At 37.1% G+C, this 144,179-nt stretch overlaps 1 protein-coding gene across 1 annotated transcript; it reads left to right on the forward strand.

Moving 5' to 3' along the window:
- The first annotated feature begins 3,602 nt into the window (after positions 1-3,602).
- On the forward strand, positions 3,603-76,708 carry LOC149773730 (synaptotagmin-6-like). Its single transcript, XM_089946081.1, has 5 exons — positions 3,603-3,977; positions 65,102-65,943; positions 68,785-68,905; positions 71,507-71,678; positions 73,848-76,708. The coding sequence occupies exons 1-5, from the start codon at positions 3,887-3,889 to the stop codon at positions 74,071-74,073; spliced, it is 1,452 nt and encodes a 483-aa protein (XP_089802207.1). The 5' UTR covers positions 3,603-3,886; the 3' UTR covers positions 74,074-76,708.
- The last annotated feature ends 67,471 nt before the right edge of the window (positions 76,709-144,179 follow it).

Raw genomic sequence — 144,179 nt, forward strand, 5'->3', positions numbered from 1 at the left:
AAGAATGAGAGAAGAGATAGAAACTGAACAAACCAGACTGAGCAATAATTCAGTCCGTTGCCAATTAAATTAGTTTTTGACAACATGGTAGCTCAAATACCCATATTGACGAAGACTTTTCATTATGATGCTGCAGATATAATCTTCAGCAGTTTATAAACGTCTGATAGTTTTAGTGGTGTGTGCACATTTACCACCCGAGAACCGTAAATGGTTCGTGAAAATTTCGATACCAAAGGAACAACTGAAAATCTGGATAAATACCTTAGTTATTTGGCTAAAGATCATCATACCATTATAGAGAGAGCAAGCAGAAAACATGAAGATCCTATAAATCGTTGTAGAAATTTAGCTCTCGTATTTAATCAGTTCATAACCACATATCACTTTCTTTATACAGCTCACAATTATCTACTTAATATTTACAATACAAAAACTGGGACACTTACTACTTCTCTCGCAAAACGCAACAGTGATGCAAGTACCTAAAATATTGGAAAGAACCATACCAATCCTTCAAAATCTCAATTTTGTCACTAACAGCCTGCATCGTCAAAGCCTCGGAATGGATGATAAATGACTCCTCTGGTATTTTGCGTCAACGCACTATTTTCCGACTTTCAATGACTTCAATGTACATTCAGACACCATGGAATCACATTAGATCTTTTTAGAAGACTTGAAGCATGTCTCAGCCACGCTGTCATAAAGAAAAAAAAATATACTGGCGGTCTCTTGTGACCTGAAGAATGCTTATAACATAAAAGGAAAGATGACATAATAAATGAACTTATTCAACATGGGTGTAGGGGACCGCCCATCAAACGTTTTACAAAACTGCTCAAGAGATTGAAATTTCAGAGTTTAGGTAGGCAACCCTCTCTCTCAAGGAATTCGTCTGGATATGTGTGTATTGTCAGTTACTCCATGCACTATTAAAATTAACAGCATTGTGAAATGCGTTGATCAAGGAACTGACTGATCGTTATATGTCGACCACTTTGTGATCTGCTATAGATCAAAGAGTAGTATGTATGCTATTGATCGTCAAATACAGATAAGTTTAAACATATGAGCTTAAACTTAATATATCCTAAACTGTTTGTATGAAAGTCTGCTTCTGTCCATTAAATCAAATTCAAGATGAACCAAAAATCTATCTTGACTGTTGTGGTTTTGAAGTTGTGGATGAGACCCATCGTTATCTGACTGTAAACTAACTTTCCTTCAGCATGTCAGGCACCTCAGACACAAATGTCATAAACCCCATTGATTTAATACGACTCATGGCAATTCATAGACTAAGCAGGGCATTAAAATGAATTGGTCTTGTAATACAGATCTTTAATTAGATTTAACTTGACTATAATCTGATGTGTACGGATCAGCTTCTGTGTCATACTTCCAGGTGCTTAGTCAGGAACTTTGACTTCGGGAACATTTCGAGGATACTCGTAAGAAGGCTTTGGTGTTAATGCAAATGAACTAACCTTTATCTCCGTCAAACGAAATAGAACCTTCTGCATAATAGTCTTGCCGTTTATATAAATATCATGTCGTTTTTAGGCCCAATTGTCAAAGCTTGTACACTGAAGAACCAATTTTCATTCCCCGTTTGGTTACAAACATTCGTGCTGATGTAGGGGTAGTAAATATAAATCTTCGAAACGCTGCAAATTGTTATTTTCCCAAATCATCACTGTACTTGTCAAAAGCTTCTGGAAATAATATTTTCAACTTTACTAATACAAAAGGGCCTCAATAAATTGCCTCCGTTTTGGAGTAAATTCAATGAAATCAGAGCATCCTATCGTGAAATAATTATTCGTATTACCTTTCCATTCTTACCGAGAATATTTACTTCCACTCTGTGAGACAGACGTAGTCTGATGCGAATTCAATTAAGAAACTGTATGTTGATGGACCAGCTGAGACAATGTTTGATTCTCTGAGAGAATGCAGTTTATATAATACATTTGGACCATATATTGTAAGGATCTTAAGTATTATTTTACGTTCATCTTGTATTTGATAAACCTTTCAAAGGCTTTTAACATCTTTTCCTTTAACGTTGTAGCAGTAAATGTTTAGAAGTACTTGGAAAGGTTTTCCTTCCGAACCTTGTGTGGAATATTTCATGCATAAATTTTCGAACGTATCTTTAAGTTGCAAAATATAGTCATTATTGTGAAAAGTGCCAGTTAAACGCTCATACCTACCTACCTGCATGCGTACGTACACACACGCACGCACGCACCCATCCATCAATCCATCCATCCATTCATCCGTCCATCCATCGATGCATGCATGCATACATACATACATACATAAATACATACATACATACATACATGCAAGTACGGACATTTTGACCCGATAGCACAGAAAGTGTCTGCTATGAAAACGTATTCACAGTAATCTATTCTTTATAAGAAAAACGGCCGAAAAATATTGCTCATACCTTAATAGATAAATTCATATAATTTATAATTTAATTGATTCCACTGGGTCTACGAGTGAGTGTCACAATCCTAAAATCATTTCAGAGTATTTTATTATTTTTTCCTTTTAATGCCTTGCCCTTATCACTTGCCTTAAATTATTCACTTACGTTGCAATTGTATGAAAACACTTTTGAGGCTTTGTTTCATGACGGAAATAAAATCAACTGGAAGATTTGTTTGGTTACAAAGACACAACATATTACAGCATTTCAAAACAATTTAAAACAATTTAAAATGTTTCTTTTAGACATATAACAACATTTTTCCATTAAACATCTTGAACTGTCTAAGACATGCTCCCGAACCATGTTCCAAAGATAATCGAGTCATATCAGCACATATATATTTCTTTTTTTTTAGGTCTTCTTCTGTTCGACTCTCAACTAATTAAACAAATCCATCAGGTTAAACTGTGCAATAGTCGCCTACAATCTTCAAACGATAGCACCTTGGCGCTGATAAAATCAGCCATTACACTGAAGCTATAAGGTGCTATTGTACATTTCGTTTATATATCAGTTACCAATTCACCCAGCTAATATTCAATATACAGTTTCAACAACTGGTACTCTATCCATAAATTTCACTGTAACAAATGTTGCGTGGAGTCAGAAATAATATTAGATGTTTGTGTGACGACGGAATATCATATGTGTATTCAATTATTCCAAAAACCCGGCTTTATATGCCTTGCCAGGCAGATATATGTTACCTCCGTATCGGGAATTTGTCGCAGCGACAGAGTCAGCCTGCCGAGTGCGAGGTTTCCATAGAAATCGATGATGGATAGACCACTGCTTACTGCTTCAAAATTACTTGTCCCCATAGGTTTGAGTAAATGAAAATTTCATGATTTGTTTCGTGTGATTCGCCTGAGTAGAGAATATAATGTACCAGTGAATGAATTTGATTGTGACAAAATTTGGAGATTGACTTGCAAATACAGTAAGCAGCCAACAAGCTGGACAGACAGCCTTTAACCGTATGTATGTTCGTATCGAATGATTACTGCAGGATTTTGTATATATTCGTGTTATATATCATGACAAGAGTTCTATTATCTGATCTCAAAGTTTCACTAATCTCATTATCGCAGAATTGGAATACAGCTATACAAAACTTAATAATCGTTGCATTTCATGCACGTCCTTTGGAAAAGCACAATCTATCCAATCAACTTCATTGATATTCGATTATTTGACTTGTCATTCTTCTGATTTCTATCTATAGGCAGATACTCCCAGTTGTCGCTGGAGAATAAAGCGGTTAGAAAAACCTGCAATCAGAATATTGTTTGTAAGCTCACAATCCGTATTCTCTTGGAGGATAATCACAAAGGACGTGTAAACCTGCATGGCCTCAAAGTATTAATTCCTGGTAAAATGTTGATCAACCTACCGAAGAAAGATAAACCTTTGACGCAGACTATGTCCAATCAAATGACCAAGGAAAAGATGAAATTAGAAAAGGAAGGTAAGAAAGTTTTTTATTTTTCATGAAATACGTGTATGATGTAGTTCTACTTTGATCCCCGACAGCGACCAGTCCGTTTTACAATATTTTGAAATCTTCGTTTATTTAGTTTGCAGTTGCACACCAACCATAGAGATATATTTACCTGCGGCTACTCGAGTATATAGGAACCATGGGGATTTATTGCTGTTGTTGGTGATGATGATGATGTAGTTGTAGAGTCATGGGGTTTCTTTATTGTCCCAAAATACAATAAGTAAATATTTAACATTAGTTTTAGATGTATTGGTTTTTAATATGTAATACCTTATCTAATGATACTTAATTTTATTAATCCCTTTCCACCATTAAACACAAATGTTAAACATCCTTTGTAGTACAGAAAAGAAATTTGCGGTTTCTTGTTAGGCCTGTTTGGTGTGACGGGTGGTTATGCCGCCACTATGGTAGGTGCGTTATGGATGGGATGGGGTGCTCCCATTATTCTATTTAAATTATTATCGAAGTCCCAACCAAGCTCGATTTTGGTTGGAAGTTAAATTAGTGAAAGATAGATGTGAAGCTCCGAGACCCCAGTTAGCAATGCCGACGGTTAAATGACTGAATATACAAAAAAATGAAATTCAGTGAGTAACAATTTTATGACAATGCCATAGTCAAATGATTAAAATTTCTCAAGTGCTCTCCTTCCTCTCAATTCTGAGATAGCCTATTGCATCACTTGATTTGTAGTGTGAGATAGCTTTCCATCTGTCCTTGCATTCTACTCACTTGTGTATTCTTCTCTCCTATTCCTCCAATTCCTTCGCCTCTTCCTCCCGACTTTCTCCAAATTCCTTCTCTTACTCGACTTCACTATACAACTCGCCTTTTCCCCTTCTTCTTCTCGACCATTTTCCTCCTCCTCCTCGATTCTCTCAACCGGCTAGACTTGTCGACTCCAACTGCTCTACTAGTCTGACTTCCGTGTCCTCTCTTAGAGACTCGAGACATAACTGAACCGGAATCTCTGCCCCCTAAAAGCTTCCTGTTAAAACACTAGGACAGTACGATATTTTCCTCAGCCCTCTCATCTCACACTACACCCAGCATATCATCAGATAACGGTTATTAAATTTCTTCGATCACTCATTCATTCACATCGAAATACTCATACGTTCTTGTATGGTAAAACAACGTCGCAATAAAAGCACGGCATAAATTACTTCTCATACATAAATCAATAAATTGCGTCACATCAGTACATATTCCTAATCCCATTATGCTTAACAATATCGCATCAATCAGACGCATTTCTTTACATTACAACTCATTCAATGTACACAAATATTAAAATGTCCATGATCTGATATATCCATGCATCCATATTAACTAATCTTACACATTTCAACCATTTTCCAAATTCACGATTCAAGGATGTGTAAAATCTAACATATCACGTGAATAAATGCACATAGTTTGCTACGAAGTAACATAATAGTGAATTACAAAATTAATTCTGACCACAAGCTAACAATCTACATAATTCTCTACATAATGCTCAAGCTCATTTCTCAAATACGCATGTAAATTAAACACTGTAAAGGTAATTATACGTACTAAACGATCCTATTAATTAAGTATGCATACTACACACAGTCACAATTATAATGCCGTAATATTCTGCAAAAAATAAAGCAAATAGCTTACCAACCTTTACAAAGCTTTGTCTTTCCTTAGAATCTCCTCTCTAAGTTTTACCGCCAAATTTCGAGTGGTTTCCTCGGAGAGATCCTATATTGCTCAGCAATATTCCTAGGCGAGACTCCATTTTCGCTTGCTAGTTAGAAGTTATAATTCGGATCGAAATTGTTATCACACCCTCTATCTCAAATCCGATTGGTTGTCGCTTTGACCCGATCCACTCAAACCTAGCGGACAATGTCCTTCGCGCTGTCTGTCCACGTGGGGACGGATTTAGAACACGCCCCGTTTCCTCGCAGGTTCCTCTGATCTTAGGACTAAGCTCTAACACATAGGTGGGATGTGGCATGATCTAACGCCTGTGTCGATTCAAGATGCCGGATCTTCTTTCTGGTCAAGGTAACCTTGCGTAAGAGATTACTTATAGCCTGCGGCAATGTTTGGACATCAAAACCATGGTTTGTAATAATACCTTAGTTTATATTCGACTTACGAACTGGGGCTGAGCAAACGTGACAGCCTGTTGTAGTGTATTGTATCTAATCTTTGATAATACTTATCAAATGTGGTTAATGTACTCAAACTTCAGAATGCAATTATTGTAACGCATTTCGACCCTGTGTGACACGAGTCTTCCGCTAAACAGTTCTTAGAGAATAAAAATAAAATGCAAGAGTGTTGTTGTTGTTTCGTACGTTGCAACATTATATAAAAGAACATCGTCAGTTTGACTGGAACCTATGTTGTTTCTGTGTGCTATTTTATTTTGTTTGAGAGTGAAAAAATGAAATTATCTTGTCTCATATTTATTTCCCAGAATGCATTACAGAATGAATTACATTCACCATAGAGATCTCCAGGCATATGATAGATTTTCGTACATTTTAAGCCATGAAGTTTTACATTCGTTAGTTCAGAAAGCTCTTTACAAAAGCAACAGTGGCGGACTAAGTAACTTCTCTTAGCTTTACAAAATACCCACTGCTTTACAATTTATTTGCTTTAAATTAGTCGGCTTCCATGGAGATGATAGCTCTTAGAACTAAGGTGAGTGTCACATTTATTTTGTCCATGGGGTGTCTCTAGTACGCAACTGTTGATTCAAATTAAGTGTAGCATCGGCTGCATTAGTGATGATGACATTAACAATTCCATGCGTCCCTTGCTGTGTACCTCCCGAATATTTATTTAGTTCCTTTCATAGCCAGCATAAATCTCAAAAACAGACTTGTCTCAAGAGCACGTCTTAAATAATTGGTGGGTATGATTTATATATGTGTGTGTGTGTGTGTGTGTGTGTGTGTGTGTGTACATATACCATTGTAAAGCCTCTTCTGAAGACGCCAATAATCGACCATAACGATTTAAAGAACTACCGCACTGTTTCTAATCTCCTATTCATGTCGAAAATCTTTTTTTAAAAAGTGGTTATATCCCTACTTGTATCTAATCTTAATTCAAACAGTCTTTTGTGCAATGTGTAGTCTGCATATCGCCCTTGCTACAGTACTGAAAGCACTCGTCTGAAAGTAGTTAATGACCTTCTCTCTGCTTTGGAGAGCAGAAAGATCACAGTCCTCACCTCCCATGACTTGTCAGAAGTATTTGAAACAATACCCCATCATTTATCACTTCACCGTCTCCAGCATGTATCTGGTATTGATGATACAGCCTTACTGTGGTTCAAGTCCTACTTGGTCAACAGGAAACAAATTGTGTCGATAAATGGAATACACTCCAGCCCAGTTGATCTATGTTGTGGTGTTCGACAAGGGTCTGTTCTTGGGCCTGTTCTCCTCATTATATACACTCCGCCGCTCTCAAGTGTCATAGATCATCATCCAGTGTCTCACCAGTTGTACGCTGATGACACCCAAATGCACAAATCTAGCCACCCAACTGAAGTCAATGCTACCATCCAAGGTGTAAAGAGGTGCACATCCGATGTGAAATCATGGATGACATGTAACAGGCTGCAGATGAATGATGATAAAACTGAATCCATTCTGATTACAATACAAAGACTATCTCTTTTACATATTTTACCTCAAACAATAAATATCATCAACACCAACATTAAATTCACACAGTCAGTACGAAACCAAGGTATTACTCTCGACAGTACTTTCTCATTGCACCAACATATCATGAACATATGCGAGGTTGCATATCTTGAGCTGAGACGCATCAGCTCTATTCGCAAATATCTTTCAGTTGATGCCACTTAAACACTTGTGTGTTCCTTAGTACTTTCAAGACTGGACCACTGTAACTCAGTTCTGTCTGGTTCGTCTAATATCTACTCCAGAAACTTCAAAAAGTTCAAAACACAGCAGCTCTAATCTTCGTTAGAGTAACACGATCAGAATATAGACACACCCTACTCTGTACCCTACACTGGCTATACATTCCATCCAAAATCAAACACAAAATTTCTCCTCTGTGCCACGTTTCACTAACGGGCTCCAGTCCAACATACCTATCCGACCTCAACATTGTGTACACACCAGCAAGATACTTTCGCTCCTCTTCTGACACTCGTATTCTCATTACTCCACTATGAAAATAAAGTCATATCGACAACGTTCTTTTGCATCCCAGAGCCCAGCAACGTGGAAGGAATTGCCTACTGAACTTAGACACAACGACACAGTGATCTCCTTCAAAAGCGCTATTAATACACACTTATTTATACTGCAAGGACAGACTTAAAGACCCTAATAATGTTTCCTTATCTTAGATATTTTCAGCATGTGTTGTGTTTTCTAATTTCATGTTGTTTGTTTTTTGTAATCATTCATTTTTAGGTGTTGTCTAGTGTTGTAAAGCGTTCAGAGCCTCTAAAGATAGGCGCTATGCAAAGTCCTCATATATATATATATATATATATATATATATATATATATATATATATATATATATATATATATATATATATATATATATATATATATATATATATATATATATATATATATATGTATGTATGTATATATAAGCTAAAAACAACAATATGTGGGAGCTTAAAAGCTTTCCTCTTCATTGGGCGAGTTTAGCTGAAATGAGGATGGACACATAATACTGGCCCTCCCTGCAACTGGAGGTGCATAGTGCAATTTATTTAGTTTAAGTAGATGTGGAAAATTACATAACGCTCTTTTGGTCGTCAATCAGTAGTTGTTAGTCTCATCGTGGAACAAATAATACGGACAGTCTGAATTTATGGTAAGCTCCATTAACAAATAATCTACCAGTACCAGGACTATATTGTTACTCAAACTTTACAAATTCCAAAGCTCCTATCCTCCTTTCTCCTAAAATTCCACCACTGCACAGTCTATGCACCTTGGAAATATATGCGTTATGTTTGTTTAAATTGCGAATACATCTAAAATAAAAAGAGAAAAGTATATTTGCTTTTTCCGTTGCCTATTGCACAATATCGTTTTAATCTTGTCTTCTTTAAAACCACCATTATATGTCATTTGACCCCCATAAAGTGTACAGAAATGTGAATAGGCCAATGTTGGTGACGAAGCAACCCGGTTTAATATTATTGAACCATATATGACCGCTTGAAAGTATTGACTACATTCATGGACAGAGGATGAAAACATAAATTAGCCACCTCTATTTAATTTATCTTCCATCAGCTATCATTCAGTCGTAGTTAATGTACATTTAATCAATCATTACCCAATCTTAAGCCGGGCTGTACATTGGCTATTATGTTATTACACCCGTGAGCGCTCTGAAACGACTAAATAGGGTCGGTGGGTGAGCAGCGATTTCACGAATGTTTTGAAATCTATAAATTATGCACTGTCTAGAATGTATTACTTCATTTGCTATAAAAGTTTGCTTTCTTCCCTTAGATTTTTGTGAAACTGTGACAATGAGCTAGGATTTTCCAAGGAACAACCTTGGTTTCATTGACTAAGTAATCAGTGGGCGTGGCTATCGCAGCTCCAGTTTTTCGCCTGTTGCAAGCATTATGAAAATGGAACCTTGTTTTATCAATTGAATGATTTAAACAAAGGATTGAGCTAGCAAGGAGGATTCACCAAGCTGTATAATGTTCTCTGTAATCATGGAAGCAAACATATCTCTAAATAGACTCCTTGTTTGTCGTTCGCATCTCTGATTGGAAAAACAAGCCTAGCATCATACCTGTCTGTTCAGTACGCTTTAAACCCTTGTTTCATGTCGCCAAATCGAAGATATGATGCGTAGATTCTTCAAGTAAAGAAGCCGGAGTTCCATGGTGTTATATTTTTTTAAAGATCAGACATTGCAGGCATGTCACATCTTTTGTATCGAAGTACAGGGACAGTTACTGCAAAATGCACCTTTAACGAAGAAATCGAATCTTTATTTGTTTTAAATGCCACTGAATAATGGCTTGTTGGTTTTTAGTTGTTGACGTTTCCTGGTCGTAGGAAAGCTTCACGAGTAAATTAATCATAAAGTGACAGTCAGATGGCGCGTTACATGTAGCGGAAATATTTTTTTTGTGAGAATACCCAATCAGGGATTTTAAGTTATAATAGTATTAGCATTGCTATTTACGAATAAACCTTCCCTGTTTTGAATGATTTTGCTTTCCTGCATATGGTACCAATGCTAAACACAGACAATGATTCTTATCTGATTAATTGTGATCCTAACGCACTTAGTGAAAAATGTGATTATTTCAAACTGTCCGTCTAGTACGTACATGCGTGCATGGATATGTTATATCAGGAAATATTTCCTATACCACTTACAGACTTCAAACTGTGGAATAATATTGCAGTTGTCTGTAAATGTGTGTAATGGCCACTCTACCTCCACGTGTTCAACAACGAGGACACACTTTTGCATATCTGTGTAATTGTGTAAAGAATTGGAATAACTCAGAAATATCTGTATCTGTCTTCCTGGGTTCGAGTCTGGAATTCGGCCAATGTGGGTATGTGAGAAAGCTTGCCAGTAGCTTCTCGTGGGTCGGTAGTTCTTTCTGGGATTTTCCCGGGCTCTTCCTCCACCATTAGGGGGCAGGGTCCAGTTTTTATGTACAAATTTAATGCCGCAATCAGCGACCTAGTATAAAAAATCATTAAAAAAATCAAATACACAAGTGAAGTCAAAAGGGTCCTTATTTTTAGATACCTATATTAAAACAAAGCATAAGAATAGTATTCACTTTACCAGAGAAGTCAATGGCAGATCACAGCAGAAGAGGTTTATGCACCCCAACCCCTATTTTATACTTGCATTTTTCACATCCAGTGCCATTTTTGACAGCATGTGGTGCTCACAGTGCAAACGCAAGCCCTTTCCCTGGATGAAAATTTTGAAAAACATTGTCTACTAAATAGTTTGATGCAATTCAGAATAGTTGTCATCCAAGCCGTTTTTGAGATACTCTAGTTGCCTTGAACCCACGTTTCTACTGCTATGGGAGGCTAGCTCTTCTTCCTAGCCAACTATTGGTATTTCACTATCAACATACTGCAGAGCAACTATGGAAGGTGTACATGCCTGACATCAATTTCAAGAACAACACAAGCCCAAAGCACCTAGTTCACAAATATATCCATATCTATAAATACTAAACAATAATAGCTGAAAAAGTCACACCATAGCCTTAAGTTAAGAAATTTGCCAAGAGGCCAATTTACGAAACTGGACCCTGCCAACTTACTACTGGCCCCCATGTATAGCATATCGTGTGCTGAAAAATGGCGTTAAACCCTACAGCAACAACAAAAGAAATATGTGTCGATAATGCTCATTTACTGTGGACTAGTTACCGATTTTTGCGAGTGCAGTTTCACATATAATGCAGATGTAAACACTAGGCATTTTAAAATGGATACACACTAGATATATAAAGTGAATGGAATGCTGACAAATTCATGCACCGTACGTACTCGCCTATCAGTCGAATCCAACTACAAACAGCATACGTCCTAATCAGACAGCGCATAACTTTTTAATTTATTTTTTTTTTGTTCAAGTTATGATTACTTCTAAAAAACCGCACAATTCTAGATCTGTCGGCGCTTTATGCAACCGCAGATCATGGTCCGTGTATTTTCCACTTGGAATCGACTTATTAGCGAGTATAAAAAATATACGATTATTATATATGTGTGTGTTTTTGCTGTTTAAGTAACTGATCAAAGCTGAAGTTGTTGATAAGAGGACAAGTGACTTATTTATGTTAGTATATTTTTCAATGCTCAGCCTATTGCTATTCGAATGCTCAGGTGGAAATCTTAACCACAGCTATTACCATGGTCATCGCCGTTCACACCTTTTGACAGAAAAGGTGACTTTTTTGTACCTTTAATACTCGCTTATAAGAGGACTCTAACTGCAAACTGCACGTACCCAGATCTGCCGTCGCATAATGCGCCGACAGTTCTGTGTCTGTACAGTTTGTTCTTAGTAATAATTCGAACAAACGACATAGATCCTGATCAGCAGGTACATTATGCTACGGCATATCAGGACCTTTGTTGTTTGCATTTTGACTCGACTTTTAAGCAAGTATGATATAGTAATACTTAGTGTTGGCACATGTTTAAGTAATATTACGTAGCTCATTACTTTTATAAATAGGTGAAGGATAGAGACCCCATAGAATCCGTAACAATGAAACTCAACGAGAGTTATACGCTTAGCACAGTCATTTTTAGCCCAGTTTTGTCTCCGACCTATTCTAAACAAACTGAGAAGATACTGTTATATACTTTCATATATTTCGAATAAAAAGACCCCAGCCAATTTGGCATAACTTCGACCATCATGCATGTCAAAATCAAGAACACGGATAGAAAGGCAATTAACTGATAAGAAGGTTCCGCATAGGAAAATAAAATATAAATACAGCGTTTCTGCTTTATAATGAGTCTAAATCGAGTTTTGTACGTGGATGTGCACTTATCTGTATTACGTACACGTGAGTGGTGGGACTTAAACAATGTGACATTCGAAGCAGTTTAAAGTTGCAAATAAAGCTAAGCATTATTTTTCCGACCTTTGCTAGCCAAGGTTCCGATTTGATAACCCTATCTACACCTTGGCGCATCGTACAGATATGTATGTATGTGCTTCTAGTCTGTGTACTTCATTGGATGTGGCGGCAAGCCACCACATCCAATACAAATTAAGCTGTTCAAATTTGAACAGTGATCCTACATGATCGCGGTAAGGCGAGCACACAACTTGAATGGGCTGATAAATAAGCAATTTTCCGCTGCCGGTCAGTGTTGGTACAAACACCTTTCACACGAATACACTTGTAATGGCTTCCCTCTGGTTCATAGTCATACTTTCGATGTTAACTTACAAAGTATCCTTTTTAGGTCAATTGCCTCCACCATTTTCGGCCAATGTACAATGCACCACGCTATAGGTTAACTGGCATGACTACCAAGGAAGGTAACTCATGAAATGCAATAAATGTCGCTAGGGCAAAGCAGCAGTATATATGTTCAATCCGGCAAGGTGAAATAGAGTTATCATATTGAAACCTTGGCTAGCAAAAATGTATTTTTCTCCTCTCATTATCATCGTGACTTTTACCAGTATCATCCCTTGAACCAGCAGTCCAAGTGGTATTTTCTTAACAAATATAACAGCATCTGCCTCAGCATTAAGAGGCTTGTGTAAGGTCTGGTCGGCCTAGTGTCAGGATAATGTGACCGGGTTGGACATGATGCCACATATCTGTGGCATCATGCCTCAGTGCTAGACATCTGTACAAACTGCCACACTGCATAAATCGTGGCGATATGACTCACACTGTTAAAGCTACATTAAAAATCAAAACACACATGCACACAGGCACAAACACACTAAATAAATATGTTTTTATTAATGTTGTTGCTATTTATCCTTGTTATAGTATTTCTCATCATCATTATCATCATCACCGTCAAAAATTAGACAAATCCAATCATTTTCAGCACTGACTGTTGCATCTCACACTCATTATCTATGCAACAACAAACAGTCGTCTTGTTCCCATTGAGAAATAATAGCTTTTGAAATCTCTAGGAAATTTGTATTCTCTCCACATCCACACTTCATGTTCCAAATCTTTTACACTTACTGATTGCGTCTCACGTCTTATATGTTCACCGTAATCATGTTGATTAATTAAATCGTATGTCCAAGTCTTCAAAATTGTGGAGTCGAACATGTGTCTGCCGATCAGAATACTATGTCATATGTTTTAATGATGAGAGTTAGACTCTTTTTTAGTTCCATAATAAGTGGCTAACTACTTAGAAGAAAATATAAACGGCTGGGTTATCCATCCAGTTATATTACATAAATAGTATTTTGTGTTTTCAGAAGGAAAGAAAATTTCACACTTGCAGAAAAGAAATTAAACTTACACTTTCGGCCTTCTGCTCCATTCTACTTCATGTTTCCTGCTTCACACATTCTACATTAGGTATCCTCTTTCAGACATTCTTCCTCAGGTTTCCTGCTACAGACATTTTTTTTATTACTATTACTGCGTCCGATTATTTAATTAAGGCTTCCTGTTTCAGACATTCTTCCTCAGGTTTCCTGCTTCAGACATTTTTTTAACTACTACTGCGTCCGATTATTTAATTTAGGCTTCCTGCTTCAGACATTCTACTTCAGGTTTCCGGCTTCAGGCATTCTACTTCAAGCATATTGCTTCATCCAGTACCCTTCAGGTTTCCTGCTGTTGACTTTCTAACTTAAGTTTCATGCTTTAGTCATTTACTTCAGGTTTCCTGCTTCAGACATTTTACTTCAGGTTTCCTTCTTGTGACAATCAGCTTCTGATTTTCTGCATCACTGCTTATTAATTTTAGTTTCCTGCTTTAGAAATTTACTTCACATTTCCTGCTCTAGACATTCTACTTAACGTTTCCCTGCTTCAGACATTCAAGTTTCTTGCTTCATACATTTTACTTAATATTTCATCCTTTATATATTCTACTTCAGTTTCCTGCTTTAGAAATTCTGCTTAATGTCTCCTGCTTTAAAAGTTCTGCTTAATGTTACATGCTTTAGAAATTATATTTAATATTTAATGCTTGAAAAATTCTCCTTCAAGTTTCCTGCTTTAGACGTTCTACTTCAAGTTTCCTGCTTTGGGTATTCCACAAAATATTTAGCAGATACACCTTTTAATATTATATATCACATAAGTAGATTTTTAAGATACATTGCTGCATACGTTTAGCGTTAAGCTTCTGAAAACATTGCAATCTGAAAACTGCATTAACTTTGTTAGAGTAAGTAATATATCATTCCATATTTACTACAGACTGATACACGACACCTTTCAATTTCTACACTAAACCCCGTGTAGTGTATAGATTAAAATGAACCAAGCAAAGTACAAATAGATAGTACATGTAAGGGTTATACAGATCCGTTTTTAAATGTGTAGAGTATAATGATTAATGACTACATAAATAGATAGGCCGAATCATGTCGACGACAATCATTTCATTAAAGAAGGGTATATGAGGACCTTAATCCGGCCATTAAAACTGGAATTGTTTTCCTTAATTTAACAGCGGTATATGACACGGGCTGGTATGCAGGGCTGTTGTTGAAAAAATCCAAAGTATTGCCTCGTTGGATAGCTGAGACTATCAAATTGTTCCGTCGCGAAAGGCAATTCAGAGAACACATCCGACAGGGATGTGACTCGTGGAGGTGTCAGACTAATGGACTCCCACAAGGGTCTGTTCAGTGTCTGTATCAATGACTTTCCTGTATCACAGTCGCGCAAGTTCATGTATGCAGATGACATTACTACATTACTACAGAGCTTGATGAGGTATTGAACAATGATCTGGAGAAAATGACGGACTTCTTCAAAAATTAGCGTCTACAGCCAAGGGCAACAAAGACAGTCTACGGCGTCTTCCACCTAAAAAATGCAAATGTAAACCGTGAGCTTTGCATCATCATTAATGGGCAGCAAATAAGACACGACCCGACACCAGCATACCTTGGTGTGACTCTTGACAGATCACTGACATTCAGCAACCACCTAAAGAAAACTGGCCAAAAAAACTTAGCACTCGAAACAACCTACTCCGCAAACTGACTGGCGCAACCTGGGGCACTAGTGCTCAAGCACTCAATACATCAGCACTGGCCCTCGGTTATTCGACATAGCCCAGTGGAGCCCTAAAAGAGCTGGGTTCATCTTCTTGCCAAGCTAGGAAATATTGAATTGTCCAATTAGTTTCCCTGTGTAAGCTTCCTTTAAGGAACCAACCATGTAATTTCCGGGGTGGGTTTTGCTTGATATTTTCTTTCCGAGCAATTTTGTTTCTCCATTTGCCTAAAAACAATTTCTTTTCTTCAATCAATATAATTGATAAAATTTGTGTTCGACATAACAGAGCAAGAAAAGTTTTAAAAGGCATTTGGTGGTAGGAATTTTATTTCTTACAAAAGTATCCGTCCTCTCCCGACATTGACACCATCCGGACAATTAGATATTCGATCCCTTAAACACATGACAAGATGTAAAATGGGTTAAAGACGCTTTTTACACGAAAACGAGATTTCAAGACGACACACGGATAAATTGAGTCAAACTACAGACAACATAGACCCTCATTTGCCGAGGCATAATGTACCGGCAGAATATCAGGGTCTTTGTTGTTTGTTCTACTGGTTACTTCTAACAAACTGTATAGTGCCAGATTTGCCGACGTACTACGTGACGGCAGATGTTCAGTACAGGCAATTTTGAATTTGATCAGATTTATATGATGGTGTATACAGTGAAATGTCGTATTTAAATAATACTCATGAATATTTAATTCGCTTTGGATCTACTATTACTAGTTTCAGGATCTATGAGTGTAAATTTTAGATATATGTGAAATACAGCAAATTCCGGAAAGAACGAATCTAATGAGACTCCAAAAATCATGTTGTTTGATTCAAATGTCGTAATACTTGAAGGAAAATGTTGTACAAAACACTGGAATGGACTTTCCTATATACTTAGTAATATCCAGTATTTCGTTACATCAGACTTCGTTATAAACCGAGTTTACCGTATTTTATGATATCAGTGAATAATGGAATCATTTGATAGGATTTCAAATATTAGATATACTTTGATAACCGTTTCGAACCTGAAATCCAGTCTCAAAATATTGAATTCAGTGAAGGACTTGCAGTGCTAATGGTATGGAAAAATGGGAACCAGTCTGGAAGTGGATGACGATAAAATAGAGTATATATGGCTTTGGCTGGTCAGGATTGGTTGATAATGAAACTTATACGTTAGTAAAAACGATTCTTACGAGATTTTATCCTAGTAATAACTGGAAAATATAGAGACATTGTTATATTGATGGAATTTCAGTCCTTAAAAGATTTGAGTTTGGAACACTCATTACTGAAATTAACACCTGACTCTTTGGTGCGGAATGAAAAGCACATGTTTCAAGCGCATCCGGATGAATCTCTACTGATACATATAGGTCTGATCATGCGCACTCAGAAGTTTCAAGTTATTGAATTTTCATAACATGGTGTCTGCTTATGTTTACTATGGGAGATGAATTACTACCATGAGTCCTGAAGGCACACGCATCTACTCTAATTGACGGAAAATCATGTGGGAATGGCAAATTGCCATGCAATATCTCCCATGTGGGTCTGTTTTCTATTTACTTTCTCTCTTCGACTCATTTAGCAGTCTCTAGAATGTAATTATGAAGAATGGAATAAAGTATGAGTGCTGAAGCGATCTTCTGGTCATTAAGTCACTTATCAGTTTTAAAACATATTCCTTATTCATTTCGATAACTTTTATAGTACTGTGTTCAATATGATGTGCTCTGATAAAGGCTCCTATACTGAGATAGTATCATTATATTCATATAATGGCAATATTGTATACGTGGCAGAACGTCAACCATCTCCCGAAACTTTAATGTACTGCCCTACTGGCTTTAACCAACTGCCCTATTTTATTCCCACTACCCTATTTTTTAAATCTATATTTGAACTGTATCTTTTTGGGGTCGTCTGTACCAAGGAGTTCTCTCGCTTGGTTGAAAGCAAAACATGCTTAATTCATTAGTGTATCGCTTATAAACAAAGTTATATGGAATAGAAACTTATGTGGTGAAACTTCATTGAGTCTTTCTTCATTCTGCAACAGTCTTAACGTTTCAAACTGGTTGGACTGTTAGTGCTTATTATTTGGCAAAAATTTGATTTCCTGGAGGTATGGCTACACAGTCGCTTCAATATATCATTGTCTATATAGATTGTTTGTGACTACTTTATTTTTCCCCGCAGGTTTTATATTAAAGATTTGTTATCATAAATGTGATTGGATAACTGAGCTTCTTAGTGGACTGGTACGCTTTTTATTGTCATTTGATGATATGGCCACGACTGCCTGTTCTCCAAACCGTGGTTTCTTTAGCACAACTTTGTACCACATTACAGATTTCCGTGTAGAACGTCCTCTCTTTGAAAAGGTAGTTCGTAGGACCCTTTGCCACGCACCATCACTTATTACTCAAGCCTTTGATATTTTAATGCCACGATGATATATTCATCGTTTGTAATGTGCTTAACTCTTTGTTTGGACGTTGATTTTGCTGTGCAATTCTCTAATTTCAAAATAACATTTTTTAAAAAATACTGATGTTTTTCGTTAACAATCAGATTAGGTTCTAGCTTCATGCACATACGTTGGTGTAATGTCATTTATATGACAAATATTCTTGGATTTGTTTTTCTACCTGGAGATCTATAACTGTTATCAACCTTGATGAAAATAAGGTTAAAGTGCTATTATTATTGCTATAAACGTAGTTGTTGTCATTTTCTGAAATATTTTTGTCCACTGTAACCAACACCAATTTCCATGCAATAATTAGAAGAAATAGAAGACAAGTACGTTTCTGCAAGTGAAATTGTACTTGCGTAACCTCTTCATCCGACTATATGTTAAAACAACGTAATTCCGTACATGGGAAATCTGTTATAATTAATATTCAAAGGGGCGTTAGCATTTTAAACCATCCCCACCCCTGTGTCGGTAATAGTACCACATATAGTGAAACAATAAAACATTTTAAATCTTTGCAACTAATCCTTTCCTACCCTCATTCATCATCATTAATACAATCATGCATTTAGTCTGGATCCCGTCTGTTGTTTGCTGCATGACGCTCTATCCATAAATCAGGACGAAATAACGTGCATGTAGTCATAAACAGATCATTACTTTTGAAGTTACTACTCTGTTGATTATATTGTTGTATACCTCGTCAATTATTGTGATTGAACTATTCACATTTTTGCATGATCGCCCTGATCACATCGTAATATCTTTTAACGACTTTATATAGTGTTATATTCATTCACGCTTGTTTATGTGGAAACTGATGATCAAAGCGATAGTTTTAATTGCAATTGGTAAATTGTTTTTCTCTCTTTTACTTTCAAACATTTGTAACACAAATATGTGGTTACTAACAAATCATTTCTGTTTCATAAATAGTCTAGGGGTAGAATTTTCATTTCAAATATTAGTTTCATGTACAGTTAATGCGTTGTGTTTAAATATTAGTTTTCAGAACTATTTCTTTTAAGAGGTAGAAATGTTAGACATAAAATGGCTGACCAAAATTTCGAAAATTTAATTATTATCCTGAAACTGCACAAATATACACGCAGGTCCGAGAAATATGAATATGTGTCATTAAAATCACAAAATAAACCTGTTAAACATATATTATATCAGAAATGATTGGTTTTCGCCAGGGTCACACTGGGTGTACGTGACCTTTGACAAGTACACAATTCTATGAGTTTCCAGATCATGATCACGTGATCCCCTTGTTTACGTTTTAGAGGACCATATAACCTCTGTTTTGGAGAATTATTCTCAGCAGAAGCTGGGCTGTTACACTGGAAGTTGTATGTTGTGCTGTTTGGAGTTATTTCAAATTGCTTGGATTCAAAAGGATTAATTCTCTTATTCTTCTGGAAAACACATGTACTCATGTGAGATTCTTAATCAAAGTCAGTTCTTATAAGAATTTTTTTTTGATTTCCAACACCGGAGTGATAATTCTTGTTTCTACAAGGAACTAGCAACTTCAAAACTACAGGTTACATCATACGCCATCTTCTTCCATCTTGGATTCTTCGTAAGGATTCGAACTTGAAATCAGAAGAACATTTTATTATTAGGACGACTAAAATTTTATTCTTGGATTATTCTTGGATTATTTCGGATTTGATTGTATAATACCGTAAGATCATATTTCTTATATTTACAGAATTGTTCCAGGGAAATAAATTATTGTATTTTTTACAAAGCTTGTTGTTTTCACTCTTTCTTGTGTTACTGTTTATTCGAGCCTAAACACGTGACATAAGAATGTAAGCTCACACGCCGCCATCAGGAACCGGCTTACTATAGACCATTCTTAATGAGATCCTCATGAATATTAATATATTATGAAAACGACGCTAAGCTAGGCAGATCGAGAAAAAATATGGCGTCCTACTGTACATCGAGTAACGATCCAAGCTGTTTGCCAGATATTTCTTTTGCATTCGTTGAGAATTTCATTACGGGTGTCTCCAAATAAAAAAATGAACTATGAGTTAATTGCAATAATTAGTTGTCAAAATAAATCAAACTATTTTTTCAGCACTAGCCACTAAAATCACTAGTAAAAAAAAAGCCAAAATATGCAAGAAAAAAGGGAGGAAAAATCATATATATATTTGCTTCCCTTTTGGGGGATTTCTGTGGCATTAACTTACTGCAATGATAGAATTTCAATGGCCTGTGATATTAGTGTGCACTTTTCCTTACGTTTACACATATCAATAGGTTTTATTAACAGTGTCATTAATTTGTATCCAGTCACGTTCTTCTCCTCTCTCTCTCTCCCTCTCTCTCTCTCTCTCAATTTTATTCAACCTGTCCTCTCATCGTTTTCATTTTACTGGTGCTATATCTCTTTTCTATCGTGGTCATTTTCATTCTACTGTTTCTATTTATTTTTTCAACTAGATAATAAAATTCACTTTTTCTGTAATTACTACTCGTATATCAATTCATAATCGCTGAGATGAATGCGCTGCGTGGAGGTACGCAGAGATTTCGATGACCCTGTTTTGTGGAATGGGACTAGGGGTAACATTTTTAGAAACCTGCCATTATATAACACACATACATACACTCGTTTGCTTCAATGACAGAACATATTTTGCGTTTAGATTTCTCTTTATTACATCACTGAGAAGAAAAAACAAACACACCAACATTCATCCAGTTTATTATCTTAACATTCGGCCCCTCATCACGACGTATTGCAACAATCCATCTTCTAAGACGCTCCATCTTCACTGATGGAATATAGTGGAAACTTAAATCTGTGAATTCTACCATTGCCATTGCACAACGGAACATAAAAATATTCGTCACGATTTTTTTCCCTTGCCAGTATCATTTGTTGCAGCCATGGTTGCGAGGTAAAATGAAGCTGGTGCCCAGCTTAGCCTCGTTTTGGATTCGTTGACCAAGGGTCACATGAATACATGAATATATTCTGAGAATGGTATATCCTCGAGCTGAATAAAACACCCTTGAGTTTAGTTAGGACGAAACCCACAAGTGCTGCTTATTGTCTCTCACCCAAAATCGTGTTTCGAGAGAACTGCCAAGGAATACCGGCTCTAATGCCATCACACCGCACAGCCTATTGCTGATTGGCCGTAGACTATACGGTACAGAGGAAGATGCCACTTATACCACCCTTGTACAGCACTATTATCTTTGAAAATGACTTCTAATACACTGTGTCGCATCTTGAGTAAATCACTACCCTCTTCCCAAACAACACAAACCATACATACTATTCTTGGGGAGGGCACTGCGTCCCAAACTGAACCTGTTCCACAGATACTCAACGTTGACTTTGGTAATTAGTGCGACTCGTGTGGAGCCTCCTTCGGCGTCCTCGCCTAACGCCCCGTAATTGAGGCTTTGTGGAACGAACTACTTATATGAAGAGACAACAAGGTCTTTGAAGTATCAGTTTACCATGGCTAGAAGACTGTGCCATTCGTGCAGCTGCAGCAGCTTGAAGTTAAAGCCTTTGTCCTCTATACGAACGTTCGGCTGCGGTTGGAGCAACTTAGTAGGCGGCAGTTGTGCTCTGTTGAAATATTAGATAATCTTAACCACCGCCAAATAAGCCGTGGTTGAGGTCACCAAAACCAACCTTTCTATTCGAGGCTAGGATGGTGTGGACTAAACACCTAGGCGAAACAGCGCTCCCAAACTACTTTGTAGGCCACAGTTATGAATTTGCCACGCAGTTCAGAGTCAGGTTGTTAGCAACAAGCTTTACATCCACAATCGTAACAGTCCCTTAGTGACGGCCCGGTCGTTTCGCAATTATTACTGAAAATCTAGTTCAAGGACTGAAAACTGCCGGCTACACGGTCGGCCAGCCAGATTACAGCGTTCATCGGATTTTGCCAACATTTTATCTTCACGTCTGCCGTTTCAGAATTTCAATTGTTCACAGTAGTATCGGGCTGAAAGAGAAGTTGCACGTACTTATCAGCTATGACAATAAATCGGGTCTGGGGCGTAACGCCAACTGGCACATACACGTCGAGGTTGAACAAACAGTTCGTAGATGTGTATTGTGTACGCATCACTATATTTAAAGATATCGCTGACACTATATTTCGCGTAGCTAGCAAAGCTACTTACTTAAGGCAACAATACCAGCGTACTTGCAAATGTATGATATGCTGACTAATCCTCTAATGGGAGAGATGGCTCTAAAACATGAGATACTCACCCTACGTCCCGTGTAAGATAGTTCAGTGTTTTCGGCAGTGCTTGGTAACCACATATTTCATGTGATCTCAGCGACAGCCGGACCAATGACAAACTAAGCACGACAACGCCGTCTCCGAAGATGAGTTTAAGCTTATACTGGATGAAGTCGACAAACACACAGCCATGAAAATTGAAATACGAACTACTCGCACACGACAGACACTTCGATTGGTAGAAATGAACGAATACTCCGCGTGAGAGGTGAAGCTCGTGAGAGGTTAATGAAAATTCTTGTTAGAAAACTATAACAAGCTGTATGTTAGAAGGAGAGCTTTCTGATTCAAGGTCTATTCCATGCGCACTTCCATCATGGGGTACGGGTTTTCAATGTCCCACTGTGTGAAAACAGTATCCCAGTTCCAGAAAAAATTGTACTCATATGCATAGATAACATAATGTGTGCCAACACAAAGCATCCGATCGTTTTCAGCGCCTTAGAAAAAGATATAGAAATAAAAGAAATAACTGGTACGATGCTTCCGGTTTAAAATGGTGTTCTGGAGCAATTGATGGACATGGCTGAATTTAAAACTACTAGAATTTCTGCTAAAAGCAGTTCAATTTCAACAATACACATTCTAAGCTTTTACTATCAGACGATCGGGAACATTCCGTTTATCGGTGGAAGTTGTAAGGTGTTACAGAAAATTTGTGAAAGTGTGAAAACAGCAAAGTCGAGCGAGCCACATAGAATGTGTAGATTTCAGCCAATTCAAATCTGAGAAAAACAACATATATTGCACTTTCAAACTATAGAATGTACATAGTTATAATTAAATGAACCCAGTATATTTTACACAAACATATACTAGTCTCAACCAGATAGAAGATTTCACAGTTAGCCTATTGTGGAATTTTCAAATATGCAATTAGTCGAACCGTGTGATGGACAATAAACTAATGTAAAAATAGATTAGCAACACCCATGCGCTATTTATGCAAATTAAGACCTGAATTTACGAGAAAATGATAATTTTGAGGTATTATTTATATTTATTATTTATTATTCCTTTTAAAGATTGATTTGACATGTACAAAGTAGCTAATTCGTGTGAAAATAGATGAAAGCTTCACCAAGAAGGCGGTCCTTGTCTTATTAGCACAAAAAGACCATGATAACTGTACAGAGCGTGGTTATCACTGTATATTTTGTGAGACTCCGCTTTATGAATTTTAAAGAGGTTGCGTGAATTTCAGCAAGAAATCTAAAACAAAAGATACAGACATCGAAGCTTTTAAATGTTTTTTACATATCATATAGTAAGCAATCTCTGTATCTAATGAACCTACACGTGTTTTACACAGTGGCGTCGATGAAGAGGATCTCTCTTGTATTCATTTTAACCAATTGTTATTCCGTGTAACTCTACGAGTTAGCTGTGTGAAAGTAATCGAGCAATGTTTTTTTTAATTATTCTCCTGATTCAGTTGTTTTTTGTGAAAACAGTAAACGTGGTATTTTTTGTGCTTCAGTGAGGCAAGCGGATGGATCCCCTTACATGGATATTTCAAATCCGCTGAAAACACTTTTGTAGAGCAATGCGTTTGGACTATAAAGAAATGTAATTTTTACATGATGCCGTTTGAATATCACATGGTACGGACAATAACTGCAAAATAGTACATTTAATAAAAGGGACGTGAATAAGGACGTTGAAGTATATCTAATATTCAGTAATCTGCGAAGAAACTAATCTGGCCTGGGGGAGATATATTACATAGTTAAGGATCCATTTATAGTGTTTTTCGAACTGCTGTTCAACACCGTACGCAACACGAAAACCTCGGTTTATTTGAACACGTGCCGGGACAAACAGCATTGTCAACACCCGTAACTTGACAGGCAGTTGATATGGAAATCAACTTGCTTGGCAAATGGAAATTAAAACTAAGAAAGCATAAATTTTCTGGATTTGTATTTCGAAATATATTTAATATATAGCCGGATGTTGATTACAGTTAGCTTTGATATATAATTCTCGCGCACATTTAAAAAGGCTTGTAATCAACTCGTGTATTTGATCCTTAGTTATATTTACAATCTTAGTAACTATCTGATGCTCCTTTGGCTCAAAAGAGTATTTCTTTTTGTTACTTTTGATGTTTTGTTCCAAAAGGAAAATATGACCAATTACTGAAAGTCATAAACAAGAGTGGTTGATACATAGTTCATCAACAATTATGATGGCTGTGCAATTGATTTTCATCTATGTGGGGACTTTGAGTTAGATTTTCATACCAAAGGATATTAAACATATTTATTTTACACATACAATGATTGTAAATGTAACTGATTCAAAATATGGAACGTATTACGTTAGAGATAGAGTTGGATCAAGTTAAAGAACAAGAGATTTTTTCGACTCCACAGCTACCGACCAATGGTGAACCAACGGCCTCGCGTTGTCTGCTCCTTCCGTTCTGCCAAAGGATCTTTCGAGAACCTCCTCCCTCATCTCACAGATTCGCTGGTCCGGAACCTTTAACTCCTCCCACTGAATAAAATCAGACATGTCCTTCGAACCATTGAACACAGCATCCAAATTTCACAAAGCTCCCAGAGTTCAACGGATTTCCGTGAAGAGCGAAAGATAAAATAACTAAGCTAAGTAATACACGAGACACGGTTTAGTGAGATTTGTATGATGTGCATTAAGTATGGGTGCACATGAATTGACTTTGTTACTCATTCAATTATCTCATAAGATTAACTGTACGAGAGTATTATTATAATAACCACGTTCGTAGAATCTGTATCCGGTATGAATAATTGCACTAGATTAGATTTGTGGGGTTTGTGGGTTTGATGCCATTTTAGCACATGATAAGTCATACATGGCCAATGTATTTGATGGAGAATTTACCAAGAAAGAACCGTCGACCCATAGTAAGCTACTGGCAAACTTTATCACATGGCCACGTTGGCGAGTAGTGACTCAAACCAACGCGGACAGAAGCGAGAGTGAGTGATCCGTAAAGGTAAGCACCTTAGAACACTCGGTCACCCGGGACCCTGGATTAACAGAACTAGAACACTACTCCTCATTTAACACATGCAATATATTATGAATTCAACTTGTCTATTCAGATAAAAACGATGGCTTACTGGAAACTAGCTATGGTCTAATTATGTGGCTATTGCAACATAGGTCTCACTCAAAGTAAAAAAAAAAACTAGTTTTCAGACGGAACGAATACAAGAAAGAATGCGTTTTCATTTTCACATACCTCTACAGCTGAAGATTGCTTCCGCTAAGGTTTTTACTGTATGTATGTATGTATGTATGTATGTATGTATGTATGTATGTATGCATGTATGTATGTTTAAACACAATCAATACCCGGTATTGTTGAGCAGAGCCAGTTTCAAGATATATTGCTTTACAGACTTTTTGTTTGATCAGGAAACCGTCCATAATGTGAACAGCATCCTGAAAAACCTCATCGTTACTGTGACTATAAAGTGGGTCTTTGGGGATATAAGTACTCTGGGTATGGTCAAATCCACATCCAGATAAGTGGAGATAATTGGATTTCTAGACGTCCGCACTTCGTACGTTCAGTAGTGAGTAAACCGAACTCATTGTTTTGAAATAGCTACAGCTGAAACTACACAAACTACCTTCACCCCCACCCAACCCCCGTGACGCTGTACAAAGTAACGAAAGTCATGTACATTTTAGTTTATTTAGTATTGCTTCAATTCATGGTCTTAAAATATGTAACAGAAAGAAATTGAAACCAACATTTTAAGTAAATACAACAAGCAATTTATTTCAATGCATTCGACATGAAAGCTAAAAAAAGGCACAGTATTGTGAATTAAGTAACAAATAACCCTAATTGTCTTATACAACGACAAAAATTTAGACTGTTCCAAATGAATTCGAATAGTCTTGAATGTCCTGAAATAAAGCAATGATGCTGTATCTTTGAATGATTTCACAAAATTTAAAGTAATACATTAATACAAAGCTCAATGAGCACTTTCGTAATTCCAGTGAACATTGGAGTACATAATTCCTCTAGAATCATAACTGAATTCAACAATATAACTGTAAACCTAACATGAATGTTTAATAATAGATATTTTCACATGACCTGTATCTCAGCGAAATATGAAATTATCCAACGGAAATACACAGTCTAATTATAATTAAGACTGGACTTGAAATCAAATGATTGTAAGCATTCAGTTTAAAAGTGATCACACTTTAAAGATCAACTTACAATCATGGACAAAAGTTAAGCACATAAGGATTCAGTTTACAAGTGACCACAATTTGAAGATCAACTTACAATCATGAACAAAAGTTAAGCACATAAGCATTCAGTTTACAAGTGACCACAATTTAAAGATCAGTTTACAATCATGGACATACTTTTCCTAATAACTTTTTTTAATCTGATCAGAATAAAGCAACCATTTTAAGAAATATTTCCAATTTATAACTTTAAAAAAGGCTATCACTGACATAACAACATATAATAGAAAATGAATGACGTTGTAACTGTCTTTAAATATCGTCCAATTGATCCCGCCAAACCTAATCAGTTTTGTGGACCATGCAAAGACATTATACAACCGCTCAATAGGTGCTCGGGATAATTTAGACATCGTTAGCTTCAGAAATAATTGGATTTCAATAGTCCAGACAACTGAGTACATCAGCCATGTATCTCTTTAACACATGGGCGCCCACACAAAGGGGCAAGAGAAATAGGGAGGCTACACCTCCCCTCACCGATTTCACCTCTAAACATGTTTTGTCCTACATCCGTAAAATTTAATAGCTGATCACTACATGTTTGCCACCACTCAAAATAATTATGCGGGTGCCCCTAGTTTAACAGTTATTTTGCTTGGATTCAATGGTGGAAAGTCTGAGATTCCAAATACATCATGAACCCAACTAGCCTAGCAACAGAAAAGAACATAAGCAACAGCGGTCGACTTCACATTTAACTTCAAACGAAATAAATTTGATCATGATTTTCAAAGTTGAATAAAATGAGGATTGGTCTGGTTTTGTGGAGTTCAACGCCATTTTTCAGCACACGACTATATATGTCAGTTCCAGGGAAGAACCACCGACCCACGTGAAGTTACTGGTAAGCTTTCTCACAGATCCACGCTAGGCGAGCCGAGACTTAACCCCACAGTGGTAATGCGTTAGACCATTCTGTCGCCCAGACCTCCTTAATACAATGAGCATATATCATTTGATATAACAAACATTTTTAAACATATCCTTGTCTCGGTCAATTTTGAAGTTTACCGATTCATAAAACTTCATGTTGACCTCAATGTTTAGAACATTATAGAGGTAATAAATAAATAGATCTGAGACATACAAGACACCTGTAGTAATAAGTAATCTAAATATGAATTTTTATTTCTAATTAGTTTCATCAATTCATCGTCCTAATTTTAAAAATTGTTTCCACCAATAACGTGTTATTTAAGACTAAATTTTTCCAAGTTGACCTTTAATGTTTGTAGTGCTGGATATATACCCACAAACATGCATGCATTATAGTTGTGTAATAATAAATAAAATCTCTGCACAATGAATTTTCCGCTATATCACCGACATTGATGTCATTCAATAGCCTAAAATAAAGTCAAACATACATGGAGTTGTTAATTGAGCCAGCAAGATGCACAAACACGCGCTTTCAAGCACTTAAACTGTTTGCTCGAGATAACGTGCTATTTAATACGCTCTTACTAAAGTGACAATTGCGATGGTTGTACACGACCAGCCATTCAACGTCCTATTGCATGTAATGACGTCAACCGTTGACAAGCATCTGAATTATGTATACCTTTTTCAACTTTTATTCATATTATATTGTCCACAATCCATTAAATGCCAGGAACTCAGCGAAACACATATGTTCAAACTACAATCGATTTTCAATGCAAAAGCAAATCCAGATATATATGCATCGGTCCAGTATTCCGTGAAAAACATCACATGCAGTACACATTAATTTGACATTTCTTAAGAATGTTAACAATTGAAAACATGTGTGTCAAAAGAGATACAAGATATAGTTCTGGCAGTCTCTCGTCCCTGCTGTGTTAAAACAATACTTAATCCATTATCACTTATAGACTGAGAATTGTACTGGAAAGGTTTTATCATCTCTCAGTGAGCTTAGCAGACCTAAATGGGTTTCGTATTACTTTCAAAATTAGACAAACCTAGAGATTACAAATTTAATAAATGATCTTTCGTTTATCTTACATATTCTCTTCCGCATAAAACAAGTACCGCCCATCCGTATAATTTTAGAAAATGTACGTGTGTGTGTGTGTGTGTGTGTGTGTGTGTGTGTGTGTGTGTGTGTGTGTGTCCATTTTCTAATATTATACGGATGGGCGGTACTTGTTTTATAAATAATGACCGAGTAAAACGAAATCCCTAGGATATTAAAAATGAGTAGGCATGATAATACGTTATGGAAAAGACATTTATGCAAAAGCATTGATTTTATGCACTATAATTTTGTATCAACCTTACCGTTGTTTGTTAGCGTTACAGTTAAAGAACTTATTCCTTAGTTTTATCGAATTGATTGATGTCTGTGGTGATCAAACAATCAAGTTTCTATGAATGCAGGAAATGATCGTCGAATGCAGCATTTAGCTAAGTCCTGGTATCAGATTAAAGGACTTCATGTCATAAACCAATATTTTTGAGCCTCCGATATGCGCATGAATATCAGTTTTAGGAATGGTGAGTGTGTATCAAACTCATTTTCATTACTATCCTATATATAATAACTCGAGCATTTCGACGTATCGAGGCAGCAGACCCATATATGTGATTATCAGCTACTGTTCAGCTGTCAAATTTTGCATCACGGACGGTGTCACCAGCTGAAAAGCAAGGAACGATTCTATTCTTGACCAGGCTGATAGCTTTTGAACCTTTTCTGGTGGGACAATATGAGATTCTCTGATGGGGATTCGGCGTGGGAATGGCAGCATTGCTTTGAAACTTATTTACTACTGGATTGAAGAAAGTCTTGTGATTTCATCATACAGATTTGTTAAAGAGAATGATACTTGTATTTGTGTATAGTGAGGCGAAGGCATAGTTATCAAAGAGACTGCTACTCACTTGTATTTGTGTATAGTGAGGCTAAGTCATAGTTATTAAAGAGACTGCTACTCGCTTGTATTTGTGTATAGTGAGGCTAAGGCATAGTTATTCGCGCATGTTTAGTTGTAACCAAGAAATTTTGAGGCAAAAGTTATTTCGGCCTCGATAGATACCATGGAATCAGAAAACTATATTATTATATGCTCATTTTTTTTTCTCCGTTAACTTTACATTATCATAATCGTTCAATATGTTACGATATTGCACACCTTCATATTGCACCCACGCGGAGGATACATGTGCCCCCACGCGGAGGACACATGTGCCCAATAGTGTATTAGGAACTACTTTGTAAACAAATCATGTACATTCGCATAGTAGGCGCAGTACGTTTTGGTTGATTAAATTTGTTTCTAAATGAACTAAAGCAGATGTTTCGTGGACTGCAACATACAAACTGCTTTGCTACATTCCACGTTAACTTTCTGATACATTCAGATTTTGCGCATACAAACTGCTTTGCTACATTCCACGTTAACTTTCTGATACATTCAGATTTTGCGATAGACACCAGATTTCATAAAATTGCTTGGTACCTGCCAATAACATGCAAGCTATAAAGGAATAAACTGTCTCCTTTAGCTACTAAAAAAGAATGACAAAAAACATACTTACGGTTTTGCATTCAGAATTTCTTCAAAATGTACTTTCTTAGTTCTGCAAATCCGAATTACATGAGCCATGTCATGAGTTCTCAAGCTTGATTACACATTTCGAAATTGTACTGTAATTATAGGTTACTGCATTTGTATGGGAAAATATGAACGAGTTTTTGGGATGGAATACTGCACGACCTCAAAATAAAATAAACATTAAATTCAATAGCGTCTTTTTGATAATCGCAATTGAAACACTTCACATTTTCCCCACATTATGATTTAAAATAGTCAATGACAGAACAAACACACTTGCAGATATAAACACGCATCTCCCACCCACGTTGCTTCAATCCGAATATTTCATGTACAATTTGCACAGATGAATCCAGTCCAAAATCACGAACTTTCGTAGAATCGAAACAAAATACCAAAATCTATTCATTTCAGAACAAATCGAAAAGTTGTTGCAATGCACATTCATTCACAATATGACTGCAAATTTCAATTTTAACTAGACACGCCATTTTCTTTGGAAAGTTATGCCGAGCGCGCAGCTTAAGTTCAAATTTATCTGGGCGGAGTTATGTGCGTATTAATAATGTTGTTGTGTAATGATGAACCTGGCTTGTGTATTTAGTTTGGAATACGGCATACATTCATTTACGTTCTTTCTTGTAGTGTATTTAGTTTTTATAAGTAAGCCTTAGGTCGAATAAGAAAATGAGCATATAATCTAAAGGCTACTGCATTTGTATGGGAAAATATGAACTCGTTTTGTCGGATGGATATACTGCACTCCCATGGTCGTGCAGTATTCCATCCAAAAAAACGCATTCATATTTTCCCATACAAATGAAGTAACCTATAAGCATTGTTTCAATATCGTACGGATTTGGCGTTAAAATTCTGGCTCATTTTTGGAAAAGACGTTGATTGGAATATAATACAATATGATTATAAAATGGTAAGATTAAGTAGACTGACAGTTTCTCATTCGTTTAGTCTGCATATTATATAATTGTCAAAAGAGGGGAAACAATGTAGACTTGCTTAAAGCATGAAGCAAACGTCTCCATTTTGAACTGATAAGCAAATAATGTCAAGTACTTCAAAATATTATTCTACCACTGCTATTACTAAAAATCTTGCTGCTGTTACTACTAATACTACAACTAATACTATCACTAATACAACTAAAATAATTATATGAAAAACAATCATAACGATACAAATATATTCCTAAACACAATGACAAATACACCATTTAAACTATGATCAAGTAATGACACCTTAATCCGATAAATCTATTTTAGAAAAAACAATATGTTATAATTAATTGACGATTTGTGAGTTTGATGTCACCTGTTCACTAAAATAGGCAATTTTCCTTCATGGAAATCTTTCCCCGAACATACCTGAGTACAGTTTAGACATTTATTTGTATTTGGTAAGAAATAAACCTAGCCCGCAATTCAAAATGACGACATGAAATAAGGCTGTACACTTGTATAGGGCTATGCTGTTCCACGTGGATTTACAAGTCATCATACATAGGATTTCATCCAAACATATTTGGCGCATATCACCAAAACAACCGTTCAAAAGACGGAGACTCGAAAGCCGCGAGAAATATGAAAGTGTATGAATTGTACACGGATGTGTGCAGACGAAAGTGTCTGCAATTATTTGCATGTTTTAATGAATAGGAGTGCTCATACCCTAAACCTTCAGTCAATATCAGTACAGGTGTGGGGCTGATTTATCTGCCCAATGATAACCTACCTCTCTAATGCTTGAGTATGCATTTCTCAGTACGATATCTCGATTGGTAGAGCGTCAGAATCGTATTCCGAATTATACTATATTATATTATATTATATTATATTATATTATATTATATTATATTATACTATATTATATTATCTTATCATATCATATTATATTATATTATATTATATTATATTATATTATATTATATTATATTATATTATATTATATTATATTATATTATATTATATTATATTAAAATGACAACTGGTCTATCAAATGATTAAGATTGTCGCAGTAACTCCGAAAACCGTTTTTATCCCGTGATTTTAATGATATATGCATATGAATGTCCTTCAATCATACACTGAGAGACTGAAATGAACGTATCAGTATAAAATATGTGAAAACTATCAACACATAACTGCGATTCTATTTTTTACATGTAATCCATTAGTAGATGGAGTTGAATGGTAAATGAAACATAATGTTTGCAATGCTATGAATTATATATGGTTATTCCGGTAGGGATCAACGGTCCATTTCCTATGCAACCTGATTATTTACGAGCTGATTCTAACGAGAATTATACCAAGACAAGACTGATTTTTTTTCATAGTGATATTTCAGCTATGATGGGAGTGTATCAGTAGCAAATATAAATTGTGTACTTTTTTGTTCTTCGACCAAACACCAGAGAAGAATTTCTTTTGCTAAATTCTGTATTTTTAAGTTGATCAAACACCATGAAGTGAAAGTGTTTTCACCTGATTTCTCACCCTACATACCTTCTGTGTTTTTCAGCAATGATACACATCTTTAGAACTTTTTGGAAATAAATTAAGACTTAGAGTGACGTAGATTATAATAGACAGGCAATTATTTTTTTTAATCTATGTTCATCTTTTAGTCATGTAATAAAGATCGATTTTACTGTCCGTTTCCTAAAGCGAATAAAAATATTGACTTTTTTTCGGCGTACTTTCTGTAATTTTCAGCTGAAATAAATGTATTAATTGATATACAATACATAAAATAAACTAAACGAAAATTTACGACAACGGGATCTTTATTCACTTTAAGCTTTTCTGCATGTCTGTGGATATATTTATTTTTAGTTTAAAATTTATTCTCAACTAAGGTCCCAACTGTGTTATTACACTTATCTTTCCTTGCTTGACTTCTGCCTTCCCTTCTCTCATGAACCGTCGACTCAAGCTAAGATTATATAAAATAATCCTTATCGATAGTTTACATTTACTTCAAAGGAAAGCTTTCGTCATCATCATCATCATCATCATCATCATCATCATCATCATCATCATCATGTGTTAAAACGACGGCGACAAAGAAACAAAATTTACCAAAGTCACAAGATGAATGTATGCATTGTTTAGAAAAATACTAACCAGTGCCAGTACAACTTAAAACTTACATATTTATGTGATTTGGATTTGGTTTTGAATTTTTTTAAAATAACTTTAACAATGTCTCAGTCATATCGCTACAATGTCTGCAGTGTGCAGTTTTTAGTGATGTCTTACCCTGGGGCATCATGCCGCAGACATGTAACATGATGTCCCACCCACTCACATTGTCCTGACACCAGGCCGACCAGTCCTAACACTAACCTCTTAATGCTGAGCGCCTAGCGAGGCAGTTGTTGGTACCATTTTTTAAAGTCTTTGGTATGACTCAATCGGGTTTCGAACCCGCGACCTCCCGTATTCGAGGTGGACGCTCTAACGACTAGGCCACCGGAGTGGTCAACATATTTATATATACGTTAACCAACAGATCACGTTTCATCTTCAACCCTATTTTCTTATCTTTAATTTTATGATCATCATCCATCAATTTAAACCAAATTGAAGATCAAGCACAGGTATACACCGATATAAGTAACGTAGAAAAAATGTATGTTCAGTCCTGAGCCATTTTTAGAATCAATTTGTTATATAAATTACGACATAAAGAGCCACTGTAAAGCCTCCTCATAAAATTGTTAAATCGAGTTCCCTAAACCTCAAGTCGTCAAATTTGTATAACCGTAGCTTCTGGATCCTTGGTTATCAAAAGTGTTTTCGCTCAACTTACGGCTCAGTGGTCGTGCCATTAATATTACTGTAACATCTGATTCAAGGGTCGTCAGCATAGTTTGAGCGCAAGTTCTTTGTCAATGGCTATCAATTTTTTATGAGAAAAGCCTGGCTCATTAACTTCCAAATGATTATAAGCGTAACTTCTCTCTCGTTGTGGCATAATTTTCTTATGACAAAAACCTGTTTCACAAAGGTCGTCAAAATAATTATTGGGATACAACCAAAGTTCACACACACACACACACACACACACACACACACACACACACACACTTCAATATAGGTAAAAAAGCAGGGCATATCCCCTAAATACTTAACTATGCAACACGGTCTAAAGTATGTGCGATGTTGATAAACGTGGGAAAAAGCAACTTATGGGACAGATGCTGTATATCTTTAGCTGATCTTGATTCCTACCTCTCTATGCTATCAAAACGGTGCTGTCCTTCCTCTTTATTGTTTTCAAATTTTTCATCATTTTCTTATACCCTATTTTAATACGATCATAATATTTTAGCAGGGTGCTTTGTTATATTACTTTTTATCCACTTTTATTTCTGCGGATGCATCCGCGCTTTTGCAGCTACCTTAAAGCAGTGAGGTGATAATCAATCAGATTATACACACAAAATAGTTTAGACAGAAATCAGTTTCGAAACCTCAACTTGGTTTACAAGTGTATGGCTTAAAGTGATTGGCCCATCTCACTCAGTTATATGAGATTTGAGTACACTTCCCTTCTGTTAAATAGCTTAAATAATAATATTTTTTTTATTAAATACAATCTTTTTGACCTCGTTTATGCAACTAAATTTCCTACTTGCAAGCATAGTTGTTAAGCAAAATGCTTTCCAAAATCATATTACCAATAAATAACAATGATACGTCGAGTTATTCTTTTTTTAACTTAAGACACTGTTTTACTGAAGAAATGGAGAGTAACTAAAAAGTGATTTGTGTCGAAGAGAACAGAAAACCAAATTTAAATATACAGTGATAAGATATTTTTTATTTCTTTTTTTTTTTTTTTTATTTTTTTTTTTTTTGTTCTTACTAGAGAATTTTAACTAAATTAACTTGCTAAAAATATAGCAGAGATGGTCTTCATTAACGATTCTGGTGACCGTTTCCAATTAAATTGTTCAAAAGAAGTGAATGTACAATAGATGCTTATACATTATTGATTTAATCGCACAGAGGTATGGTACTAAAGTTTTTTTAAAACGAGAACGTGTGAAACAATACTCGATTTTGGGAGGACTGTTAAGCTGCAGTAAAGTCTGTAATACTATGATATTCTAAATTCAGTTTACAGAGACACTGTTGGTTTATAAATATGAGTGACTGGCCTATTTCACTGAGTTATATGGGGACTGAATACACTTCCCTTCTGTCACGAGGCTAGTGTCACACTTAGAAAACCAGTTGACCTATATCACTCAGTTATATGGGGACTGAATGCACTTCCCTTCTGTCAAAAGGCTAGTGTCAAAGTTAGACAACCAATGCTTTATGTAGGAGGAAACTGTGACACAAAAAAGATGGTTCACAAAAGATTCAGCTATAGTTTTACAAATTTAGAAGATATTGGTCAAACACCAGACAAGTTAAAATTAGCAACATAGAACTTTCTAGGTAAATGAAGGGGCTGCAAATTAGTTTAAGAGAGATGGCAAAAGAGACACATCAACTTTTGGATTTCGATATTACACAGAACTTTGAGTATAAATTTTATGAAGAAGTGGAGGATTGGTTAGTACTTAGGGGGCATTTTACTAAGACGAATGATTCAGAGGGATATATAATAGATAACATTATAACGATAATAGTGTTGGAATAAACTCTATATTATGGTGGTTAAGATATCGTAATTTACATGCCAGTTAATATCTCGATGAATACATACGCCGATTGTAACACATATTTTAAACTTGATAGCTTTTCCGGATATACGTCTAGCATCCACTTTGGCAAATCCAAAAACAAGTGAATACGGCATCTCTAGCATCCACATTGGCAAATCCAAAAGCAAGCGAATAAGGCATCTCTAGCATCCACATTGGCAAATCCAAAAGCAAGCGAATAAGGCATCTCTAGCATCCACATTGGCAATTTCAAAAGCAAGCGAATAAGGCATCTCTAGCATCCTCACTGGCAAATCCAAAAGCAAGCGAATAAGGCATCTCTAGCATCCACATTGGCAAATTCAAAAGCAAGCGACTAAGGCATCTCTAGCATCCACATTGGCAAATCCAAAAGCAAGCGAATAAGGCATCTCTAGCATCCATATTGGCAAATTCAAAAGCAAGCGAATAAGGCATCTTGAGTTTATAAAAGAGTTTTAGAATGTTTTACACGTTTTACGTCGAAAGCTTTTCGAGATGGAGTATTGCATATAGCTAGTTTTGCAGAGCAATGTAAGGGATTTACACAACTTTTAACCAATTCTTGTTTCATCTACAACAAGACTTAAACAACTTAAGAATGAAATGATTATAACGCGTTCTCCAGAGGTTTGCGACGAAAACAAATCATTTATTTATGTCTCTATACAGTTTATGCTATTGCCTTACCAATAAACTATACATAATTTACAGAGAAAAATAAAGCTTTTAAAATAGAGCAGAAAGTATTGTTAATTACTGGTGATACCTATATGACAAGAAGTGAACCTTTATATTCGATAGGTAAGAAAGTTACCCATGAAGAAAGCGTAGCAGATAAAGATTTTAATGAACATCCAACTTCTAACATTTGGTTGGACCTCTACAGCAGTATACATGATGGAATATACAGAACCATTATATAAAGTATTCACAAAATGCTTACCTAAAAGGCAGAAACAATTAGAGCAGATACATGAAGAGAAAGTGAATAAGGATTTTAAAGAGGACAGTGTAGAAAGTTTGGACAATAAAAATATGTTATGACGAGAATATAACGACAATGAGAGATTAGAGTTGATAAAGACCACATAGAATATTATTTTTTCAAAAGCCAAAGAATTTTGGGTTATACCTAAAACGTCTAAAAAGGTCATTACCGAACCGGTGAAAAGGAACTGGAAATTATCTTTTCCTGGTGTCAGTGCAGAATACAAATGTTTGCTATTCAGTAACAAAAACTTTTATCTATCAAATGTTACAAAATGATCCAGATCTAATATCTTTTAAACAAATACACGTTTCACTGACTGTCACATATATCGACCTATACTAAAAAGACCTAGAAAATAAAATATAAAGGAATAGACAAAAGAAATCTATCCCAGCAGATACAATACTTTAAAAACTATAAAAGCCATGATATGGAATTAAACAATACTTTATTACATATATATCTCTGAGAAAATGTGGTGGATATAAAAGCTTTCGAGAGAAATAGTTTATATTTAAAAGAATAGAACATAAAAAGTTGGATGATTGTGTTGTAACAATATCTCCTGGATTTCTAAAACTATTGTCTAATCTTTTCGTAACCATTATCCTTGTATTACAGTTCTCCAACTATTGCATTGATTTTCTAAATTTGACACCGTGTCTATGTAACCTAACTTTAGAATATCGTTATAGTATATACTTTATTCCAGCACAACACTGTGTTTTAGCTGTATGTTTATCCATTGTACGATGTTTTTTTGTGTAGATTCTGTATACCAGAGCGCTGTAAAGAGAATTTATAAACAAGTGAACAATACGTTAGTACATCCCCTCAATGTACTCCCCATCCACCTCTACACACATTTTCTTCTGATTATCCAGTTATTTAAAGCCATTATTATTCACCTTTTGGCATGTGGTTCATACACTGGAAAACTGCACTTCCAATGACATTACGGCTTTCGAAATGTGTACTAACCTACGATTTCTTGACAAGAGGTTTAACATTATTTGACTTGGATCAAATTATGGGCCCTATGGAGGAGGGTGCAAGGTGTGGATGGTGTGCTTCATTACAAAATATGTCATGACGTGCGACATTGAGTTGTTATGAAGTATATGGCTACTTTGGACACGAGTGGTTCGGTAGTGTTCCACAAATTTTGGCAACGCTTTTGCAAATATACAAATGTCTAGTAGCACGCTTGCATTGCCGCGCATAGATACCTAGGCCTTTTGCATAAAATTATTGCGCGGCCGCTCCGGTGATATATGTGGTTAGAACGTCCGCCATTAACGCGGCAGTCCGCGGGTTCGAACCCCGGCCGAGTCAGATAAAAAAAATGACATTCAGATGCCTCACTTGGCGCTCACTGCTAAGTGGTTAATAGTATGACTGGCCAGCCTGTTGTGTGGATAATGAGATGGGTGAGACATGTGCTACATGTGTGCAGTATGATGCCCCATAGCTAGATATAACTAAAAACTGCTGCACTGCTGATATCGTAGTGATATGACTAAAATTGTTAAGCTTCGTTAAAAATCTAAATCACACACACACACACACACACACACACACACACACACACACACACAATTATTGCGCATAAAATCTCTTGATAGTCTGTTTACGTCGAGCAAACTCTTCTGGCTTTTCCGACTAACATGTTCTCTTGAGTCGGGTTCTACAAATTTAATTCTATGTTCCATCACCCGTTGTAGTGTCCATTTAATGTATCTGGTAACTCTTATCATATCTGGTAACTCGAGTAGCTGTTTGACTATTTAAACCCGGGTTTGTTTTTTTATCCGCCGCTAGTGACGCCTTAAAACCAGACCCTTTAAAGACCTTTAGGCCTTTAAATCAAATACAAATTTTAACCTTTTTGTATTAACATTTTAAAACAAATGCAGATTTTCCTCCTGTAAAATTTGCCTATTTGTTGCCTCTCTGGGTAGTTACTTGTCTGCCTAATGGGAAAACAGTAACTCTGTGTGTGTGTGTGTGTGTGTGTGTGTGTGTGTGTGTGAGAGAGAGAGAGAGAGAGAGAGAGAGAGTTCAGAGCGATAGAGAGAGAGAGAGATTATTAACCTAGAAGTCGATGAATAAACATAATTTAACTTACTTTTGAAGAAAACGGCCAAACCACACTTCTGTAATTATCTGTATCAAAATGGTTAGCTAATCAGTTCACTATATTAGAGAGCTACAACCTTCGAAACTTGTTTGATACTTACTGAAATACTAAGAACAGAATTTCAGTTGGGTTTTAATTTCCTTTTTGCTTCAATTATTTCGACTGTAAGACTAAAATCGGAAGAAAAAAATTTACATTCGTGCTTCCTCTGTGTTGGCTCGCTAAGCATTGCAATAAAACTACATTGTGTACAGTGATGTAGATCCATTTCACTACATCAGTCGGATCGTCTCAAAATGTCCTCTCTCTCTCTCTCTCTCAGGTACACACACGTAAAATCTCAAAACGTAAGATTAAGTTAATTTTATTGACCATATCAGATTATTATGTTAAAACTATATAACAATAAATCGTTTTAAATATTTTATTTGTTCAATGCGACAGCAATGCAAAGAAATAAAATTCGATAAACATTTAGGTTCATTTCTCTAATTATTAGATTGAGATTCGTATTTTTATCTGAAAAAAACCACTAGACAATAAATAAATAATAAATGAAATTAGCACATATACTCACCATTGATCTCCAGGCAAAGAATCATTTCAATTTTGCTCGTTTTGAACAGCATTTAAACACCTCAGAGTTTGCGTATTTCGTTTTTGCTTCTCTTTGAATGTTTTTTTATTTGGGGTTGGAGCTTTTTAATATTTCCTTCGTGAACAAGCCCACTCGAAGAAAAATACATATATCGATCAAATGCCATAATAAAGAGTCAAAATCTATTGATTTGAGATGTCGCAATGTTCTTATTGAAAACACAATATACAGTTAAATTATGTAAAGAGACCTTATACATACTTGTTGAGCAGTCTTGGGATATTACCCATTGGATGGGTCGGTCAGGTGGCATAGTAGAAGAATAAAGGTAATTCCCATTAGATAGCTTAAATCACTTGCGTTCTTTTACTATGCTGGAGATTTGTGATTAGTCACGTAGGAGTATCAATAATATGTGTGTTTAGTTTCTCGCCTGTATATAAATAACTCAGACTGGGCAGTTTTCTCATTCTTATTTCTTATGTTCTTGTTGAAACATCAAGTCGGCAGACATATTTTATGTTGTGTCATTTGAGAGGAGAGACATTCGTTTGGATTATTCATTGGAGGTAGGAGGCGTTCATTAGACTATACTATTATTTTCGAATAATAATAATAATAATAATGATAATGATAATAATAATAATAATAATAATAATAATAATAATAATTGTGAATTTTTCAAAGGAGTTCTGGACAATGTCATTTTGACACGTGAGGACTGTTGGTGCACCAATATATTCTTGGAGCTGAAATTTCTATGGAACATTTCATTCATTTTGACTTTAATAGAAGATGTTCGTGATTATTCTGGTTTCAATTCATGCGACTGTAAGCTCCGCTGAAATTTGCATTATATAACATTGATAATTAAATTCTTTGTTTAGATTTACAAAACTTGTTGGTTTTGTTCCTTTCTGTTACTTTGATTATGACCATAGACTCGTAACAATTCTAATTAAGCTATCAATGTATTTAAATGTTTAATTTTTTGAAACATCTAAATTCTTTGGATATGATTCAATTTTCCGCCACTCTTTGAGCGATTGTCCCATTATTTGATAAACAGTATTACCAGAATTATGTGTACGCAAATGAGCAGCTATCTGGTTTGGATTATTTAAATGGAATATTGATATCATGCACTGTGCACCCTATGGTCAAATTGTACCTGATTTATACAGAGACATCTTATAATTTGCTATACTATTTGCTCAGGTTTACATAGTTGCAGGAAAGCTTCTTAATCACAATATTTGTAGCTCTGGGAAATCATTGTACAAATATGCAATTTCCATGGAAATAGGAACTTAAACAATTGGAAATAATTTATTAATCGCACAAACATCACAATAAAACAGTGGGAATAGTATATTAGTTTCTCTATTGAATCGTTGTGTCGAAATGAAATTTAGTATCATATCTAATGGGAAGTAAATATTGTACAAATGTTGTGAATTACACCAACCAAGATTGCCACAATTTTATAAATATTAGTTTTTTGTATTAGCTGACTCGTATTCACTTTATCTAAGGACCACATTGTCTGTATGAAAGAATTCCTATTATTAGCCGTTATTAAAACATTTAATAATTCAAGTTTCTTAAGGATACGACGATCTGAGTATAGTGATACGGTAATGACCTTTTGAATTATTGGTTGCCAACTCATCTCTGTCCGCGTGTGTTCTAGTCTCGAGCTCGGCCAAAGTGGGGATGTGAGAAAGCTTGCCAGTACCTTCCCCTTGATTGGCGGATCTTACCGCCATGTGTAGCGTACCATACGCTGAAAAAAAAAGACGTTAAACCCAAAACAACAACAAAATGAAAAGGCAGCTGATATTACCATACGGAGATGAAAATTTTCACAATGTCACAGGTAAAAGCGCATAAAATAACATTTTATAAGGAATTAATAGAACCATAGGAAAAGAACTTAGTCTACCGGGTTAATTATTTCCGCACCTTGATTTATCACTATACTAAGATCAATACATTCTATATCACATTGGATGAAATACCTCTCTGAAATATCAGCACTTCCTGACCCTGACTTACCGTAGACAAAGGTGGTTTCTTGCCGTTAGTTTTGTTTTACAGAATTTCATTAAAACCGATGATATGTCTCGCTGCTTTTGGGAGTAATCATGCCATGAGCTTAGTGTCATCAGCTTTTTATGAGAAGAACCTAGCTCACTAACTCCCACATTTTTAATAGCGTAACTTCTGCCTAAGAGTTCCTCAGATTTTAGGAGAGAAACTGGTTCACTAGCCTTTCATATTTGATTAGCATAACTTCTGGTTCTCTGGTCGTCAAATTATTTTAAGCAGTGAAATCTGTCTCAGCGGTGATGAATATAGTTCTTATAACATCGAGACAGCTCCCGCCCCACGGTTTTATACACTACATTATTAACTGTGGCAATATTTGCGAAATCCTCAAACTTGTGGATAGACATATGAAAGAAGCAACATACCAACAGGGGTGAAGCCCCATCTCTTCGCAATATACCTTGAAGTAATCTGCAAAGCAGTCACGCAATTCTGCATATAGGTCGAAATTTATCGTCTTGTATTGTTTGCTACAAAACAGTTTGATCCTCACCAACCAATGTCAATAGAAATGTCTATTGACACTGAGCTCATAACAATTTGACGACGAGTGGGCCAGAAGTTACGCTTGAATAAACAGATTACTTTCACTGATCCAGGCGTTATGCTGGCAAATATTTGATGATACTGAATCCGAAATTACGTTAATAAACATTTGACGCCAAGTGAAATTGGTGTCTAAAAGTAGGGGGAAAAAAGGTTTACAAATTGATAAAATGAGCCTGAAGTTGTGTCTCACACATGGCTGATAGATGCTGAATGTACTGGAATATAATGACGTGGTATTGGAAAAGATTCACAAAGAATATCAGCTTTCCTGCATCTCCCCATAGACATAAAATTAACACAAATTTGAACAAACTCTTAGCAATAAACATTCACTGTACATGGTAAATCTGTAAATAATTTAGGACATTGCAAATCAGATTACATTAATTTCCGCTCCATTTCTCCATCACAGATTTAACTATTATTTCGTCATTATTTTAATTAAAAACTAATTATTTTGTTCTGAGGCGGAAATTTCTGCAGGATGATTGCAATTTCCTAAATGTATCAGGAACATTCAAAGTCCAATGAACTGTTCAGGGTTGTTTTGGGGGTGTTATGGCGATGAGAGTACCAAATGTACGACCATACATTCAAGTGTGTAGAACATTATCCACCTTTAAAGAAATATAACCTGATGTATTCTAAGAAAATTTATTACCAGTTCCTGCTCATGTTTATAAATGTCTTTTGATGGAATTCGTAATTCAAAGTACTTTGGATAACGTCAATACTTGTTATATAATATTACGACTTTAGGCTGATTCTGAAATAAAGAAACTACCTGTCAATGAATTAGCCTTAATGTTACGGTCAAATTCGCGTGTACTTCCTTTGAAGAACTTTGCCGTGATGCGAGTAATTCTGTTTGGTTGCAATTAGCAGTGATGTCACCGGTCGACTTAGGCTTGGAGGCCGGAAACCTGACATTTGAACACCCCAGTGATACTACCCCAGAATGTTTTCATAGAGACCACCGGTATCCAATCAGAACTAAGATAGTCGAATTTTATGCGAGTTTCTCACGCAATCAGACCTTATTCTGTTTAAACTGTTGTGAAAGGATCAGTGCATTGTCTGGACATTGGCGAGAACAGACGTAGGGAAGATGGAAACACTAGACTGCGCTCCGAGTGCCGAAGTTGTGTGCCCGTTAAAAGGTCTGAAATGGTGTAATGTAGTGTACAGCGAATTAGTAATATTCAAGATTAATGTATGTATTTGATAGGATAAAATCGAAGTGGATAATGTAATCTGCTACGATGTTGCATCGTGATGCAGAACTGAATTTAATAGGTAGTAGTGTTAGACCTTGTACTTGTTTGTATTTGAATATATAGTTGTGGATTGTGCAGAGTTAGACGTTGCTGACCTTGTGCACGTATAATTAGGCATTTATATTTGTATGTGTCTTTTATAATTTGTAAGGTAGGAAATGCCTAGGAATATTGTTGATGTTTATATTTACTATATAGAGAATTGGGGATATGTATGTATGTATGTATGTATGTATGTATGTATGTATGTATGTATGCATGCATGCGTGCATGCATGGATGGATGTATGTATGTATGTATGTATGTATGTATGTATGTATGTATGTATGTATGTATGTATGTATGTATGTATGCATGCGTGCATGCATGCATGGATGTATGTATGTATGTATGTATGTATGTATGTATGCATGTATGCATGTATGTATGTATGCATGCGTGCATGCATGCATGTATGTATGTATGTATGTATGTATGTATCAGAAGTCGTTATATTATTGTTGTTGTTATAGCCTATATTATAGACCAAGCCTGTGTGGAATAATTACATGCAAATGTATGAGGTGACCTAATGATATAAGTGTCATTATGCTGATGAAATATCTACGAGAGTGTGTTAATTCTCCTGTGTTGGAGCAAAAAGGCATCATTGTAAGTACCTTCTAATTCACATAAAACTTTCCGGGTGGGGTCGGATGCCACCGAAGGTTACAGAGAAGATGTGGAAAGCATTTAGAGATAGGCTGTTGTGCGAGGAAGGAGGGCCGGAGACGGAAACGAGGGTACCGGAAGTATCGACAAGGAGGGCCCAAAAAGCGGAACCGGGGGTACCAGAAGTACCGACAAGGAGGGCAGAGAAAACGGAAAGGAGGTACCGGAAGTTCCTGCAAGGAGAACCGGGAAACGGAAACAAGGGTACTGGAAGCACCGAAAGCAATACAAGTAGGAAGTTACAGATGAGTAACATAGAAAGGACACTAGAAGGAACCACTCTCACCTTTAATTTCATGGGATGAAATAATTAGCAAATTGGATAGGTCGTGTATTGATTGGAAGCAACTGCATCGAGAAATGGTCTTGTAATTGTGGAATACCGTGATATACTTTATTAAACTGTTATGCCTTCACCGTATTAATTTTATATTTTAACACTTAGACCGTCGGCTTTGCTGACTGGGGGCTCAGAGCTATTTAACCTTAAAATCATCCGTCCTTCTCCTGGGTTAGCAATAATTCGGTAGGGGGAACGTGGCAGTGAATTTACAAGCTTGTCCAGATAATTCGCGTGCAAATCTTACCAGACGCAAATAGACTCAAAAATTTCAATAAACGCCGCAATCAAAGCATTTTAGTTTGAACATGGTAATGGCAGCAGTTTGGAAAGATGAGCTACATCTGGGGTAGTGAATGTTGTTCCATGAATGAACATGGTTACTAATGAAATAGATTGAATGAAAAGCTGATAAATACAGGGGTTTGTGACTTTGACATTTTATCCTGAAAATAGTCAGTAATTAAGTTGTGAATAAGACGTTTTAGCCTGAAAAAGGTCAATAATTCCCTTGTGAATAGGCGTTAATACACACGAATCTCCGATCAGTATGGAGAATACCTGATATTAATTTGTTGACTTGCAGTCTTGATGCAGGTCGAGTCTAGTTTCCTATGTTTACATATCAGATGTACTATTATTTTAACAAACCATCAACTGTTCCTAACCGACATTAAACTGGTTGTAAGCTGATGATACAGTATTTGTTCTAGTGCCAGATTAGGGCCACTAAAACGGTGGCCGTGCATCACGATTATAAATTTCCATTAACTACATACAGAGGAAGTAAAACTTACCGACTTCTAGAATTTCTGTGGCTATGATGAGGAATTTAGAATGACTAATCTTTACAACTACCTGCAATTGTTTGCAGTGGAAGTCAGAATTAATGATCTGCGTTGTTTTCTCTGTGCATTGATGGTTCACACAGCCCCGATTTCTAAAGTCCCATAAAGGCAACAAGGCCTTCAACTGTGCATAGTATATGTGTGAGTGGTGAGTAAGGGCTATAGCTGCATAGCAGAATTCTCATACGCCCAGAGTTAACGCCTAACACGCCATGCAGATGGATCCAATGTTTTGTACCATGACATGTTTTCTGTACGTTTACAATAATTACACACGAGCAATCATTTGACGATTCAGACTTCAACATACAATTTTCCAGTTGTTATTAGCCTTCGTGGATCTTTCCGTTTCAGGCTTCTAAAAACACTTTGTTACATAAGAATTATTCATTTCCACCATGCGTCTTACCGTGGAATTGTTTTCCAGATATTTTATACTACATTAGAATGTACGAAAACAAATGCTGCCTAAACTCCTTTTTATAGTTACGCAATACAACTGCTCTTTCAAGAACCAACTTACTGTACCATAACCCACTTAATCAAGTGTAGATTTCCATTAGACTTATTTAAAAAGGTCCTGAAGAGAGCACAATAAGCACATAAGTATTTCCCTTTAACTGTTTTTTAAGTTTGTTTTAACCTGTCTAGTAAAACAAAACGTGATTAGATGACTACACCAATTGGTTCGCTGATCATTCGGTTTAGACAGCATCATGTTCTTATAATCAACACATGAACAGTACGATCTCTCAAACGTATAAATGGAAACAGAAATATGATATGAACAGATGAGGCCCCTTGGGTGTTACACTATTTTTCTTGTTTATCATCCAATACAGATTTTTGAAACTTCTAAACAATTGTTCGCATTTAACTGGGTTTGGAAGCTAATTGATCGCGAATTATCTTCACATCGTGTATCCACCATTAACGTTGTGGAAGCCTATTGATCGCGAATTATCTTCACATCGTGTATCCACCATTAACTTTGTGGAAACTGATTGATAGCAAATTATCTTCACAGCGTGTATCCACCTTTAACTTTGTGGAAGCTTGTTGATCACGAATTATCTTCACATCGTGTATCCACCATTAACTTTGAATCTTCATTAATATAAACGGTCTACAGTAAGTAGCAGTGGAGATCAAGTATGATAAATTACTTTAAGTATCATTTTCAAATGTGGTAAATCATCATATATCTTAGAAATGCTGACGTATACGTGCATACATGCGTCTATCCATCCATCCACACACACACACACACACACACACACACACATACATACATACATACATACATACATACATACATACATACATAAATACATACATACATACATGCATACATACATACATACCGGGAAAAATAATGTTATCACACAGGTTAAATACTGTTATTAGTAGTTTCTATTCTTATTCGCATCCTACTGAGGTTCAAGCGCGGATCTAAAAGTGATGTAAATGCACTAATCGGAGATGTATATAAAATGCACCCTTAATAGTGGTCTGTGAAATGGTCAAATTCAGGCTTCATTGACATTTTTGTATCAATCAGACAATTGCAGCATACCTGAAGTGTGCATTGATTGGAATAATGCAAGCTTATGCGGGTACATGTGTTTTGTGCAAACGTTTGTTGTTTGGTTCGTTTTCTTTATAATTCCTTGATTATTTTTAAAATAGTTGCTAAAGTAGAAATTTCTAAATATAACCATATTAATTTTAACATACCTTCAGCTAAGTGCAAAGCGTGCTATATTTATCAATTTGTACTATCCGGTTTTAAATAAGAGCTGTTTTTTGTTAGACTATACCACATGTCCACCTCTACCTATAGTCCACAATTAACAAAAGCATAGGTCTGAACATCGATAACCTTTCTTAAACTTTAAACAACAAAACAAGTATAAACCTTGTATGATCTTAGTGGCATTGGTCTGATTTAATATGGAAGAAGCTATAAGTTATTAAACGGGATCAGCTTGGCATTGCCACTTTAAAAACACAACAGGTCTTTTGCTATGTAAACTACACTATCCATTTTAGTAGCTTTTATAAAGCATTTCCAAGAGACACAATTTTATGTCGAAAGAATTCTGAAATCTAGCTGTTACTTTTCTGAATTCTTGTTCAATTGTAAAGGGAATAAAAACATTTACATTTTATATTAAAACCTTATCTCACGCGAAGGGATTTGGACTTTCAGTTTTTAATCGTGTGCAGCTTTCTCCTCAGAAGGTATCAACGTCATTCATTTGTCATGGTGCAATATGCCCTGCAATACGTTATTTGATACTGACGCGTTTTTTAATTTTCGCACATCTCAGATCCGTAAATCCTTAGAATGGTGGTTGTACATTTTTAACAGCATGAAAAGAATTCATCGATACAGAAAGGTGGTAGAAGTAATGAAGTATATTTCCTGCAGGAAGACGACGCGTTGTTTCATTTTCGGGCCGCCTTCTATTGTCTAAATCGGTTGAAATAGCAGCAATTTCTTTTGTCAGAAAAGCATCCAGTAATATATTTATTAATCGTGTGCAGTGTATGCCCAAGCATTAACAGCGTCATCATCAGCAAGGTACAGATCCTGCAGTCCACCGGGGAACTTTGTCAGTGGAAGGTTGTTCACATTGTTTGACATGGTCTGTAGAGCACCATAGCTACAGGAAGAGTCAGTGGCCTGGCCCATTGAACAAGGTTGACTGCACAACGATCCTGTCCTGTCCGGAAACGGTTCAGCGTGGTACACAGATGTCGTGTAAGGTTGAAGCCAGGAGGGCAGACAAATGGCTCAGCTACGAGGGAGTGGTTTACAACATCTACTGAAGACCATGTAAAGTGGAAGTTTCTCACTGAAATAAACCTTAGCCAGTAGTTTTGTGGTTGCTTCCTGGAGATGTGGAGTAGGAATGCTGCTGAGTACCGGCAGCCATAATAAAGGAGTAGAGCGTAGTGTTCCCGAGATGATGTTCATTGTTGTCTTTATCTAGATGTCAATTATCTTGGTATGGGATGATCGAGCACAGGAATGCACGCAATATTCTGCTGTTGAATAACAGAGGGCAAGTGATGATATCTAAGCACTATTTTGAACCAGCCAGATTGCGGAGTAGGTTGCTTCGAATGCTTAGTTTTGCTGCGGTTTTCTTTAATGATCTGTCCGGAGTCACACCAATGTATGTCGGGTCGTGTTATGTGTGCTACCCATTTAGGAGGATGCAAAGCTCGTGGTTCGCTTTGACTTTGTTAAGGTGAAAGACGCTGCAGACACTCTTTGTTGTGTTTGGTTGTAGGCACCATTTCTTGAAGAAGTCCATCAATTTCTCCAGGTCCTTGTTCAGTACCTAATCAAGCTCAGTAAACGAGCGACTTTGGGTCCCGAGAGCAATGTCATCTGCATACGTGAACTTGCGCGACTGTGTTTCAGGCAAGTCTTTGACATAACATTGAAAGTACTTGGAGAAAGAACATCCCCTGTGGGAGTCCAATAGTCTAACATCTCCATGAACCGCAGCTCTCTCAGATGTGCACTCTAAATAGAATAGCCTGTCGCGAAGGAATAGTTCGATAGTCTCAACTATCCAGTGCTGCAATACTCTGGACATTTTTAACAATAGCGTTGCATGCCAGACCATGTCATATGCTGCTGTTCGATCAAAGGAAACAACTCCAGTTTAGTTTTATGGTTTTTCTGAAAACTGTTTCCTACAAACGTAGACAAGGCAAGGACTTGATCGCAAGTCCTGCTGCCATGCCTGAAGCCTACCTGCTCAACAGTTATGATTTTCTCCAAGTCCGGACCGAAACTTTGGAGAAATAGTCACTCCAGTACCTTGAAACAGACATAAAGCAAGTGGATTGGCCGATGGCTTTCCGCATCATGGGGATCTTTGCTAATCTCTGGGATCGCAATAATCTTTAGCTGGCGCCACAAAGTCGGCATGCATTTTTTCCTAACAACATGAGTGTATAAGGTGGTGAGCCATGCCTTAGCCTTCAGGCCAAGATGCTTTAAGAACTCAAGCAGAATATTCTCATATCCTGTTGATTTGCCTGCTTTTATGTTGCATATCACTTTTTCAAGCTCTGTTGTTGTAAGTTCCTCTGGAGTATGTTGATCTAGTTCATCTAACCTCCGACGGCAGCGTTGTTGCCACTCATCTCGTACTTGATGTCGGTATTGTTTCTCCAGGGGTGATTTTGCCACTTGCTGTAAGTGGCTAGCTATAGCATTTGGTTTGACAAAAGGATGGACTTGAACTGGCGGTTGCTGAACGGTGTCAATTTGGCGAATCAAGCTTCATCATGTCCGGTTGGAGTGCGTGAAGTTGAGTGACCATGTAGTTTCCTCCAATCGAGTGCTCCTGGCAGTATCCAGTAATCAAGGTGGACATACGCCTCAATGTTATAGAATGGAAATGGTTTACGATGATTTGAGACTGACACGACTTTTACATTGTTGTTCTTGGCATGCCAGTTTCTTTCCAATATCCCCACACTCATAATAAAATATATTATCATACCTGTTAAGGATAATGCTATTTTCTCCGCCTAGAGACATTTGATAGGATGTAGATATTAACATATCATGTGTATATACTCATAATATTGTAATGAAAATATCTGGTGCATATACCTTATGGTGCTGTAATGAAAACTTGACACATCTGGTCAAAATTAAATACTACAATTTGATAAACCCTGATAAAAACAGAAAGAGTTACACGCAGGATGGCCTTTGCATTAAATGCAGGATGATCCTTGCATTACACGCAGGATGGTCCTTGAATTACACGCATGATGGTCTTTACACAGGGCGATACTTCAGAAGGATTTCATGGTAACGATCATTCATTATTCCTTTCTTCCACCACTAATATAAGTATTTTGTCAGATTCTTCTCTTCTACAGTATACTCAGTTCTGAACTGGAAGTACAGTTTCACATTACCGTTCTAATGATTTATCAGATGCGCTGTCTTTGTACGTGTGTGTGTGTTAATTTTGTAATTAAGTTAAGGGATTGGACATCTTGTTGTACGTGGTAGACGCTTTACGTATAAACAGTAGTGACTACTTGAATTAAAATAAATAAATTAATTAAGTAGTAGTATTTTGATTGATTGATTGATTGATTCCGTTATGGTTTCCGTGATGTAATTTCACTGCTTTGGATGGGTCGTTTCGTGATAGAAGTGGGTCATTTTTACATAGCTAATAGAAGTGGGTCAATTTTACATAGCTAATAGAAGTGGGTCATTTTTACATGGCTAATTTTATTCTATTTAAAGATTTTGTGCTTAGTCTTAACCATTAGACTTTCTCACTGCAATTTTGAGACACGTCACTCTGTCTCAGCTTCCATCTTCCACTTAATTGCACCCGTTTGATTCTCATTTCATACCCACTGAAAACATCAAAGCATTTATTAACAAGGCTTTCAGTCTAGGTAATGCTTCAGTCGCCGGGACTACACGAAAATATACAGCGGATAGTAGTTAGTGGTTGACCTGATCATTGTAAGAGATGAATTAGCACCAGTGGCGCAATTTTGAGAGATTGTTGGCCCTGTAAAATGTCTCCGATAAATCAAAACTTACGTAAAATAAAAAAGTCCGTAAAAGATCACCCGTTTGTACAAGTCTTAGCACACAAACAATTCTTATCACACTAACAAGTCTTAGCACACTATCAAGACGACATGACCTACTTATAGGGCATGAGATTACATGCGTGCACCCTGAAACGTTTTATTTAAATAAGAAATTAGCATTTTAACGTCCTGCAAAATGTATACATGCGAGATAAATGTTCAATGGTTATTTTATCCATTGTCATGACGATTTGAATTTATTAATAATTTTGGCTGCTTTCAAATGAGTGCTGTCTTTTTGTATCCAAATACATATGATATGTTCTCGATAGTAATATTTTCTAGCAATTCAATATTTTTGAGAATATGAAATTATTTAAGAGACAATCTTTAAACGTAAACTAGTTCCCAAAGACTTAAAGTGGAAGCAGTACTGACAATTTAATCTGACCACATCTCTGTTACATCTAAACTTAAACAAATGTGAACGAATTTATGGTAGACTGACTTCCCTGCCAGTCGGAGCCCTGACAAAACACAGAGAACATGGATATAAAACTTCACAGTATCAGCGTGATATCTGAAATTTATAGTATTTCAATTAAAGATTGGACATTTTGCGTTTTGCAAAGTATGAATGAAGAAGGAATGCTCAATGATGAGGCTGGTGGATTATAGAACAGTTATTAGCTCTGTTATCTTAAAGGAACGAATAAAGACTATTCTTTCAAACGATTGAAGTTTAAATGTATGATTAACGATATTTCTGAGAAATGATTGGCTCCATACGTTCATTCTCTTTAAATAAATCGAAATTCGTCAAGAATAGCCGTCGGTATTTAGTTTAAAACAGATTTTTAGTAATAAAGGAAAGGCACGATATGGCGCTGCCTGGATTTTTAATACAGAAATCGCCGAATGATGCCCACGAGACAATTATTGTAACACTGTAAAGCACACAAATAAATTTATAGTTAACAACGTGTACAATTTAAAACTGGCAAACCCATTATCCATTTATTTGTATTCTTTTCACTGTTAACAGTCTTGTTGACCTTATAGGTAATTTTCAATATCTCACTGTCCCGTGCTGTAAACCTAGACAATCATTATATTCAGTTCGATCTAATAAAGATGATTTAGCGCTAGCTCTTTAGCGCCAGTACATGTTATCACACGTCGGTATATGTTACAAGTGGCATTTATTGATAATGTCTCATTCAAAGCTGTCTTTGCCAGTGACATTAACGCCAGTAAATGTCACACCTAGATATTTCAACATTTTCTGGCATTACATCTTTTTCAGTTTTTGCAATGTGCGCTAATGACCCAGTAAATGTCAAAACGGCCGTAAATGTCACAGATGGCATTTATGAAAGAGTCTGGAACCCAAAGACAAACTATTGGACAAATGTGCCCCTAGAATCAGCTGAAACGAGGAAACAGCCGTGGTCAGTCCGTTCTTTTGTATGAAATGCTTTTCACCAGACCACTTCATGGCCAGCATTTACAGTTTTAATTTATGTTCCATTTTTTATATTCGAGGAAATCTTCATTTTATGAAATCTCAGTCGGTTTTAAAGATCAGAAGAACTGATTTCGTCCATAATGTCCCGAGTTATTGCCCTTGACAAAGTAAGGTTTATGCACATATTAAGCTTGTGATAATTAAGATTTCAGACTAACAAGCCATGTCTAAAAATCAATTGGTATGTCATTACCACTTATGACCATTTCTTAAAAGCATATACAGTAATCCTGTAATTACAAAAGTAGACAGAACGTTTGGTCATACGATTTTAAACAACTTGTATTGAGTCACTATACTTTTAAAAAGTTCTGGAAAATATTTGCTAGTTGAAAACAGGCAAATAGATGGGTGGGTGAACTAATGGTTGTGTATGTAGATCGATATTACAATAAATATAATATTCGTTGTTTTGAAATATCATTCGAGACCAAAAGACGGACAGACGAAAAGAGGAATGCACGGACACAATGAATAAGGTATAACGGTACCAATTGCGCAAGTCCAGGTGGGCGGAGCTTAAGGTGTATGGAACATTGTATTCAGAATTAAAGAACAAAACTAGCTGTGATTGGTGCATTATGTAAGACTTGTACTTTCTGTTTGGCTTAAAAAAAAGTTGAGCCTCTTGGCAACATGTGAGTTTGTGTTAATTTCTATCTAGATCATATTTTGTATTTTTTATGAGTTTTTTAAAATATGGTACACATGACTGAAAATGTGCTTGTTGTGACTAGATAACTCTTACCCCTGTCTAGTTCCAGTAGAGTTATCTCTCTTAAATGCAATGGAGTACCTGGTTATGTCATTGTCAAATTGACAATCTAGCATTGTTCTATATGACAGCGTGTGACATGCATGCCCAAGTAGGACAGAAAGTATATTTATTTCACAAAACATTAGCATTGAGGTATATGGAAAAACAATTGGTACCGTGATACCTAAAGGAAAGAATAGCCTCACAGTGTTTCCATAGAAACGCATACATGTGGGCGGCATTTATGAACTATACTAGTTTGATGTAGGAAAACAAATGTGTGCTGAACACTTTTGGTCAAATATTGAAAGTTCTTTAAGAATAAAATGTATAAAATCTTTAGAAAATAGCACAAGATGGCTTTGGATGGGGACTTTTGATAACTATAGCTATGATAGATATAGACTTGTGTTACCTGATGCCTTTATGTATGTGCTGTTACCTCCTAGATTGGAATGCATGCAACAAAATAAGTTATGTAAACATAATATAGTTGATTTTGGCCAAATATTGGCTATTGTACCTGCAAAAGATGAAAAATCATGTGTACAAAAACAACTATCTTATTCTTGTAAGGCATGCCATAAACCAGGATAGAGAACACTCTAAGTACACTTGTAGATAGATCACTTGTACCATGTGGGATGTTCTGGCATGAGTAATTTTTAGGTAATTTATTAAGGATTTGGTATTCCTTCCCATTTTGATTTGAATTGTCCTGCTCTAATTGTCCCTTTTTTTTACACTCTCCTGCTTTGAAATTGTTCATGTAGTTAGTTCAGTTCTCTTGCATTCCCTTTTGTTGAAGTAGCAGTGAATACCAACAAACAAGAACAGTTTCCTTAAGTCAGCATTTCCCATTGGCACTTGTATAAGCCCAATTATAATCTACTATTGACTTTCAATTAATCCTATTTCTTTCTGTCAAGCTGCTCCTGTGGAATTTCCATGTTTGGTCCAACATTACAAGAATGATAACCATTTTAGTCACACAGTGCGTATTCATTCCATTCAAATCCACACTGTTCTTGAAACTTTGCATCCCATCGCAAGAATCCAAATTGGCATGAGATGATATCTGCATGGTTATGGAAGGCTGCACTCTACATGCCGGCATTGTAGAAAATATGAACTATGTGATATGAAAGAGTTGCGTCATCTTAGAAATTAAAATTACATGACTCTTGAGGTCTCCACTAAACATAGGAGTCTAAATGTTAGGTTCTCACTTTGTCAGTAATGTATTTTGAGATAATTTAATTGCAATGAAGTTAATACAGGTTGTTGATGAACTCATCTATATTACATGGATAATGTATTCAAGGTTACCACACCTTATGTATATCATTCAGTTATCTCCCTTACACCAGTCATAACATTTCAAGGAAATAAAATCTCACATTTTCAGTGACTGATTATGAAAATAAAGAGAAGATTTGTGAAGTATTATATTAGCCCTCAATCTTGACGCAAATGTAAGTAGAAGCAATTTGATAATTTCTCACAGTAAAGTTTACAAGTTTAAAAACTGATAAGGTATGTTCTGCTTGGCTCTGAGATAAGTTTCTCTCTATCTTATGCCAATTATTATTAAATTCTTATGTAGAAGAAATATACTTTATATGTATCTATATTATCTAAATTATTCACCCTTTTATATTAGATGGAAATGAACACAACTTCACTTGAAATTTGGGTCCTGTAAGGGATGTTATAGCACAGTTGCCTTTGGGCTGTCCTTGGACCTGTTGGGCCCTGCCCCATATATTTGTCCAAGGTAAGGTCATCAAACTTTCACTTCTCATTTTTCGCATTGCTGATTTTGCCACCTTTAATTCCTTTATCATAAGCTACCTCTCCCTTTTAGATAAACACTTTCCTCCTGTTTTTAACTCCATTTGATGTGCTATACTTAGTGTTTATATTTGGCATTTTTCTGTATTTTATTCCCCTAATTTCACCTCCCAATCAAAACATAACCACTTAGAAGCTGCGATTTACTATATTTGGTGACTGACTGGCTTATTGAAACAATTTTATTCACATTACAAAGGAGGAAAGCTTACTATTTGTGTTACAAAGAGGATGGGTAGGTGGACCTTTGTGTGAGGACTGGTGGTTAGTGACCTCTTGTATCTGTAGATAGTGTAAAGTGGTCAAAGCTTATACTTTATAATAAGATTGGGTCATGTCCACCTGTCTCTGATGTTAAGTTCTGCACCTACCAAACAAATATAAATTCCTTTCTTTTAGGTGAATTGTACATTTTGAAGTAGGACAGGTGCATACTATTTGGTACATTGACCTTTGACCTAGTTATTACATAATATGATATAATGTGATTTATCCCATATCACCTATGTGAAGTTCAATAATTGCTGATATGAATAAGATACAACTCATAGTTGAAAGAATTCATTTTATTTCAAAAGATGATTTTGATAGTGAAGCAAAAGTATGAAAACAATAGTTCAAACAGCTCAATGACATTTCTTTACACATTCATATAAGACATAGGTTAGTACCTCATCAAATTGTTTTTCACAAGTGAGACTAAGTATATTTGTTACTTATACAGTCCCGAACTATTTCACAGATTATTGGAAAAATTAAGGTTTGCTATAGGTATAACGGTACCAATTGCGCAAGTCCAGGTGGGCGGAGCTTAAGGTGTATGGAACATTGTATTCAGAATTAAAGAACAAAACTAGCTGTGATTGGTGCATTATGTAAGACTTGTACTTTCTGTTTGGCTTAAAAAAAAGTTGAGCCTCTTGGCAACATGTGAGTTTGTGTTAATTTCTATCTAGATCATATTTTGTATTTTTTATGAGTTTTTTAAAATATGGTACACATGACTGAAAATGTGCTTGTTGTGACTAGATAACTCTTACCCCTGTCTAGTTCCAGTAGAGTTATCTCTCTTAAATGCAATGGAGTACCTGGTTATGTCATTGTCAAATTGACAATCTAGCATTGTTCTATATGACAGCGTGTGACATGCATGCCCAAGTAGGACAGAAAGTATATTTATTTCACAAAACATTAGCATTGAGGTATATGGAAAAACAATTGGTACCGTGATACCATAAATAAAAACAAGAAGAAGAAAGACAGAAAAAGGACAAAATCGATTGTATTTTCTCCATATGGAACTGATTTGTTGACGAACTTGTTACACAGCGAAACAACTTTATATGAAACAGTATGACATTTACCGTCGAAGCTGTACTTAATCAGCAATAATTGTCACAATCTGACATTTAATGCTTACTGAATCGACAGTAAATGTCAGACCTTATTCCATTTACTGGCAACGCAAACTTCAAAGTCAACGGTAAATGTCAGTCAAGCATTTACCAGTGACTCTGCACATGGCGTTGCTGTTAAATGTCACTTTTACCGGTGTTTGTGACATGTACCGGCGCTAGACACCTCTGGGAGCTACTTTTTCGTAAGGTTCCAGATTGTATCGCTCTCTTCGGCATATCTCCGTCCTTAAGAACGTTTATTGTCGAATGTAACACACCTGTTCGTCTCTAAAATTTTATTTTTTCATTAAGACGTAAAGGTGTTCCACGATGTCACACACTTTATATATGTGATATGGCACACTATTTATATAATATGTCACACTATTTATGTGATATGTCACACATTTTCTATATGTGATATGTCACACACTTTATATGTGAAATGTCACACACTTTATATATGAGAAATGTCACACACTTTACATATATGATATGTAATGATCATTGTTATAAGCTGTGATACATGCTATTGCCCTTTTTTAGCAAGCCTCAGTCCTCTGTGTCATGTGACAATATTACATTAATGATCACACAACTTTAATGTGTGGAAATATCTCATTCCGTGATATTTTAAAGTCATTCCCATTTTAATCATCCTCACAAGATAGTGCTTCATGGAGCATACCATCTCTATAGCAACAATGTTACCATAATATTCCAAAACCCCGTGCACATCGCTAAACCAAAGGTTTTACACTGATCTATCAAATTATTTGATACATCCACTTGGAATTTATTCCACTGTATTTATTCAGAAATAACAATTGGACGAGGTCCTTGGTATTTCGTAACAAGGACATTTTGCTTGAGAGTAAAAAGGCCTGGATAATGACAACAATCTGTGTCAACCATTGTTATTAGGAACGAAAATCGATCATTTTAACATTTATATGTTTCACCTTTACATAGTTCACATCTTTTACTTCTTTTCAGTCTATGTCAGAATTGAAAATGGAACGTTTTGACGTGCTCAGCCAATACATGCTAGGTTCATTACATCGATAACTGTTTCGAGAACACTTGTAGACTTTTAGCAAGATTTGAGAAAGAGTCTAGTTTGTCCACCCAAAATAGGATTAGGCACATTCTGCAACTTGAATATAAAACTATGCCATGGAAATTTATTTTCGTTTCAGTTTGCCAGTTTCAGATATGAGTAATTCACAACGGTCGATAATCTTAATGCCAATACTAAACGAACATTGGCAAAAAATAAGAAGAGAAAAAGGAAAGCTAAGTTAATGACACACAGAAAATGAAAACGAAACGTGTTTAAAATTGAATCCTCAATTATATGACATTGAAAGAACATTAAGAGAGATTTGTGCTTCATTTGATAATACTGCTGTATTTCTCATCATTAACTCCGTCTTAGAAAAGAATATTGTCGTCAGGGAAGCCTGTGGGGTTCTCATTGTATGGAAGTCTGTGCAATTCTCATTACATGGAATAAATAACTTAAACACTGTGAAAGGATTATCTTTTTTATTGGTTTCTTTTTTTTGGGGGGGAGGGTTGACAAACGATTAATTGCCAAGAAAAACCTAACCTTAATTACGTTCTCATAAACACTGAACCGGAAGCTCAGCGCTCAATGACCATTTTCTACAACATTAATGGTCAGTTATAATGAAACATTTATGCAACAAGTGGTAAATCAATGATACAGCATACATACTACACATATTTTATTTGAACAATGAGTGGTATGTCATTGATACAACGTTAATACTAATCATGTATTTTTATTTATATCACATACAAATATACATATTTGCTCTCTGAACAGAGTTGAAAATGAGTACATGCAACTGTGTATCGACCGAGTGAGTGAACCCATCAATTCTCTGCGGAGTGTGTCTATTACAAAATATAGCTGCGTGCCTTTTGTGGCTATTCACAATCACCTTGCAAGTTGATTGTTTTCATTTTTGAGTTTCTATATGTATTCACATTGATTGAATCAATATAAGACACACTTAAGACCTAAACATGAATGGTAAAAGTAGAGCACTACATAACAAGCATTATTTAGTTTAATATATCTTGTCAAATCACTACATAACAAGCAGTATCTAGTTTAATATACCTTGCCAAATCACAACAGTACAAGCAGTATTTAGTTTAATATGTCTTGTCAAATCACTACATAACAAGCAGTATTTAGTTTAATATACCTTGGTAAATCACAACATTACAAGCAGTATTTAGTTTAATATACCTTGGCAAATCACTACATAACAAACAGTATTTATTTTAATATTCCTTGGCAAATCATAATAATGCTGATAGCATTGTGGTTAATTTAAATATCACCAAACACGGTGTTTGTTTGTTTGTTTTGTTTTGTTATCTTTTTTGTTGAGTATTGTTATCTGAATGATGTATTGGAATAACGGCATGTGGGAGGGGTAAGATATTTAATAGTTCTCATAATTTCTCCTTTTTTCATTTCGTGTTTTATTAATCATCTCGTCTGGTATATTTCATTTTGTCATAATTGATAGTATATATTGTCAAACTATTCTAATTAAAATATTTAAGTAATAAATTAGCTAAAAGGTTGACCTTTGCCTGGCTTGTGTTTCCAATAATGTCATAATGACAAAATGTGGTGTTAATTATATTTTTTCTTCTTTATTATGAGCATCTAAATTTACTTCTTTTATAGAATAGCACTTAGTTACATGAAGACTGTGTTTGATATTTGTTACAGCAGTTTAATTTAAAATATTTTTCTACTTATGAAAAATAATTTTCACTTGCTTGGATAATTTTTTATTTCTTTAAACACTTATTTCGTGGTTTGGATACAATCACTGTCGAAGTTAAATTTTACACGAATAATCTCTTAAATATAGACTACTGAACTTTTGTATTTTATCATCCAGTTTAAATACACAATTAATGGATGCTGCTATTGCACGAACGTCATTCAAAATTACAACAGAAAATATTGGATTTATTTGCAGTAATTTTAATGTACGTCGTAAAATAAACGAGAACGGGATTTAATTATAAAGTTTAACTTGTATTCTTATCCATATTGTCATATCGTCGTATTATGTTATGTGTTTAAGTAATGTTTGTTTTAATAGGAAATGTTAAGATATCAAATAAGGTTTTAATATGTATACAGATTAAGAGTTTTTTTTATTGGACACTTAGTTTCGATGGCCTCATCCTCTTTATAGTACGTATTTAATAAATGCAATACTTGTTATTTCTTTCATTATTAAGCATTAATTTAGTAATGTAAAATTTTCTTTGATAAACTCTTCAGAACTATTTTTGCAGTTGTCTTAATAATTGATAAATTATCGATAGCCATGACGAGACGCACGCTTTATGTACATATAACTAGCCTCGAATAACACATATAGGGTTTTAGCAGCGTTTATCTTCTAAATCATTCTTTGATCGTTTCAAAAATCATCTTTCGCGAGAGAAAAATGATATATATTTCTTCAATAAAGCATAGTTTATATCGTTTTGTATTATGACTCGATTTATGACATACCGATATATTTACTTGGCATTATGTATCAATAGAAAAATTAATAGCATCAATGACACCAGGCCGGCCAGTTCTTACACTAACCTCTTAAAATGATTAGTAACACTTTTTATAATGGTACTTGGTTAGACACGGCCGCGATTCGAACCCGCTACCTCCGGTATCCGAGGCGGACGTCCTAACCACTTAGACCAGCATAGCGGTTGTTTTCAGCAGTACAATATTTGGGAGAAAGGTTTGCGACCTGAACTTTCGAGGGTTCCAACAGGAGAATGTCAATTAACAAATGAAGACCTTACTAAACACGTTCTGAAATGCATGAACCAGTGCGAAATTCACAAACCGCTAAACTACAGGACCCATTGCTATATACGATTTACATACCTGGGCATTATTAGCATGAATCAGGGTGGGGGGAGAAGTGGGAAAATGTCAAACGATTAAAGGTCTTGTTGTAAAGTTTATGTTATGTATGGTAAAGCATTCGCGAGAGGCCATTACTTAAAGGGAAGGGGTGGGGATATAACCTCTTACTCATATTTTAAGTTAAATATAAAATGCAGATGGTCTTCGACTGATCCTATAACTGCATCCCATAAACTGTAGAACGGTAACAATGTATTTTAAATATAAGCATGGTTTCATTACTGGGGTCGCAATCTGCAAGCACAAATATGCACAAATGCGGGTACGTAAAAAAGATAGGGTAAATAATAACAACAAGGATGAAAGTAGAAAATAATATATATATTCAAAGGTACAAAAATAGGTACAATTTCCTACCTAACTGAATATAATGAAATGCCAATTCTACTAAACTCCTCACCATTAGTAGATCAATTAAAGCCAAATCGAAACAAATACCGCATATTTTCGGCCTTGCACTTCGACCTTGTGTTGTGTAGATTTAATTAGCATTGTATGTTAGATTTTTTAATCTTTATGTGCTATGTATAATTGTATTTTGGACTTACCCTTGTCTAAAGTCATGTCTATTGTGTACCTGACCATTTACTTTTGTAATACACAGTTAATATTTCTCTATTAGTGTGGGTCAAATACGAGGGTCATTATAAATGGGGATAAATATGCTTATTTGGGTCTGGGTCTAGGACATTAGTATTCCCCCAGGATAAGCCTGTTGTACCTGACGTTTAGGACAAACCTGTTGTACCTGACGTTTACCACATTCTTTATTATACTTTTAGCAAGACATTCTATGATTTTATCTTGTTGAGAAAATATAATTTTCTAGAAATGAACTCATGACCCTCATCCTGGTTTCATTTTCGTGTCTAAGTTTTTCTATATAATGTTTTCTTGAGAAATTATTCATTCTTGCATTGAATTTTTCTGATGCAGCACCAGTCTTATTGTTGAGTTTAGTGTTTTGTTTGGGTGGAATCGTTTATTTAATTTATTATTCAATTGAATTACAAATACTTCTCAATGGTATTCTTGGACTGGAAGAGTAATTTGGAATTATAGTGATTTCAAACAAGAACATCTTGGACTATATTATTGTGATTCATCAAAAGACTTTTGGCACATTTCTATGTCACAAGCTATTAAAATCAGGTCAACACTTTCAGTTTCTTTTCCAACATCACTGGAATTTAATGAGATCTTTATTCATTAGAACTGATGATACAACCTTTTGGACTAATAGTGATTTCATTCACAATAGTGTATGTTCTTTATAAATTTTCACTTTGTATTCGAGGGAAATTGACAAAACTTGTTGGTTTTCGCATTTTTCTGCCATTACGTTTAAAACCATAATAATACGTGTAAAGTCCGTATTGACTTTAAAAAAACTTTAAAAATTTCGTTCACTTTAAGAATAGTTTCTGAATATAATAGCCTGGTACAGGAAGGTATTTTTTAGTTTAGCTAAATTCGATTTTGGTCAAAGCATTTTACCATCTTTTGACGTAACTATAAAGCGTATCGTCGGATGTATTTTATAGTGTTTGCTTTTGTTATGAACTTCAAAGGGGACGGACAGTGTTTATTGTAGAAGAGAAGACTCGTGTATGATCCCTTTAAATTATATGTTCTTCTTATGATAAAGGCTTTTCTAGGTGCCATGGTTGACGAAATATATTCCACGCAGCGTGAGAGGATATTTTACAATGTTTCTGAAAGTTAACTCTGTGATGTGTTATTTCTTTCTTTTCCTTTTGTTTTATTTATTTCCGAAACCTGCTAGAATGCAAGCAATGAAGACAAAATTGTCTGCAGCACAAATCAAGTAAACCAAATTCCGACGCATCTCTCTATGCCGCACAATTTTGTGACGGAAATAGTAATGGCAAATTAATTAATTCGAGGGCCAGGAAAACCATTGCCAATATACAAATCTTGCTCCATACAAGTTTAAGGTTACCCTTAAATCTGATTGTTTGATTACTGTGTAGTATATACTTGTATCGCACCCAACTCGAAAATGCAGCAATGATTACTTTCGTGTATATTACTTCTTATGCATACAATGTTCTTGTGTCAGGCATGATGTATGGATATATATGATGGAACAGCGGCCTATATTACAAATAAACACTATATATATATATATATATATATATATATATATATATATATATATATATATATATATATATATATATATATATATATATATATATATATATATATATATATATATATATATATATATATATATATATATATACACACAACATATATGAGTTTTATAAAAAAATATCAATTTCGTATAATGTCAAATTGTATAATATCATGTTTCACCCATGTATTATTATTATTCTTGCTGAATCTTCGTGTACAATACAAACACCTTGAACACTTTGGTTATACATATGGATTGTTTACTCTTTGAGAGCTTTGAAATGAAGATACATTTGCGTATCTTGTTTTAATGAATATAGCTTTCTCAACCAGTTGACGACATTGCATTACGCACATTAAGAAAAGAACAATAAACTGTATGGTTTATAAAAGTCTCAAATTATTAAGCCTGTGGTTTGGCTACGCATAGAAGCATATTTGCACATTTTCTTTTCCGTTTAATTATTTACCTCAAATGCAAAAACAGTCGAAGCAGCTGAGGTCGAGCTGGCGGCGGAGGTTGCCAATCTAACCACTCTGTGGTCGCGAACAATTTTAGGTCTTTCTCTTCCCCCCCCCCCCCCCATCCCGCGCCGTAAATCGTTAGATTTCATGACCCTGAAAGATACCAAGCGCACCATTTGTAGTTCATATATGCTATTAAATAGTATGTTAATACGTATTACAGGATAGATACGTACTTGTCCATGGTATAATGTATTAGTCAATCATGATCTCTCTTGCTTGTTGTTAGGTTCAAAATTGTTTTTAGCACGTTTAATGAGAAAATCTTTCTAACCAAACAGCTTCTGTTAAAAAACCAGATGAAATTTGTAAACGCATAGAAATCTGTTGTAACGTTCGACATTTTGTTGCTGTATGAATAATGGTGATGGGAAATATGATATGGATCTGAGATATTCTGGGTCCAATATTGAATTATATTAAACGCATTGGTGTTGCTAGCTTTAGGACAGTCACCTTTCCAGTGTTGTTTTTAAGCGTGATATATGTGTACCTGAAGTCTGTACCTATTCCTTCCAGAACCACTTTACTGACAAAATACGATATGTGCAGTAGAGATATTAATGAGTGATTTGTATCCATTAAATGCAGCTGTATTTAACTAAATTGTTTTGAAGAATATAACTAAAGTGGATTATGTTATGGACAGCATTTGGTGAGCATATACATAACATACATGATGTAGTTCGCTCTTAAACAAAAACAGAGGTTTTCCTTTCCTTATGAGTTGTGCTTATGTACTCCGTTTTCTCTCTGAGTCAATAGATTACTTTTAAGGGACTTTGTGTGACAGTTAAAATATGAACTTTTAAATGAAACCATTTTTATTACTATTATGTTGATGATATCATATGTTTCAGATAGGCTCTTCTAGTTAAAGAAATAAAAATAAATAAGCTTACAAGAAACTATTATATACACATTATGAAAGGAAGTATTACAACTCTATGGTGTTAAAATAAGTAATAGAAAAGAGTGATAAGCAACAGTCCTGGTAAAGTTCAACAAATAATTTATTTCACTAGAATAAAAAGTCATCATGGAAAAATAACTTAGAGTATTGTGAATTCAGTCCCAAAATAATCATAGAATTTCATACACAAATCCTAATGATTCAAGTTCTGAAAAAAACTTTAGTGGTATTCCAAAAAATCTAACTTTGTATTTCCAGAGAAGATAACATGAACTTGACAATGTGAATAAATAAATTCCAGCCCTAATGAAACACTGGACACAACAATAATAGAACTAATTCTGCTCAGATCTGACAGCATTAATGAATAACCTCTAGATAAACAAGATTATATAGTCCTCTACCTGACCTCAGATCATAATTAGCATTTTCTATTGCAAATAATATTAACTAATGAAAATTTTTACTCATGAAGATTTCAAGTGTTTACAAAACAAAATCTTAGTCATAGTTAGAAGGTTTGTTACTAAATTATAATATAAAATGTGGTAAACTTGATTTTTTAAAATGTCAAATAGAAATACAACTATCTATAGCATATAATGAATTTAAAAAATAACAAACAATGCAAATTAAATACACATAACAGGAAGGTACAAAATTAAGAATTTTAATTATTTTTTTCAGGGATTCCAATTTCCTTAACAATCGGTATTGCTGGCGGAGTAACTGGACTTATTCTCCTTGCCTTTCTATTTCTGGTGTGGAGATATCTCCGACGGAGAAAGAGTCGCCATGATTTGGAAGGACAATCTAGCGAGGGGGATTCCCCTCATTCTTTCCTTGACACAACTGTGAAAATAAGCCAAAGTAACCCCGAGCTGGCGACAGAGGCAAACAACGATAGCCAACCAGGCTTATTTAGGAAGCGTTTCTTCAAATTTCCATTTCGACAATCTACATTACCAACAGTATCACAAAGGCATCAAGACTTTCAAAGACAACTATCACACAAGTTAGACCTGTCAAAAATAGAGTTCTCAGTACAAAGTGTGAAACACAAGGAGCAGCCACAGTTAGGAGCTATCAAACCAGAACTTTACAAACAATCATCTGTTGACAGCATTAAGTCTGAGCATGCTATATGCGGGAAGCTCATTTTTAGCCTACAATATGACCATGACCTAAATAACCTATTGGTCGGAATACTTCGGGCAGAAGATCTTCCCGCGAAAGATTTCTCGGGAACATCAGATCCATATGTCAAAATATACATGCTTCCAGACAGAAAACATAAATTCCAGACAAAAGTTCACAGAAAGACATTAAATCCAGAATTCAATGAAAAATTTGTGTTCAATGTACCCTACAATGACTTAAGCGACCGGGTTCTTCAGTTTAGTGTGTATGATTTTGACCGCTTTTCCCGCCACGATTTGATTGGTGTTGTTGTAGTGAGGGACATTTTGAGTGAAGGCAGTCTGACAAAGGAAGTCTGTCTCGTGAAGGAAATCCTTAGTGCCAACCAGGTAAGGTCGAGGACAGTTCGAGAGATAGGTGTGAATGGCCATTTGAGTGTTAATCCTGGGTTTGAAGAATTTCAAGTCAAAAGAGGGCTATTCTTATAGTATCATCCCTTAAACCATTCGTCAACAAACGAAGTAAGTCCATTTCCTATCAGCATTTAAGCCCAAACACTATAAACCGAAATATTCAAAGAATTTTCCTTGGTATCGTCTCTCTTCCTTTTCCATTCTTTATATACCGCTATAAAGGTCGATAGAATATGTTTCGATATAATTGGAGATGACCATCCAGCACAGAGAGATAAATGTGTCAGAGTGGCAAATAAGGATTAAAGAAAAGACTCCCGTGAGAATGTATCATCTTCCAAGTTTTTACTTAAATTGACCCCATGCATCCTGACCACCTGCTAAATATTGAATCGGCAGCATGGTAATGACAATCTCTGAAATAAAGTATCTGCAATAAAAATCTGAGAAATCAAACTCAGGTAAGGGCACGAAATGAAATATGGGAAATGGGACATTTCTGTCAGGTAGTTGTTTTTTCAGTTTGTGGAGTCTGGTTCCCCGACACTTTCCAATCCGGTTGGACAATACTAACACGTTTATTATCAGGTATCTAAGTCTTATGGTTGGGACAGTTGGGACAGTTTAATTTGAAAAGTTGTGAAATTATCATGTTCATAAACGAAACTGATGTATGTTCATCAAAACATCCCAGGTAAGCATTCCACTGGAATGAAAAATTGTCCATTTAATTAAGTAATATTTATATTATTATGGAGTGGTGTTATGAATGAATATACGTTTGGATGCACCAATAAACAAACGCAGATATGCTTTGGAATTCTATTCATTCCTCTGTACTGAATTTACTAAGAACACAAGAAACTGACACATACATAGACACACACCAGAAAGAGGGATCCTTTTTTTAGTGTTCTGAATTGAAAAATAAATACAAACTATAGTCTCATCAAAAGTTAATTCTGATTTGCCGTTAAGCTATCGAAATGAGGTTCTAATTAGAATTTACTTCCCATTAGCCTCATGGAAAACTATTTGTCAAACTGTTACTGGCATAGGTTGGACTTTCCGGTGCTTCGGGATAAATTTTTGTGTCACGGATTAAGTTGCGAAGCAAGCATAAAATGAATATTGCTTTCTGTTCGAGAAAGAGTCACAAATGATCAAATAAAAAGTATCCCAATCAATATGACTGATTGCCAAATTGTATAGCCGTAGTAACAGTGCATGGAGTTTTCTTATCCCATAATATTAGTTACACAAGCATTTTTGAATCTTGAACAAATTGAACTTCAATAAGACCTTTAAAGCAAGCATCACATCAAGAGCCTTTATACCGTACCTTTATGCGTGGTAATTTAGAGTCTTTACAATGCATTTATGCATCGTAATTTAGAGCTTTACAATGCCTTTGTGCGTTGTAGCTTAGATGCTTGTGGAAAAAGATCATATTGTGAGGCTTTGCTGTTACGTTGGCATCGCCGTCGTGGCAAGAGTTATAATCATGGTGTAGAACGACATATTCAAGTAAGAAGCGGAATTACACATCCTGCGTGTACACACTGAATGTCCACACTAATTAGCACACACTTTCTATATCAAGCTTACCCTCAAAATCTTTACTGACATCACCATGTACAAGCAGGAATGTGAATTGTCTGATGGCAATATCTACATGAAGCCGTCATCTGTACAGGATTTAACAGTAGATGTAGTATGTCTGTTAAATCTTGGAGGCATTGGAACTCAAACAAATTTACTTTTGGAAAGCATTCATTCATAATTTTAAAATAATATTGAATATCAAATAACAATTAGTATGTTTTATAATATCTAAGACCATGCTATGGTACTGGTGACCTTTGCGATTGATTACTTCTGCTATCATCTCTCAAATCTGGAATTGGAACGAAAATATGCAGTTGATCAATCGTGTTTCGTATCGTAAGGCCGAGATTAAAGAATCTGTCAAGCGGCATATGAGATTAGGTTAAAGCATGATTAAGCAACAATTGCCGCCACTATTTGTCCAGTACTTTCCAAGGGATTAACAACGCAAAACTTTCTTGCCAATTTTTGCCTTTCTCTAACATGACTCACTGCCTGTAAAAAATAAATTGTTAGAATATTTTGGAAAACACATTTAACTTGAATGATGTTGTTAATGATTAGTTCTGTGTGTGTGTGTGTGTGTGTGTGTGTGTGTGTGTGTGTGTTGAAATTCACGTTCGTGTGGTCGCACCCAGCTCGTGTAGGTGATGCCATTAGAGTTAGTGCAAATCCTTATATTCTTTCGTAATAGTTATGGTCAGCACTGATATGATCACAACCATAATGACATATTCCTCATTTTAGCATAGTGCTGTTTTTGTCTAAAACATTTTCTAAATATTATATCTTGCAGGCTGTCGGTGCTTGATGGTGTTTATACTTTTGGGATACAGTTGCTGTTCTTATTTGTCAGTTCAGTGTTACATTGGTCATTCATTGTAACAACGGTCAAATCATTTTGACCAGGAAAATTATTGCAAATAAATTAAAGCTAAGGCGACCACCAAAATGAAACATGTCTGCCACTGAGGTCATAAAGGATGAAATCTGGAAATATAATTAGAGTATCCTCATATGTCACGTAGAATGTAATCTATAATAAGCTGGCCGTAACGAAGTTGCATGACGAATGGCATTAAATTTCTGCCTAAACTGCTGGTAGTATTACGTGGTCCCTGATCACAACATCGTAAGGCCTAACTTTCCGTTTATTTTGAGATTGTTGCAGATAACTTTGACCTGTCATACTCTTTACATCTGTTTCAGGAAAAATTTGACCTTGGGGAGATAATGATTTCCTTGTGCTACCTCCCTACGGCCGGACGCTTGACTCTGACAATAGTTAAAGCCAGAAACCTGAAGGCAATGGACATAACTGGATCTTCCGGTAACACAAATGATTGCATTGTTTTAAGAGAAAAACATAACGACATACAATAATTCCTATTTCGCCCGACCCCACCCCCCACATGTACAAACAAACAGTCTGTAAGTGACGGCCATGTTGCAAATTTTCCATCGCCACCAACAGGCTAAGTGAAAAGACAAAATGTGCGAAGTGCTTGAAGTTCAGCTGTCTTCAGGTATTAAGTTGTATCAAGTTTTTACCCATTCGATACCATGGTGACTTTCATTTTAATTATATTTTAAAAAAAACTGTAAATAACAAGGGAAGCAATCAGCTGCGTGAATAAGAAGCTTAGATTAGACCCTTCCCTGTACTTTTCTACCAGTCAACCAAAATTTTAAAAACAACTTTTGAATACAAAGCCCATCGTCGGTTTTACATGTGGAATTTTTCGAACACAATTCAAATTACGAATTTATTAAATATATGTAGTAATGTAAATCCTCATAATCTAAAGAAATGTGAACATTTTCTATCGGAAGATAGATAAACTATCAACACTTTTGTTAGTATTTTTGCTCTTTAAAAACCGAAATATTTACTCTCACGGCCTATAAAAGTGCAATTATTGTTGTTGCTGCTGTTGTTGTTTTGGTTTAATGCCATTTCTCAGCTCAATATATTCTATATATGACTGCCACTATAACTGGTGGAGGAAGAACTCTGGAAAACCCCGGTAAGAACTACCGACCCACGGGAAACTACTGGCAGCTTTTACACATAGCCACATTGATTCGAACCCACGCCGACAGAGCTGAAAGGGCAATGATCGGTGAAGGCTGGTGCTTGAGATCACTTGGCGATTCGGAGCCCCGTGTAATTATAGCGTCTCACTAGAGTATGTATCATCGTGATCTTGGTACTCTTAGATGATCAAACATAAGAGTGACCTCAATAAATTAAACAAAGAGATCCAAAAAATTGTAAAATTCAAAGTTTTTAATACACCTAAAGATATATTTCCTCCTGTAAACCACATTAATATTTAGTTTTAATGCCAATTTGTATATTATGTGCTAACATACACCAATTATAATAACATAGTTTCTAAAAACAATAAAGATATGTGCGAATATAAAACCTTCGTTTCATTTTATTAAAACTGATTAAGTAAAATAATCCTTGCTCAATTATAAATATACCCTACACTTCAGAATATATTTAAAAGCATATTTCTGACATAATTCAACATTTAATCCAAGCAAACGATATACTTTCCAAAACTGCATTGTTTCCAAACTTATTTCATTTAGATACAGAAATCCTACATAGTTGATCTAGGGTTTTTTTATAGGTTTTTTTAACCATTTTGGGAAAGATTGCCCACTGATAAGTACATTCGTTCTCAATCGGTTTTCACAGTTGTTGTAGTAATTAATACTACTTTTCAAACGTGTAATAAAGGCAAATACAAACAATTGCAACTCGATGCTCTATACTTCCATAAATCTATTAATCAATCGATTATGGGTTGATAAATCAATCCATAAAAAGTCAGTCAGTGAGTTAATGTCTTTTTATTACTGTTTTTCTTTCGTACTTTGTATATAACATACAATCCCTAGACATTGATGTTTTTATCCAATATTATTTTTATTAGTAAAATTGTTGTATATTAAGTTTTCAGTCCGGTTTCATTTTTCTGTTCCTGACGGTATAAACTTACATTAGAAATTCATATTAGTTGATAGGTTCCATATGATATAGAAACTAACAGTTGATTCACAAATTTACTATTTCTACGTATATAGATGTAACGTTACATACCGAACATCCTCTCGACCAATACATGACTTGAAATTACATCTGTCAAGACTGTATACATTTTCTGGCACTAGTGTCTGCCCTGCACCATTCCCAATATATGCATATTTTATAAGGATTGTGTGACTCAATCTGCGTTTTACAAAAGACATCGATTAAAACAACTACATCAGGTCCAGATAGTACAATGGGTTACAAATTAGCCCAAAAATCCATAATCATCGGAATCTGGTTCTTCATGTATATTCAAACACAATGATGAGCCCAAAACTTAGTATTATACAAACGTAATTTAGAAAGGGTTGATATTTATGTTTAACACAAGCCCGCAGGCTGTCGTTCCAAATCTGTGTTTAGTTAAAGAAAAAGGGGATATCTAAACGTGCATCATTATAACAGTTAATACATATTTATGGTTACTATGCATCGTTTTCCCAACCGCTATCATATATTCTTTCAAGGTCGTAATATCTCTAAGAATTCAAAACCTGCACTAATTAGTGCACGTGACGATGGAATAGAGTCGATAGCGACTATATGAAACAATGTTTTAATTACATTTGCTTTTGTTCACTAGTTCTATACATGACAAAAGGTAAGGCTGTACTCATTATGTGAGTTAGACAAGTTGCCGTGCTTTTCCGAGCTAAAGAAAAATGGAGAATAAAAGATAGAAACAATTTTGTCATTTTGAACATTTTACAGTTTGAAGTAAACTTTTCCTATAGAAATTAACTGTTTAGTCTTCGGTGTTAACAGCTGAGGCTATTTGATGATCATTGTTTGTTATAAGCATCGGCATTTCTTTTTCAAAAGACCCGTATGTGAAGGTGTATCTAATGTGCCAGGGGAAGAGAATAAAAAAGAAGAAGACATCAGTGAAGAAAAACACGCTGAACCCTGTCTACAATGAAGCCATGGTTTTTGATGTGCCCGTAGAGAATGTTGAAGATGTCTACCTGTTGCTGAAAATCATAGACTATGATAGGTAAATTAATGTGATGATTCCTTTTATTGTAGTACGAATAATAAAAATAGTAGAGAATATAATTTCTCTGCAAATCATCGCACATAGAGCTGATTAATAAGTATTGTATCACCTTCTGTAAAATGGATAAACGACGAAGAGTTGACCCCTGATATACACAGATTGTTTAACGAACTGTAATCAAGTCATTCTTGCAGATTTATTAGCACAAATCAGCAATTTTTTTATGTATTCATTTACTTATGTTAAACAGATACGCAAAATTATTTTGACTCTGTGTAATGGATATGCGAGAATTAATTGATTTTTGTTTTTAAAATTGTTCATGTACATGAGGATTTCAAATCATTCTTGCTGATCCTGTTCACATGGGTGAGCATGTCCAGTGATATCATAAATTTAGAGTTAATACATCTATTAATTTTACTTTACTCTCGTAAATGTGCGCAAACATTAGTCGTTCGTTCTGGCTGCAATTATTGTCCTTTGGATGCTAAAATAACTTGTGAAAATGAAATTAATTTTGAAACTTTTAAGAACAAAAATTTCTTTTTTACCCATTAATATTCTGGCTATAACATGGTTTGTCTTTAACGCATGGTTAGAGAGAATGAGAGAGTTTACGCTCCCTTAAAAAGGGTGCCACTCCTAACGGTGTAGATCTACATCACTGGGATAGACTGAAAGATAGGGACGGAATCGACTGCAATAAAGACGTGCTGTGAGTTCTGGCGAACGAACTCTATTGAAATAATTGATATATAAAATTACATTTTAGATAGGAAAATACATCTACATAAACTTTACATTGCAGATATAAGAATTACATATAAATTTATAATAATCCTTTATAGCTTACCAACTTCATACAGTTCTAGAATTTATGTATTTTAGAATAGAATGTAAATAATTGAATATCGAATAAATTAATGATAGCCAGAGTGTAAAAAAAAAACAGTATTTCAGACTAATGTTGCAATCGGTTTATAGAAATGTATTTTACTGAATTTGACCTAAAATTTCAAAATATTATGCTCTATTACTTAAAGAATAATTTATATATAAATTAATTATTTACTGAGAATTAAGTTGGTAGCGAATTCGTCATTTATAATAATAAATAGCATGATTACAAGTAAATTTAAATTCTTAACACAATTGAAATGTCCAATGCATTATAAATAGAATAATATAAGAGTATTTAAGAATATAAAAATGATGCAAAATCGTCAATCTCGGAGTAAACTGTTACCCCAAAAACATCACCATAACATTTTAAAGCACTATGAATCCCTATACCCTATAGAAAATCTAACAAATACAGACAATTGCTTTCCTGCAAGAAAGACGAGCCGTGATTTCTGGCGAACGAACCAATTTACGTCAAACCGAATCTCGCTTATATACTATTTGGGCGAATACCAAACAAGGACATACGTTTCGCTGGCTATATATTTTCCTAGCTTCCACCAGAACTCATTAACTATAGACTGTGTTTACTGTCTGTTCTCTGGGTTTGAACGCGTCTTTATAAACAAATATGCTGCAACAGCTTTGTCCATGAAACACGTGAACTTTTAACTGATAATGTCATCAGAGAAGATTTTGCATGCTCAAAATACCTTGTACTAATGTTACTGAATCTAAATTTGCTGACTTAGAATATAAGAAGAAATGCGTTATGCAGTGCGAGAGATTTTAAAATTTCCAAGTTTGTAATACAATTTACTGAACAATTCAATCCTGAGAGAACCAATATTTTTGTTTTGATGAATTCGTGTGCGAGGTTGTGCTTCTAATACTTCCCATAGTCACCTGCTGAGTGTCAAAGATTAAATTGAATAAGATACGCCGAGAAAAAGGTAAAACAAAATGGTATAAATTAACATTGTTCTGATATCTCGCCACAAGGTACTGGTTAAACGGGACTAAATTAATGAAAAGGAAACCAATAAAAACACGCAACGGTCTTTGTGTATTTAAGCACATTTAATCGTTGCTGGTAAAATATCACGTGTAGACAGTATAATTACATCTGTCGATCGCAGTAGATCTAATTAAGTAGCATTGTTGTAAACTAACCATTTTACTTAAAATATATTTTTTTCAAACGTAACGATACGAAATCAACATGACGCAAGTGAAACATTACTGTCTTATATCTTTTAGGATTGGAAGCAATGAAATTATGGGATGCTGCGCCCTTGGGCCCAAATATCCAGGGCTGGGACGGGACCACTGGTTTGAAATGCTGGAAAATCCAAGGAAACCAGTGGCTCAGTGGTACACTTTGCAGGAGAATGTGGTCCTGTATGATGAGGTCCCTAATGGAAAGGGCTGCTTCCGGTACAGGCAGTATACAACCGAATCTAGTGAAGGAAGTGGAGGTTTCTAAAATGCAGTCCTACTGACAAATCCCCTCTATAGATGTGTTATGTACACGTGGGTACAGAGAATATAGGATATTTCTGACCCAAGAGCGAGTTGTTTCAAACCGACAGAAGATCAGCTTGCTTCATCTAGTGATTGATTAAACAGATTTCTGCTGAACGTAATCACAGACTTATAAAGAGAGAGCATGTGACATTCAGTGGAGACGTGCGCTTGAATTATGATGAGCATTATATTGACATTAACAAAAAACCGGTGGATACAAACACGAGTTAATGAAATATACTACGAACCCAGAATTACCGTTTACATGTATATGGTGACGTTTCCATTACCTTAGTTTATCTCACGAAGAAGAATATGTACCGTATATACTCGCATTTAAGTCGAGTACAACTGCAAACTGCACAGACCCTTACCTGCCGTTGCATAATGTGCCGGTAGATACGTGTCTGTGTAATTTGTTAAGAGTAATCAGTAAAACAGATTACATAGATCCTAATCTGCAAGCGCATTGTGCCTCGGCAGATCAGGCTCATTGTTGATTGCAGCTTGACTCTACTGATAAGCAAGTATAGAAGGTAAGCACATATCGTATTTACATGCCGTATTACTCTTTTAAAAGCCGATTACAACTGCAAACTGTACAGATCCATATCTGAACTAGACTAATTAATGGTATCATGTATAAATTGTAATTATGTACAAAATCATAAAATCAATGAAAACCATATACATTTTGAAAGGTCGGTCCTAAAAGAGCTGCCTTTACTTGACTGTTTGAAATACATTTAAAAAGCATTTTACCATAATAAGGATTTCGTCGTTTTGTGAAATAGACGTGATTAATTCCTATATTTGGATACTAAAGTCAGCTAATATCATTTTAACCAGTAGAATGTACCCAGCCAAATGACAATCAGTCATTTCTTTATCGTTATATTAATCAGAATTGCCACATTAATGTTTAGAATATAATAACTTGCTGGACAAAGATGACATTTATGTTAAGACGGGGGAGATTCATTTCAATATTACAGGATCGCCTCACGATGTGATCGCATCGTAATAATGGTTTAGCTAGCTCCTTGGACTAGACGTGTCAAAATAAGTTCAAGCAGGCTATGAAATGTTCAATGATTGTCAGAAAATTGGATTATTTAGCTTTGCCGGGAACGTATCTGAAATGAAAAGTCAACGTCACAATTTTATGGTACATTTAATGATACGTAAAATGGCTTTTGATTAAGAAATTAGAAATTCAACGTTTGTGAGCATGATACAGTGGCAGGATACGCGAACGTTTTAATTATTTTCACTTATACCAGAACACAGCCATGAATGCCATTTGCTGGAATTGATTGGTAACTTAGAAATGAGTGACGTCCTTAACAAATATGTCTTTGCAAAGTGTAAAGTAACAACACTTGAAGGCAAGGTTTAGTGCTCAAGAAAAAGTTTGGTTTGCTGAATAAATAATGTACTTGCATGTATTCTATGAAATAAAGAGCTTAAAGTTAAATTATATGGAGATACAATTAGGTGTCTCCTTTTCTTAACATATTTACATGACATTTATATTTTATCTGCTTCGATCGGTTAACAAAACTGCCTGCAATTCTTTGTTTCAAACATGTTAATCCCCAAAATATAAAACTGTGTACATTTTCCAGCATGTTTAATTGCCTATTTCATATTACCCACTCTCAGATCTGTACATTTTCCAGCATATTTAATTGCCTGTTTCTTATTACCCACTCTCAGATCTCTACATTTTCCAGCATGTTTAATTGCCTGTTTCTTATTAACCACTCTCAGATCTGTATATTTTCCAGTATGTTTAATTGCCTGTGTCTTATTACCCACTCTCAGTTCTGTACATTTTCCAGCATTTTCAATTGCCTGTTTTTTTATTACCCACTCTCACATCTGTACATTTTCCAGCATGTTTAATTGCCTGTTTCGTATTACCCACTCTCAGATCTGTACATTTTCCAGAATGTTTAATTGCCTTTTTCTTATTACCCACTCTCAGATTTGTACATTTTCCAGCATGTTTAATTGCCTGTTTCTTATTACCCATTCTCAGATCTGCGTTTTTTAGCCCTAATAAGTGCTCTGCATTGATTGATTATCGGATGCCTGAGCATAAAATCACCTTTCGACGAGACGATACATTTAGATAATGCATCCCATTTTCATCGATCTGCTAATGTTAAGTACAGCCATGTCATCTGTATCAGATAACCCACCTATTATGTGATTTACAGAAAGAAAGAGCCCTTATATGATATGACCTCTTCCCCGCCGATTGTTTGTTAACCTCGTGAGGAAAAATATATCTTCATTGTTCCTATATGTAATTGTCTACAGAACTTTTAAAGTGAAGTATTATTGATACATGCATTACTTCAACGAAAGCATCATCTAATCCTGCCCCCACTCCTACTCGACCCATGCTCTAAAAACTCTACCTCATCTTAAAAAAGGAATGGTTTACATTCTTAACGTAGCTTTCCACTTTCCTTTTCAACAAAGAAAATGAACAAAATAAATAAAAAGAACCTTTCACTACAGAATCAAAGTAGCAATTAGCAAACTCTTTGGTCCCGTCTTTTGATAATAAATAATTTTCAGTATTTAGCTGTGTCATTTGTCAATCAGAGAACGTTAGCTAACCATGATGATAATGATGATGACGATGGCGATGATAACGATATGTAGTGCGGCAAACTGTTTATATGTTTTGTTTTCCTTCATGTTAATTTGTGCTATGTTAAATGAGTGATTATCATTGATTTATATATGAATATGTGACACCAGTCAAATGACCAGTCTGTAATTCAAAGCTTGTTTGAGCCTTAAAATAGTAATAAACAGTTATCATGTCATTATGTTGTATCATGTCAATACGTTTAGTGGAATCAGCTGAGCTGTGAATAATCCAGACCATGTTAATAACTGAGACGTAATATATGGGATGCATGTAAAAACTGACGTCTTTTCCATTTGAGACGTAATATATGGGATGCATGTGAAAACTGACGTCCTTTACATTTGAGACGTAATATATGGGATGCATGTGAAAACTGACGTCCTTTCCGTTTGAGACGTAATATATGGGATGCATGTGATTTTATTTTAATGTAATTACATATACTGCAGGTTATTTAGGTCTATGTAACGCCGCTTCTATCACTGATCAGTTCATTTATATTGATTATATGGCCAAAACTGATCTTCAACTTGCCAAAAAGCATATCTTGCTTTATTTATATATCAGGGGGAAACAGTCCATTAAAAACTTGACCTGACATAACAAGTAATGTAACACCAACCCCATTTGATAAATATTGTTTGCAATAATTCATCGTTTTGTTTGCTAAATGATCATCATGATCAGTAGACAAGCTCTTGAAGTGTGTTTTAATACTAATAGTCTTGGAACCTCGTCTGTTACGTGGATGAGTAAAGACTAGAGTAATAAGGTTCCGTGTTGAACGTGAAAAGCTTAGTTGACAGTTTGTTGACAGCTGTGTCATACATCCGGTGCTTATGAGATGGCAGATACCCAGCATCCTGCCTACAGTTCAAACAAAGTGTAAAATCTCCGTACTTTTTGCCCATGATGCACAACATCCATTAGTCTAATTCGACAGGAACATTGCTCAGACTTATTTCGGGACCTGACGGAAATGAACGAGCTATGTTCCGATCATATTGAACTCCCTGATTCGTATGTTCCCTGTTACCGCTACACGATGGGAGAGTGAGCTTTTACTAGCTACTAGCACATTATATTGACCTGTCAGTTTAGGCCGGGTACCAGCGAGTTGCACATAGCGGATATGTGAATGACATGATGGTTTGATATTTAATATCATTACGACTAGCCTCCTCTTTTAATCCAAAAATAGTAGTTTTTAGAAAATGGATTGGATAAAAATTACACACTCTGAAGTCGACTGCGAAGTGTTGTGCCTATGATAGTTGCGATGTGTTTGTACGTGCTTTCGTTTATCCAAAATCGGAACAGGACAGTTTATAAAGCCATCAATCTTTAGATTACCGTGAATTTAGTATTAAGTGTGTGTGTGTGATTTGGTTTTTTAACGTAGCTTTAAAACAAAATCCGTCATATTGCTACGATGTATGCAGTGCGGCAGTGTATAGTGATGTCTACCATTGAAGCATCATGCCGCAGACATGTAGTATGATATCCCACCGAGTCACATTATCCTGACACCAGGCCGACCAGTCCTAACACTAACCTCTTAATGCTGATCGCCAAGAGAGGTAGCTGCTAGTACCATTTTTGTCAGTCTTTGGTATGACTCGGCCGGAGATCGAACCCACGACCTCCCGCATCCGTGGCTGACGCTCTAACCACTAGGCCACCGGAGCGGTGTAATATTAAGTAGTATTTGAAACGATCACTCTTAACTATATAAATCGGCCTATGTTAACTGACCCAGCAAAGCAAAATCATACATCATACAAAATCATACAAAGTCTGTACGAATGGTCCCAATGCCTGAAAATGAAAGGGATGTTAACGAACAATCAAAAAATAGAAACCTGTCAAGTCACTTATAGAAGGAAAAAGGAAACAATAAGTTATCTTCACCGGATTGAACGAAGCGTTCCTTAATGCAGACACGTGAGTACTGCAACAAATCTATATGACGTCGATGCGCGGTGTGGATCAGTTCACTGTAGGCACAAGACGTCACACGCTCGAAGTCAGCTGTCCTCTGTCGTCTTTTTCTGTGCTTCTGGTTTTCCGTCATGACAACTGCATCAGCTCTGCGTCTGGTGTATGTGTATATAGTTTTATATAATATTTGCAAACAAAACAACACACGATACCGTCAAAATTCAAACATATAATTTCCACGAAATTATGAATTTCACAGTCGCCGCTAATGTCGATTATCATTCATCATATCATTGCTCGAAAGCGATGCATATGATGTGTGCCTCGTGTACGTGTATCAAAGACATCACTCGACTATTACAACCTTGCGGCCTATTTAGCGAGAGAGCCTTCAAAATCGAACGAAAAACAACTCGAGCGACTGGGACATGAATCATTAAATTAAAAGCATAAGCCAATTGCATTTTACAAAATGAGATTCCATGTTAGTTTTCAAGGTTAATAATTACATCCGATAATCGCCGAGACATTTTTCTCCCCACGTTCCTCTCGTCTGTTTTTACTTTTTAGTAGTCAAGGCATGATAATGAGGTTAAACAAACGGCCATAGCGTTTGCTGCAAAAAACTGAAATATTTTATCAATTATTTACGAAAGAATATACCATCAAGTAAAACAGATGGGATTGGGGAATAAAATTGTTTGAAAGGAATATTTATTGTTCTCAGAAAAATGAGTAATATAGAGCTATCGTCGTGTTGGTGACTGACAGTATTTTGTATCCACTCTCCCTCGCGATTATTTGACGAGCAAAGAAATTCATATGTATATTAATACACGAATATACGGTGTATATCTTAACTATATACCCTTAATTTAAATGAAATCTCACTTATAACTGGTTTGTTGAGAAATATGTTTATTAAAAGAGGAATAAGAAAACTTTGATCCAAAGAATTACATTTCAAGTTTAATACCCTCAAAATTATAAGCCCAGTATATTATATTTCACTGTTACATTGTACTACTGTCATGCCAGTGGCCTTACTCTTAGCTTCATTCTCAGTACGTTCCTAGTGAGGCAAAGTCGAAGATGCTCCGACTGAAAAGGGTCTTTTGATATCCCCGCGTTGGGTTGCGAGTAGCGTAATTCAGTTTTGTAGAGAAGAGGATAATGTGACAATGTTGATATTGCAAACATGACAATGGTGATATAGTAAAAGTAGGACTGGCCCTACGGCAAGTCGAACGAGGCAGCCGCCTTGGGCCCCTCGCTTTCAGAAAATCAACTCCGAAATGCAACATTTTGCTTGGTTTCCCGCTCATCGCTTGCCGCATTGGGCCCCGCGCATCCTAGGGCCGGTCTTGGATAAAAGAGTAAAGAAAGATACTACTGAATATGAAAACGATTGAAAATGGAAACCAGGCGACATTTGATTCATAAATAGATGCAGACAAAATGTGGACCCAACATTAAGCGTCTGTATTTTTACTAAATAATGAATTACAAAAGCGACGATTAAATTCCACTCGACATAATCAACATGACGGAAGTTTTTGGACAAAATGTAATCAACATAACGGGAGTTATTGGACATATTGTAATCAAAATGAAGCAGCATAACAACGAAATTATTGGGCAGGATGTAATCAGCATGAGGCGGCTTAACAAATGATTTAATGGGCAGAAATGGAAATTATTCAGTCTAAAATATACGAGGTCATGACACTGCTAAAAATAATGTTGCAGCGTTTATAGCAAACCAAAGTTAATTTTTTTGAATGTGAACACCTTTATAAGCCAGCATGCCGATGATTCAATTTTACATTTATATAGTACCACACATTCCCTTTAACATACATGCTTGGTCATGGAAATATATGCTTGTTGATCGAATCAGGAAACCAGTTATGACAAGGCGAACGTTTTGTCACTGATTACCAATAGGTGCTTTAAGACACTGTATTACCTATGAAATTTAATCTGAATATTTCAGATCCTTTTGTGCAAACTATTGCGAGAAGGCAGAGACAGTTAAAATAGTATCAAAAATTGATCTACCTGAAATTTATCAATAATTGAAAAATAATTAGTCAATAAATCTTTAGCCTTGTATATAACTGATTTTTATAACCTTTTTAATCCTCAAAGTAATTTAATCTAAAACATCAGAAAAAGCCTTTAATAAATCAGTATAATTTAATCGAAACAATCGAATGATGAATCAGATTTTAAGTCCAAGGTCTTCATAATTACACTCTCTATACCTTTAATCTTCAATGGAAAGTGAACTGTTCTATTTAAGAAGAAGAAGAAGAAGGACAATAGTGATATGTCACTAGCAGTTCTATCATTCAGATTTAACAGACTAATCTAGTAAAAGCGAATATGGAAATATACCAGAGACATATCTATCAAATGCAGTTTTTTTTGTTGTTGTGGACATGGCGGTTGTCTCTATTTCAAAAGGGTAATAATTTTGTGTGATTTCGTCCACGATATTAGGTATGCTTTAGTATTAAGGACGGCTAAAGGTATTCAACATTTCATTCATTTCCATCGTTATTCATGGATCATACTTGTGTATACCAGTATCCCATTCATTTCCATATTTGCATGATTCATAGATCATATCCGTGTATACCCCTACTTCATTTTTTTCCATATGTGCAAGGTTCACATGTCATATTTAGCTATACCTGTATTTCATTAATTTCCATATGTGCAAGACTCATGGATCATATTTTTGTATACACCTGTACCTATATTTCATTCATTTTGTACATGATTCATAGATCGTATTTGGGTATACCTGTTTTGTTCACGAGTGACTGCATCAGTGACTGGATGCCAAAGTCATCTGCAAAACATTCCCTACTATTTGACTGAAATAATTGTTTAGCTTTTGTAAGCTTTGATTAAAATGGGTAAATCTAACTGCATATTTTCTCGATAAGTGTCGTTTTGTTGAACGTGCTTTTTCTTTTCACTGATTTTGTATTTTTACACGGATTATCTCTCAGATAGATGTCTTGTTGTTTTTACTTCTGTCTTAATTGTACAAATTTATGACGAATATAAAAGTTCCATTTTATATCAATGTGTTATTCATTTTACCCTAAATGAAGGAGAAAACGTCTTTCTGATACATTTGTATATTTCATGTGTTGAAAGTTCAACCTCTACCTAAATATAAATGGAATCAGGAATTTCACTGTGATTCACACTTCACAAACAAGTACTGTTGGTTCATTTGGCTTTGTGCAATCCGAACGCTTCTGCATTTTCCGCCGTATGCTACCGAAACATATCAGATATTGTAGAGGTTATGACAAATGTCAATATGAGCAAAATATTGAGGCTGTTTCAGTTAATTAACTTGAAATTTCAAGAAAACAAAAACATAAAATTGTTACTTTTCACTAATATTTGAAACGTCGACGAGTGTTATGTTCAGCATTATCGTCATTTTCTGAGGATGTATTCATGCGCATCTGGCAAAATTTGCTGCATCCCAAATATTTCCAGTTTAGGAAGTGTCACCAAGGTAACCGTGTTGACTCTATCAGAGAGAAGAAATATTATATTCAAGCATTTTGCTTTCCGTTATTTTATTATGCGTTTTACAAATTTCATATTTTTGGTACACTCATTTTAGTATCGAATGTCTGCAGACAAAACCCAGCATTTTCTGGTAATAGAAGGCGTAAATACAATTTACATGAAAAGAACAATGAAAATCATTTGTTTTGCAGTGAAATACCCCAAAATAAATATTGCGACTAAACTTATTTTTTATCAACAACCACATCATATTGTCACCAATACAGTTTCAGTACGACATTCATAAAGGTTAATCACAATAACAGTGAACACCCATGTTAAAACTAATGCTGTACAAAATGGGAACATATGACACAAATAATGGGAACATATGACACAAATTATGACTTATACCTTGTATTTAAAATAATGGGAACACATGACACAAATAATGACTTGCACCTCGTATTTGAAATATACTCGGATTGGATTCATGCAATGGTCGTCCGAGAGCTGTGCGTTGGTACGTCACTGTTTTTTTGAATGTTTATGTATGGTTTTTTAGTCTACTTGCGATTCGGAAGCGATAAAAGAGCCTGAGAAAAGTCGAATCGAGCGGAGGGTTGTGGTCACCGTTGCACACATTGTGTTCATTTATATTACCGATAAGGTGATTTCATGTTATCAGAGATTTCGCGTTACTTTATTGATAAAACGTCAGACTCCTGTGATTAAACCTAGCAAGCTCACCAATCCTCTCTCCAAGTGTCATGATTATATTTGGGACCGTATGCATATATCATGCTATAAAATTGTGTTGTCATGAGCGAAATGTAAACACTTAACCAGAGCCAGTAAATTATATAATTTGGTTACGATGAGCTTCTTTTGTTGTATTGGTGTGGTGCTAAAAAGAGATGGACATCATCATTTTCCAGATTCTAGCACAAGAAGCACCTGAAACATTAAGAAAAAGAAAATGTAACCCGAGTCAGTGATGCGTAACATGTGGTTGGTGTGTCAGAGTGGTGATCAGCATCACCTAACCAAATTTCATGATTCTAGATAGAACAGTACGTACATATAATTGCATGTGAATAGAGTACGCATAATTATGGGTGCAAAGAATTTGCTTATGAGGTAAGCGCAAAGCCCTAACCAAGAATGTAAAACTAATGTACGTGAATATACAAAAATGAGCTCCTTAATCCCCTCACTAACGGGTACGTGCTGTGAAACCCAGTCCAAATGGCTGCCTAGAACAGTGCAAACAGGACTGTTAAGGTGCATTTGGGGCTGTACATTATCTCTATTGTTTACATGTTCTGACGCCGACGCCGACACAGATGTGATAGCGCAATAGCTTATCTAGTTGAGATGAACTATACAGTAAACATTGATGTGCTTCATGTTGCCTGAGAACCTCTTACACAACGTATCTTTCTGGAATTTTAGACAAAACTTGAATTGAATAATACACATAAAAGCTATTTATAAAATATTGATATAATGTCATACAAATCTAATTATGTCTCAAACATATGAATATATCGTGCACACTAGATTTAAAATGTTTACCTCAAGAGATTTCTGCTAAAGTACGCATGCAGAATATTTTTATATTTGAAACAAGTCTTTGTGCAAAGAGTTTAAAATTGTGCAATTTTTGTGAAAGAAAGATCGATCCAATTCCCTGCAAGTTTTATCTGTTAATTTACATATGAAAACAATTATACTACAACATTTCATGTGTCTGCTTCAAGTGGCTTTGGCTTCTTTGTGTTAACAATAATTGTACCAGAAAGTCTAAGTAAATTTGTTTTGAAAAATGTAAACAAGAAAGCCTGTAATGGCCAGAAAATCTAATTACCTCATCTGCTACAGACGTAATAAAGTATTCAAACTTCATCGCACTGAGTCTGGTACCTTTTATGCTATGGCGCTAAACTAGTACAAAGGTAATATGTTCCATTCTGATAATGCATTGGGAACATACCAACAAATACATGTTGCATTTCAGCATGGGAAAATGAATTAAATGACAAAATGGCATTGATGCCGCTAGATAGAATTCCAGACGGCTATGAATAATAAAGAATCTGTATCAGTGCTCCATATAATAATAATAATAATAATAAAAATAATGAAGACTTTGTATAGCGTCTAATCTTTAGAAGCTCTAAGCGCTTTACAACATTAGACAAAACCTATAAGATAAACAAAACATATATAATGATATGATTACAAACAAACACCATGAAATTAGAAAACATAAAAAAACATACTGAGAATATTTAAGGTAGGAAACATTATTAGGTCTTTAAGTTTGTTCTTGCAGTCGAAATAAGTGAGTTTTGAGAGCACTCTTGAATGTGATCACTGTGTCTTTGTGTCTAAGTTCAGTAGGCAATTCATTCCACGTTGCTGGGCCCTGGTATGCAAAAGAACGCTGTTAATATGGCTTTGTTTTCATAGTGGGAATAATGAGTATACGATTGTCAGAAGAGGAGCGTAAGTATCTTGCTGGTATGTACACATGGGTGAGGTCGGATAGGTATGTTGGACTAGAGTCCGACAGTGAAACGTAGCACAGAGAACAAATATTGTGTTTGATTCTGGATCGAATGGATAGGCAGTGTAGGGTACAGAGCAGCGGGGAGGTGTACTCTGCTCGTGGTACTCTAAGTATGATCCGAGCAGCTGTGTTTTGAACTTTTTGAAGTTTTTGGAGCAGATATTGAGATGAACCAGACAGAATTGAGTTACAATAGTCCAGTCTTGAAAGTACTAATGAATACACAAGTGTTTTAGTGGCATCAACTGAAAGATATTTGCGAATGGAGCTGATGCGTCTCAGCTCAAGATATGCAGCCTTGCATATGTTCATAAAATGTTGGTGCAATGTGAGAGTACTGTCCAGAGTAAGACCTAGGTTTCGTACTGATTGTGTGATCTTATTGCTGGTGTTGCCGATATTTATTGTTTGAGGTAAAGGATATGAATGAGAAAGTCCTTGTGTTGTAATCAGAATGGCCTCAGTTTCATCATCATTCATCTGCAGCTTGTTACATGTCATCCTTGATTTCACATCAGAAATGCACCTCAGTACACCTTGCATGGTAGCATCTACTTCATTTGGGTGGCTAGATTTGTATATTTGGGTGTCATCAGCGTACCATTGGTGAAACACTGGATGATGGTCTATGACACTTGAGAGCGGCTGAGTGTATAGAATGAACAGAACAGGTCCAAGAACAGACCCATGTGGAACACCACAACATAGATTAACTGGGCTGGAGTGTATTCAACTTGCAGACATAATTTGTGTCCTGTTGACCAAGTAGGACTTGAACCACAGTAAAGCATATCACGAATATTAAATACATGCTGGAGACGGTGAAGTAATATAGCATGGTCTATTGTGTCAAATGCTGCACACAAACCAAGCAGGGTGAGGACCGTAATCTTTCCGCTATCCAGGAGAGAATGTCATTAACTACTTTTAGAAGAGTAGTTTCAGTACTGTGGCAAGGGCGATATGCAGATTGTACATTGCTAAAAAGACTGTTTGAATTCAGATGAGATACAAGCTGGGATAGAACAACCTTTTCTAAGATTTTTTTTATGAATGGGAGATTAGAAACTGGGCGGTAATTCTTTAAATTGTTATGGTCTAGTGTTGGTTTCTCCAGCAGAGGCTTTACAATGGCAGTTTTGAAAATTGATAGAAATTCCCCAGATGAGAGAGAGGTATTAATAACATCAGTTAGTGAAAGCAGTGATGTTGGTATTGGATCAAGTTCACATGACTTTGATGCACTCTTCATCAGGATTGTACGCACGAAATCCATAGAGACAGGTTCAAATGCTTCTAATGGTTGCCGCTCAAATTCTGTATCTCAACTGTATGGTGACGACGAGTCAATTGAAAGTGTGGTGTCGAGCTTGTCTCTAATGGTTTGTACTTTGTCACGGAAGAAATTTGCAAACATATCTGGGAGGTCGAATGGAGAGAAAGTAGTTGGAAGTGGTGTAGATTTGTTCCTTGACATTAGCTTGTTACTAACCTCGAAGAGCTCTTTGCAGCTGAAACTTTCCATGATCTTAGTAGTGTAGTGGGCTGATTTCGTTGCATGGACTATATCTATGACAGTCTTCTTAGCGGCTTCATGGATTTGCTTATGAATAGTGAGTCTGGTGGAAAGACAAAGCCTTTTAGTTTTACGGAGGTCTCTTTTAGCAATGCGAAGCTGGTCCCTATCACTGCTATACCATGGAGAACACTTTTGAATTGATACTCTGCACTTGGTAGCTGGGGTGTGTTTGTCGAGCAATGAATGCAGGCAGTTATCGAGTTGTTTTGCTGTATTTGGTAAGCAAGTTGTTAGGTTTGCTTGGATGTCATGCATTAGTTTGGTTCTGTTTACCATACAGAGGTTTCTCTTAGTAGCAGATAAAGGTGGAGGGTTAGGGACTGATACGTTAAGATGGCATATAATGCAGAGGTGATCTGATGCAAGGTCATGGGATACCAGGGAGGACCGTAGAATGTTATCAACAGGTCTATGAAAAATTCAGTCGAAAATGGGACCATGTTTATGGGTGGGTTGGTTAACTAACTGTTTGAGGTTGAAAACATTAATGGAATCTATGTGTTTTGATGTGTTTGGGACAGCCAAAGTGAAAGTTGAAATCTCCAAGAATAATCAGGTTGCCACCTATCGAATTTCCATACTCCAGGAGACTGGAAACTGCTCCAGAAAGAGAGATTCATTCAGCTTGTTTTTTCTACTAGGAGGAGGGCGGTATAGGCAAACAAATGGACTGATCTTTGATCTAGTGTGAGTGTGGTTTGGCATTTGATCATAGTTCAAAGGATGTGTGGTCGAAATTGAATGTTGTGGTGTGGTTAAGGCGTTTGATCATGGAGTTCTTTGTGATGACAGTAATTCCACCTTCGCGAGAGTTACGGGGGAACGACTTGATGGAGTAGCCAGTGGGTGTTAGATCGGCACACTTGGGCTCATCGCCTGATGTTTTTAGCCATGATTCTGTCAGGATAAAGACATCAATATTCTGGTTGTTGATAAAATTAACTATTTCTGTGCGCTTTTCCGGTGGTCCTACTGATTAGGCATTGAATAATGCAATACGCAGAGGCATCTCTTGGATAGTTGACACGAAGGTTGACGAATTAATAGGGATTTGAATTAGGTTATCTAAATTAACGGTCGAATTTTAAATTATCGAACGGGAAATGGCATAAGGGAAATAACTGGAATTATTCCTGTTCTACGCCGGCCAGCTTTGAAACAACGTTTCTTTTGTCGCTTCTGTTCGTTTAGTCTAGAGCACAATGTAGTGTGGAGAGCCAAGGAGTGATCATTTAAAGCAATTAATGAGGGTCCATCATAGCATAAACGGGTTGACTGGCGAGTATCACGTGATGGCGGTTTGTTCAAATGGAAATTGTAGCAGTGGAGCAAGACAGCTGAGAAAAAGTCTAAATGTTCTCGTTTCCAAAACAAGGAGATGAAGAAACACATACGAACTGAACAGCCAATACATACTCAACACAATAACGTAGACGAAGACAGGCAACAAGCACAAATATCATGAAAACGGCACAAAAAAACAGCTGTATCAAGCCGGTTACGAGATAGCGGGCATCTTGAATAGTAAGTTATACCCGGCATTGTCATGCAGTATAAGACACATTCATATTGAAATGAATTGTACACTGCCAATGTAAAGGACTGGTATAACATATAGTAAGTTCCATGGACTTGCAATACAAACCTGTAATAATAATAATAATAATAATAATAATAATAATAATAATAATATTATTATTATTATTATTATTATTATTATTATTGATGCATTCTGAAAATAAAATAATATACTTTCTCCGTCTTCCAAACGTGACTAGGCGATAAAGTCTATATTCCTGATTGCGCATTCCCCACTCGTTCCTCTTGCACGAAGTCTGTTAACATCACTGTCTGTTTACAAATCCAACAGATATTTCTATATACCATCGATTTTATTTTTCAATAATCAGGTGCTAGGCTTATACAGTCACGCCTGCTTGAAAGAACGACCAGTTACATGCGTACCATATACACTATATTTTCCACATCTGGGTGATCCCCACAGTGGTTAATCGAAATAGTTTTTACTCTGTATTGTTTGTCCGCTGTCATATTTAAAATAATTAGTACTTTTAGCTCTTACATGCTAGGGTATGTATGTTTATGAATATGAAGTACATTTTTAGTCCCTCTACCCCTGCCATCATTAACACTATAGCTCCAGTTTGAAAATGTCGCTGTCTGTGGTCAGTGGGAGTGGTCTGTGTGAATTTCTTACTAAAATATTCATAGGTTTAACGTTGATATCGTACTCCGTTTTTAGACGAAATTACCACAGATGATGTTTATTTTAGTCAGCGCGTTCACTCACAAATCAAGCAAGAAATGGTCTCAAGATACAGGCTTAATGTGAAAAGCTCTCATACCAACCAAGACGGCGTTTTCACTGACCAACTCATCAATTGCAAAACATCCACTCCTACTAACTAAAACAAGATAGTCTGCTTTTAAGGAACGAGAATAAAATCAAACAATCTTAGAAAAAACATCATACTGATATACTACCACACATGATGTGTAAGGAGCCACAGATGGTGTATCAGTCCTTCTCCACCCCCACCCCCCATTTTATCTATCTCACTTTAAACTTTTTCCAGATTTCATTGAGAAAAGAGATATCCTTTTCCCTCTTTAGCCTTTACCATTCCCGCTTCTGCGCTGCATAACGTATCTTTATTTCATCAATCTCTCCCTTCATCGCTTCTCTATCACTTGTTGTGCTGACCTGAGGGCGATCGACTTATCATCAAGCTCAGGATGTGTTCCACTCTCTTCATCAAGTACATAGCGTTGCTCAATTTTCCAACCTTGCAGCACTATCTTGGCATTCTTCTTGGTGATTCTCCATGATGAATCGGAAAACCGGTGATTGCAACACGTTATGTGGACTAAGCGCGGAGATCAAGGAAAACATCCCTTTTTACAAACTCAAAATTTTACTGACAGAGAAATAAAAGAGAACGTGAACATAATTTGTTATCTAAAAACATTAATCTACATTATTTTTAATGTCAACATATTATTTTCGCCAGCGCTTTCACTCACAATCAAGCAAGAAATGACGAGGGAGGATTAATGCTTGTCTCTTTCGCTTCGTGTACAACTCATAAATACCACAAATATGTTAAACACAGACGTGTTTACACGGCTGATAATGTTGAGAGGTAAGACTAGCATTGCAATGATCTTGCATAGTGTTATTTAGCCATCGACGGACACTACGTTTCTAGCCTAACTAAAACAGCATAATGATAATAAAACCTCGTTTCTACATTAGTATCTTATCTAGAGAAATCAATACAAGTCAGTGCATCTTGTTATCGGAATCCAAAACTGACTTGATAAAGAAAATACACACGATATTGCCCACATACTGTATAATCATATCCATGTAATCTCACAATTCTGAATTGAGAGGATACAGTCAGTGCCGGATTACCAAATAGGCAGAGTAGGCACCGGCTTAGGGGCCCCGCGACAACGGATCAAAATAATACTGATAAAACGTATTAGGAGATAATTTTCGGGGGGGGGGGCAAGATTTCGACTGCCTAAGGGCATAAGGGCCTCCACAGGGTTTAATTTGGCACTGGATACAGCATAACGTCTACGATACCATCTTCGAGAGGAGGTAATCCAAAATCAAAATAGTTCACACTGTGGTTGTTGTGAAGTTAGACGGCTAACAAAAGACGTTCAAAGCACTGACAAATCGTCTTTTCTTATTTCATTTTCTGTGTGAGCATGATCACTAATATCTTTGGTCCACATCGAAGATAGACCAACGCGTAATCTTTGCTTTATTTTGCGAGTCCCAGTACCATTATGACAATACCAACGTCACTGATAATTGCTTCAAATTCTTTACCGTCAATGAAATATCTTGCACCACTAAAAAGCGCCATCATGCCGTTGTTGAAGAAACCAACCTTTTCATCATCATCATACGCGGTGTCATCCTCTTGAACGAGTTTATCTGCAACCTCAATAAAAACTTCAAACTTCACTTGGTAGAAAATAACAACTTGTATCTTGAACTTGTTATTCTGTCCGGCCATGTCTGTAGGATCTCGTGTTTCCTAAGATTAATTGTTGAAATTCGTTTACTACGATCATCAAGCACGGGTTGATCCATGTCAAACGCGATACCAGATATTTATTGGATGTTTGCTATGTTATTAAATTCGATATCGATGTAATTGACTGGGTAATCAACTGCGAGATAGTTTACTACCTAGAAGTGAACTTCTTTACAGTCCGCTTTCCAACACTATACATTTATATGCACTATTATTTAATTTGGCGTTGTCTCACAGTGAACCTTTAGCGAGCGTCTTTAACGCTAACGTCGATGACACTAACGGTTATAAGTTTTGTTTTGCAGCATTATTAATAACTTGAATGACGACGGTGAGCAAGTCAGAGGTAGATTCAGTCACTAGATTGCATTGTGGTGGCAGGCCGAAAGCAGGTTGCGGACCACTTTGTGGTTACCGTACTAATTTGGATGAAAGTTCACTTTACTTTTGTAAAACATGAAAAGCACAGTTTTATCTAACACGTCTGTTTGAACTACATCTACGACACGAATCGCACATTGGTTACCGAATGGCGCTTATTTTGCAAACACCTTAGAGAACCTCTTAGTAAACTTTCAATGACGCCACCAAAGTAATATCCGAAATATATTTCGTATACAGTTGATCGGGAATAAAATACTCTGATGAGCACAACAAGTAATCGCGTTATTTGTGCTTGATTACGCAACACATACACCAGAGACCATGGTGAGATCGTATAAGGATACCCGGACGAAGTCTGATGAAAAAAAACATACAAAATATGACCATAACCTGCACATTCATTGTTGTCGTAGCATTGATAACTTCCAATCATTGCGTCACATGTCAAGTTAACATCAGTCGTTATTGTGATCCTGACAGGACCAAGCGCGTCATAATAACTAACACAAATGATTTGTTATTAATAGTATTGGTCCAACCCAACACCATTCTGATACTTTTGTTATGGGATGTCCACGAGATAGCCATCATTGGTAATTTCTATGGCGGAACTTAATGTTGATTCATTAAAGCGTACGTAAATTTGGGATTCTTTTTTTTCGTTGATTGATTCTAACATCGACAGTATATCATTGAACGCCCTTCTCCGCTTTTAAAAGTACTTAGTCCAAAGTGGTACAACGCATGACAAGAAAATTACACAACAATTCTTTCCTGACACAAATGCCCAATGATAATCGCGCGTCCACAATCTGAAAATGCCAGATGATGCTTTTAGGGCTGGTTTTCTTGTATTTGATGCCAACGTTATAACGTGAATGGTGATTGGCGGGGATGAATCGAAGATATCACTGAATATAAAAAGTAGTCAAATTAGTTTCTTATTGTGCACGTTGTCATCTACAAACACGAACCAGACACGCAACACCGGTCACGTTGATAAATTGACAAGTTGACATCAAAGGAATATGTACACGCTGCGGAATATTAAAAGTTTCATTTCGTGGCTTTAACTCTCGGACGTCCAGTCCATCAATACCACGTAACGGTGGCAACATAGCACCTAGGTTAAGAATACTTCCCGGATTACTAGGTGCTAAAATCGCCAGGAGAAAAGGTTATTCCAGGATATAATTAGTGGACCCGAAACACGGTTAGATATAGAACTAGACGGCAACGATATACCAGCGTGCTGGCATAAATTGTGATGCATGCATGATGGTGCGAAAATCACGTTAATTTAAATAATCCAAGTCAACTTTTAATATCTCAGTTCCTTTTGAATTGTATTCATACAGTAAATCTAAAAACATTTAGAAAGCATTCAGAATGTAATGAATACAAAACTGCACTTGCGTTTATACCGAGTTGCTGAAAAGAACTCGTTATTACCGCCACTTCAGAACAAAACACGATACAGTATCTTGTATTTATCAGACTAAAACAGTAGGAAGTAAGCCGCACGATTATTCCTAGAGTGCAAACTTTGAACTTATTCCTTCAGGTTGTTGTTTTTGTTTGTTAGTTTCGTAGCTAAGCTATCATAATAAATAGTATCAAAATAACGGAAGAGACTGGTCCGGGAGCATTATTGGTCGAAGTACTTATCATTCACGTTATACATGCAAAACAACAGTTCTTATTTAAATAATGTATTAACACGTCCCTTCGTCACTTTCGCTCCCAGACGTTTGACCAATATTGTAAAAGACCTTGTTTTTTATCTTGTAAATCATATAATGAGAACAATGACTGAATGAATGTCAACCTGTTGTGGTTGCTTTCTCAATGAGTGGTGCTGATGTGTTTTAGATCGGTCACATTTCCAAAATAAAAAAATCGCCTTTTGTCTTTTTTTTCAGAGATGAAAGATATTTTCTACATAGCAATTTATTATATGAACTTGGGTGTAAAAGTCGTATAAAAAAGAGCCCATGGGAACTCGTACAGAGGTGTCACACTTTGTAATTATTTCAATGTAGTGAATAACTCCGCGCGTAACAGATGTACCCTATTTATGTATCGACACTGATATTTGAGGCAACGAATGATAAAAACAATGCGCTATTTTAAGACATGTCTATATAAATATATAGGTTGTTTTTATTTTTTAATATTTTTTATTCAGTTTTGCACTGCAAATGGATTGAACGTTTTTCAATGTAATGTCGAAAAAATGATAAGAGAAACAACTGAACGATAATAGGAAGGCGATAATGCCTATTCTCGAAAGAAGACTAAAGCTGTATCTATTTTTCGCGGTTACGCAAAAGTATTCAACAAATACATTTTAAAGAAAGACAAGACTGAACATAATCTGAAAAGTGAAACAGAAAATCACATAGATATGAAAACTCAAGTTCTTAATATATATATATATATATATATATATATATATATATATATATATATATATATATATATATATATATATATATATATATATATATATATATATATATATATATATATATATATATATATATATATATAAGTAGTGAATGGGGTCACCCTAGGGACAATGGGAATTACCATTAAAAACACCCTTGGGTCACTCTGGGGACTATGTAAATTTAACATTAACCACCCTGGGTCACTCTAGGGACAATGGTAATTTAACATGGGCAAAAAACCCTGGGTCACTCTAGGGACAATGGGAATTTAACATGGGGAATAGAGTTTGGGTCTGTCTAGGGACAAGGGGAATTGAACATGGGAATAGAGTTTGGGCTTGTCTAGGGACAATGGGAATTGAACATGGGAATAGAGTTTGGGTTTGTCTAGGGACAAGGGGAATTGAACATGTTAGAAAAAAAAACTACTTTAGGGACAAGGGGAATTGAACATGGGATTTTCTTTTTAAAAAAAAAATTTAAAAAGGGGTAGGCAATGGAAAGTCAATCTCTTTTCGAGAAATGTGGGTGGCCCTGAAAAGTGCCTTTGGTTTTATGTTAATATTAACATAGACGGCATCTGTCACATCTTCTTCTTCTTAAACTCCTTCTAACTGCAGGTCCATACACAAGTACCCTCTTGAGGCATCCTTGTCTTTCTATGTAAACTCTTCTCATCCATAGACTAGTATCTGTCCTATCGACAACAGTCCACTTGGACCGGACATACATGGGTATGTCCGTCCTGAACATCATTGTTGACACAAGGGTGGAAGATTGAACGTCGGTCCACATCTTGAGGCTCCGAGAACAGGTGAGTGATTGCGCTGAACTGCGCTTATTTATAGGGAGAGGAAGGATTGAAACGGATTGAGTTCATTGACCAATCCAAACACGCGTGACAAAATTCAGTCAGCCCGCATCCAATCCGAAGAGAGCAGTCTGTGACGTCACGTGGTCTATATAGATTCGCTAGCGCCTGTGTGCAGTCAATCTATGCGACAGTGATTCAACATGACGGAAACTCAGAAAACGATTCACTGGGGTGCACCAGCAGTGGAGACCGCCCAAGGGAACCCGGACTTACTTTCAGAAGAGGTACATTGGGAGTTTGAGGATTTTCTTACCTCGCAAGAATTTGTTCCGGAACCTTCGTCTCATTCTTCATTACCGCAAGTGGAGAATTTTAGACAGAGACAGAAAGAAGAATTGGAGAAATTTATACAACGACAAAAGGAAGCGGAACAAGCTTTTCTCCTACAGCAACAGCAACAGCAACAAGAAGAGGTAAGAAAAAAACAACAACAAGAAGAAGTAGCAGCAAAGAAACAAGAGGGTGAAAATCAAACGGTCACGGTACTGTTGGACATTTTAGCGGAGTTAAGAAGTCTGAAACAAATGTATCAGACTTCTTTATCACGACCGAAGAGAATACGACCTTCCCGAGCTAAACACGCCAACCCTGTGACTAAGCCTACCGTACCACCCTTAGTGATTTCAACCCAATCATCATCATCAGAAGTAGGCCTTGGCCGTGGCAAAGGCTTAAGGCAGTTAAAGTTGATTGCTTAAACTCACCCTTACACCAAAAAAAGGCCCTTTTCAGGGCCACCCACTTCTCTCGAAAAGAGATAGCCTTTCAATTTGCCAATAACTCAAAAATCAACAACAAAAAAAACATTTTACCCTTATAGTATGTGTCTGTGTATGAGTGCGTGAGTGTAGCTTCTTATTTAAAATCAAAACTCAAAGACACTTATCTTATATAATTAATGTATTCTTTTCTCCATAGTTACAATCCAATTCACAATTCACAACAGAACACTTTATAAATTACATTCACTTCTTCTGTTTCTTTTTTTACTCTCTCTTTTTTTTCAATTTCTTCACTGTCACCGTCTTTTCCTCCTCTTCCTCCTCACTTTCTTCCCTTCTTCTTTTCTTCTCCTGTTTCTTTTTCTTCACCTGGCTGCTTTCTTCCTCTGAAGAATCTCTCTCTTCTTCTGAAGAATCCCTCTTTTCTTCTGACTCCTCTTGTTTCTTTTTTGGGCAATCTGGAGACCAATGTCCTTTTTCTTGACAATAATAACAGGTATCTTGATTTTTGTCTTTTCTAGCCACTGTTTTTTTTTTCTTTTTTGACGGTCTGGACACTCTGAAGACCAATGCCCTTTCTTCTGACAGATATAGCAAGTATCTTGACTTTTATCTCGAAACGAAGGAGAGTACTCCGTCGGCTGGTCTGAAGAAAATTTTCTAATGACCCATCGCAAAGCTCTGATGAAACGTTCGATTTGGCTAGTCTCTTCCATCGTTGTGCTCGGTTTGAGAGTGAAATGAATAGTGAAAGGACAAGACACACACCCTTTTATATACGCTGGTTTGCCATGACTATAAATTAGTCTATAGTGTCTAAACTTGAGTCATTTGACGTTTTGCACTCAAGATGAAACGATCCTATTCATTCGAGAAGAAAGAAGAAGAAAGTAAGAGGCAGAAACGTGATCTATCGCCTCGTACCAGAGCTGAAGTCTTGGCACAAATTCATGCCAGTGATTTTGAAGAGGACATGAGTGAACCAGAATCTGAACCCTCTAAACAAAGTTCGCCACCCTTAGTCAACCCTGAAAAGTACTATTCCATTCGAGAGACGGAAAAGCGCTCCTCTAGAAAATTTAGAACCACGGATTACACCTACACAGTGAAGTTTAAAGATTTCAAGTCCGACGTACCATTGGAGAAAGCAGAAGGGTTCATCACCGAGATGTGGGATTCTTTGCTCACCGCACTCAAGCGACAATGTCAACCCAAAGAAGACGATCGCTTGACACTATCCATAGATCACGACAGCTTGAAATCCCCTGTTTGGATCGAGTTTAGCAGACCCGCAGAACTAACCCCTTCCAAAGTCATGGACAAGATTCAACACGTACAACAATCTAATGTTCAGTTTGACATCACCGATGGTAAAGCCACACTGAAAATGGCCCACGTCTCTCCTCCTCAAGGGACTGGACGCAAAAAGGTCATATTGGTGGACGACCTTCCAACACCAAAACAAGTCTCGTCCGAATTAACAACCCTCAAGACCAGATGTGTTTAGCCCGAGCCATCGTGGTGGGACGAACCTATGCCAACAAGAACGACACGGTAGAATGGAAAAGAGCCTGGGAGAATATTCGAAAATCGGACCGAGCCAAACAACGAAATGAAGCAGAACTCCTGTTACAACAAGCCGGAAGTCCAAAGACACACCCTGTGGCATTCCTGAGATGCAAAAATTGCAAGATGCCCTAGCTCCACGCTACACCTTGAAAGTGCACCCTCAAGAAATGCGCGGACCTCTGTTATTTCGAAGGAAAGACTTTAAGGATGGAAAATACATTCATGTCTATTATCACGATGAGCATTTCGATACCATTACCAGTATCACCGGATTCCTGGGATATGTTTATTATTGTGAGAAATGTGACCATGGCCATAAAAATCGAGAACAACACAAACATTGTGGATGGAAATGCTCAGGATGTTTGGCCTCTCCACCCTGTCTGAGCGAAGGACAAGAAAGAGTACATTGTCCTGCTTGTCTGCGCACGTTTGTCAGCCCTGCCTGTTACCAACAACGTCTCAAGACGCAAACTTCACAGCAGAAATGTGCTTGTCAACTCCTGAGATTGTGCCCTACGTGTGGACAAGGCCTACGTACCAACAGTACCAAGACACAAGTATGTTCAGGAAAAAAAAAATGTCACATTTGTCATCACATCGTGGACTTGGAACATCAATGCTACGTGCAAAAATACCAACCCCCACCAGAGAAAGAGGACGGTCACAAGAAGAAAGGCAATTTCATCTTTTTCGATTTCGAATGCATGCAAGAGACTGGCATTCACGTTCCTAATTTCTGCGTGGCTCATCGAGCGTGCGAGAAGTGCATTCAAGAACCTATTTTCAGTCATTGCCCTCACTGCAGCAAGATTCCTGGAGGACGTGAAAAAATCTTTCCAGGACCGAACACGTTAGCCGATTTTGCCCAATGGGTCTTAGACCCCATCGACAAGACGTGGAGCCAAGAGGACATCGAACGTTACGGAGATTGTCATCGTCATGCCACAGTGATGGCTCACAATTTCTCCGGATACGATGGACAGTTTCTTTTGAGGTATTATACGGAACAAGGCACCGAGCGTCCTAAAGTCACTTTGAACGGAACCAAAATCATTTTCATGCAAGTGGGACAAGTGCAGTTTAAAGATTCGATGAGCTATTTGGCCATGCCTTTGAGTCGAATGCCTAAAACGTTTGGAATGACAGAAATGGCTAAAGGGTACTTTTCCACACTTTTTCAATACGGAAGCCAATCAACACGCCGTTCTACCCCATTTCCCTGAGGCTCACTATTACGACCCCGACAACATGCGTACCGAACAACGAGAAGCTTTCTACGCTTGGTACCAGGCTCACGCCTCGGACCCTTTCGACTTTCAGGAAGAAATGTTAAAGTATTGTCGTTCCGACGTGGACATTTTACGACGTTGCTGTGGAAAATTTCGAGAACTGTTCATGGAACACGGAGGGGTCGATCCTTTGAAAGAAGCTTGCACCATTGCCAAAGCGTGTTCCTTAGTGTATCGACAACGATTCATGCCTGAAAACACCGTAGGTGTCATCAGTCCTCAAACGACCAACTTTGTCAAACGTCAATACTCGGTCAAAGCCCTATGTTGGTTACATTACTTGTGCGACAAGGAAGACAAGTGGATTCAGCATGCCCGCAACGGAGGGGGTGAAAAGACCATCGGAACGTATTCGGTCGATGGTTGGGACTTAGAAAACCCCAAGATCGTGTACGAGTTTAACGGTTGCTTATTTTACGGATGTCCCGTCTGTTATCCTGACCGTGGCACTAAAAATCAGTTTTTACAACGAACCAAGGAAGGCCTGTACCAGGCCACATGTCAGCGACGCCTAAAGTTGCAACAGGAAGGATACCAAGTGGTGGAAATGTGGGAACACGAGTACGATCACCGTATGAAAACCGATCCCGAATTTAAACGCCTCGTGGAAAGTTACCAGTTCATGGACCCGCTGAACCCGAGGGATAGTTTGTACGGAGGAAGGACCAATGCCACCTGTTTGCTATACCAAGCCGACGAAGAGAAAGGAGAAGAAATCAAATACTTGGAAGTGTGTTCGCTGTACCCTTACGTGTGCAAATATTGTCGCTTTCCTGTAGAGCACCCGCAATTGCTGACGGAACACATCGACCTGAAAAACATTCGACAATACGAAGGTTTGATCAAGTGTAAAGTTTTGCCTCCCACGAACCTATACCATCCCGTGCTACCTCACCATTGCCAAGGCAAACTGATGTTTCCTTTGTGCCGTACTTGTGCCGAAACGTGCAACCAAGATCAGCCTTGTCAGCACACCCAGGAAGAACGGGCCTTGACGGGGGACGTGGGTCAGCGTAGAATTGTTCAAAGCTCTGGACATGGGATACCAACTGTTAGAAGTGTGCGAAATTTGCCACTTTCCCAAGACACAACAATACCACAAGGGTGACCCCACGCAGAAAGGCATTTTCGCAGACTACGTGGATGCCTTTTTGAAACTGAAACAAGAAGCCAGCGGCTATCCTTCCTGGTGTCACACCTCCGAAGACGAAAAGACATTCAAAGAGAAATACTATGAACAAGAAGGAATCTCTTTAGACCACATCGAGAAAAACGAAGGCAGGCGATCGTTTGCCAAAGTGATGTTAAATTGCTTGTGGGGTAAAATGGCACAACGACCGTGTTTACCCAAGACGGAATATTTGACAGAACCTTCCCGCTACTTCCAGATGATTCACGACAAAACCAAATACATGAAACACGTGGACGTCGTTCGCGAGGATTTGATCTTGGTCAATTACGAAGAAGATCTGGACTTTGTACAAGACGACCCCTTTGGAAACGTCATCATTGCGGCTTACGTGACAGCTCATCCTCGCTTAAAATTGTACGAAGCTTTAGAACTGTTAGGGGAACGTGTCCTGCACTTTGACACGGACAGTTGCATTTACATCCATCACCCGAGTCAACAGCACCCTGACATCGAAGGAGACCGTTTAGGAGCCTGGACAGACGAGCATCCCGACGACAAGATTCTAAGTTTCGTTAGTGGCAGTCCAAAAAATTACGGCTACGAATACCGGGACCCACCAGGAGAAGTGCACACGAAGTGTAAAGTGAAAGGATTGACTCTGAATTATCGTACCAGTCGTGTGGTCAACTTTGGGGTATTGAAAGAAGCTTTGCAATCCGGAGAGGATGAACACTTTAAAGTGACCACCTATCAACCGAACAAGATTGTACGTTTACCCACTCACCACATCGTCAGTCGACCCTTGGAAAAAGTCTATCAAATCGTGTACCAGAAGCGAGTGCGACTTCCCAATCATTTCACCTTACCGTATGGACACGTCGGTATTGGTCTGTATATAAAAAGGAACCCTAGGCAAGATCGATAGTTCATTGTGACTACCAAGACCAAGTGAACAAGATGAATACTTTCAGAGAAACACAAAACAAGTTTAGAAAGGCACAATTCAAGTGTGGGGCTTCTGAAGTGGAATGCGATTGTGAGCCTTGCGACTTTTCAACCTGTGTTAGTGACAGTACCAGAAGAACCCATCACCCAGGACAGGACTGTCGTGGACATCCCTGAAAGACCCTTTCGGGAGGACACTTGTGTGACCTTACCCCCCTTATAGAACTGGTCAGAACATTACCCAAAACATGTTGTACAGACACTGGTGTTTATTCCACGTTGATGGTTATCATGTGCCTTTTATCGTTGTACTTAAGCCTTTGGCTTTTATGTATTTTTTGTCTTTCGTATTCATGTTTAAAAATTCAATAAGCGTGTTCTGAAAAAAGTATATAAACTCTCGTCTTGTTTGTTTTTGTGTCACAAGTGACATTCCTAACACTATGGCTACCTCTGTTGTCTCTGCTCCCTCTTCCTCCACTGTCAAAGTCATCGACGAACACTTAGATCGTGCCAGTTGGGAGGCTTTGTATCTTCGTCATCCCTTTAACATGCTCCTTGCCGGACCTAGCGGTTCAGGCAAAACCGAATTCGTCAAACGTTTGATCGAACGTAAACATCATTTGATCGATCGACCACCTCAGCGGATCGTGTGGTGTTACAAAGAGTGGCAATCGGCGTGCAGCCTCTTGCGAGAAAGTCAAGGCGATTCCATCGTGTTTGTGGAAGGCATTCCTAAAGAAGACGACGGCATCGTCTCTGACTCCCGCCAAACCCATTTGGTCATTTTTGACGACATGTTAGGAGAAGACGAAGAAGAAATTAAACTGTGGTTCACGCGCAAAGGGCATCACCGTAATGCCAGTGTCGTTTACATCACCCAAAATTTGTTTCAACAAAGTAAAGCCCATCGCACCATCAGTCTCAACGCACATTACGTGGTCTTGTTTAAAAGCCCTCGACATAAATCGCAAGTGCAAGTCTTAGCCAAACAGTTAGGGACACCTTGGCTGACTCAGGCGTACGACGATGCCACTCAAACTCCACACGCCTATTTACTCGTCGATTTGAAACCTACGACCGCCGATGATTTGCGATTTCGTACCCACTTGTTTCACCACTGGGGCCAAGACGGAGGGCCTGTCCTGTACACGTCTCCGTCCTTGACTTAATTTCACTCCACAAAAAAAATCTATAAAAACCTCAGACCATGACGTCCCTTCAGTCGCATCTTCCCGTCAAATTGATTCGTGCCTTGTATGGCATCAGTCGAGAAAAAAATCCACAAACACGAGCTCGTGTCTTAGAAGCTAGTCTCAAAGAAGTCTTACGATGGTTCACGGTGACGGCACGTCAATTACTCCAAGGAATCATTCAGATTCCTCATCAAACCAAACGCTTTTTTGATCGAAACAAAGTCGCTTTGACCCAACTGGTCGATCCCCGCATCGACACTCAAACCAAAAAACAAATCATTTTGAAACCTGGAGGGAGCGGTACTCTAGGAGGGTCATCATTCGCTCTCTCTTAAGATGGGATCCTAATGCCCCCAAACTTCTCCCCAAGAAAAAAGTCAAACAAAGCTCCAAGAAGAAGAAAAAGACCAGGTCCCCAAGGAGAACTTCTCCAGTGGCGGGACCCTCCTCTTACCAGACGACACCCCGGAAAAAGAAAAGAAGCCCCCAGAAAAGAAAAGTCCACAGAAGAAAACTAGTCGCAAGAGAGGCACTTCGGCCAGGACGCAACTTTACACTCGCAAACCACGACCTGCCACGGCGGTGACTGCGTCTCCAGCAGCCTCAAGTTCATCCACTTCTCCGTTGATGACACCAAGAACTGAAGAGTACTTGGAGACGTTGATCACACCAAGAACATCTCCGTTGATGACCCCAAGAAGAACTTCCCCAGTGGCAGGACCCTCCAATTTAGTGGCAGTGGCTGTTGCTCACAAAGTACCTTCTCCCAAAATCAAAGTCCAAGAAAGATCGGGCATGTTATAAAGTTTACTGGATTTGTCCAAGCAAGAACTGGCTCGATTTAGTCCGTTACGTACCCCTGCACGACGTGTCATGCCTGTCCTCAAACTGATACGACGTAAAGACAATCAGTGGCGACGCGTTCCAGTATAAAAAAGGTATGTGACCAAGTAGGGGTATCAGTGTTTTTGGTGCTCCTGAAGACTCAAAGATGTCACCCTCCAGAAAACATCCCTCTTCTAAACAACCCCAAGGAAAGAAAAGGAAAGGACTGCCTCCTCGTTTAGTCAAACATGGGGACATGTCATCTGTCCTGTCCAAAGCTTCTCTACCTCTACGAAAAAAACTCATTCAATCAGCCTCCAAAGAGGTCATCGATACCGTGTGCGAATGTTGTTTGAATGTCTTGAAAGGCACGATCCCTTTGTCCAAACACCAGAAACAATGCTTAGGCAAACATCGTCACGTTCTTCGCCAAATGGTTCAAAAGAAAATTCCCCTTCGTCAAAGGAAGAAGATGTTGGTCCAACGTGGAGACATTTTACCCCTCTTCTTAGGTCCCTTACTGAAAGGAGTCTTTGGAACCATGTTGGGAGGACTGGTGGGAGCAAGATAAAAAGGCCCTCGGAAGTCCCAAGATCTCAGAATCAACCCCTGACAACCCCATGGAAGGACGAAAACTAGCTTTAGTGCCTTACAAACGATGGATGGAATACCATCGTTGGCAAGAACAATACACCCCGCATTTACCTCCCAATCCCCATTTGAGCGAGATGTCCCAGTTACAACACGAATTGCAGTCCTTGATGGATCGCCAAGATTTGTCCGAAACAGAAAAATCGCAAAAGTACAGTCAACTCTTGCAACGACTGCAACTCTTTCACCAGAAAGCTTTAGACGAAACAGCTCTACCCACTCTGAAAGATTTTAAGACCTTGATGAAAAGTCCAGCACCATCACCAGTACCACCACCACTACCAGTGACCAAGACAGAAAAAGGAGAAGAAGAAGAAGAAGGGTATCAAACTCCACCAGAAAAAGTACGCAAGTTAACAACACCACCTACATCCAGAATTGGATGGATTAAAAAGATTATGGTCACCCCTTCTTCATCATAAGAGAAAAAGAAAGTGAAGACAGAAGTGAAGACAGAAGTGAAACAAGAACCGATATCCCCCGCTCAGACATCCTCCTCTTCAACACCTATTGCCGGTTGCACACGCAAAGCATTGCAATCCAAGAAAATACCCCAAGAGAAAAAGAGTAGCATCCTCCAAGAGTGGGTGTCTTATTAACACACAAACACAAAAAAAATAGAAAAAGTCTTAGCCAGCATTTACTACGATCCCTCCCATCCTGCAGGTTACGCAGGAGTTCAAAAATTGTATCGTGCTGCCAAAACGCGACTGAAAAGTGTCCGTTTACCTCAAGTGCAACGATGGTTACAAGAACAAACTACCTACACTTTACACAAACCCATTCGACGCAAGTTTTCCAGAAGTCGCACCCGAGTGGAAGGCATCGGTCATCAATGGCAAGCCGATTTAGCCGATGTCTCTCATTTGGCCAGCTACAATCGCGGCTACAAATATTTGTTTTGTGTCATCGACGTCTTTTCCAAATTTGCCTGGGTCGTACCCTTGACTTCCAAATCCAGCAGCGAGTTAGTGCGAGCCCTGCAACGAGTGTTGAAACAAAGCGGTCGTCACCCTCTTCGATGGCAAACGGACAAAGGTACCGAATTTCTGAACCAAGCTTTCCAAAAAGAATTAAAGAAACGTGACATTCATTTTTTTACCACCGAGAATCCCGAAACCAAAGCCAGCATCGTGGAACGTTTTCAACGCACTTTGAAAGAACGCATGTGGAAATATTTTACGCATCACCACACTCTGAAGTACATCGACATCTTACCGCACCTGGTGCAAGCGTACAACCAATCTTACCATCGTAGCATCGGACGTGCCCCGCAAGAAGTGACTCCCGAGAACGAAGTGTTGGTGTTTGAGCGCCTGTTTGGTACGTCCCCGACGAGGGCTGTCCCCAAGAAAAGTGGAATGTTGGCCGTAGGAGATTGGGTGCGCATTGGCAAAACCAAACACACTTTCGACAAAGGTTACTTACCTAACTGGACGACCGAATTGTTTCGTGTCACTGGACGAGTGCATGGTCGTCATCCTGCCGTCTATAAATTGGAAGACATGAACGGAGAAGTACTCAAAGGAACGTTTTATTTGTCCGAGTTACAACGTGTCACCAAAAAGAAGACGACGTGTACGACATCGAAAGCATTCTCGAACGCAGAACCCGTAAAGTGGGCAAACGACGTGTCAAAGAAGTCAAAGTACGTTGGAAAGGATATCCACCCAGTTTTGATTCTTGGATCGACGCTTCGCAAGTCATCGACTATAAAAAGAAGTGACCATCATGCCCTTTCACACAGACGCAGCTACGTCGACCACTCCTTCACCCAGTTCTTCTCTGCAGGATTTACAAAAACAACCCTTGTGGGTGTGGTGTGGAGAACGTGAACCTAAAACGCAAATCGTCTTTTTCTGCCAAATCTTCGTGGTGTATTGTGTCATCGGGGCAGCCATTGCCAATTTGAGTTTGCAACAAGGAAACAAACAATTGTGGACCATTTTATTGAGCAGCTGCATCGGTTTCCTGCTTCCCAATCCCTCCCTGAAATTCTCCTCGAACGGGAACCTTGTGTCCAGTGCCAGTGCCAGTCACCACTCCAATAACAACAACAACAACAACAACAACCCCATTTTGGGCGGAGACACACCTCTGACGTCCAGTAACCCCTCGGACAGCCACAGAACTCTGGAATTATGAGTCACCAAAACCAATTTTACTTAACCTTACCCAGTGACAGTTCCATGGAGATGTTTCCCAATAACACGTTGTGCTGTTACACGGCCAAATTACCTCAGGCCATCCCATTAGATCACGAAGCCCATTGGGAAGTGGCTTTAGTGGAAATCATTCACCCGACCCATGTCCTCAATGTCCTTCCCAATCAAAACTTTTTTGATGTGGAAGTTTATGACGAGCAAATGCAACAGTACTTGGATACCCATGGCAAATATGACAAGAAAACCCCTGGCACAAGAAATCAACAGTACACCACCTATCACTTGTTCATTCTCCCAGGCTATTATTTTAGTGGTCAACATTTGGTGAGCACCATAGCCTCCAGGTTTAATGTCGTGTTTCTGAAAGCTTTGGAAAGTGTCAAAAAAAGTGTCACCATGGAATACCACAAAGCAGCTCGTCGCTTCTTGATGAAATTTGACGGGAGTAAAATCCTGTCCATTTTATTTTGTCCTGAATTGTTTGACATGTTGGGCGGAGACATGGACATGAGAATGGCCGTGCTCAAGAAAAACGAATTACCAATCGTTTACGACAACGAGTCTTTTAGCAAGTTATTTCGTTCCCCGGTAGAACTGAACCAAGGACTGAATTTGATGTTCGTGTACTCCGATGTGGTGGAGTACAACGTGGTGGGACACACCTCTGTGCCGTTACTGCGTGTCATTCCTTTCAAAGTGGATTCTGCCACGGTCACTGACGAGGAAGGTGGAAACACTTATCACGTTCACCGCGAATTTGTCCATCCTCACCATTTGCCTGTCAGCAAGTCGTATTTGGACACGGTCAACATTGCTATAAAAGGAGATCTGGGACAAAATATTCCATTCACCAAAAGAAAAGTCACGGTGAAACTCCATTTTCGAAAACGGTTCTCTCACGACTCGTAAGTCATGTATCCAGTGTACCGAGGGGTTACTCGACAGCGAGGACACGGTTTAGGAGATATGTTAAAATCGGCTTTTCGTTCGGTGGCCCCGGTGTTGAAACCGATGGTGACACGCGGATTGCACGCCTTGAAAGATGCGGCACTGACGCAAGGCAAAGAATTTCTCCAAAATGTCATCATCGACAAACAAAACCCTAATGAAGCCTTCATGAGGGCAGGCAAAAATGTCTTGTTGCAAATGGGTAAAGACCTTTTGGGCCGACGAGACACACCTATAAATGCCCTGCACGCTACCGAGTCAGGCATTCAGCAAGGAAAAGGCAGAGAGAGACGACGAAGAAAACACCCTTTCACCAGACTTCATACGTCTAAAGCTAGAAAGACAAAGAAAAGAAGAACCGTTCGAGACTTAGACGTTTTCGATTATTGAGAAAGAACAAAATGATGCACCGAGAATCTTGCGCTTGTTCCAAGTCGGAACTGGATCTGTTTGCCATGCCCCCCACCATGATGACCATGCAAGAATCCCAGTGGGTGGAATTTCACCCCGTCTCCTCTTTGACAGCCTCAGCTCCCATCGAGTTTGAAATCAAAGGACAGCCCGAAGATTACATCGATCTGAATAGCAGTTACTTGTACCTGAAAGTCAAAGTTGTCGATGAGGATAATACGTCCCTAGATGGTGATGAGGTAATAGCTCCCGTCAACAATTTCATGCATTCCTTGTTCAGTGGAGTGGACTTGTACTTGAATAAGAAACTAGTCAGTAGCAGCATGGATACTTACCCTTATCGAGCGTACCTGGAAAATCTCTTGACGTACGGAATAGACGCCAAGAACACTCATCTCAATGCCTGTGTGGTATGGGAAGCTGACGATGCAGGCCAGTTTGAAGAATTCGAAATTAATACAACCAAAGAACACAATGCGGGATTTGTAGAACGAAGAGACAGAATCAAAAGTGGAAATAGTTTAGAACTGATGGATCGTTTGCATTTGGACATGTGGTTGCAAGAGAAATATTTGCTAAATGTGGTGGATGTCCGCCTGAGACTGAATCGTAGCAGTGCCGCTTTCCATTTGATAGGTACTACTGCTTGCAAAACTGTCATCGAGGAAGCCAGGCTCTACGTACGACGCGTGGAAGTGTTACCTAAAGTGGGAAACGACATCAGTCAGACGTTGAGCAGAACCACCGCCAAGTATCCGATCCGACGCGTGGAAGTGAAAACCTTCACTATTCCCAAGGGGCAACGATCCATGAACGAAGATCATCTGTTCCAAGGACAGCTACCCAAAAGTTTAATCCTTGGTATGGTCAAGAATTCAGCCTTCAACGGAGTCTTCGCTGAAAATCCTTTCTACTTTCGACACTTTGGCGTGTCCAAGATCGAAGTCAGTCGCGATGGCAAGACCTTGTGTACCAGACCTTTCGAGCCTAACTTTGACAAGAAGAATTACTTGAAACCGTACTTGTCCCTCTACGAAGCCACCGGACAGTTAGGAACCAATACCAGTCACGGCATTACGTACGAGGATTATGCAGGAGGCTACGCTTTGTGGGCTTTCGACATTTCCACCCTATAAACTCCGGCCAGATTCGAGTAGAAATTCAGTTTGCAAACCGAATCCCTGATGAAACAGTGAACGTCATTCTGTATGCAGAATTTGATAATACCATAGAAATCAACAGTTTGAGAGAAGTCATTCTAGACTATTAGAAGTCATGGAGGACTGTTATCCCTCTTTACCTAGTGGAGAAACTTTGGAGATGGAATGTGAGGAGACCGTGGAAAAAGAAGAAGTGATCATGATGAAGATGGCCAGAACAAGAAGCCCATTTAGTCTCCTGTTTTGCCAAACACTTGGTCGAACAAATGACGGAATTGATCAAAAAAGATTGCTACGGATGTCAAAACGATCATCCCAGTCAAATTGAACACGATAAATGCCTGATGCTGAGTCAAGAAGAAAAATTGGACGAGTATCTGGACGAAGCTTGGAGTCTCATCTCGGACGAAGTCGTGTTGCATCAGTGGTATAAAGACTTGCGTGAATATTCTTGTCCACCATTAACCACTCAAGGGACCCATCGTATCGAAGCTCTCCTGAATCAGAGTGAGGAGACGAAACGAAGAAACGGTTATTTGTCAGACATTTTTAAGCAAAATGTCAGGATCGAATTGATGACTTATTATTACCTGTGAAGAAAAAAAAAAAAAAAACATGGATACCTGGGAAGTTTATTACCTTTTGAACCACAGTTCGTGTACGGCTTCTTGGAATCCTGTCGTCTGTGCTAAAGATGAACTCCCTCATCGCAAACCTCAAGACCATCTAGCTTATGTCATCAACACGGACGACAGTCATCTCCCAGGAACCCACTGGGTAGCCGTCTACTTTCCTCAAGAAGGATGTGTGAAATATTTTGATTCGTACGGATTGCCCCCTTTGGAAGACGATATCATTGACTTTATGAGAAGAAATGCTCAGACCACCCGATTCAATAATGTGAAATTACAAGGCACAGATTCCTTGGTGTGTGGACAATATTGTGTGTATTTTCTGCATCATCGCAGCCTGGGCTATTCCTTAGAACATTTAGTGACTCATTTTGATCCTCGTTCTTCCTCTAGAAATGATGTGAAAGTAGATCGATGGTTTTGTGACCATTATGCTTATCTTTTGTCTCAAGCTAGGAAACGTAGTGTCCATCAATGGCCTAATGACTTCCAAAAGTGGAAATCACAATTTCATTCACAACGTTGTCAGCCCTGTTTAACGTAGAGTGTGAATTGAAAAAAATGTTTGTCATTTGAAGGAAAATGTTTGATGTTATATTGTTGGATTATTGTTAAAAATGTTAGAGTTGTTGGTTAGTGTTAAGTGATTTTTGAATAAAAAATGTTGTGTTTTGAAAAAAATGACTTTCTCTTTTGTATATAAGAATGTTGATTCATGCTCTTTGACTTCTTACTATCCCTCTCATGACACTCATTGAACGTTGCGGCTCGAAAACCGTAGAGGGATGTTTTCCTTCACGTCCGCGCTTTGACTTTAAGAACCGGGGTAGTTTCCAGTCTAACCATCCATTGTCGACTCATCCTCCTACGAAGATGTGCTCCAAACTAGCTAAGCTAAACGAAGCCTACGTAAATTTGCATAGGGTCAGACACAGTCTGATACCGAAGCCAGAAGAGATAGAGAATGTGAGAATGCTAAAAGTCACTGAAGACCTGATAGAAGAGCTCTTCAGAGAAGAAGTGAACAGGGAGAAAGAAGAATATACAGAGAAGTACAGACTTCAGAGACAGCAGCAACATACAACAACAACAACAGCAGCAGCAGCAGCAGCAGCAACCTGAACCTGACAGAGGTTTTGTCGATTGTCGTATCGACACCAAAGAGTTCTTCTTCTCTTTCCGAAGAAGCAGACCCATCGTCAGAAAGTCTATCCTCAGAGGACGTCGCATTCTTAGAAACTAAAAGATTGCCATAGCAAACAAAAAAAAAACAGCCCTTTTCAGGGCTACCCCAATACTCTAGAAAAGAAATAACAATCCATTTGCCAATGTGTGTAGGTAGAGTAGTGTGAATATAAACAATGACTCTTTTGTGATGTGAGTGTATGTGTTTGTGTATAGGATTGTGTGTTTGTAAGTGTTCACGTACGTTGGTGTGGATAGTAGATTAAGATCATGTTTTTGGCTGTTTGAGGTGTGGGGAGAGTAGATTTGGGGTTTGATTGGATTGCTTTGCGTATGTGAATAGTATATTGAAGTGATTAATGAAAATTTTTTAGAATAGTGATGGGTAGTATAAAAAAGTGAGTGAGTGTTTCTTTTAGGTCCGCGCGTTTGTTAGGCCATGATCTAGGTAAAATCAATTTTATGTTTTTAGGGGGATGTTTTCCATCACGTCTGCGCTTTTACTATAAATTGAAACTCGTTCGGCAGTCTAGCTACCCTTGTTGATTGATCAACACCACCAGAATGAACACCAGAATTGTGAAACTGCTAGAACTCCAGATGCACCTGGAATATGCCAGGCGCCTGTTAAATGAACTGGCCGCGGAGGCCATTGTCGAAGAGGAAGGATGAGAGAGGAGGAGGAAAGAAGAAAAAAAGAAGAGGAGGAAAAGGAGAGAAGAAATTTCAGAATCCCAGAGACAGAAAATTGGGATTCTGAAGCCACTTATCCCGCCTCTGCACTCCCAAGAAAAAAGGTAAAAGGAGACTAGGGAAGAAGATGTGTGTGTGGCGCCAGACCAGGAAGGTGCCAGCATTAGATAGGTGCATCTGGAGTTAAAAAAACAAACAGCCCTTTTCAGGGCTACCCAATACTCTAGAAAAGAAATAACAATCGATTTGCCAATGTGTGTAGGTAGAGTAGTGTGAATATAAACACTGACTCTTTTTTTTCCTAGTGTGAGGGTATGTGTTTGTGTGTTTGTGTTTGTAAGCGCTCACGTACGTTTGTGTGAATAGTAGATTATGGGTTTGTTTATTGTTTCTTAGCGTATGTGGAGAGTATAGTTTGGGTTTTGTAACCGCTCACGTACGATTGTGTGGATAGTAAATTATGGATTTTGTTTTAATGATTTGAGTGTGTAAATAGTAGATTTGGGGTTTGTTAAATGTTGCTTCACTTATGTGGATAGTAGATTATATGAAATGAGAAAGTAGGGGTATGTTTTCCTTCACGTCCGCGCGTTGTTTGGTTATGATTTAGGTAATATCAGTTTTATGTCTTAGGGATGATGTTTTCCATCACGTCCGCGCTTTCACTATAAGAACCCACAGTATTCGTCGTTCAAATCATTCTACAGAGAAGATGGCTTCAAACCACCTCGATAAAATGCAAACATTGCAAGACGTCCTGGACAATTTGGGCATGATGGAACAAATGCTAGTGAGGCTAAACGAAGATCACTATTCTTATAGCCCCCATCGAGTGAAGATGGAGATTAACAACTTAAGAAAAGTAAAGGAAATGATAAGTGCTGTGATGAAAGAAATAAAGGAGGAGAAGGAGGATGAAGAGGAAAGGATAAGGATAAGAGTATGGAATGAAAAAATTGAAAAAGAAGAAGAAAATGAGAAGAGGAAGAAAGAAGAGGAGGAGAAGCAGAAAGAAGAGATAAAAAGGAAGAAAAGAAAGAAAAGAAGAGAAAGAGTGTAGGAGAGAAAATAAGAAGTTGGTGGAGAAATAGAAGAAATTAGAAGCAGAAGAAAACCAAAGGCCCTTTTCAGGGCCACAAACATTTCTCGAAAAGAGATAGACTTTCCATTGCCTACCCCTTTTTTAAAATTTTTTTTTAAAAAAATCCTATGTTCAATTCCCCTTGTCCCTAAAGTAGTTTTTTTTTTCTAACATGTTCAATTCCCCTTGTCCCTAGACAAACCCAAACTCTATTCCCATGTTCAATTCTCATTGTCCCTAGACAAGCCCAAACTCTATTCCCATGTTCAATTCCCCTTGTCCCTAGACAGACCCAAACTCTATTCCCCATGTTAAATTCCCATTGTCCCTAGAGTGACCCAGGGTTTTTTGCCCATGTTAAATTTCCATTGTCCCTAGAGTGACCCAGGGTGGTTAATGTTAAATTTACATAGTCCCCAGAGTGACCCAAGGGTGTTTTTAATGGTAATTCCCATTGTCCCTAGGGTGACCCCATTCACTACTTATATATTGTTATGGGGTAACATCGGCCGTCAAATTTCCGGTGACCACTCAATGACTCTCTATGTTTTCTATGGCTGATAAACTCTCATAGTAATGCCTAGTTGAACTTAGACCTTAACTCCAAGAGGCCTCTGATTCTCTGATGAAGTGGGGAATCCTTACAATAGCAATGGGAATAGGGATGAAATTGGGAATCTTACAATAAGAATGGGACTATGGATGAAGTGGGGAAATCCTTACAATAAGAATGGGACTAGGGATGAAGTGGGGAAACCTTACAATAAGAATGGGACTAGGGATGAAATGGTAAACCTTACAATAAGAATGGGACTAGGGATGAAGTGGGAAATCCTAACAATAAGAATGGGGCTAGAGATGAAGTAGGGGAATACTTACAATAAGAATGGGACTAGGGATGAAGTGGTGAATCCTTACAATAAGAATGGGACTGGGGATGAAGTGGTGAATCCTTACAATAAGAATGGGACTATGGATGAAGTGGGGAAATTCTTACAATAAGAATGGGACTAGGGATGAAGTGGGAAACCTTACAATAAGAAAGGGACTAGGGATGAAGTGGGGAAATCCTTACAATAAGAATGGGACTAGAGATGAAGTCTGGGAATCCTTACAATAAGAATGGGACTAGGGATGAAATGGTAAACCTTACAATAAGAATGGGACTAGGGATGAAGTGGGAAATCCTAACAATAAGAATGGGGCTAGAGATGAAGTGGGGGAATACTTACAATAAGAATGGGACTAGGGATGAAGTGGTGAATCCTTACAATAAGAAAGGGACTATGGATGAAGTGGGGAAATTCTTACAATAAGAATGGGACTAGGGATGAAGTGGGAAACCTTACAATAAGAATGGGACTGGGGATGAAGTGGGGAATCCTTACAATAAGAATGGGACTAGGGATGAAGTGGTGAATCCTTACAATAAGAATGGGACTGGGGATGAAGTGGGGAAATCCTTACAATAAGAATGGGACTGGGGATGAAGTGGGGAATCCTTACAATAAGAATGGGACTAGGGATGAAGTGGTGAATCCTTACAATAAGAATGGGACTATGGATGAAGTGGGGAAATTCTTACAATAAGAATGGGACTAGGGATGAAGTGGGAAACCTTACAATAAGAAAGGGACTAGGGATGAAGTGGGGAAATCCTTACAATAAGAATGGAACTAGAGATGAAGTCTGGGAATCCTTACAATAAGAATGGGACTAGGGATGAAATGGTAAACCTTACAATAAGAATGGGACTAGGGATGAAGTGGGAAATCCTAACAATAAGAATGGGGCTAGAGATGAAGTGGGGGAATACTTACAATAAGAATGGGACTAGGGATGAAGTGGTGAATCCTTACAATAAGAAAGGGACTATGGATGAAGTGGGGAAATTCTTACAATAAGAATGGGACTAGGGATGAAGTGGGAAACCTTACAATAAGAAAGGGACTAGGGATGAAGTGGGGAAATCCTTACAATAAGAATGGGACTAGAGATGAAGTCTGGGAATCCTTACAATAAGAATGGGACTAGGGATGAAGTGAGAAACCTTACAATAAGAAAGGGACTAGGGATGAAGTGGGGAAATTCTTACAATAAGAATGGGACTGGGGATGAAGTGGGGAATCCTTACAATAAGAATGGGACTGGGGATGAAGTGGGGAAATCCTTACAATAAGAATGGGACTGGGGATGAAGTGGGGAAATCCTTACAATAAGAATGGGACTGGGGATGAAGTGGGGAAATCCTTACAATAAGAATGGGTCTAGGGATGAAATGCAGACTCAGATTTAAGTTTTGTGTGATTTATTAAGTCACATACTTGTATGGTATTAAAAGGTTAAGATTCAAACATCAGGTACATCACTTCCAAATAATAACACACTGAATGTTTGCATCACAGTGGATATATGCATTTGGCCCAATATAAGCAAATTAAGTAACAAATTTCGTGACAGAAGTTTGATATTAACATTTTTCAATGTCAAAGTTTTGTGTTCAGATGTTTTTTTAAAGTTATGGTTTACTTATAGACTTCAAAGCATTGTCTAACTTTTCACTAAATTCAAATAGGTTAATTTCAAACAGAGTTTTGAGAAACACTCAGCGGCTGTAACAAAATAACTAACCGGATCTTGACAAAGACTTGAGAAACACTCAACAGCTTTACAATTTAGCAAATAACTATTGGAAAAAGGTTTGAGAAACACTAATTTGCTCTATATTCAAACATGCACTTATTATCCATATTATTGTTATTATTATTATTGTCCTATTGAATTGTAATAAACATCATTATTCGAACAAGGTCTGCAAGAAACACCTGACTTGACCTCAAAGGATCATGAAAATACCATCGAAATGCTATTATTTGATAAGCAGATATTTAAGCTGAAATTGCTATTTAAACATAACAATGAATGAATAAAGGTCCATACAAGTTTTAGTACGCAGATGTAGATTTTACAACTTAGTTTTAGAGCTATCCAAAATTTACTGTACAAGAAACATTATTTCTTTGCATTTATTTATGTAGATATCGTGAAATGACTGAATTCTATTTCGCAGATAGTAATAAGCAAAAGAGTTACCTTTTCTTTCTACGCTCCCTAAGTAAGATTTTCTCACGCTCTGTAAGCTCTTCCCATCACCCGCGGAACCCGAACAGGTCCCAGCAGAGATGGTGACAAGCCTTTTAAACCTCCCGCGGAATTCTGCAGAGTTCTGCGTATGGCAGGGAAAATTCTGCCGTTCGCTGGGTAGCAACCGCAGGAAAAAATTCTGCGCGCGCTTACTTGCAGGGGCAATCGTACTTTGCTATGATAGCAACAAATTTACACTTTAATTAAAAATTGTATTTGAAAACCTATATAAACCAGTGTGTTATCGAAGTGTACATACAACGAATTTATTTCTCACTGGTCAAAAGCTGCATTACTAATAAATGTTTTAGCTGTAAATGAGTGATGTCGTAAGTGACCCCTGTCTATTATGCGAGATAACAACGGGAGTGTTCCAAATGTGCCAAAATTGGAAACGAGGCTAATACCTAGGAAAGTTGCACATGCATTCCTGGCATATTAACATCGTGAAATTAAAGGGTTTAATGGATGATCAATGATCAATTTATATGGGAATATCAAATATACCGAGGAATGATACCTATCACCATTTGGTATTGAATAACATTAGGTATTAATGAATAATTTAACAACACCCACCCACCTAGCTACGATGTCGTAACCCCGTCTACGAAGTAGAGGCACTAGTATTAGCACTACCACTCACTCTGCTTTACCACCAAAAGCTTTACGATGAATGACCTTAATGTTGTACTGTTTAAAAAGCATTAGATTTCCAGACCTTTCCATCTTATATATATATATATATATATATATATATATATATATATATATATATATATATATATATATATATATATATATATATATATATATATATATATATATATACATACATACATACATACATACATACATACATACACACGGAGAGAGAGAATATATGTATAGTATGTATCAATGATATATCACAAGATGTATAAATGTTTCCTTTTAATGAAAAATTTATACAACGAGTGGTATATCATTGATACAGCGTATATACTATACATATATTTTATTTATTTCACATACAAATACTCATACTTGCGCTTTGAATGGAGTTACGATATGCTCCGGGCAATTGTGTAGTGACCCAGTGAATGAACTCCTCACATCCCTGCCAATGGATCAGCTACAAAATGTAGTTCTACGATTTGTCTTGTTGTTCACAATCACATATGCAAATTGATGATACGTTGATTGTTTTCTTTCTGCGCTTCTATTTTATTCACATTTATTAAGTCAATATAAGACACACTCATGCTTTAATCATGACATATGTTTATGAAGAAAGTAGTGCACTACAAACACGACTAGCCTCTTGTAAACTGAACCTCAACTGTCAGACATTCACGTACTGGCGAATGGAAATTAGCGTGGAATAGAATCTAAGCGAAATAACGAACCAACAAGAGGTAATTAAAATAGTTTAATATATTGACATTTCATCTAAGCCATTATTCTGCTTTAATTAACATTTCTAAAGACTATACAATTATCTCTCCCCCACCCCACCCCTTTGGACGGTTTGACTAAACTTTACCATAGGTCCAGTGACATAGTCTAGTGAAAATGCTCAATGCTCGTATTTTCATGGATTTTTGCCCGTATCTAGCTACGATAATCGGGGGGGGGGGGGAGGAAGGGGCGGGCGGAGCGACCATTTGGAAATTTTTATATTAAATAAGTAATAATCGACTTTTGGAACATTATAATAGGTTTAATAAACAACAACAACAAAACATTAAATACGCTACAGTTTGTGTGCCTCGTAACCTCAAATTTATCATATAGGCCTAATGTAGCCTGGCTATTGCAACTATGTATCATTGACATTATGAACAATATAGTTAATATACCGTTAAGACGAACCAAATTACTGTAGGTTATTTGGCACAAGTTCAGTTTTAATGTTTTCGTCCAGCGCAATGTGTTTTTCGCTCTCGCTTATTTTATTTTTTTTTTTGTCCCTTACGCACGAGAGGGGAGAGGAGAATGGCAAAAATTACGTGGCTGTTCAACCTTCATAGATCTGATCGGATGACTGACAAAGAAGCTGTACAGAAGCCCGGTGGAAGAACACATTTCCTCCACTGGTCACACTTTCAGTGATATAAATTTATTGCAATTGCTCACAACCCCAACTGGAGTCCCCAAACCAGGAAAGGAAAGGAATCTTACTGGATACGCCGCCTTAGAACATTGCACCAAGCGGCTTGAACCAAGAAGACTAGAAAAAGACAACCGTGCACAAATAAAATTATCTTTTACAGCCGACACATTTTCTTTTAAACAATTTTCTAAATTTGCCTAATAAGCCATGGCTACCAGAACAATGAAATATCCGGGATATAATCAACGCTTACATAAATTTACGTAAAATAACAGATAATAATAATAATAATAATAATGAGGACTTTGTATAGCGTCTAATCTTTAGAAGTTCTAAGCGCTTTACAACACTTGACAACACCTATAAGATAAAAAATATATATAATGATATCATTACAAAAGCAAACACCATGAAATTAGAAAACATAAAAAACATGTTGAGAATATTTAAGGTAGGAAACATTATTAGGTGTTTAAGTTTGTATATAAGGTAGGAAACATTATTAGGTCTTTAAGTTTGTTCTTGCAATTGAAATAAGTGAGTGGGATCACTGTGTCTTTTTGTCTCAGTGGCAATTCATTCCACGTTGCTGGGCCCTGGTATACAAAAGAACGCTGTCCATATGACTTGATTTTCATAGTGGGAATAATGAGTATACGATTGTCAGAAGAGGAGTGTAAGTATCTTGCTGGTGTGTACACATGGGTGACGTCTGATAGGTATGTTGGACTAGAGTCCGTCAGTCAAACGTAGCACAGAGAACAAATATTGTGTTTGATTCTGGATCGAATGGATAGCCAGTGTAGGGTACAGAAGAGAGGGGAGGTGTGCCCTGATCGTGGTACTCTAAGTATGATCCGAGCAGATGTACTTTGAACATTGTGAAGTTTCTGGAGTAGATATTGAGATGAACCAGGCAGAATTGCGTTACAAGAGTCCAGTCTTGAAAGTACTAATGAATATACAAGTGTTTTAGTGGCATCAACTGAAAGATATTTGCGAATGGAGCTGATGCGTCTCAGCTCAAGATATGCAGCCTTGCATATGTTCATGACATGTTGGTGCAATGCGAGAGTATGGTCCAGAGTAACACCTAGGTTTCGTACTGACTGTGTGAATTTAATGTTGGTGTTGCCGATATTTATTGTTTGAGGTAAAGGATGTGAATGAGAAAGTCTTTGTGTTGTGATCAGAATAGCCTCAATTTTATCATCATTCATCTGTAGCTTGTTACATGTCATCCATGATTTCACATCAGAAATGCACCTCTCTACACCTTGGATGGTAGCATCAACTTCAGTTGGGTGGCTAGATTTGTATATTTGGGTGTCATCAGCGTACAATTGGTGAGACACTGGATGAAGATCTATGACACTTGATAGCGAATGAGTGCATAGAATGAAGAGAACAGGTCCAAGAACAGACCCATGTGGAACACCACAACATAGATCAACTGGGCTAGAGTGTATTCCATTTGCAGATACAATGTGTGTCATGTTGACCAAGTAGGAGTTGAACCACAGTAAGGCTGTACCATGAATGCCACATACATGCTGGAGACGGTGAAGTAATATAGCATGGTCTATTGTGTCAAATGCTGCAGACAAAGCAAGGAGGGCGATGATTGGAATCTTTCCGCTGTCCAACGCAGAGAGAATGTCATTAACTACTTTTAGAAGAGCAGTTTCAGTGCTGTGGCAAGGGCGATATGCAGATTGTACATCGCTAAAAAGACTGTTTGAATTCAGATGAGATACAAGCTGGGATAGAACAACCTTTTCTAAGATTATTGATATGAATGGGAGATTAGAAACTGGGCGGTAGTTCTTTAAATCGTTATGGACTAGTGTTGGTTTCTTCAGCAGAGGCATTACAATGGCAGTTTTGAAAAATGATGGGAATTCCCCGGATGAGAGAGAGGTATTAATAACATCAGTTAGTGAAGACAATACTGGATCTAAGCACTCAAGCAGCAGTGATGTTGTAATTGGATCAAGTTCACATGACTTTGGTGCACTCTTCATCACGACTGTACGTACGAAATCCATAGAGACCGGATCAAATGTTGGTAATGGTTGCCGCTTAAATTCTTTATCTCAACTGTATGGTGACGACAATTCAATTGAAAGTGTGGTGTCAAGCTTATCTCTAATGGTTCGTACTTTGTCACGGAAGAAATTTGCAAAGATATCCGGAAGGTCGACTGGAGAGAAGGTAGTTGGAAGTGGTGTAGATTTGTTCCTTGACATTAGCTTGTAGGTGAACTTGAAGAGCTCTTTGCAGCTGGAACTTTCCATGATCATAGTAATGTAGTGGGCTGATTTGCAAGGACTATATTTGTGACATTCTTCTTAGCGGCTTCATAGATTTGCTTATGAATAGAGAGTCTGGTGGAAAGCCAAAGCCTCTCAGTTTTACGGCGGTCTCTTTTAGCAGCGCGAAGCTATTCCCTAACACTGCTATACCATGGAGAACACTTCTGAATTGATGCTCTGTACTTGGTAGCTGGGGCATGTTTGTCGAGCAATGAACGCAGGCAGTTATCAAGTTGTTCTGCTGTATTTGGTAAGCAAGTTGTCGTTATTGCTCATCAATTTCAAGGTCAATACAAATATGTTCCAGTATCAGCAACAAACTGAAATAAACTAGTTGACACATAATAGAGCTGAAAGGTTGAATTCTGTAGAAACAGCAATGTAAATTTTCGCAAACATAACCGTTTTTCTGTTATATTTGTTTGTCTTGTCTATGTTTTGTATTTGCCTTTGAAAAAGACTCATTAAAGAGTCAAAAGCGCTCAGGCTAGGTAGATACTAGTTTCGCACTGTTCGTTGTCAGTTTATTGCATATATATATATATATATATATATATATATATATATATATATATATATATATATATATATATATATATATATATATATATATATATATATATATATATACATGTGTGTGTGTGTGTGTGGTATTCATCAGAACACACGCGACAGTCTTATCGGCAAGAGGACAGAGTGTTGTGGAAGGTTGACTAACCGGAATACATATCAATTTTGTACCAGAATGTAAAAGCGTCTCAGCAAATTATACTAATTTTGAATAATGTCTCATTTTGTGCGTGCCATCTGATCAACACTGGCATGAACATTATATTTGGCACAGTACTGACAGTGTGGAAACCTCAAAATAACCAAATCAGCATTTTATGATAGATGTTGCGTTCTGGATAGAAAGCCATCGGCTAATGGAATCTACATATGATTGGCTAGTACGAAGCCTGTTGACTTTCTAGAGCATCACCTTGGAAGGAAATTACAATTATTGCCAATTATAGTTTGTACCGTAACGACGACTGTGTGTAGTAGTCACATTCAAAAATTCAATAATCTGTCCCGTCTAAAATAATGAAGCTCGTCTTTTTGAATTGATAGAGAACGGATATTTGAATGTGTGTATCATGCATTTGTAATGTCATGCAACATACATAAATGACACTGCGTCGAGATACCATTTATTATTTCGGGTAAAACACATGCCTGTATCACCTCCGATGGAAAGGAAAATAAAGACTACGCTTTACCATATTGAACATATGATCTTCTAAATCTTTGTATAAATCGACTGTCAAATCTGCTGGCTTCATCAGTTCTTCTGAAGCACAGTCAGTGTATATCAGCTGTCAGTAACAGTTGCGACCATCTATTTTACGCTGATAAGAAAAATACGACTACTACAGTATTCAGACATTATGTGGCACGTCTCGGCTCAGCATGATAGCGATTATCCTTTCAAGTCACATTGTCACTGTCATATCCAGTTGAGCCTGATAATTGTCCATAGGTTCCCTGTCTGAGTCTTTCAAAAGAACAATCAGAATTAGTAGTAGTAAGCTCTGACGATGTCTTGTGGCGGGTAGTGTTATTAGTCATTGTTCATTTAAACTCGGACAAACCAATCTGTTACAACTTTAGGTCTTAATTTAATTAACACAAGGAAGTAAAACCACCAGTTTAAGTAATATCAACGAAGTCTTTATTTATCTATAATGCAAAGTGAAACATCAACATTTTCTCTATTGTAAATTAAATACCAAGATAATCCTAAATTTTCTATCACATGTCTAATACTATTGAATGTTCCGAATGAATTCTAATAGCTTTTTGAATGTATTGATGTACCACAATTAAGCAAGTCAGAATGTCTTTGAATGGGTTCACAGTAATTCCAAAACATGATATAATATAGGAACGAAATATTTGTTTACCAAGTCCATATTTATACAGTTGGAATCAAATTGTAAAGAAGCCTCTTTCAAGAATATTTTACGTTCCTAAATAGCTTATTTATAACATACAATCGCGAAAAATATTTAACCATGTACACATCCTGTTTTACGTTATCTAAATTTACAATCCTGGACACAAGTTAAGCATACTAATTTAAATTAAATATACATAACAAATGAGATATAGCAGTTCAGGAAATATTAAACTAATCAAATCTACGATTCTATCTACTGCTCAGTTATGTTTGAAACATTGTGATCTCCTCGGATCCAAAACACGAGAAAATAAAAGGAGAGTAATAAGCCGTTGTAGGCTGTATGATTAAGGAGAGGGATTGTTTTGCCAGTTTTATTTTGTGTGAAATGCATCTGAATTTTCTCATCGTCCATCGGTATACTTCGTTTGCTTTCGTGTGATAATCTGATTGGCTGATTTGAAGATCACCAGAACATTGAACATTCAGCATGAATGTATTTGCATGCATCCGGATAATGCAATTCATACGCGTCGTCTTTCGAAGAAACTAATCGTTGAATTATCTGGCTGCCAAATTAAATAAGGTTTTGGTATATTCAAACATGTTAAACTCGTGCTAAAGTTAAGAACAAAATCGTATATGAGAGTCAAGAATAGTGGGAGTACCTAAATCTACTAATTACCACAAACAACGAATGTGGAATTGCTTGGCAAAAATTCGAAGCACACATATGACAGACGAAAGCTTGTCAACATAATGACTAATTTTGCTGTCCGTGATTGCTCTATCATAACCATAAATTTTAACTATTCGGTAGAAGATTTCCTTTATCATAGGTGTTGTGTATGATGCAAGAACCATGTCGTGTAGGAAATGACGCACATTTAACAAATTGGGAATGAAAAATGTATTCCTTATTCCTTCTTCCAAGCTACGATTCTTGTAGGAAGTTTTCTCGAGATCCGATCATACTGAGACAAAACAGACGAGAGCGGTAATTTAAGAAACTTTGTGGCTGCTGTAAAACAATTTTATCCGCTGAATTTCACTTGAAAATTAAAATTAAAAAAGCCATATCGGAAACTTAGATTGTAATATCCTCTTAGATTCGAAATGGGAATGTAAAAATCATTACTTGGCAACCAATCGAAATTAAAGTACTGAATAATTTCTATTTCCGTCTAACTGTGGGCTAAATGAATAGTGGTCATGATAACATACATTCCTGATGTAGCCTTATGCAAGCAGATAAATGTGTCATTGTCCCTTCTTCCTCTTAAAATTATCACATAATGGAGCTGGCGTCAATTTCAGTGTTGATGGTAGTGCTGTGACTTTTTCTTCAGAATATAGTGAAGAACATAATAACACGTTTGGTGATATATACCCTATATACGTGATGTTTTTTTTTTCTTTCTCTATCACAGATCTAAATAAACTTTAAAACCTTTCAAAATATCAATAACCAAAAGAAACAAAGCACCTTATGTAAGTCCTTATGTAATTCACAGTATATAACAATGATCATCGGATACATCGAATGTTCTGCAACCTGGCACGTAACTCTCTGCTTTAATTCCCTTTATACTTCCAGACTGCCTGCTAATTGTATCTGCATCATGTTTAATACTGCGAATATGACATACACAATAAAAAGCCCAGACGAGTAAAATGAAATATACATAACACAGACGAATTCCCTTGAGAACATCAACGGTTCAACCGAATTCAAATCGTTAGTAGAGTGAACGGCACAAATTCAGGCCTGGAGATAATACAACTTTGGGTTTCAGACTGAATGTCCAACGTCAGCCTCTTAGTAACTGTTTTAAAAATAATGTCATTTGAGCTTGGTTGAAAAAGCATCACGTGCTCGAGCTCAAGCTCAAAACTTTTAGATTACCAATCCTTGTCTGCCAGTACATCCAGGTCTTCTTTTAAAAACTAGGTAACTAAATACATTCAGTTAATTCCCCCATAATCCATATTCATGCATCCTTCATACCAGGAATAGAGATGCGGTGAATAGGCGGAGAGCTCCAGCTGCACTAAAATCAGGATGAAGCGTTAACCGAGCGTGTGTGTGTGTGTGTGTGTGTGATTTTTAAGGTAGCTTTAAAAAAAAATTAGTCTTATTGCTACGATGTGTGCAGTTTATAGTGATGTGTAGCACTGGAACATCATACCGCATACATGATGTCCCACCCAGTCACATCATCCTGACACCAGACTAACCAATCCTAACACTAAACTCTTAATGCTGAGCGCCAAGCGAGGCAGCTGTTAGTACCATTTTTGCAAGTCTTTGGTATGACTCACCCGGGTTCGAAACAGCGACCTCCCGCATCCGAGGCGCACTCTCTAACCACCTAGCAGACAAAGAGATAGACAGCTAGACAAATAGGAGACAAACGCTCATGAATGTGTTGTGGCAGCAACTCGAATATGTTCTGTAGTGAACTAACGGTCAACAGGTATTTACGAATACTATTAAAACTTGTCAAGATCAGTTATATATATATATATATATATATATATATATATATATATATATATATATATATATATATATATATATATATATATATATATATATATATATATATATATATATATAGGGGTGTGTGTGTGTGTGTGTGTTACTTATAGCCGATTGGTCTAAGGCGCTCGCAGTAACAGATCACCGACATCTGACCTCTGTCCAGATTAATTCGATCCTAGACTCGGCCAACTTGGGTATGTTAAAGCTACTATAAAATGCCTGCATCATGATGCCCTAGTGCTATATATACATCACTACAAACCACCAAACTGTAGACATCATAGCGATTTGACTAACGTTGTTAAAGCTAAGTAAAAAAAAACTAAATATCACACACACACGCACAGACACACACACAGAGAGCTATGTAACTTCCTCATTTTTTCAAATAAGTACGAAGGAAGTCAAGATGTGTATATGCCTGTGATCGGGTGAAGTAAAGAGGTGCATTTCCCTTAAACGAGGAAATTAATAATGTCTCTACCTGCAAGTATAATACTATTTACTTGACAGGAGCAATGTTTTGATCTAGTTTGCATAAAGTGTGACGTAACAGGACTGCTGGTATAAAGCGTGACGTGACGTGACGTGACTGTGGTTTGAAAGACTTTATGCTGTGAGGACTGGTTTCTTGCTTTTAAGAACCTTCTTTATTAATAAGCCTCTTTCCAGATAGCCTGTGGTCTAAATGTAAACTTCTGGATTTTGGAGCAAAGTCGATGTCAATAAATGTGTTTATCTCCGCTACGGTCTCAAATACGTCACTCCTGACGACTAGCGATGCAAGTAACTACTTCAATTTGGAATAGTTTAAGCTGGGATTTATTTAAATACAAGCAATTTACAACTTCCATTGCTCCTAACACTTATGTTTAATTCACAGATTGCTGCATCTTGACTAACCTCTAGAGTTTCTACGCTTAAACCTTGATTTGATATGGGGCTTGACTGGACCATGTATTTCAATCAATCAAAACTTCATATCACCAACTATATTTAGAAAGCAAAACTCATCCTGTTCCAGATATGACCAATGCACCTCAATACATTTGGATATATATATGCTTTTGTAAAAATGTTAAACACATACTATAAGGTTATAGACATAGATAACAATAATTATTTAATTAAATGACAGCTACGTCTAATTGTATCAGTTATAACTAGTTTAGTAGAGATCTAGAATGTGTTGCCTAAAGTCAAGTTGCTTCTAAAATTAAACATGATAAGAATACAATAACACTGCAATCTTTAAGTCCAATAAAACATTCTCAGCTTAGAGATTGCATGATAAAACAGTCAACATACACAGTATATAAACAGGTCAAAAATAAAATCTCTTATGTTAGTCATTGCATTTCTCAACTCCAGGCAGATATAGTTGATTTACAAGAATTAAAATCTCAGTAATGGTTATATATTTATTTTGACAGAGATCACCTGGGATAAACAATTTAAAACAAATAGGGATATGACATGTATCATGCCATTATATAAATATTTGAAGAGAGAAAAGCAGAAACAAGTGCCGTTCAATGTAGAAAAAGAATTGCATAATGTATAACGCAATAGGAAATGAACAACTGGAGAAATAAAATACCTAGTAGTGTTCTACTCACTCGGACAAATAGTGTAAGTAGTGGAAAGTATTTAATCGAACGCTTAAAACTAGAACTTGGAAGTACTTTCCTGAAAAAGAAACAGAAAATTGGTTGATATGTTATAAAAACGTGTTCATGGCTATAATAATCCATGATATCAATACATCTACATAGAGCCAATTGAAGCAAGCAAGGAAAATATATTTAAAGCATGGACAAAATTATTCAGCTATCTTACAAAAGATGCATGTGTCACGCACACGGAAGAGATTTTATAATCAGAGAATTACTTTTAGGTGACCATGTAGGATATACATCGAACGACTTTAGGTGACAGAATATTGAGGGACCATTTTATAAGACGTTACCTCCATACGGCCAGCACGATTGAAAACAAAAATTAAAAATTAGGAAATGAACGGCAAATAATATGTGCGAGTAATATGGAAGGATATGATGAATATTGTAGTAGCTGGAAGTCATACAAGATTATTGTCTCATTAAAGTAGACCCTAATTAATAGTCTTTTAAATCATTATAGCAATTATGTGAAATTTATTCGCAATATATAATTCTAACAAATTAAATGTTATGCGTGTTATCACATTGGGCCAAGTGATGATATAGGATGCCGAAATATTGATACAAAGAGGGTACAAATATAATTCTGAATGATATTTTCTTGTATACTCCCTTTTTCCTTCGTTAACTTTACAGATATTGTACGCACGTGCACGATATGAATGTCTAAAAATAGTATAGTGTATTGGGAACTATTCTGTAAACAAACTATGTACGCTCAAGCAGCAGACTTTAGGTTTTAGTGTATTAGATTTATTTGGGGATCAACTAAAGAAGCTGTTTCGTATATTTGAAAGTAGAGATGATAAAGTGTACAATGTGGAAGTAGTGAATGGGGCCACCATAGGGACAATGGGAATTAGCATTACAGACCCACCCCCCCGGGCCACTATAGGGACTATGTAAATTTAACATGGAGAAAAACCCTGGGCCACTATAGGGACAATGGAATTTAACATGGGAATAGATTCTGGGCTTGTTTAGGGACAAGGGAAATTGAACATGGGGAATAGAGTTTGGGCTTGTCTAGGGACAAGGGGAATTGAACATGGGGAATAGAGTTTGGGCTTGTCTAGGGACAAGGGGAATTGAACATGCGGAATAGGGTTTGGGTCTGTCTAGGGACAAGGGGAATTAAACATGGGAATAGAGTTTGGGCATGTCTAGGGACAATGGGAATTTAACATGGGAATAGAGTTTGGGTTTGTCTAGGGACAATGGGAATAGAACAGGGGTCTATAGTGTGGGTCTGTCTAGGGACAATGGGAATTTAACATGGGGAATAGATCGTGGGACTGTCTAGGGACAATGGGAAATTTAACATGGGGAATAGATCGTGGGACTGTCTAGGGACAATGGGAAATTTAACATTACGGAAACCCCTGGGGGATATAGCCTCAAGGGAATTTAACATATGGAAATTGAACATGGTAGATCTGTATAGCGTCAAGGGGAATTGAACATGGTGGGACTGTCTAGGGACAATGATGGTAGAGGGTCAAACACAACAGAGACAGAGACATACATACACTAGTACAAGCGTGAGATTTATATATAAAGCATTACCAAGACCTGAAATCTTGCTGGGGTGTTAAAAAATTTGCATAATTGTAATGATGCTATAAATAGCTACAATCAAGGAAATGCTCAACGACAAAATGGATGTGACTTAAAGTAACGCTAAAATGACGAAATTGTCCCAGAATTTAAAGGAAAATAAACATATCCCAGAAATTAAGTTACAATGGTTTAGACTAAAATGGATAAAATTAGTAACTACTTACAATATCAACTTGTGTGACGATCGTGGATAAACACCCATGTATCTATTTATAGCTATAATCAGCTAAAATTCCTATGAAATCCCACTATCTATTTATACTACAACTTGTGGGTTATTCCTTTGGAAAACCCCACTATCTTTTTATAGCCTCAGCTTGAGTGACGTTCTATTTATGAACTCTAGTAAATATGTGTAGCTACAACCTGTGGAAATCCCCAAGTCCATATATATAGTCTCGAAATTTCCAGCGTCAGTGACGTCACTGTACTGAACACTAGGGGATAAATGTCAACAGTGTTGCAAGTGGCTGACCTGAATACACGCTACTGCAGGTAGGTAGGTAGGTAGAGTGTATCTGATAGGGATAAAGTGAGTTTTATAGGGACAAACAGAGACCAATACACACACACACACACACAACGTACGCGGGCAGACATACGCACACACACACACACACACACAGAGGGAAGAGGAATAAACAAACCCCAAATATACTATCAACACAGAAGGGAGATAATACAAACCCCAAATACACTATCCACACAAACGTACGCGAACGCATAAAAACCCCAAATATACTATCCACACCAACGTACGCAAACGCATACAAACCCCAAAATATACTATCCATACAAACGTACGCGAACGCATACAAACCCCAAATATACTATCCACACAACGTCGCTAACGCATAAAAACCCCAAATATACTGTCCACACAACGTCGCTAACGCATACAAACCCGAAATATACTATCCACACAAACGTACGCGAACGCATAAAAACCCCAAATATACTATCCACACTCGGGAGGAAGAAGAAAAAACAACCAAATATACGATTTACACAACGTACGCGAACACACACACACACACATACACACACACACACACACACCACAGAGGGAAGAAGAAGAAAACCATTATACACTATCCACACGGAGTGAAGAAATAACCCTTTATATATACTATCAACAGAGAGTGAAGAAAATAATCCACTATATTCCATCAACACAGAGTGAAGAAGAAAAAGTTTTTGAAAGCACCAAAGCCCTCACCTGCGATGACCAACTCTGCCAAACACCTACACCCCACCCCCACTCCCAACACTACAAAACCCATTTAACCCGTTATTTTATGGCATCAGTGTGTGATTTAGGAAACATCAAGACACAAAATAATGGATGAATAGACTGACTATTGTTTACCGACTTGCATGCCTAAAGAGCGTGCGTGAAGAAAAACATCCTTCCATTTCAATTCTAACTAAAACATGATCCAGAGGGATAGAGAGAGGTGAAAGAGCACAATTTCATAAAGTGTGAGTAAAAACAAAACACGCCATCCTTATTATACAATGTCAAGACCAAGAGACACTTACGTTTTCTTTCTGGTCTATTCTCTTTTAGAAGGTAGTATGAAATTTCACATCAGGGCCAACGCATCGGCTCACATTGTCAATTTTTCCATTTCCATGTCTTTACTGGCACAAGTTCTTCATCATCTTCAATTTCTTCTTCTTCTGAATCCCTCTTCTCTGTTTTGTCTTGTTTTTGTTTCTTCTCTTTTCTCGTAGGGCACTCTGAATTCCAGTGTCCTTTCTCCTGACAACGATATTAGGTATCTTGACTTTTGTCTCTCTTTCTTAGACGAAGCAGGTATTCTGGAGACAAATACCCATTTACCTTTGCAGATATAGCAAACTTCATTAGCACTTACACACTTTCGTATGACTCTCATCAAATCAACGACCAAAAGAGTAAGTTTTGTTGTCACTTTCGCATGTGAATTATGCTTTCGAATGACTTTTAGCAAATATTTGACCAGCAGGTCGATCTGTGCTGACTCTTCCATCTTCTTGATCGTTTGAAAGTGGAATGAATACTCTGACTTCTAAGACACTCTCCTTATATACAGGGACCTGCTGCGTATGAAACCTAGTCAAATGTAATTTTGCAATAAGATGAAACGATTTCATTGAGGAAGTAAAAGGCAATGATGTACCGTATCGCCTCACACAAAACCTGAAGTGTTAGTTCAAATCCGTGTCAGCGATTTCGAAGACGACATAACTGAGCTTTAATCAATGCTCTCCAATTATGCCACAAAACCACGAGTCCTGATTCACGCCAAAAGAAATTTCGTTCGGTCCATAAAAAATAGTATCCCATCTGAGAAACGCAAAAACGAACTTCCAGAAAACTGAGAACGACGGCTTACACCTACAACGTAAATGTATGAGTTCAAGTAGTGCGTAAAACTTAGTCAAATTAAATTTTTATAGTCAAGACGAAAAGATCTCTTTTCGAACAAGAAAGCAGAAACCAAGCGACAATGGCGATCCGTGTCACACAACACTTTTCAAAATGTATATTATCAGAGCGATCTGCACGGTTAAATTAAATGTTGATGTATTTTGCAATAAGACGGACACAATTTCCATGGGATCGCCCATGGTACGATTGTTCGTACTTTAGTTTAACTTTTAAAAATATTTTTTATATAAATCGCCTATAGGATAGACCCAGTAAAGCATGGCCCTTCTCGTCACTGTGTGAATAGCTACTCAAGTCAATTCGAAGCGAACGCGGTAAGAAAATAAGTATAGCCAATGAAATGGCTTACAACGGGTGATGCATTGTTTTGTTCTAGGACTGTGTGGCATAATAATCCCTACGCTCTTGCGTTGTTACCATTACAGTGCAGACAGACTGGAATGTGAACTTACAAGCCCTCTTTGTGTATTGTACCATTTCTTCTTACCACATCAAAATACTGAGCGTCACAGTATTGGTTCGCGTTTTCAAGCTGAGCATTTTTTTATATCTTACTTAAACATTTTAATATAAACACTCACACTCACATCGGTAGAGTCAGAACAGACGTGTTACAGTATTGAGGGGCATGTTATCTTTTTTTTTTCATACTAATAAATTTGGGGTTTTTATGAAGTAAATAACCGAAAGTACAGTGAAACTCAAGGATGATGACCCAATCTGTCTGTCTATTGATGCGTGTATTTACTTAAGAAGAAATATGACCTCTAAAACACAAAGAGATACGGCAAGCATGATTAGATTAAACACAACGATGTTTTCCTTCACGCCCGTGTAATTTAGAGTTTCAATCCTCTTTGAAGACAAACTTGGTCTCCTTTTGTAGGGTTTGAAATAATAAAAAAACTGAAAAATCTTAAGCACTTTGCTATAGATAATTTCATCAACAGACTAAACAACATAAATACCGTTACAACAATAGAAAGCCTTAAATCTTCTATCAAAAAGAAATGCATCAAAAAAAAAAAAATTAAAGATTAACGATGGCTAACCAATGAAACCGAATTTAACAAAGGCAATGACATGTGAAGAAATGCCTCTCACTTTGGAAAGGTAGGCGAATGTACTCTGTCATGCACCATCAACTTGATAAAAATTATAAACAGAGAGAAACCTGAATTCAAAATTCAGTTGTTTGTTTTTTCTTCAAAATTGTTTCGTTTCTTTTTTCTTTTTTCTGGAACAAATCTAAGCACTAATATAGAGTGGAAAAGGGAAAATACACATACAAGCTTTGATATTTCTGAAAAAATGAGGGGATATTCCTAACGTTCATAACCACCTATATATGCTTGGACTTGTCTGTGACTTATCCACAAAATAAGATGTACATATTTCTGGTCAAGCTGCAAGTGTGTGCGTGTTTTTGAAAATGGTAAAAATTGGATATACAATTTTCTCGTGACACTTATAAAGTGAAGAGTCTGTGCAAGTGTCAAAAGCCAAAGTCATATAAGTTTTGTATTTTGCACGGCTTGTAAAGATTTCCACTTTAGAAAATGTGAAGTATCACAAGTTATTATCACAAACAGAAGTGGAACATAGGGGGCTTGCAAGAAAGAAAATAACCCAGACAGTTGGTGTCATCAAGAGTGCTAGAGACGGTACCGAACTTGCTTGCTTGCTTACTTGAATTAAAGTGATTTTCGCTCCAGTGGAGCATGTATCACTGGTTTAATAACGCACCGCGTGATTTTTAATTACTCCTAGGGAAGGAAAGAGAGCCTCATCCCCCAGGCTTTTATGTACTCACAGACTATTTTTAAATTTAGCCACTCAGGTGTAGGACTAACTAGTCCTTAACAACCTGATTGAAAGGCTTTAAACATGAGTGGGAATTGTCTCACCACACACTCATTTTTCTGTCCGAGCGTGGTAAAGGAGGAAAAAGGTGCTCAGCAAGACAGCCATGGATGTTAAGTACTCACCAAAACGCTAGCCCGTATTTATTTCAAATCAAGTCGTGTCACCAAAAAAGACGACGTGTACGACATCAAAGGCATTGCCAAACGCAGAAACCGTAAAGTGGGCAAACGACGTGTCAAAGAAGTCAAAGTACTTTGGAAAGGATATCCACCCAGTTTTCATTCTTGGATCGACGCTTCGCACGTCATCGACTATAAAAAGAAGTGAGCATCATTCCCTTTCACACAGATTCAGCTATTGCGATCACTCCTTCACCCAATTCTTCTCTGCAAGATTTACAAAAACAACCCTTGTGGGTGTGGTGTGGAGAACGTGTGCCTAAAACGCAAATCGTCTTTTTCTGCCAAATCTTCATGGTGTATTGTGTCATCGGGGCAGCCATTGCCAATTTGAGTTTGCAACAAGGAGACAAACAATTGTGGACCATTTTATTGAGCAGCTGCATCGGTTACCTGCTTCCCAATCCCTCCCTGAAATTCTCTTCCAACGGGAACAACGAGAACCTTGTGTCCAGTGCCAGTGTCAGTCACCACTCCAATAACAACAATAACCCTATTTTGGGCGGAGACACGCCTCTGACGTCCAGTAACATCACGGACAGCCACAGAACTCTGGAATTATGAGTCACCAAAACCAATTTTACTTAACCTTACCCAGTGACAGTTCCATGGAGGTGTTTCCCAAGAACACGTTGTGCTGTTACACGGTCAAATTACCTCAGACCATCCAGTTAGATTACGAAGCCCATTGGGAAGTGGCTTTAGTGGAAATCATTCACCCAACACAAATCGAAACATCACCGAAAAGCAAAACACTTTCGAGGTGGAAATCCTGAATGCCCAATTGGAGGAAGAAATCAATAAAATCGGGTTTTTAGGGGACACAAGACCAGCCAGCAATCCAGCCTTCATTATCTACACCTTGAAAATACCTTCAGGTTATTATTTTAGTGGTGAACATTTGGTGGACACTATTGCGGACAGCTTCAACTTAGCCTTTGGAAAAGCACTGAACAGAGCCAAAAAAAAAGGTGTGAAGATTGAGTACCATAAAGTGGCTCATCGTCTCATGATCAAATTTCAAGATACGGACACATTGTCCCTCAGGTTCAATGGTAGTTTGTGTGGATATGCAGAAATGGTCGCAAACAATTTGAGCCGCAAGATCAACAGTAATATGGATTTTTACAGAGCTTTTGGAAACCCGGTAGAACTGAACCAAGGATTTAATTTGATCTTTGTGTATTCCGATGTGGTGGAGTACAACGTGGTGGGACACACCTCTGTGCCGTTACTGCGTGTCATTCCTTTCAAAGTGGATAGTACCACAAACTATGACCAGGAAGGTGCAAACACCTATCACGTACACCGTGAATTTGTACATCCTCACTATTTGCCCGTCAGTAAGTCGTATTTAGACACTGTCAACATTGCTATAAAAGGAGATCTGGGACAAAATATTCCATTCTCCAAAGGGAAAGTTACAGTGAAACTCCATTTTCGAAAACGGTTCTCTAACGAATTGAAAGTCAAGACAGCGACGAGTGACATTTTCACCCTATAAAATCCGGCCAGATGCGTGTGGAATTTCAGTTTGCAGAAAATCTACGCGCAGATAATACGGTGAACGTCATCCTGTATGCTGAATTTGACAATACGATATAAACCAACAGTTTGAGAGAAGTCATTCTACACTATTAGAAGTCATGGAAGACTTTTATCAATGTTTATATAGTAGGGATTCTTTGGACATGGAATGTGAAGATCCTGAGGAAGGAGAACCCCAAGACAAAGACGAAGAAGTCATCATGATGAAGTCTAGATGGCCAGAACAAGAATCACATTTAGTTTCCTGTTATGCTATAGTCTTGACAGAGAAAAATTAAGGAATCGATCAAGAAAGATTGCTATGGATGTCATAACGATCATCCCAGTCAAATTCAACACGATTAATGCCTGATGCTGAGCCAAGAAGAAAAATTGGACGAATATCTGGACGAAACTTGGAGTCTCATCTCGGAAGAAGACGTGTTACAACAGTGGTATAAAAGCTTGCGTGAACATTATTGTCCTCCATTAACAACTCAAGAGATCCATCGCATCGAAGCTCTCTTGGATCAGAGTGGGGAGACAAGGCGAAGAAACGGTTACTTGTCAGACATTTTCAAGCAAAAAGTCAGGATCGAATTGATCACTTATCATTACCTGTGAAGAAAAAACCCACACAAAACAGGGATACCTGGGAACTTTATTACCTTTTGAACCACAGTTCGTATACGGGCTTCTTGGAATCCTGTCGTCTGTGCTAAAGATGAACTCCCTCATCGCAAACCTCAAGACCATCTAGCTTATGTGATCAACACGGACGACAGTCATCTCCCAGGAACCCACTGGGTAGCCGTCTACTTTCCTCAAGAAGGATGTGTGGAATATTTCGATTCGTACGGATTGCCCCCTTTGGAAGACGATATCATCGACTTTATGAGAAGAAATGCTCAGACTACCCGATTCAATAATGTGAAATAACAAGCTAGGAAACGTAGTGTCCATCAATGGCTTAATGACATACAACAGTGGAAATCACAATTTCATTCACAATGTTGTCAGCCCTGTTTAAAGTAGAGTGTGAGTTAAAAAAAATGTTTGTGATTTGAAAAAAAAATTTTTGATCTTATATTGTTGGATTATTGTTAAAAATGTTAGAGTTGTTTGTTAGTGTTAAGTGATTTTGAATAAAAAATGTTGTGTTTTGAAGACAAAATGCCTTTGTGGTTTGTTTAACTATAGGTATCCTGATTCATTCTCTTTGACTTCTCTCTATCCCTCAGATAACACTATTTGAACGGTTCGGCTCGAAAACCGTGTTGTAATGTTTTCCTTCACGTCCGCGCTTTGACTTTAAAGCCGGGGTAGCCTCCAGTCTAACCATCCATTGTCGACTCATCCTCCTACGAAGATGTGCTCCAAACTAGCTAAGCTAAACGAAGCCTACGTGAATTTGCATAGGGTCAGACACAGTCTGATACCGAAGCCAGAAGAGATAGAGAATGTGAGAATGCTAAAAGTCACTGAAGACCTGATAGAAGAGCTCTTCAAGGAGGAATTCAAGAAGGAGAAAGAAGAATGGACGGAGTACAGACTTCATAAACAGCAGAGAGAGCAGCAACAGCAGCAGCATGAACCTGACAGAGGCTTTGTATTCAGTGGTATCGACACCAAAGAGTTCTTCTTCTGTTTCCGAAGAAGCAGACCTTATCCTGTGAGAAAGCCTGTCGTCAGAGGAGGCCGCCATCTTATAACCTAAGCGATCGCCATAGCTTCAAGTTCCCAAAAAAAAAGTTCAGGGCTACCCCATACTCTCGAAAAGAAATAACATTCCATTGCCTATGATATGTTAGTCAGTTAGAAGAAAAAATACAGAAGTGAGTCTATCAGCACATGATTTGTTTATCTTGGTTAGAAAGTGTGACTCTAAGTTGTTCGTTTCCGTCGCTTATCAAAATTTTAAAAATAGTAATGTTCTGTAAAAAGTGAGTGAGTGTTTCTTTTAGGTCTGCGCGTTTTTTTTTTTTTTTTTTTGTGTTGGTGATAATATGGATAATGTAAGTTCGGGTACAACGAAATTAAAAGAATTAGGCCCAGAACTCGGTGTGGAGGGAAGAAATATACGCAGCAGCAGCGGGAGCAAGAAATGCAGACCTAGCCAGTTAGCGCTCCACCCACCTCGAGAACACAAATAACATCTAGTCAACAGCCGACTATACCTAACAAACAACCCGTCCCGGAAAGAGTTGTGGCAAAACAAAGGGCCAATTATGTTAGACAAACGGTATGGCAAACTCAGATGTAATTATCGGAGGCACTACGTTCTTTTCTCACTCCGATACTACAGGCAGTCTCAGCTGAAAGAACAACCACAACAACAATAACAGCGACAGACACCATAGCAGCGGATTTGAAACTATCTACCTCAACTGAAGAATTAGTATCAGAACCAGAAGAGGAAACTGAGGCGGTTGAGGAGGACGAGGGGGACGCTGACCCTCGTTGAGAAGTACACCGAAATGGGGCTAGATCAAGCATTGTATGACGTCAACAAAGCAGGGCAGTTTATTAGAGCCATACAATACGTTGCCTACAAATCTCTAGACACCTTTAAACCAAGACCTTCTCAATGGGGATTAGGGGTCAGAGTTCTTCCCCAATTCTACAGACAAGTCTACACTGGATATCCCCTCAATCAACTGGTAGAAGCCGCTGCTTACATTACCACCCATCATGGCTATGCATTTCCTGATATCAAGAATCATGAGACTAGGAGTGCGGGAAAGAACGTGAAAGCAAAAGAGAGACGTGTTACCTTCTAACAGAAAAAAACAGACTTTTTTAGCGTTCCAAAAGATTGCCTTTTATTAAATAGGGAACCATATTTGGCTTGGCATCCCACCTTGACTAAACTATTCTCGAAACAAACTTGACCCATTGGAACACCGCAACAAACTTAACTTTTAAACCTAACAGTGACCAAACTGGTATATGTCGCTTAGACATAATAATTTAAATAAGATCAGTATGGCTATTTTTATGTACACTAAGTACTAATATTAGACAGATATGTTAGGAAGTAGGAAATTTAACAGACTCGTTAGATTTGAACTAATTGCACAGGTGGTTAACACATTATTGGTACTTTTTATTGTCCATTAGCAAAAACGGGACTTGATTTGAAATAAGTACGGGTTAGCGGTTTGGTGAGTACTTAACATCCATGGCTGTCTTGCTGAGCACCTTTTTCCTCCTTTACCACGCTCGGACAGAAAAATGAGTGTGTGGTGAGACAATTCCCACTCATGTTTAAAGCCTTTCAATCAGGTTGTTAAGGACTAGTTAGTCCTACACCTGAGTGGCTAAATTTAAAAATAGTCTGTGAGTACATAAAAGCCTGGGGGATGAGGCTCTCTTTCCTTCCCTAGGAGTAATTAAAAATCACGCGGTGCGTTATTAAACCAGTGATACATGCTCCACTGGAGCGAAAATCACTTTAATTCAAGTAAGCAAGCAAGCAAGTTCGGTACCGTCTCTAGCACTCTTGATGACACCAACTGTCTGGGTTATTTTCTTTCTTGCAAGCCCCCTATGTTCCACTTCTGTTTGTGATAATAACTTGTGATACTTCACATTTTCTAAAGTGGAAATCTTTACAAGCCGTGCAAAATACAAAACTTATATGACTTTGGCTTTTGACACTTGCACAGACTCTTCACTTTATAAGTGTCACGAGAAAATTGTATATCCAATTTTTACCATTTTCAAAAACACGCACACACTTGCAGCTTGACCAGAAATATGTACATCTTATTTTGTGGATAAGTCACAGACAAGTCCAAGCATATATAGGTGGTTATGAACGTTAGGAATATCCCCTCATTTTTTCAGAAATATCAAAGCTTGTATGTGTATTTTCCCTTTTCCACTCTATATTAGTGCTTAGATTTGTTCCAGAAAAAAGAAAAAAGAAACGAAACAATTTTGAAGAAAAAACAAACAACTGAATTTTGAATTCAGGTTTCTCTCTGTTTATAATTTTTATCAAGTTGATGGTGCATGACAGAGTACATTCGCCTACCTTCCCAAAGTGAGAGGCATTTCTTCACATGTCATTGCCTTTGTTAAATTCGGTTTCATTGGTTAGCCATCGTTAATCTTTAATTTTTTTTTTTGATGCATTTCTTTTTGATAGAAGATTTAAGGCTTTCTATTGTTGTAACGGTATTTATGTTGTTTAGTCTGTTGATGAAATTATCTATAGCAAAGTGCTTAAGATTTTTCAGTTTTTTTATTATTTCAAACCCTACAAAAGGAGACCAAGTTTGTCTTCAAAGAGGATTGAAACTCTAAATTACACGGGCGTGAAGGAAAACATCGTTGTGTTTAATCTAATCATGCTTGCCGTATCTCTTTGTGTTTTAGAGGTCATATTTCTTCTTAAGTAAATACACGCATCAATAGACAGACAGATTGGGTCATCATCCTTGAGTTTCACTGTACTTTCGGTTATTTACTTCATAAAAACCCCAAATTTATTAGTATGAAAAAAAAAGATAACATGCCCCTCAATACTGTAACACGTCTGTTCTGACTCTACCGATGTGAATGTGAGTGTTTATCTTAAAATGTTTAAGTAAGATATAAAAAAAATGGTCAGCTTGAAAACGCGAACCAATACTGTGACGCTCAGTATTTTGATGTGGTAAGAAGAAATGATACAATACACAAAGAGGGCTTGTAAGTTCACATTCCAGTCTATCTGCACTGTAATGGTAACAACGCAAGAGCGTAGGGATTATTATGCCACACAGTCCAAGAACAAAACAATGCATCACCCGTTGTAAGCCATTTCATTGGCTATACTTATTTTCTTACCGCGTTCGCTTCGAATTGACTTGAGTAGCTATTCACACAGTGACGAGAAGGGCCATGCTTTACTGGGTCTATCCTATAGGCGATTTATATAAAAAATATTTTTAAAAATTAAACTAATGCACGAACAATCGTACCATGGGTGATCCCATGGAAATTGTGTCCGTCTTATTGCAAAATACATCAACATTTAATTTAACCGTGCAGATCGCTAGAACAAACCTCTGATAATATACATTTTGAAAAGTGTTGTGTGACACGGATCGCCATTGTCGCTTGGTTTCTGCTTTCTTGTTCGAAAAGAGATCTTTTCGTCTTGACTATAAAAATTTAATTTGACTAAGTTTTACGCACTACTTGAACTCATACATTTACGTTGTAGGTGTAAGCCGTCGTTCTCAGTTTTCTGGAAGTTCGTTTTTGCGTTTCTCAGATGGGATACTATTTTTTATGGACCGAACGAAATTTCTTTTGGCGTGAATCAGGACTCGTGGTTTTGTGGCATAATTGGAGAGCATTGATTAAAGCTCAGTTATGTCGTCTTCGAAATCGCTGACACGGATTTGAACTAACACTTCAGGTTTTGTGTGAGGCGATACGGTACATCATTGCCTTTTACTTCCTCAATGAAACCGTTTCATCTTATTGCAAAATTACATTTGACTAGGTTTCATACGCAGCAGGTCCCTGTATATAAGGAGAGTGTCTTAGCGTCAGAGTATTCATTCCACTTTCAAACGATCAAGAAGATGGAAGAGTCAGCACAGATCGACCTGCTGGTCAAATATTTGCTAAAAGTCATACGAAAGCATAATTCACATGCGAAAGTGACAACAAAACTTACTCTTTTGGTCGTTGATTTGATGAGAGTCATACGAAAGTGTGTAAGTGCTAATGAAGTTTGCTATATCTGCAAAGGTAAATGGGTATTTGTCTCCAGAATACCTGCTTCGTCTAAGAAAGAGAGACAAAAGTCAAGATACCTAATATCGTTGTCAGGAGAAAGGACACTGGAATTCAGAGTGCCCTACGAGAAAAGAGAAGAAACAAAAACAAGACAAAACAGAGAAGAGGGATTCAGAAGAAGAAGAAATTGAAGATGATGAAGAACTTGTGCCAGTAAAGACATGGAAATGGAAAAATTGACAATGTGAGCCGATGCGTTGGCCCTGATGTGAAATTTCATACTACCTTCTAAAAGAGAATAGACCAGAAAGAAAACGTAAGTGTCTCTTGGTCTTGACATTGTATAATAAGGATGGCGTGTTTTGTTTTTACTCACACTTTATGAAATTGTGCTCTTTCACCTCTCTCTATCCCTCTGGATCATGTTTTAGTTAGAATTGAAATGGAAGGATGTTTTCCTTCACGCACGCTCTTTAGGCATGCAAGTCGGTAAACAATAGTCAGTCTATTCATCCATCATTTTGTGTCTTGATGTTTCCTAAATCACACACTGATGCCATAAAATAACGGGTTAAATGGGTTTTGTAGTGTTGGGAGTGGGGGTGGGGTGTAGGTGTTTGGCAGAGTTGGTCATCGCAGGTGAGGGCTTAGGTGCTTTCAAAAAACTTTTTCTTCTTCACTCTGTGTTGATGGAATATAGTGGATTATTTTCTTCACTCTCTGTTGATAGTATATATAAAGGGTTATTTCTTCACTCCGTGTGGATAGTGTATAATGGTTTTCTTCTTCTTCCCTCTGTGGTGTGTGTGTGTGTGTGTGTGTGTGTGTGTGTGTGTGTGTGTTCGCGTACGTTGTGTAAATCGTATATTTGGTTGTTTTTTTCTTCTTCCTCCCGAGTGTGGATAGTATATTTGGGGTTTTTATGCGTTCGCGTACGTTTGTGTGGATAGTATATTTCGGGTTTGTATGCGTTAGCGACGTTGTGTGGACAGTATATTTGGGGTTTTTATGCGTTAGCGACGTTGTGTGGATAGTATATTTGGGGTTTGTATGCGTTCGCGTACGTTTGTATGGATAGTATATTTTGGGGTTTGTATGCGTTTGCGTACGTTGGTGTGGATAGTATATTTGGGGGTTTTATGCGTTCGCGTACGTTTGTGTGGATAGTGTATTTGGGGTTTGTATTATCTCCCTTCTGTGTTGATAGTATATTTGGGGTTTGTTTTTTCCTCTTCCCTCTGTGTGTGTGTGTGTGTGTGTGTGTGTGTGCGCGTATGTCTGCGCGCGTACGTTGTGTGTGTGTGTGTGTGTGTGTGTGTGTGTGTATTGGTCTCTGTTTGTCCCTATAAAACTCACTTTATCCCTATCAGATACACTCTACCTACCTACCTGCAGTAGCGTGTATTCAGGTCAGCCACTTGCAACACTGTTGACATTTATCCCCTAGTGTTCAGTACAGTGACGTCACTGACGCTGGAAATTTCGAGACTATATATATGGACTTGGGGATTTCCACAGGTTGTAGCTATACATATTTACTAGAGTTCATAAATAGAACGTCACTCAAGCTGAGGCTATAAAAGATAGTGGGGTTTTCCAAAGGAATAACCCACAAGTTGTAGTATAAATAGATAGTGGGATTTCATAGGAATTTTAGCTGATTATAGCTATAAATAGATACATGGGTGTTTATCCACGATCGTCACACAAGTTGATATTGTAAGTAGTTACTAATTTTATCCATTTTAGTCTAAACCATTGTAACTTAATTTTTGGGGATATGTTTATTTTCCTTTAAATTCTGGGACAATTTCGTCATTTTAGCGTTACTTTAAGTCACATCCATTTTGTCGTTGAGCATTTCCTTGATTGTAGCTATTTATAGCATCATTACAATTATGCAAATTTTTTAACACCCCAGCAAGATTTCAGGTCTTGGTAATGCTTTATATATAAATCTCACGCTTGTACTAGTGTATGTATGTCTCTGTCTCTGTTGTGTTTGACCCTCTACCATCATTGTCCCTAGACAGTCCCACCATGTTCAATTCCCCTTGACGCTATACAGATCTACCATGTTCAATTTCCATATGTTAAATTCCCTTGAGGCTATATCCCCCCAGGGGTTTCCGTAATGTTAAATTTCCCATTGTCCCTAGACAGTCCCACGATCTATTCCCCATGTTAAATTTCCCATTGTCCCTAGACAGTCCCACGATCTATTCCCCATGTTAAATTCCCATTGTCCCTAGACAGACCCACACTATAGTCCCCTGTTCCATTCCCCTTGTCCCTAGACAAACCCAAACTCTATTCCCATGTTAAATTCCCATTGTCCCTAGACAAGCCCAAACTCTATTCCCATGTTCAATTCCCCTTGTCCCTAGACAGACCCAAACTCTATTCCCCATGTTCAATTCCCCTTGTCCCTAGACAAGCCCAAACTCTATTCCCCATGTTCAATTCCCCTTGTCCCTAAACAAGCCCAAAATCTATTCCCATGTTAAATTCCATTGTCCCTATAGTGGCCCAGGGTTTTTCTCCATGTTAAATTTACATAGTCCCTATAGTGGCCGGGGGGGGGGGGTCTGTAATGCTAATTCCCATTGTCCCTATGGTGGCCCCATTCACTACTTGTGGACGAATTTTCTGAGTCACAAATGAAATTTTCAAATAAGCAACTGAACGAACATGCTCTCTGCGACGTCCACAATAAACGTGAGAGACGCAGAATTGAAAATATCATTCTGATCATTTGAACAATTATTTAGGAGAAATTTATGTAACGTTAATGGAATGGTTCAGACTATCACCAGCGCTGTCTGGAGTATATTAAAAAGGTATAGAAAACATACTGAGTGCAAAAGTTATCACATATCTATCAGATATTTACCATTTTATAAGTGAAAGTACTAAATTCGTGGGGGCAATTGATGGTTTTGGTAGAAAAGCATGGGCCTCAGAGCCAATAAGCCAAAACGACGAAGAATTCTTATTTCCGTTGTCTGAATGGATTGTCACACACCAGTTGCTTGGCAATTTTCCGCGTTAACTTTGTTGATAGTGTTTTGGATTTAGGCTAGAGATAGATGCCATACAGGTCATAACATAGCTGGGGTCACTACAAAGAGAATGCAAGTGACAGGCATAAACAGTCTCCCTTAGCTGGCAATAAGAATTGCAACAAATATACGTACATTTTTCATCTTGAATTTCATCAAAATGTACTTTCTTAGGTCTGCACATCCGAATTACATGAGCTATGTCATGGGTTCTAAAGCTTGATTACACATTTCGAAATTGTACTGTAAATTCAACTACAGTCCAACTGCAATAACATTCTCCTTAATGCATTCAAAATGAAAGGAACGTGATATTCTATAGCGTCATTTTGATACTCAGAGTTGAAAGACTTTATATTTTTCCCACATTATGATTTGAAACATTCCATGACAGAACAGAAACACACATGCAACTGAGTCAAGACACGTCCCTCCTTTCCTGCTCAAATCACATGTACTAGATATGGAATTGACAAAGATAAATCCAGTCCATAATCAGCGGAATTTAGTAGAATCGATAAAACACCAAAATCAATAAATTCCAGACTAAATGGAAAAGCTGCTTCAATGCGCATTCATTAACAATATGAGTCTAGATTTCAATTTTTGAGTAAACCAAAACTACAATTCGTTTTGAAAGTGACGTCGAGCGCGCGACTAAGTTCAAATTTCTCTGGTCGGTGCTATGCGCCCATTAATTTGGATGTTGTGTATTGATGAATCTACAGTTGCGTATTTATTTTGGAATACAGCATAAATTTAATTACTTTGTTTTTTGTAGTGCATTATTTTATAATTAAGCCTTAGGTATAATAATCATATGAGTATATAATAAAAAGTTATGGCTTTTTGTATGGGAAAATATCAACTCATTTTCTCGAATAGATATTTCACTCCCACAGATCGTGCAGTATCCATCCGAAAATAAAATCGTTCATATTTCCCATACAAATGCAGTAACCTATAAAATTAGAAGTGATCAGAAAATCATAGAATACGACCAAACAATAATTACCTGCAATTTTGAAAAAGCTATAAAAAGATGTTCAACGTTTTATTAGGAAAATGTATATTTCGCAATAATTTTATGAATGGAGAAATAAATCCTATAAACATGCTAAAGATTATTCAATAATGATTAAACCTCTATATGGTTTAGTAATGACTTTATAGTTGACAGATTTGAGAATGAAGTCCTCCAACAGGTATTTATATAAAGAACAATACCATTTTATATAGTGAATGGTTTATGTGTCGATCACTTGAGCAATCTGCTAAATATCTAAAAGACTATAAATTCACATAAACACTAAACATTTGGAGGAAATATTTAGCGAAAACAGCGACGTCCTATCACCTAACATGTCCTCTAGGTTTTAAACAAAATGTATGTATCCATACGAATATATGGATTCGTGAGAAAGATTTAATGAAACTAAACTACCACCAGTAGTCAAATTTTAGTCAGGACTCACTGGATCCAGAATTTGCGCATATGTATGTACAAGTTGCTAGGAAACGTTTCAAGTTAAATTGTCTTGGTGATTTTCAAGACAAGTACTGAAAGACAAATGCTTTAACAATTTTTCAGTCATATCGCTACGATGTCTGCAGTGTAGCAGTTTATACATAGCGAGGCTCTAAGCCATGGGAAGCTGTAGAGGCCATATTTGGGATAAAATAAAATTGAAAGGCCCCTTAGACCGAGTTCAGACTGTGAGGCCCTTAGCTACGATGTCGTAGCCTCAACCTGATTTGTTGTGGTTGAGGCTACGAACTGATCCTATATCATGTAATGGAGCAAACAAAATCATCACTAAAGTCAGAAAAACAAACAGTGTAGAAATCAACTACATAAGTATAATCATGTTGTGAAAGAAGTTTGGTTTATTTTGAATTTATTAAGCCCTTACACGATAAAATAAATCAGCATGGTTACTCTAACCTTATCCTGTCCGCCGTGACAGATAACGCGAGACTCTCGCCGTGACCCCTTTTCTACATAAGGCTTGCCAGACCATATTTTGGATATTCTACGCTATATTATTATCAATCAAGTGCGAATAATCGCTTCTTGGTGGAATTTCAAAGTTGCCGATAAACCGTATTTACTTTTAATGTGCAGAATTTCTGACCCAAACGGCGCCAAATTTTTACTACGATTTGTTTACATTTCCAAATAAGGCGTAAATGTCCTTATATGGCACAAACAAACGAGACTGAGAACGGAAGTAATCATTATTTGAAATAATATGGCGGACCATCTAAACGAAAATATCGGCTAAAAAAGGTAAACGAGATTTTACAACTATTTCTACAATGATTTTCGATACTTCCGGTATTAAATAAGAGGACTACTCAATTTATTGGATTATATGCAAGGAATATGTTTAAAGTGTTATTATTAGACTAAAAGAGCGCCGGATGTGAATCACACCCGGCTTGCTCCATTAACACGTATATGCTCATGTTAGTACCCTGTCCACGAGATACGAGTAAGGGTGCTAATATTAGTACTATGAGGCCCTAAGCTGTAGCTTGTTTAGCTTAGGCCTAAATCCGGCACTGATCTCATCACTACAGTATTCACAAGTGATAAAATAGAATATGGCATCTGTGGATTGCACATGCTATATCTATTTATGTATGTTTTCTTTTTCTTTTCTTTCTTTTATTCTGAGAAATGAAAATTGACAGACATAATGTAATAATCGGGACTTCTCTGCGACAAATTGGGAGATTTTACGAGATCGGGAGGTAGGTGAGGAAATACCCCCAAAATCCTGGCTTGAGAGTTGACAGGTATGAACTGTCCGGCTTGTGGAATTTCAGTCACGGCTTGAGTTCATTTAAGTCACCAGCCAGGGGCCTGTGCCTAAGACAAATTCTTTATGCACTGACCAGTACAGTACATAAACTATTATGCGGAAACAGAACTTGCAGCAAATTAATACAAATGAAGTATTTAACGAGCAAGAAGCAGACAGTTTGATAGATGATAAGCATGAGAGTAGTGAGAAGTCTTTTAGATTATTTAATCAACGGGAAGAAAGAGAATTAAGAAGATGTGTATATTTGCCGTGAAAGTGGTTAATTAAGTCTTCATGAAGAAATATACGATAGCTGTATTAATATTAATAAAAAACAATATCCTGTTTAAAAAAAATAAAGAAGCTACTGTATGTACTCACGTATAAGACAAGTCC

The sequence above is a fragment of the Sinohyriopsis cumingii genome, unplaced genomic scaffold (genome assembly GCF_028554795.1).
Source record: "Sinohyriopsis cumingii isolate HCF-2022 unplaced genomic scaffold, ASM2855479v2 utg000622l, whole genome shotgun sequence".
NCBI classification, from domain to species: Eukaryota; Metazoa; Mollusca; class Bivalvia; order Unionida; family Unionidae; genus Sinohyriopsis; species Sinohyriopsis cumingii.

Coding starts and splice junctions, on each gene's coding strand:
- LOC149773730 (XM_089946081.1), top strand. CDS start 3,887: ATGTTGATCAACCTACCGAAGAAAGATAAACCTTTGACGCAGACTATG. Junction 3,978..65,101: donor GATGAAATTAGAAAAGGAAG/GTAAGAAAGTTT, acceptor TATTTTTTTCAG/GGATTCCAATTTCCTTAACA. Junction 68,906..71,506: donor GGACATAACTGGATCTTCCG/GTAACACAAATG, acceptor CTTTTTCAAAAG/ACCCGTATGTGAAGGTGTAT.